Source organism: Mytilus trossulus, chromosome 2, assembly GCF_036588685.1.
Source record: "Mytilus trossulus isolate FHL-02 chromosome 2, PNRI_Mtr1.1.1.hap1, whole genome shotgun sequence".
NCBI lineage: Eukaryota > Metazoa > Mollusca > Bivalvia > Mytilida > Mytilidae > Mytilus > Mytilus trossulus.
In genome coordinates this window covers 62,595,687-62,699,928 of record NC_086374.1, presented here as the reverse complement: position 1 = coordinate 62,699,928, position 104,242 = coordinate 62,595,687, and the positions used below count along the sequence as shown (strand labels likewise).

Here is a 104,242-nt window from a genome sequence, read left to right as displayed (position 1 = left end):
TGCAAAGTGGAATCGAGATTATTACATGTTAAAGATCTATCACATGCTTTTCTACTTTTATCGTCCTTCGTTGAAATGATCAATTTCCTTTATGCTACCCTTTTATAAATTATATATTAAGTATCAGTCATCACAAATTGTTTGAACCAAACAATCCAAACCTGTTTTTAAACATAACTCAGCATTATCACCGATAAATCATCCGGGGATTCAAAATTGGTTCTACTACCATAAGATTAGTCATGTCGAAATCGAAAAATAAATAGGTTAAATTGGTGTCAAAGAGTAAAAAAAGCCGAAGGCCTTCAATTGGTCTTTAACACAGCGAGAAAGTCCTGCAACTGGAGGCGTCTTTTAGCTGTTCCCTAACCAGAAATGTAATTTGTTCAGTGATATGGACGTCATGATAAACAAAAAACCAAAACACATAAATAAACTACAATCCCCTTCTCTTTCATGAATGTGACCTACCAAATTAGACTTTTTACCGGATTTGTAATCATTGTCCTCTTTCAAGGAAATTTTAAATAAAAAAAAGATGAACATGTCATAAATCCCCCCAAAATTTGGATCGAACTAGATTTTCAATGCCTTTGAGTGATACCTTTTTTAGAAACTGTTTTCTTAAATCTTCCTAATGATCAAATAAAAAATGGGTGTCTTTCGCCTCATTTTTTTGTAAAATCCAATCACAAAGTTCGTGCGATAAAAAGTTGGAAAAAAACATTGCAATAATTGCCGGACCAACGTATGGTATGGACATGCAAATACGGACTGTCATACAGAAAACAGCCTATATTACATACATTACATAACCTTGATATTCATATAAACCCAATACAAAGGCTATTTAAATACTCAGCTATCCAAAAATGCATTTTATTGCACACTAGCTCTCATATTTGAAAAATCCACAGGGGCCAAAATGCGAAACTACACACCTAACTGTGGAGTGCTACCTTAAGGTGAAATTTTTCCCCTTCTGCCTCAACATTTTTTATATTTACTGTGTTCTACCAGCTGTTGAAATGAAAATGGTACCTTAGTTTTTTTAAATTGGTTCAGTAGTAAAGAATTTATGAAGGTTAGCAGTTGATGTTGAAACGTGACAAAAAGTGATTTAAAAATAAATGCTGGATCATAGTGAAAAACTTCAAGTCTGTCTCAATTTTGGGTTAAATTTCTAAAACTTTCTCCTTTTTTTTATTTGAAATTATAAAATTACCTTGAAAGGGGACAAATAGTACAAGTTTTAGGTGTTTGAAGGCACTTATAGGTAATTTTTGCTGTAAATAGCATACCTTACCTTGGTTTAGAAGCTCTCAAGCAGGATATAAATTTCTAACAGTACTGGTATCATTAAATTTAATTAATGCCAAGTTATAATATAAAATCCTGCTAAAAATGTTTATTTGACTTATTCGCATTCAAAAATATAAAGCGATACATTCTGAGATTATCATATAAAGCGCAATCTTTGGTTACAAGGGCAAAGCTTACGGAGTACAAATTTAAGACCGCAACATGTCTAAGTGTCAAAATGTTCATATTTGGTTGCTAAGGACAGTAAACAATAAAATTAACATAAATTGCATTCCTAGCAGTTTTTTTTACCTTCAGAACTAAAACTAGAACATTAAAGACGAAAGATTTGTGGTCAATTTTATCTTAAAAAGTGCATTTCTGTGCTTTCTGATGTGCCATAAGGTAGCACTCGACAGTTAGAAAATAAAATTAAAAATGAGCCCCAAAATGTTTTATCATCTCCTATTCCTGGATTTCTTATACATTAACCTAACTGTTTGTGTTGTACATGTGCACATGTATGTAATCAGTATCTTCCACAGATTCAATTTTCAAAAGTTAAAAGGATGAAAATTAATTTCTTTTATGTGTATCCATGGTAACATTCTGCATTTATTTACCATAAAATATTGCAAAAAGGGGGGGTGAACATGTCATATATCCCCCCAAAATTTGGATCAAACTAGAATTTCAATGCCTTTTAGTGATACATTTTTAGAAACTGTTTTCTTAAATCTTCCTAATGATCAAATAAAAAATGGGTGTCTTTCGCCTCATTTTTTTCGTAAAATCCAATCACAAAGTTCTTGCGATAAAAAGTTGGAAAAAAACATTGCAATAATTGCCGGACCAATGTATGGTATGGACATGCAAATACGGACTGTCATACAGAAAACAGCATATATTACATACATTACATAACCTTGATATTCATATAAACCCAATACAAAGGCTATTTAAATACTCACCTATCCAAAAATGAATTTTATTGCACACTAGCTCTCATATTTGAAAAATCCACAGGGGCCAAAATGCGAAACTACACACCTAACTGTGGAGTGCTACCTTAGCAACACGACGGGTGCCACATGTGGAGCAGGATCTGCTTACCCTTCCGGAGCACCTGAGATCACCCCTAGTTTTTGGTGGGGTTCGTGTTGTTTATTCTTTAGTTTTCTATGTTGTGTCATTTGTACTATTGTTTTTCTATTTGTCTTTTCCATTTTTAGCTATGGCGTTGTCAGTCAGTTTGTTTTAGATTTATGAGTTCGACTGTCCCTTTGGTATCTTTTGTCCCTCTTTTAATAAGATCCAATCTTCGACAACAGCAAATTATATATACATGTATATGATATTTTAAACATGATGTCAATGTCATGTATTGAATACTTCTGTTCCCCGTCGTTATCAAACAAAATGCGGTGTAAAATAGAAAGACAAACTTTCATGGAATGTTAACTCATATGTCACAATAAAAAAAAAGTTATGTCATAATTACAGTATACCCTCATCAATTACCATAATTATGACAATGACGATAAGTGAGTGAATCTTTTAAAATTTTTAACAGACGTACTTTTTTTAATTGCTCTAAAAACAATACAAAAAAGAAGATTTTTTTAAGATCTAAGAACATTACTTTTGAAACGGGATGTATTAAATTTATGTAAAGCAAATAAGGATTGGCGTTCAAAATATTTCATGGCGGTTTATAGATTAAACCAAAGGATTTTGAATTTCTGTCAAGTCAAAAACAAGAGGAGCTAATATCCTTATTCAATTTGTTTGAGTTTGTTAAAACAAAATGTTAACTTGATCATTTGTCAATGAGACAACAGCACAAACATAATATTCAATTGAGGTCGTGGTACGATCGGCTTGAAAATGTAAATTATCGTTGTTCTCATGATGCTACTACGTCCTCATTACGCTTCTACAACGACCCCGCTACGATTATACCACATTCTCACCGTTCTTATTCTGCGACGTATTACAATGTTCACGATCTTACTACACTTATCAAGTTCTAACTACGACGATACCTTGATTTATCTGCAACACGAACTTATCATGCTTCTTCTAAGATTATAGCACGCTCTTACCACAATCATATTACAATCATACCACGTTCACACCGCGATCTAACTACGCTCTCAGCAATTACTTCAGCATCGTGTTGCATAAAAATACTGTCAAATTCCATCTATTTTTCATTTGATACGAAGATTCGTCGTAAATAAAAGAGTTATTCCATTAAAATCTAGCAGTAGAGGCAGAGAGGAATTCTGATCCAGTAGAGATGTCGATATGACAAATTCAACCTAAATCTCAACCTATTGCTTGTCCATCAAGATGAAATGACGATTCTTTAGTGAAAGATATTGGGGATGACAAAGATATATCAATAATGGTTGAGCCGTTGGATACAGGGACATTTTACCCTTAATTTTGACGGTTTTATCCATTATGTGTGTTTGTTTTGTTCACGCATCGTTTTCAGTATAATAATAATCTATTTCGGAAAATGCCTGTAACAAGTCAGGAATATGACTGTTGTTGTTCATTCGTTTGATGTGTTTGAGCTTTTGATTTTGGCATTTGATTAGGGACTTTCCGTTTTGAATTTTCCTCACAGGTCAGTATTACTGTGATTTCATTTTTTACATACAGATAAACAAAGCCTGGATAGTGTTTATATGTTTTATGTGACAATGACAATGACCATACTAGAACTCGAAATGGTGGTAATATGAACGTAGTCATGTCTTAAAAACAGCGAGATGAGACCGGATTAGCGTGGTAGAATCGTACTATGGTCTTTAAAAGCGTGATATAAACGTCGTATAGTCAAAATAGAAGCGTGGTTGGTTTACATTGAGAACGTGATGGTCGTAGTGAGGTCGCAGACACGATGCTGTGAAATCGTTTTGCAGTCTCCTCGACTAAAACCGCCCTTTCGCCTTTCCTCTGAAGGTCCTCAGAGACCTTTGCGATATTACTACGACCTTACTGTGCTCTCACTGGCCTCTACTACGACCTTATTCCGGCACGACCGCACAACGACGGTTTTGAATATGTTCAAAGTTGGCTATGCTCATCTCTATAATGAAGAACTCACCATGACCGTAAAACGACATAATTGCACCACAATCGTCAAGTTTCCAACAACAAAAAATGCGATGTTGGCCTAGTGTGACGGGGATATCAATTATGAATCGAAATTTAGGAGATATAATGTATCAATTTTAACCCAAAAAAAAACAGACACTAGCATCGTTATCAACAACTTTTTAGTGACAACTAATGATGTGAAACATGAAGTGTTTATAACTGAAAGGTATTGACAATGACAAAAAATACTAACAATTATGAACAGGTATCTGAATTACTCATTTTTCTAATGACAATTCCATTCTGCCATGACTCAATATCAGGGTTACATTCGGCTACAAGTCGGCATTGTTTGTAAGTCTTATCATAACTTGATAAGCAACAATCGTTATACAATGAACATAAACTGGTGCTAGTTGATAATACAGTTGGTATAACTCTTCTGCCAATATCCGTTTCAAAAGACATTCTGTTTTCGTTTGAAGTGTATCCATAACATGCAGAAATAATAAGGAATAGTGAATAAACTATTAGTGTTATAAAAGACATGTCGGCAACTCCTAAATGCCTATTAAGATATATTCATGAACCAATCTAATACATATTTGATAACTTGGCAACCATAGTCAAGCTTCTAATGGTACATTCAGCGACCATGTCTAGAAATGATTCACATGCATTGGTTAACTTATTTAAAAGTGTTTTTATACATTGAAATGCAATATGTATGGATCATTGTTGTTTTCTTTTTACAGACTTTTAGGATTTTTAAAGGACATTGGTTTGAAAAAAAGAAATTCGCGGAAGCATTTATGAATCTTTAAACTCTTAAATGAAACATTAAACAAACAACATTAATAACAGCTTTTAATTCTCAGAAAACAGGATAATATAAGTATTAAATCATTCGTTGAAATTTGATGACAAGCATCATCATTGTTTTGTGTCATGCATAACATAATAGTTAATTATAATTTGATGTTTGAATTCAGACTTTAGTTCACAACATGCCTCATATTTGTGAAAATGTAATTACTTATTGTATGATTCCATTCAATATAAAAATTAACATATTATTGAAAAAATATTTAACATATTAGAAAACTCAATAGGAAAAAGTATGACAAAAAACTTTATTTGGATGTTGTTATTCAATAAAATATCATTTTCTTTCTTTAGATTGTTGATATATTAGATAGATGGTACAATCATATTTTTAAGGTTAAACTGAAAAATTGAACCTTATTTGGCCAATCGATGCACATACGTCACTTACGTTATACAAAGGAAAGATGAAAAAGGGTATATAGAGTAAGAACATAAAAAGACCACGGTTGATTATATATATATTTATTTATTAATGATGTATCAAAAACATTTAGTTTTTACCAATTTGGCACCTTCTTTTCGAATAGAGAATATCATGCTCTTTGAACCCTTGTGAAAACTTGATGAGAGGTCTGTCAATAAACTGTTGCAAGGCTCAATGTCTTTCTCTGTAAGAAATACCCCCCGTTTCCAAGTAGAATTCTTAATTTCTTTGATCATCATCCAGGACGTCTTCTATCACATATTCTAATATGACGTCCTTATTACGCTTTGTTAACAATGCCGTGTTCTAATGAGCACAAACATATGTTTGACACATGCGCACGGACTTATTGTTTATATTAACGTTATTTCCATCGTTATCATTTTAAATATTTACATTTAAGCAGCTAACATAAACTCTTTTTTATAATTTTATCAAACAACATATATATTTACCGTGCTTGTAGTTTTTAAACTTATCAAATATGAAATGTAATAAACATAACTCCTCGGGGAGGAAACGGCAACAGTCTTGCATGACTTACTAATTCTTTCCTGTCATTGGATAATGTAAAACAAAATGCTTATTCACATTATTTTACTAAAGATTCGACCTGACATATAAACACGTCTTTCCCATCCGAGCATGCGCAAGATCCGTTAGAATCGAAATAATGCCTTCATGTCATGCTCTATGCTCATTTTAACATGGGTATGCATTATATTTGACCACATTTTACACCTCGCCTACGCTCAGTGTAAAATATCGACAAATATAATGCCTACCCATGTTAAAATGAGCATAGAGCATGACATGAACATGATGAAGGAATTATTTCTTAATCATATCTATTATATTTATTGTTAATTTGTGTTCTTGTCCTCAATTTTATGAAATAGTTACCAGTGGACGTTAATCAATCAACAATCAATCAATCCTTATAGATTTATAGAACAAATTAAAGTAAAACAAGCAAATATATTACACTGCTATCTTCTCAAAAGGTAATGCAATGCCATACGAACATATTTTAGGTTGAAAATATATTTTATTTTCATTCAAATACAAAGAGTTAAAAGTACAATGATAACACAGATCAGACATAAAGCTTATTGAAAGTAATTTACAATGTGACAGTAACCTCATCACAAAATAATGCATGTAATGAATTAACTATGCAAAATGCTTAAAGGTCAAATGTTCAGTGAAAGAGTATTTTGTAAAATGATTTGGTATTATGAATATAGGTGACCAGCTGCCATTTGATTGATTGATTAGTGTTAAACGGCATTATCAAAACTCTGCTCTTTCGAGGCCTTCAGTGTTTTAAGGGAGGAACTCGAAGAGTCTGCGGAGAACCACAAACCTTCGGCTAAAAAACTGTCAATTCGGATTGTGTTAAATGTACCTGCCAGGTGCGGGTTAAAACTCACAACCTCGGTGTTGCCAGGCTAGTGATACAGTAGTTCAACTACTTATAAAAGGAAAGATGTGCCAAATGAGACAACTCTTCACAAGATCCGAAAGACACAGGAGTTAACAACTAAAGGTCACCGTTCGTCTTTCAACAATAAACAAAGCCAATACCGCATAGTCAGCTCTAAAAAGCCCTGAAATGTCAAATTGTAAAACAATTTAAACGAGAAAACTAATTCATTTACCAAAATTCATGTATATTGCGGAGTTAAGAATGATGTCCATTAGCACTGAACTAGTATACATTTTTGTTAAGGGGCCAGCTGAAGCAAGGCTCCGGGTGCTGGAGTTTCTTGTTGCATCGAAGACCCATTGGTGGCCTTCGGCTGTTGTGCTCTTTGGTCGGGTTGTTGTCTTTTTGACAAACTCCTTATTTTCTATTCTCTATTTTACAAAAAAAATGCTTCTGTTAAGTGATTTCTGACTAAAGTTTGACGGCAATATTAGTTATGCGAACTCTTATATAGACACACAATGATATTTAACTTGGAGTCCAAGGATAACACTCATAGTTATCAAAGGTAACAGGATTATAATTGAGTGCGCCAGATGCACGTTTCGTCTACATAAGACTCATCAGTGACGCTCATACCAAAATATTTATAAAGCCAAACAAGTACAAAGTTGAAGAGCATTGAAGATCCAAATTTCCAAAAAGTTGTGCCAAATACGGCTAAGGTAATCTATGACTGGGATAAGAAAATCCTTAGTTTATCGAAAAAATCATAGTTTTGTAAACGGAAAATTTATAAAAATGACCACATTATTGATATTCATGTCAACACCGAAGTGTTCACTACTGGGCTGGTGATACCCTCGGGGACGAAATTTCCACCAGCAGTAGCATCGACCCAGTGGTGTAAATAATTATCAAAGGTACTAAAATAGACCAATCACATTAAGTGTTTGTAATTTAGATAATCTAAGATTACTAAGTTTATATAGTGAATATACTCTTTTTTCCAAACGTACCTTAACAAATATCGAATTTAAAGTAAAGAATGAAAAGTAAAATCTGTAATGACACTGAAGTCTGAGGAAAATTCAAAAATGAAAGTTCCTTATCAAATGGCAAAATTAAAAGCTCAAACACATCAAACGAATGGATAACAACTGGCATACTCCTGACTTGGTACAGGCATTTTCTTGTGTAGAAAATGTTGGACATTAAACCCGGTTTTTAAGCTACCTAAACTTCTCAAACAAATATGTATCACAGAAACACAAGAAGGCATATAGACAAAGCATATTAGCAAAAAGGAAAGACAAGAATACACAAGTTTACCATTGCACAAAAACACAATGACGGGATGAATAAGTACATAGTCACGTCATATATGTATCTAAGAAACATAAAAGGCATATAGACAAAGCACATTAGCAAATATAACAGACAAGAATACGAGTTCATAGAACAATAACACAATGCCGGGATGTATAAGTACAAAGAATAAGTACGTAATTGCGTTTTCTACATAGATCCAAAATTCATTGGTTAGTTGATGCGTATTTTTTTCTCTTCTTCTTGAAATTACAAGCATAGTTTTGCAGTGGATAATCATATGGTTACATATCGCTATTGTTTCCTACAATAAAAAAAAAGATAAAAGGCATGAAATATTTAAAATAATAGCTTTAAAATGAAACATTTTGAATATACAAAGAGCGGTAGATACGACAAGAATACGATATTTTTTTGTATTATAAGACAATATCTAGAATGTGAAATGTCTCTAAGGTAGGATGATTAATTGATGATATATGTTAAACTCCTCTTTCCACAAATAAAACCGTATTGATCTAATATAAATGTGCATAGTGTTTATATAATATGAATGTTGAGTTAAGACAGTAAGGTTTTGGAAAATCATCAATGATACCAGGCATATACATATATATAATTTTCGTTTCTCGTTTTTTTTATATATATAGATACATTGTAAGACCGTTGGTTTTCTCGTTCGAATGGTTTTATTCTAGTCATTTGTGGGGACCTTTATATCATGATGTTTGGTGTGAGCCAAGGCTCTGTGTTGAAGATTTTGAACTACAATGGTTTACTTTTACAAATGGTGACTTGGATGGAGAGTGGTCTCTTTGGCACTCATACCACATCTTCTTATATATATATGCGCCAAGCGTGTTTTTCAGCTGTTTACTGTAACGATCACCAGCGTCGTTCCATTCAAACCAGCTGAATAGAAATGCTTCATGAAATACAAAGTTTAGAACAGTAATTTCCAAACAACTGTTCCAAAGTACTTGTACATGTGGGTGAGGAAGCTGAAGTACTTAGCTTGAATCGGTGGCTTGATGTAAGAATAGGAGAAATAAGTAGCTTACATTTGTATGACAGTCGCATCAAAATCGATTATATTGATAACACTATGTGAGCAAAACAAACAGACATAATATGTAAATATGTCCAAATTGAGGTACAGCAGTCAACATTGTGTTATAATCACAAAAACCTAATGTTTAGCACAGAAGTACAATACGGCATATAGACTAAGCATATTAGCAAAAAATCAAGGACAAGAATTCAAAAATTTAAGAATGAGTTACTTCAAATGATTAATGCATTTACTTGAATCGTATCTATATTTACGGACTCCGTCATTATAAACATCAACATAAAATTGGAAATGTAGTCGTACATTTGTAATATGCCAAACAAAACTTCAAAACCAAATATTTGTATCAATGAAAGAATTTTTAACTGTGTTTTTTGTGTGACGCAATACCTGATTGCATGCAAGTCATACATCGATAACATTATTTGGTCATTTTTATATTTCCTGTTTACAAGACTATGAAAAGAATAAGGATTTTGTAATCTCAGTCATAGATTACCATAGCCGTAGTAGGCACAACTTTTTTGAATTTTGGGTAATCAATGCTCTTCAACTTATTAATGGTTTGGCTGTATAACTATTTTGATCTGAGAGTCACCGATGAGTCTTATGTAGACGAAGCGTGCGTCTTGCGTATACAATTATAATCCTGGTACCTTTGATAACTAATTATATGAATTTTCTTATTAAAAAAGTTATATTCAACAATTTGTAATAACAGTGTGTTTCTTTTTTATTTACATCACTTGATTAGAAATATTTTTTTTAAAAGTCGAATATCTTGTATGCAGTATATGTTATCCAATATTAAGATTAAATTAAACCCTTTCGTTCCGCAATTCTTACATTTAGTAGTACCTTCATTTGAACACTTTTGACGTACTACAGTCAGAATGAATTCTTGTTTATTCGTTAGTATAGTGTTTTCAAAAGATAAATACAGTATTAAATAACTTTTTTGGGGGCTATATACGAATTCATTATTTTAGCATCACGAAGCACGTATCCAGTCCATTTTTTTTGTTTTTTAATAATTTTTAAAATGTAAATAGTTTTGCATGTTCCTCTTCTTTCATTTATTTGATTATTTCAATTAAAGGCCATCTACTATAAATCAAATCCCATTGGGCCTCGATTCCCCACAAAGAACTGAATATAATCTAACTCATACCGTAATACATAGTATATTGATATTCTGCAAAATCCACCACACATTTGGGTCCTGTCTCCAGTACATGCCATGTTGCATTCCCTTTCTGGTGTTTTTGGAAATGTTATCGTGTCCATATTGTTTCCACAGAAGCATTCATGAGAATTCTACATAATAAAAAAACGCATGACTCGTTTGATTTGTTATGAAATTTTCTTACCAACTAAACATCAACACATCAATTATTCAAAACTTTCTTTTTGTCTTCTTTCCCGTTTCAGTCCTGAATGTAATGACTTTCATTCAATCTTATTTTGATTTTAATTCTACTTATACAGTATCAAATATTTGCTCCATTCTCTGAATTGTTCATTGCACTAATGTATTCTTTCATTATAATCAAATGATCTATACTTTGTTCACAGTTCGTGATTTGTAAATTTTGTCTTGGCAAATATATTGACAATAACCTCATATTCTACAGATTTCTTTTTTGTACGCATCGTTTTTTATTTTATTTTGCAGAGTCCTGTCTAGTTATTTATGGTTGTAAATTTAAATTTTGTTCTAAAATTTTCTTATTTTATGGAGTTATGGTGTCCTTTCTTAACATAGTTGGTTCGGTTATCGAGGAAAAGGGAACTATTGATATAGTACAATAATAAACAGTGTGCGCAAAGCACAATACATTGAATGCTACATCAAGCAAATGAAAGCTCTTTGAAACATTTGATTCGATATTTGAATTATTAAAATTTGAAAGAAAATAAGCATCATATTATTAAGGGATCAACCATGTGATTTTATAGTTGGAACTCGTAGATATATATAAATAATCTGGCTACAATTAAGATGTCAACAAATAATCTGGCCGTATCATATACGGTTACAGATATTCTGGATGAATTAATTCAAAATATTTTTTGAAAAACCAATGTTACTTGAAAACATAAGTATCAATAAAGTTTGTGCAGTTTTATTTTTCTGCTTAAAAAATATAAATCTCGCGAAAATGTTTGCCTGTGGGAAGTTTAATATGTAAAAACACTTTTACAATGTCAACTGTTTTTTTTTCAGTGTGAGTCATGACTTTCCTTGAAACAATGCTGAAACTCGTTCCTTTACTATGAAGAATGTCAGAACTAGTTTGAAAATAAAAAGTGCATTACGTCTAATTAATGTTAAAAAATATGCATTTGTTCTAACCACACAAAAATCTTTTTATATATGTTTTCCTTTATGTATTCATTCGGGTGTAGAAAATAGTAAAATTAAAAGATCAGTGGAGCTTTTATATAAATATGAATACTTCCTTAACATTTTATAGTCGCAATAAGCATATAACGACGAAAACCTGAGGACTCATACATAAAGTATCTGAAATGAACAACAATAAATTTGTACATAAATATAAAACCAGGATTATCAAGAGGTACTCATACCGCTAACAGTCGACCGGTCGACTTTCAAGCTAATTTTGTACTTGATGGGTCGAACAGATTAGATCCTTTACACATGTAATGCAGCCAATGTCAATTATTTATTCAAGAGTGCTTCCTATTCGCCATAGATAAATCGAACGAAAGTAAAGTATTCGAATAAATTCACTATCCGAAGTCAAGATTGTCATTTTAAATTTTAGATGCATTACATACGGTGTGAGTTTTGTGTAAACTAGGTATGCTAAATATTTTCTGATATTATAATCTATGGTTTGTATTCAAGCTCTTTATATCTTGGTACATCATAAATCTTTACCACCGAAAAATCAAATGACAATAAATTATTGGATCCCTTATTGGAACATAATAAATCCTAAAAGCTCACTGATGAGGGTCGTCTGCTTTACATTTAATTAAGTGTTATACCTACAAATACGTTTCCCGTTTGAATGGTATTAGACTAGTTTTTTTGGAGCCCTTTATAACTTGCTGTTCGGTGTGAGCAAAGAATCCGTGTTGAAGACCGTGCATTGACCCATAATGGTTTACTTTTATAAATTGTGAACTGGATGGAGAGTTGTCCCATTGACACTCATACCACATCCTCCTATATAAATTTATACAACTGTAATCACTTATAAAAATTATTAGGAAAAACATCGGATTTTAATTTTATTTATTGAATGGAAATTTTGCTGAACGCGAGCAATTACTCTGAATCATACCAGTTATAGGCACAACCGATTTCGACACAACGAGGTTTGACTTAAGTATTTGATCTTGTTTTAACTCACCATAAATATAGATCATGTATGCTTAATAATTTGTGTGAGAACTGACCTCAATTCCAAAATATCGGTAACCTTGACATAATATGTTACATTTTTCAGAGCTTAGGTCAGATATCCTAACCATAGCCTTGTCACCCAGTATCCGTCTATGATTTGGACAATAGTCTGTATAACATCCTACATATCCTATAAATAAATAAAAATACCCGTAAGACGTTAATACTAATAGTTCAATAAACAAGGCTATATTTCAAAATTCTTGTCTAAAATGCTGATTTAACATAAACAGACAAAACATAAAACCTATTACCAGTTGAACAATGCTTGTTGAGTGGTCGTTGAACACAACAGCGATTACTAGTATGTGATCACTGAGTTTGTGAGTTCGTCAACCACTTTTGGAAATAATTTTTTAAACACTGAGTTTAATTGAATATGGTTGTCATTTTTATTAGCAAATGTCTCTTTGGTTACTCCGGCCGATTCTCTCTATTACTGTATATTAACAAATTTCGGAGAGTTCGTGATTTTCGCGAATAGAAAATGAACGCGAATATAAATCGTCGCAAACATGTCAAATTGGATTTTTCAGTACTTAATTATATCAATCAGATATGACAATTGCAGCAAAATGGGTAAATAAGGGCTAAACGCGAAAATAATTTGATTTATAGTAAATATATAGAAGATGACATTGTATTTTTGGACCACAAAATGATACCCCGCTTTAGTATAACGTTATAAAGGAACATTTCTGAGGTACAATTCAAACTAAAAACCGAGTTTTGTGGTAATAAGCATTGTTCAAAAGTTGAATAACATTGATTTACAGAACGGAAACGCAAAAATCAAGATTTCTCCATTTGGATCGGAGTACTAGTAATACTTTTGAATAATAAAAGTGATTCGAACAAAATTTAAATTTGTTCTGTGTTGTGTGGTGATGAACATTGTGTATAAGCTTCGTAACAATTAATCGAGGTAATCAAAAATTAGAAAACGGAAACAAATTTTGGAACATGCGTTCGGTTCGTCACAACATTTAATGGTGAAGGTAAATCCAGAAAAGCGCTTCGGACGCAAGAAATTATCAAACGTGTTTTTTTCATTTGTTTTTTCACCAATGTGTCGATACCTCTGCTGGTGGACTATCAGTCCCCGAGGGTAACATCAGCTCAGTAGTCAGAACTTCGGTACTGACATGTTTAAACAAACTTTACTCAAATTGGTCGTTCATAAATTTTGAAATTACAAAGAAACTAAGGTTTCGACTCCCTCAGGCAAAGTTGGCTTTAGATGGATTAGGCTGTTTATTTTAGGTATTTTTGACATATAGCTCTTCAACGGTTTTGGTACTTATACATCTTCGGATTTCAAATGTTTGGCTTTGAGCGTTCCTGATGAAGGTAAATCCAGAAAAGCGCTTCGGACGCAAGAAATTGTTAAACGTGTTGTATTCAATTTTTTTAATTCCCTCACCGTTGCAATGGACATACAAACCTACAAATGTATTATATGATTGAGCGCTGAAATATCATAACTGGTACCAATCTTAATTAATAAACCAGATTTAAATTTCAACCTTCAATACCTTTACATAAATAGGTGATGTGACATAAATATCAAAACATCCTAAACCCATATAAAACAGTTAAAGTGCTAATGAACCAAAAACAAACTGAAGTATAGGAAAAGTAGGACAACGCATCATATTTTGTGAGAAGGAGATTTATTCCATTTTTTAAAAATATTTCCAAAAGCATGTATCAAACAATATGCGCATAAATAAAATAAAAAAAGAAAAGAAAAATAAATGGTTAATGTACTAGTGATTCCTTTGGAAACATAGAGGCCACCAACAAAGAGTATCGACTTAGTGGTTGTAATTACATACAAGGGATCAATTTTACTCCATTAGAGCGCAATTTAACAATTATTCTATTCAAGCCCTATAATATTGTATGACAAAGATAATATTTTCAAAACGAACACCAAAAGTTAATATTGAGGTTAACTTTCTGAAAAATACACCAGATCTCCATTTTATAAATGCATATGATGTCATTGGAAATGTAGCACAACAAAATAAGACACTAATCTCGACAGCACGAGCAAATTATATATGTTAATGTATTGATTACTTCTGTTCTCCATTGATATCAAACATGATGCATGATGTCGTATTTGGTTTAAGATAGAAAGACAAAATTTAAATGAACTGGGAACTATGTTACAATCAAAAACGCTATGTCATAAGTGTACTGTACTCACATCGAAAAGGGGGGGGGGGGGGTACTTCGATATTTTTATGGTAGGGTAAGAAAGAATGACCTTTACTTATATATACAATATTTAAAATATGACTCATGCTTATATAAGCACTAAGTCATCATCACTCATAATTCATAAATATACCAGCTACCCTTAAGTTTTTATATATGAATTGACATCGTTTTGTGCACATATATTTTAATAATAGAAGATTCTCAATAGCATATTTATATATGATATGTAGATCATACCCTAAATCAATATACAGTTATCAAACGTAAATGTATTTTAATATAGGATGTCTTTTAAAAGGAGGGTCATTTTTATATAAAATCTAGCAAAATTATGACCCATATTTTGGCACATCCCCGTATACCCAATAATAGAAAGTTACCCCCCCCCCCCCCCGTGCTCACATCATTGCCAATAAATATGACCACAACGATTAGTCATTGATCCTTAAAAAAAATTAACAGTAGTTAGTTACTCCAGCAACAGATGTAATCTGACTTCAACAAGGATATTTGTTAATCAGTTTGTGATAAATAAGTCATTTTTGGATGTTTCGCCTTTTTTTTTTAAATATTAAATATCATGACCGATTAATCAATGAGAAAACTTAGTCTGTGCTACCTTTACAAATTGAGAAGAACATACAATTTGCTGTTTTATCATCTTCACCAGAAGTCGAATACGTATCAAAACCCAAACTAATGATAATAAGCGTCACTTAATTATCGTATGGGGTTTTAGTAGAATAAACTCATCATAGATACCAGGGCTAAATTGAGTATACACTCCACACGCGCGTTTCCTCTACAAAAGACTCATCAGTGACGGTCGAATCCAAAAAAGTAAAAAAGGCCAAATAAAGTACGAAGTTGAAGAGCATTGAGGACCAACATTCCTAAAAAAATTGCCAGTTACAGCTAAGGTAATCTATGCCTGAGGTAGAAGAGCCTTAGTTTTAAAAAAAATTCAAAAATTTGTAAACAGTAAATTTATAAATATAACCATATCAATGACAATTCATGTCAGCACAAAAAGTGCTGACTACTGGGGTTTTGATACCCTCGAGGAAATTAATCTCCACCAGCAGTGGCATCGACCCAGTGGTTGTAAATAAACTCATCATAGATACCAGGCCTTTTAGTATAGAAACCATATCACCAGCCTATCAATACTGGTGTTGTGAGTTCGAATAGATCACATGGCTGGTGTTCTCCACTCCATTCTTTATTTATTACAACATATCATTTATACATGATAATTTCAACTCACTCCTAGGTTTCAGCTACGGTATCGATGGAAATGAATAATTCAGAACCTTGAAGACATATACACAATGCATTAAATGAATACAGCAAAATATATGCAAAGCCATTTAAAATTCAATTATCAATTTCAATTTGGACTTTCAATTTTCAATCAAATATTTAATGTCTAGACTATGTAGGAAGCGATGTTGGTTTGCCAGTTCACTGACATAAACCATACATCTTCTTCCTCTTGTTCTTTTTTCTTAATTATTATGCAACCAAAATTAAATGATGGAGAGTATATACAAATATATATCTTAGACAAATAATCAAGATTAATATAGATTCTGCAATTAGTGTGCAACGATATTTCAAATGCAAAAATGAAAGAGAATGAAGATTGTGTGGAAGAATTTGTTTCTTTAATGATTTCAGATTATATGCAGCAAATTCAATCATTTCTTTTCAATGATCTACAAAAAGATGTGTTCTTTCTATGTTACGTCAATAGGCATAGTCACCCTTTTTCGTGACGTCGTAATGGGAGATTCTGTGGAGAGCAAGAACATTTTGACTTGTGAGGAATTAAGTCCAAACGAACTACATATTGATTAAAAACAAGTCAGAAAGAAGTCAGAAAAACGGTAAATCTGCTAAGGATTACAGAACTAAACTCTATAAATTGACCAACATATGGTGAATTTCTTATGGCCAACACAAAAAGAAAATATAGATAAAAACTGGTTGCCATTACAATCTGTCCTAGGTGATTTCAGTATGTCATAACTGGTACGAAAATTCTAGTTTTGTTTTATGTCTTTCTTTTTAAAGTAGAAGTAATATAAATGTATCTTCAAGTTCATACTTAAAACAGCACATGTGTGTAGTCCTGGTTGATTGTTTTCTGTCTTTATGTCAAAAATAAAGAGAGCCGTGGTGTAGTGGTTAGTGCATCGGACTACTAACACAAAGGTTCCTGGTTCGATTCCCGTTTGGGATGAAAATTTCAGGAACTCAATTTTTGGCTCTCCCTTGACACCATTTGCGAGTATGGTCTTGATGAAACGATGATAGTCCGTCGGACGGAAACGATTAAATGACTGGCCCGTGTTAAGAGAGAGCCATATCTCTTGCACGTTAAAGACACCCTTGTAGATTTCGAAAAAGAGTAGGCTAATGCCGCTACAAAACAGCACTCGCATCCGCAAAGTGGAAAGGGATTAATATAAGTTGTAAAACTTGTTTCCCAATCCACTATAAATAAATATGTTTAAACTAAAAATAAACAAAATAACCCCCAAAAAAACTCTACAAAATGTATTTCAATCTTTTTGCTATTAATATTCTTAAAAGATCACAATGTGTATGCAACTATTAAGAATAGGCGGAACATATCTAAGCAATGCATGTCCATACTTTTTAAACAGTAATCGTAAGGCTCTTAGGCTTGGTATGTGTATTGGGCTCTATATATTTTGTAATGTCAGACATAAAATTTTCTTTGGTCGGTAAATACGGTTGGAAATCAATGCATGACTGAAAGATGTTCGCTAATCTCTTTTAAATTAACAAGCTTTTCAAAAGACTGCTATAGATTGATAATATATAGATACTGTAACTAAAATAGCAGAATAATTAAGGATTCGTTTTCTTGTGCTCCAAAAATAAGCCATTAAAAATTATGGCGCAAAATTATTTTCTAGATTTCTCATTAATTTAATATCGTTACCATATTTTATAATAAGCTATGAAAAACAACAGCAAAGATTATATAAGATCTTCAAAAATGACTTTTAAAACTATTTGTTATAAAATTATGAGAACTAAAGTAAGGGTTCACGGGCAAAATGTGTATTTGCATTAAATGAACAAAAAAAAAGTCAAAAGAATCTGAATATCTGACAAAAAGCCATACAAAAAGAGGAGCCAATTTATTTCACCCGTTATCTATTGGGCAAGTAAGTACAAAAGGTTAAATGCATATGTCTATGAGACACAAAAATCAAATTTAATCATATTACAATGACCACTTAGTAATATTAACTTCAGTTGGTATCTGGTGCATAATCATCTCATTGAAGATCAAACCACCCTGTAATTTTATATCAATACGTATGAGCATTTCAATGAAATTCATTCAAAGGTAAAGATACTATACAATAACGTGGCATCATCATTTCAAAACTGTCATTTTCTTGATAGTCTTTATATCATGATACACTCAGTATCATGTCAACATTGAAGCTGTAAGTTTGAACCCCGTACATAGCAGGTGCGTGCGCTTGACTCAATTCTTTTTTATTGACAAGGATTGTCAGTTATCTAGCAGAATGTAGATAGTGTCCGAACACTCCGACTTCCTCAGCCAATGGTGTGAAAATTGGCGTTAAACGACAAATAATCGATCAATATTAGCAAAATTAGCAAACAACTTAAGATTAATATAATGACTCATCATAAAGCTACGTTTCAGAGTATGCATAATTTTCCATAAATCTTTTTTGTATAGTCATACCATGATATATTCATATATTTTTCTCGCACGGCTTTGGCTTGATTTTCGCAATCAATGAAACGTATTGGTGTTTCGTCCGGTCGCATATAATCAGGTCAGCCTGAATATGTTTTCTTGTAGTTTGGTTTCAAACATGTTCAAATAGATCAAGTTATAAACACTTATACAGTTTAGGCCTGTACATTTGTTTTATATTTCGATATCGCCTTATAATTTAATTTTGGATGTAACACGTGTTCTGATTGGCTGACGTTATTTTGTTATCAGCCCATAGATATAATTAAGTCATGTGACCGTAACGTCATCAACTTTTTTTCATGGTTTTCAACGGTTTAAAATGGAATTTTGAATTAAATTATAAGAAATGACTGTTATAGTTTTCCTGTTTATTCGAAATAACATAAAAAATGTGGTGCACACTGTTAATTAACCCGTTACGCACTTTATTCATTGTGCACAACATTTTTTATGTTATTTCTTCATAGACAGAAAAAATATTACAGTCATTCCTTAAATAATTATATATGCAAAATGTTTCATAATAACCGTAATAAGAGAATACGTCAAATTGAATTTATTTCCAATAGAACAGATAATGTCTTAAAATAGGTTCGACATGTAGAATGCTAGTTTTAATCATTATAACATTATGAAGATTTGCTTACGTTACCTATTCGCTGTACAATATCATCCTATTTGTTTTGTATTAATTTTTTTTCACGTAAGACAAAATGTCACCGTAGAACACCCATTTCTTCAACCTTTTCCACATATTCAACAACAGTAGAATATTTGTTCGTGGTCTGTCATCATATATATATAGTGTAACGACGTTGTGTCGGAATTTTGTCAAGATCAACTACACTCTAGACCAAAGGATTGTAACAAACACATTACATATTTGAGAATATCAAAACTTAAATGTCTTTTAAAGCAGAAAAATGAACTTTTATTTCCATTTGGAGATTGTTTTGAATGCGTGTTGTAATTAATGATAATGAATCACAAGTTAACAGCGGAAATTTATTATTTATCACTTCCAAAAATCGACACTGTCATCGTCACCAACAACGTTTCAATGACATCTAGTGATGGAAAATTAAAACACTTGTAACTGAAAGGTATGGGTCACAATGCAATAAGACTGGGCATTCTGAATAGGTCTCCGACTTACTTTTTTTTCTAATGACAATTCCATTTTGCCATGGCTGAATCTCCGAGTTGCATTCATGTACAAGTTGACATTGTTTGTAGGTCTTATCACAACTTGATAAGCAACAATATTCATTCAATGAACATAAACTGGCGCAAGCTACAAAAGGTACTCTTTTGATGATAGTTGATAATGCATTTGGTACAACTCTTCTGTCATTGTCCGTTTCAAACTTCATTGTGTTTTTGTTTGATGTGTATCCATAACATACAGAGATTATAAGTAATAGCGAATAAACTATTAGATGTATTACAGACATTTTGTTAGCTCCTAAATGCCAATGAATAATCATTTGATAACTTGACAACTATAGTGAAGCTACTCATGATGCATTTGAATGAATAGCATGCATTGGTTGACTTACTTGTTATTGTGATCGTAAGCGGCTGACAAGAACGGAACAAGTTTCAATGACAAAAAGTGATTTAAAATTTATCATATTTATAAAATAAAGTATTATTGTTGTTAAAATAACATGAAAATGCATAAAATAATGAAAATAATGTTATTATTCAATACTATTATGTGGAAACTGTTTTTTGAGGTATATTGGGGTATATTAGGGTATGTTGGGGCATATTGGGGTAAAAAGTTGCACCCAAGTGTGTTTGTAGAGATAAAGTATTATTCTAATTGTAAACTCTTTTTATAAAACATTACACAAACATAAGCATAACAACTATTAATTTTAACAAAAAAGGAAAGAAAGAAAATTTAATCAATCTTTGAGTTTTGACAACATCATCATATATTCTTGTCATGCATAAAATAATAGTTTATTACTATCGTTTGTTCAGATGTTGGTTCGCAACATGCCTGATATTTGGGATAAATAATTAAATATTTTTAAAAGTCTATAAAATATAAATCAATATATTATTGATAATATGTATAATATTGTTTATTGGAAAATTCTCCAACTCAAACGGAACAAGTATGACAAGAAACTTTATTTGGATGTTAAAACTTTAACAAAATATAAATATTATGTTTTCCTTGTAGATTGTTGACATATAAATAAAGGCAACAGTTATGACTTATATACAAAATTTTGAAAGTCATAAATGGATGGAGAGAAATCAAATCCGGATAACAAACTAAAACTGAGGAAAACACATCCACTATAAGTCTAAGAGGAAAACAGAGAAACAGAAACACTTAAGTGCAACAAAAATCCATGCAACATACAAAGAAGCAAACTATTAGATAACAACTGTCATATTCCTGACTTGGTACAGGTACATGCTTAAGTGTTGTGTTGATCCTGGATTTGGGCTAGTTAAACCTCTCACTTTAGGCAATGTTAAATACACTGCTCAACATGGTATTCACATCTTTGAGGTAAAAGGCCTTCAAAACCCTCTTATGGTTGACTTGGTGTAAGATTACGAAATTACAGGGTAGCTTTATTTTAGGGGTAATCAGGTATAGATTTTTGTACAAATATCTGCTGGAAAATATTGCTATTATTGATAGCATCTACACTTTTTTGGCGAATTATACTGAAAAAAATTCATATTTTCCACATTTTTGATGTAGTTGATATTGGTTTGAATGGTCTATGGTTAGCAATGTCCAACTTACCTATACAAAACAATTAACAATCAATGAAGGAAGTATTTTGGGACTCTTTAAATAGTAAATAAAGTTTAGATAGTGGAATGGAGTATAATTTAGTTCTGATATGGTGAATTCTGTTGGGTTTCAGGGGGTTTCAGGTTGTAAAATTGACCAAAACACTCTTTCAGGTTGAAAATCATGCAGAAAAAAATGAGTTTAATACAGGATTTTCTGTTGGAATAGATACAGCTTTTATTCACTTAGTATCAGTTATATCCCAATTTGTTTTTTGTAAATCATAAAGACTGCATGGGCGTTTCATAATTTATCAAGAATTAGATACTTTCTACTTAATAACAAACAAATGCTAGCATATTGATTTTTTTTTTCTTCAGGCATCATGTTTTAACTGTATAATATCATATAAATATGTAAAATAATGATGAAAACTCTTATATAAACACATTTAACCAATAATAACAACAACATAAGTCCATTTCAAAGATCCTTAAAACTTTGACATGATTAAACATAATACCAATGCATTTAAAGTCATAAGAAACCTCAAATTAAAAAAAAAATGCATATGTTTTTATAACTAAATGGATAGTTTTAATTTTACAACTTATATACATATACTTTTTCTGAGGAAAGTTCTTTAATTTGTCCTCATTTAGAAGAAGTTTACTTATTTCCGATTGCTTGCTTTCAGGAAGAAATTCGCTGACATATTTTCAATATGCATAGTGACCTGAGCGTAACCCTCCTTGTAAAAATCCAGTGATCGCAATACGCATAGATCTGTCATTAAAATAAACAATAATCTGATTGTACATATTAATCTGATTGTACATGTTCAACACGTGCTCAGTACCCATGCTTTTTGTTATTTGTTTCCTATACAGTGACAATCGGTAAACTTTGGCTTCAAAACACGGCATTCAATGAGCAGCCATATTTGTTCAATCATATTAACAGACAGAGACAAAAAAAAATGATGATTATAAGATATATTTGCGTAGAAAATGATAAAATTGTGCACAGAAGACTAAGTTTATGATATATACATGCATTGGTTCAAGAATTGGATAAACATTATTTTTCACCACTCACTGGTTTCATATGACTTTAAAGCTAGGGTTTTATCTATAATGGCTGCTAAACTTGGGAAAATAAGTCAATTATTTTCAATGTATTCTATTTTTAATGATTAATAAGTACAAAAGAAGATTCTTATTTATTCATATATAATATAAGCATGTTTATAAGAAATATAAAATCATTAAATACCCTACTTACAGGTTTTGAATTCAAATCCATTATTCAGTTAACGTTTGAAACAAAGTCTTCATTCATAATATCAAATAAATTTAAAAAAAAATCTCTTTCAAAAAGATAATAATAAAACATACATATTAAACAAATATAAACAATATTTCTAAATCACATTATGATTTAACATTATCTTTATAAATGAACAAAATAAACTTCTTATAAACACATTCATCATACCCATTATATAGATACATTGCTGAAATATATGAAATGTATTTAGTATATGTAATATAAAAAAAAACATTTTCTAATTCAATTTGGTTCATCCAAAAACACGTTCTGAATTTATCTTCACCAGTAACTCTCAAGCCAATTTTTTTTGAAAGTCATGATACATATTTTATCCTATGAGTTTTATGCATATGATAAAAAGGACAAAAAGCTTTCCTCTTGTCTAGCAGCAAGAATAATATGGCATACCTGCCAACTTTTCAAAATGCCCATGGGGGTTTTACGTGGAGGATGGCTCTTATAGTCCTACAAAACCTTTAAGGGGGCCTTATAATTGGTTCATATGAGATGCATGTTACAGTGGTCCTACTCTAAAAAATATAAATTTTACTACAAATTAAAGCAATATGGAAACCCATTTATACAGTATGCTGAGTCAACTGTAAATAAAACTTTTGATTTGCTGTGTAACTTTCAATTTGACCTTTTACAAATAACTTGATCATGAAATACATGATATTTAAATTAAGATTGTGAAGCTGACAGCCCTAATGATTGGTCAGTATTGTTAAACATTTAACTGTGTAAGTCTTTCCTTTCCTGAAAATGACTTCTCGCTTAAAAATGTCAAGCTGATTAGATATTCCAACTACACTTGTAACCACAAACACTCCCCAGTACTATTGATAAAAAAAATAATTCTTAATTTATCTTAATATTTACAATCTTAAACATCAAATTAAATATTTTGAAAAATGACAATAACAATTAGCTAAAATAGTACAAAAATGTATAAATTATTTAATATAAGATTTTTTAAAGTCAATATATCTTGAGGTTTTTGAAAATGTTATTGAAATGAAGTTTCAGTTTGTTTCCTCTTCTTTTGGTTTCACTTTGATTGTTTTATCTTTGGTAGGATCCATGAAGTCTTTCCCTGATATGTCGCTGAAGTTGGTACATTCTTTTATGGCGTTGTTGGGTACCTACCAAAATAAGAAATGATATAAGAAATTCATAATAATAGCAATCATATTGTTATTTCTCTTACAATTGTGGTTTGTTATATATTTCCCTGCATGAAAAAAATACAGGTCCTGTTGTTGTCTCTTTGACACATTCCCTGTTTCCATTCTCAAAAGACCAATTTAGTTGGCCTATATATAGCTATCCTACAATGTGATATATAATTGCCAAAATTCAGTTTGCTATTTGTAATGAGCAGAATTAAGAATCTAAAAGGGGAATGTGTCAAAGAAACAACAATCCAACCAAAGAGAAGAAAACAGCCCATTATGGATATTCAACACAATGATAAAATTCCACAACCAGAGTGGTTTCAGCAAAATAACTGGTTTGTTTTTACCTGAGGCCAAGTTTTGTTTACTTTCTGTTTTGACTACGTCTTTTGCATTATTGATTACTTAATCGTGGCTCAAATAACTAGAGTATCCAATTGGAATCTATAAAACTGACAACATACAGTATTACAGAGAGGGGGGCTCTGTGACCAAGTGGCCTAAGAATTTTTTATACAGTGTTCCCTAGTTTGTCAATACTGAGATTGTTAATTTGTAAGCTGCCCAAAGCAAGGTGTGTAGGTTTTCCAGTTTTCCTGTACCTTATCCATTAATAAAACCTGACTGTCAGGATAAAGCATATTCTGAAAGTGGTTTTAAATATCAACAATAGATCAATCAAGCAGAATGAATGGGACTTGTACATACCTTTTCTAATGGTGTATAGCATGGATGATGGTGTTTAATGGTAGGGTCGTTACTCTTCTTGTTATAAGCACATAAAAATGCCCATCGTCTGTACTTGCTGTCGTTGGCATTACTTGTATGTAACAAATTTGAATGGAAGAAAAGGGCATCACCTATAACATCAAATATATACATTCCATTAATAATTAAGTAGATGTATAGTTCTAAATGCCAATTGATATCTATCATACTTCATCTTAAAATGACAGATTTTGATTGGTTAATGCAAGGGAGATAATTTACTCTATCCCCTGGCTCAGCGAGAGATAATTTGTTAATGTCACCCTCTCGTGCACACCATAAAAAAAAATATAATTTAAAGGACAATGCATTGAATTCATGACATAATTTCAAAGATGTTTTACCTTCTACATTTTTTTGCATTAACATTTTTTCAGACTGTCAAAATTAAAAATACATCTTGCTTCACTTTTGAGTTATTTCTAATAATTTCTGTAAAGTTGTTATGTACATGAAGTCATAGTTATGTACTTTCAGTTTTTAAACTTAAAAGACAAAACTGACAGAATATTCATAATCATAAATAAAATAACACATAGCTGAAAGGGTGATAGAGCAAATCATTACCCCTCAAAATAGTATTGTAAACCTTGGCATCTCCTCAGTTGACAATGTTTTCTTAGGGTGGTAGTCTGCTCTATCACCCTCTCACTTTTGTGTTATTTATATAATAAACCATTTATTCATTCATATAGTGTTTAAAAGAAATCAATGAATAAACACTAGGAAACTTAATAATAGTGCAGCTTAGACAGACTAAATGAAGGAATAAAAAAGGCCTATTAACTAACACTTTGACTAATCATCAAAATGGTTTGAAAGCACTGTAGAAGATTGCCTTTCAAATTTTTAGTGAAAAATTTGCTTTCACTTTTAGATTTGTTCCTGGTCATGTTTTAAGTTTTCTGAGTTAGGTGCTTTTGCGCAGGTGTGTTTCTTAAGCATATTTATTCTTTTGAGTATTTATTTTACATCAAACTGTCTTTTAAAAGTCCTGGACTTTGATGTATTTTCTTATAAAACAGTGCATGCTCATTATATATAGGCACTTTTATTTTACAAATGAATGAAATATCAAGAATACCTGGTTCCATTTCTACATATTCTAATTTCAAGACATTTTTTAGTTGATTAACCCTTTCCATATCAGCCCCAGTCTGACCTCCAACCATAATATGTTCTATTCTGCCACAAATCTGTGATCCACGTAAAATCTTAAATTGAAAATAAAGGAAAATAAATATCCAATTAGACACTCAATCAAAGTGCTTATGGGTAAGGATTGTTTCAATTGATCATTGGCAAGTAAAATTAAATATTGCATTGGTTGCAGCTGATTTAACAGCAATTCTAGACAAAGGATGATAACTCCAATTTTTAAAGATAACTTTAACAATGACAACATTTATATTTTTAGAACAGATATCAGATTCCTGCACCTTGCAAAAGTTAATTTTATTGACAAGTGTAAAATCATTATATGCCTTGAATATCTAAGCCTATATTAAATCAATAAATTTCTGGAAATGTTCAAGGATAGGATGAAAAGAATGTTATGATTAATCCACTATATTTTGTGTATCTAAAAGGTGGTGATAAGCCTTGAGAGATTTAGATATCAAATCAGTATCACAAAGTTTTGTTTGCATTTCATGCATTTATGCAATCTTTACCTAAAAAAACAACATGTGAAACTTTCCTTCTGTAACTTATGTGAATTGGCTATGCATGTAAGGTTTAAACTGAAATTAAGTTGTTACCTGTAAGCATCCATTCTCTTTTGTTATTTTGTCTATTGCAATAAATACTGTCATCATATCTGGGTACAAACAACCATTCTTATACCAATATCTACCAAAAAAAAAGAATTAAATAGTATTAGAAGTATAACAGAATTCATTTCAAGAAAATATAAATTCTGAATATTATTTCTAAAATTTTACCAGAGGAACAGGAGTTATAAGGACTAAATAACATATCAAAGAACCCATTTTAAGAAACTTGACATTGCCACGAATAGTTATAAGTATTTGAACAAAAAAAAAGAACTGTTGTATCTCTATCCCTTGGTATTTACTGGTTGTTGTTTAATGGCCATCAAACCACAATACCTTATTTTTATATACTGTAAATCTAGATGTTTGTGCAAGGATTTATTTTCTAGATTGTTGAATAAGGTTCACAATGTGGATTAATCATTATGGTTTCAGATAATACAGCATACAAATGATACTTTTAGAGTTTGAAATGAAAGTTTTATTGTTGCAGAAAAAATATTCCTGTTGCAATTACTACAGTTTTATAAATAATATTGCACACATATCAGTTTCACCAGATGACAGTTTCTAATCAGTATAAGCTGTTTTATGTTAATTTCTAAATTGAAATTCCATTGAGTAAAACATACCTTAAAACAAATACAAAGACTTGTATAATACATCAATATCATAAAACAACACACTGTACTGTGTATTTCAATAGATATATAAAAAAGAAGATGTGGTATGATTGCCAATGAGACAACTATCCACAAAAGGCCAAAATGACACAGACATTAACAACTATAGGTCACCATATGGCCTTCAACAATGAGCAAAGAGGTATTTAGTCTTATATGCAAATTTGTCTGCCATTATATAAAATCACACAAGTTCCTGTGAAGGGACAATGTACGTTTTGGTCCCCTTATTTTTTTCATTTTTCCAATTCTGTTTTAGAAAAAAATATTTAGAAAATGAGAAAATAGGGGGCCAAAAACAGGCCTTATCAAACCTTGTCCTTTGGCATCACAATTTAAAACATTTGAAGTCACAATTAAAAAGTTACTGTTGCTTTATGTCAAATCTAAGATCTATGGTATTTCGAAGAAAACATTCAGCTAAATCCCAAAAGTGTAATTATGTTTATGATTTTACCCATAATCCTGGTGCCACAGATGGCTGCCTCCAGTAAAAGGCTCTTTCATCATCAACTTTGTATGATAATGGTAGACTTCTCCACCAAGTAGCTGCAATGAACAAGGAAATATGCAGTCAGATTATATCACAAAATGTACTTCACTTCTGGATCACTAATAACTAATTCATTCAATGACTTTAATGCAAAGTTATGTCAACGAAGTACATTAAATTCAATAATAATTATATGATAATTCAAAATTTCAAACTGCAAAATTCTCAGTAACATCATTGAATGATGTCTAATTGAAAAAGAAAAGTGAGTCATTTATAACTAGTAAATAAAATCTCCAGGGAAGCACCCATTTTAAATTATGTACATTAAAGAAAAGTAATATTTTCATCTAAAGGACAAGGAACAGAGATTTGATGATTCTCCAGCAAATTTAAATTCAAGATGATTTTTCACCAGCGCTTTTATACAAACATTCACCTATTTTGAAAAAATTCTATCTGTCAGTTATATTTCACAAGTTAAAAGAGATAAATACATTATTTTTTTAAATTTCAGTTGAAGATCATCGAGCCAAAATTGTATGCAAAATTAAAAAAAATATGTGTCATAGCCCATTTACTGCAAATTGACCTTAAATTGACCTTAAAATTTCCTTTCAGAAAAGTTAAATCAAATATTTTGAATAATGGTGCAAAGTGACCAAACTTGCCTTAAAAAAACCAATTGTATAACTTAGCAAAACCTTAAATTCAATTCCATTATCTCCTAAAAAGTAAAATCACATAAATACTGAACTTAGAGGAAAATCAATTTGGAAAGTCCATAATCACATGGCAAAATTAAATAACAAAACTCATCAAAAACGAATGGACAAGAACTGTCATATTCCTGACTTGGTACAGGCATTAATGATAATGACCTTTTCACATGTATTTACAACTTTCTCACACCTTCCCACCATTCCAGTAACATCAGAACCTGGATGGTTCCAAAGTGCCATCATGCTTTCTCTCCCTTTGCCATCTGCAACCTTTAAAAAAATATATGCATTTTAGTTGTTTAGTATTTACATGTAAAACATCTTCTAGTTCTTTTTCATTCACGTCAACAATTTTATATTCCATGGTAATTTGAATAGAAATAGGAAGATGTGGTGTGAGTGCCAACGAGACAACTCTCCATCCAAATAACAATTTAAAAAGTAAACCATTATAGGTTAAAGTACGGCCTTCAACACGGAGCCTTGGCCCACACCGAACAACACTCTGTAAAGGGCCCCAAATTTACTAGTGTAAAACCATTCAAACGGGAAAACCAACGGTCTAATCTATATAAACAAAACGAGAAACGAGAAACACGTATATATTACATAAACAAACGACAACTACTGTACATCAGATTCCTGACTTAGGACAGTTTCAAACATTTGCAACGGGATTAAACATTTTAATGGATCCAAACCTTCTCCCTTTTTCTGAAACAATAGCATAACATCACAACATAGAAAAACACACGATAAAATATCAATTGGCAGACTTAACTCAATCAAAAAACATATGATAAGACTTTTTAGAAAAAGTTATCATATAAATCTGCTGTAGTTAAATAAGAAAAGATCCAAGTTGAACATATTCGCTACAATTTATCATTGCTATATTTTTTTTTTACTACCAAAAGTTGCAAAAATAAATTACTCACTAAATTTTGTTAGTTTACAGAATTGTTTGAAAGAAGTAAAATGTAATTACTTTATGAAAACAGTTAATGTATGTAATGTTCTTTGAGCTGTATAATGGTGATATTAATGACAGAATCAGCACTGTGTTCACTTGTATCTTTACACACAAAACTGACTAAAGTAATATGGGGTTTACACAAATCATTTCAGACTGCTATAAAAGGGGAACAACTGAATAATTAGAATTAGAAGTAAATCAAAGTATGAACAGAAGTCAAGAATAATGTTACATATATGTTAGCTTCCAATGAATAGTAGTACAGTATAATAAAGTTCTAAAAATACCCCAAAAGCATGCTTTCTGATTGCATCATTGTCTTCAAGTGCCACCTTTACTTTCTCTAGCTCGTCTTTGTCAAGAAGTTTTCTGAAAAAAGATGTTGATTATCTAAGGATTTCTTGAATTAATATGCAAGACAAAAAACATGGAAAAAATCAGAAAAGAAGTGTCTCAAAATATGCACACATTGAAGAGGCCCCTCATGGGGGGGTCCTAGTAATCACATAATCACCATTTTTTTGCCAATATAATCACATAATCATTAAATATTTGCTTATCTTTAGTAATCAAATAATCATAAACTAAAAATACAGTCCTAGGTAATCAAATAATCATGAAATATTTGGCTTAATAATCAAATAATCATTAAAAAAACGGCCAAGTAATCACATAATCAAAAACCCCATGAGGGCCCTCATTGAAAGCTGTAGCTATAACAGCTTACGCCTCCGGGTGGGGGAATTTCTCGTTACATTGTAGACCTGTTGTTGACCTTTTGCTGTTGTTTTTTTCTATGGTCAGGTTGTTGTCTCTTTGATACAATCCACATTTCCATTCTCAATATTTTGAGCTTTAATTATAAACTGTATATACAATGAACACTTATAAAACTGCAATTCTTTCAAGAAAATTTTACCATAAAAATTAATTATGTATGGTGAACCAATACCTCAAAAAGGAATTGTGTGAGAGGATAATTAGCTGATTGATAACGAAAGGTATTCACAGTTGTTTTATACCAAGGTAAAATATTATGGTCAAAATGTTTCGCCATCAAGAGTGGCTTCTTCAGGACATTATTACATTATATATGAAATCAAACATTAAAGTACAAATTTGGTGTTTCATGTGGTTCACCAGAATTAACGTTACAATAATGGTTGAGTAAACATTAGTTCGATTAAAGTTTTACTGTCATGCAGCTCCAATTTGGTCAAAGTAGACCTCTGACCATGGGGTGTTTGGTGTGTGATCTTTGAACTTTAAAGTTAAAAAAATTCTCATCCAACTATCTAAAACTTGCATAGAAAGACCTGGTGACTAGAAATGATTTCAAAGGCCATCTTTTGAGCTAAAGGTGCTATCCTGGTATATCTAACCAACAAGAACCCCTATTTTTTGGGGGGAAATTTTTTTTATGAAAAAAAAACCAACAGAAGAATTGTTTGAAATAGACTCACTATGTTACTTATTAATAACTTCACTGTAATTGTAACCATTTTTCTCTGTTTATGAAATAAAAATTATTTAAATTAACAACTTACACTAGAATTGAAATAGCATGATTATTTTCAAACTTTTATTTTTCAGAAATAAACATGATATAACACGATCATATGAAACAAGAGATTTCAAGCCAGATTGCCAACAGAAATTTATTTTAATACTTTTAATGACTGAAATCATCCAAGGACATTCTATATACATGATATATAGACCTTTTCAAATTATTTTTTTTCTGCTTGCTGCCTCATTGACATAACAAGTATTGTTTTTATACATGGATGATAATAGTTGTGAAGCTGACCTTTAAAAATATAAATTATACTTTGAAGTGTTTTTGCCGCTGTTATCATAAATTTTAGACCTGTCTATTGTCCTATACTAACCTTACCATAATATACCCATGTTCTTCAAAGTCTTCCTTCATTTTGTCTGACGGTTGAAAGATAGGTGAAAACTGGAAGTCTATAATAAATTATTCTCAATAAATAATAAAATCAAAATATACTTCTAATTATACAATTTTATTTGTGAACTCAATTGCCTGTATAAATATATTTATATACATGTATTGAGGTTGGTACCAATTTCAGTTGGTATATATTAACAGAATTCACAAATTGCAATGTTGAACAAAGTACAAATTTATATAGGCTTGTATAGAATGTAGGCCAAAAAGTCTCAGACAAAGGTTAAGCTAGAAATAATGGTTGTTCTGTAGGTACTGAATGACAATTCCTTAATGACAGCAGTGCTGATTTTCCATTTTTTAGAATTCAATTTGCCAAATAATTCGTACAATATAGAATTATAGTTTTCCAACCACTCGCTCAACATTGAAATGGAAGTGACGACGCCCCTAAACGCACAAATGAAGTTCACTTAAACCAGAGTTTTTGACAGATTTGCATCTTACTCAAAAGTTGTCTATTAAAAGAGAACTGCATTTACTGCAAATTTATTCAAAATTTGTTGTATGCATACATGTTCAAATATCAGTAAAAAGTTTGAATTTTAAATAATGTGTGATCAATTAATGCAATATTCCTGATCAGGTTGAATAATAATGGGTACAATTTTATTAGCACAAAAAGAAGTGAGTTTTAACTTTTAGTTATTGCCATATGGTGATCATACATGGACATATTTTACAGTGATTGCAATTGATTTGAGTACTCCAAGATATCAGTTGACGTAAGTTGTGACAGTCTGAGACATATGGACTTTAACATGTTTAACACAACAGGATAACTGAATTTTGATATGGTAATTTTTTGAGTTGTCTGGCATTGGCACTCATACATTTGCATACCAAATCTTTTTATGTCTATATCATGTATATGACGGTATATGCACCTGTCCTAGTCATAAAAAAACTGTCATGTATTTCAATAAAATCAAATGTTGAATCTGAGGTAAAATAGTATACATACCTGCAGATGTCATTTTTCAATCTAAAATGGAGAAGAAAAAATGTTACATATAAGATATATATCTGTGTTTGAAATTTGTGGTTCAAATAAAATAATGTTTGGAAAATTACAAATACAATTTCAAACATGCTGATTAAAATCTGTATGCATTTGCAAATTTGAAAAAAAGAATGACCAGAAATTTCAGCATGTGATGCATATTCATATAATAGTCATTTTTTTATAGTAACTGCTTGAAACATGTGAAAACATGTAAAATTTAAAACCTAATCTGGTAATACTGACAGTCACTGAAAAGTTTAAGGCATCATGAACAAGTTTTCTTCTTTATAATGTGTTCTTATGTTGAACTGCTAGTTGACTTTAGTGCCTCAGCACAAGGTATTTTGGTATTTACAGGTTAGTAAGAACTTTTTGTAAAGATAATAACAATGGCAAGTATTTCAGCACTAATTGGGTGGAACGCAAATCTAGGGTGCTCGCATAATGCAGCTTCACTCCATAAAAAACCCAACTAGCACATCATAGAAAAACAAGCGAGTAATCTTTGTTTCAAATTTTATAACAAAATTCTTTTTATAAAAGGCTGTGGATTTTCTATAAAAATCTTGGTTTATTTGCCACAAATTTGTACTCTTTTTCTTTTAAATGAATTGAAACAGTAAATATTATTGCTTTGCATCAAGTTTCCCCTTGGTGTATGTACAAAACATGCAAAATGGCCTATCTCTATTATTCGTTAAATCTGTAGTTTTGATACTGTAACAATTGAAGTTTGAAAAATTTGTACAAAAATGGCTACAGAAGGGGTCATAAACCTTAATTAAATGCATACCTGTAGCCAGGGAAACCCCCTTGAAAACAAATAAGCACAGTTAAAGTCAATGTTCTGATCGAATTGTGACTGTTAAAGTCGAGTTTGCGAGTCCAACCCTTGGAAATTCCTGGCTACGGGCCTGAAATGTCGAATTTATCCAATGTTTTTCAGGCAATTCTATTTTTATCATGTTTATTGAAACAAAAATATAAACAGTGTTCTTTTAATTTTTTTATTCAACATTTTGTTCAAAGGAATTCAAAATTTTCTATCCTGGGGATACAATTCAGTATATTGACTTGATCTGCATTTGGGGGAAACAGGTTTAAATCTTTACTATTAATTTATTACATGTTTATTGTAATTTCTTAATCTTAACAAAAGTATTTGAATTAATGTCAATTGAATGATTGAATGAAGAATATCAACTGTAAAAGTTCTGAATGATTGTGTTTAGATTTTAGATTACTATGGATTTTTCTTTGATCTTGCATTTGTCTTGTTATATATGTCATGTATGCAGTTTTATGAAATGTAAATTTGTTCATGCAATTAATCTATTTAGTTATGCACATTTGTACCGTGTTTTTTTATATATTTTATTTCTGTATAACTTTTAAACCTAAATCAATTGAATGGTAACATAGAAATAATAATGGTAATAAGGAAGAACATGAAGGAAGGGAGAACAAAAATATACTCAACAATAACTTTTTAATGTCATGAATGTATTTTGTTCTTATGCTATTTTCATTTTGTCTAATATTACAATATCTGTCACATAATATACTGTACAATGTCTCATGTTTGATGCTTATACTATCATAATTTGTTAATTGTAAATACCCTTGTGAGACGAGACCTTCATGTCCTTAATTCAGATTGGAATAATAAAATATTTGATTTGATAACATGTGTATGTACAAAGTAAATGAATGACTGACTGATTGTTGTTTGCTTTCTGTACAGTAGCAAATATTTCACACACATTCAAAAGAAAAATAATAGCAATATACCAATACATCATGTACATGCAGCAAAGTCAGTAGATCATAATGAGGAGCAAAAGTAATAAGTTTAATACCAATGAAAAGTAATGTGGATGAGCATGATGAGTTGGAAAGAGGCTAAAATTTGCCTTGCACATTGCAAAGGATAATATACATGTACCATTCAGACCATTACCCTTAATATTACTCAGCTACACACCCTGATGGATTTTAACTTGCAGGTAGCATGACACTCTTCAGATATGAGGCAACATCTGACATATTTTAATTCCCCATTGCAGACATTGTCATTGGTAAATTTAAAGTACCAGAGACATATAATACAATATTATATGTCTCCATATAATACAAAATTATATGTCTCTGATAGTCATGATATATACTAATTTATACATATATTACAACAAGAAAGTAAGTAAGCACATTCTTAAAGACACCCTTGGAGCCTTGGGTAAATTTGATATGGCAATTGAACATTTTCTTTGTATGAGAAAACACACAAAGCTTACGATAATCATATAAACTATAAATTAACAAATTACCACACACCACACTAATCAGCTGATAAGGAGAGGGTGTCAATAACATTGGGGTCGTTCACGGGTTTTCAACGCATTATTTCCGGAAAATACACAATTTTACCTTTTAACTAGGTTGTCTACGTGACATTATCAAAGGAAATAACTATCTCTATTTCAATATTTATTAGCAAATTGTACAGAAAAAACCTCTTGCAAACTTCTTTTTCTTTGTTTATATTAAATATCTCAATAGTACACGCAATGCCAAAGATAAGAACGTACACGTCGTTCCTCTCCCCGTCCCTAATCGGTATCAGAACTTTGGAAGATGGAGAAGCTGACGTGTCGCTGTATATCCTTACTTTTCTTGCTTAGCACAACCTTGCTAGCTGTAAATAGTGATTCAGAAGATAGCAATGAATATTTACAACCTACTGTGACGATTGCGATTTTGATAAGGAATAAAGCCCACGTTCTCCCTTGGTTCTTTGGTCATCTTGAGAATTTGAATTATCCCAAAAATAGAATCTCTTTGTGGTAAGATATTGCATGTGTGCTACAATGTTGAATACTCAGTAAAGAAGAAAGTTGAATGTATTTTAAAAGTGTTTTGTTATATTTGAGAATGATTTCCAGCATGAAGTCAGTATTTACATGATTTATGTGAAGTCACTGAAGATGAAACATAAATAGGCTCACCCATGTGTATGAGCTAGATACATGTAGTAATGGTCAAAGAGCTTGCAGATTACAGTATAGAAGTGTTATCTGTTGAGAATTTCCTAATGCATGTATGATTCAGTTCATCTATCATATGTCTATTGTGCCATGAAATAAATGTACATGAATGTGTACTATTAGTCAGAGGTGATTCTTAATCTCAGTTCTTAATACAAGAATGAGTCATATTTATTTACTTGAAGATGTAAATAATATTTTTATAAACAATATACATGATATAAGATTTAAGTAATCTCCCTTCAAATTCCTTGAAAATTTCCTTATTCAACATGTTCAATTAATAAATATATATTTACAACACAGCTTGAATTTTCATGTGTCAGTCACAGGTACTACTTGCATTTAAAATGTAGTATGTACATAATGTAAGTAATTTTTTTCTTCTTGAAAGAGTATATAATAATACACTTATATATTACATGTATTAGTTTAAAATTATAATTTTTGAATAATCTCCCCTTATTTTTTTTTTAAAATTCTTTTTTAAGTATATTTTTTTTACAATCCCTAAAATTCTCTAATTTTGAGATGTAAAAACATACATAATGTACCATGCATACCTTTAATGATTTTTCTCTGGACAGGTTAGTTCATAATTTTTTATAAGAGTTCAATGTTTCATCTCATTGATTAAAATTAAAAACCCAATTAATTGCACACAGATTTTAAGTAATTGTGCAAGGCCTTAAAAAATTGCCTACATCGTATTGGGGTATTTTTAATGAGCAGTGTTCTGAACACAACAGACAAATGAGATCTTCATTGTCTATGAGATTACACTTGGTGGCCTTGTGTTTTCTATTTATTAGTTGGGTTGTTGTTTTATTGTACACATTCCCTGTTATTATTCCCATTATTTCATTATTGCACATGCCAGTTTGTTGAGTGGTTCAAATTCAAGAACAATTTTGCCGTTTTAATGTTTAAATGAGCAACATCTTCATTATCATAGCTTACTGATAAACATGATAAAACATTACTTCAGTTCTATTCTAACAGATTTTTCCACGTATATTTGCAGGATAAGAAGTGACCACAATGTGGATGACTCCAATAGAATATTAAGAGATTGGTTAGCTGCTGTAGAAGACCAGTACCATTCTGTTAATCTTAGAATTGATACTAATACTCAAGGTAATTTTTCTGATGTTTTTTTTTCAAAACTTTCTAGAGCTATAATTAGAAATTTAACCATTATGATCATATAATGATATATATACTGATATATATAATTCAATTTTCCAAATCATCTTACTGTAAATTCAGAAATCAGTGCAAGATTTTATTAATATGTATAATGCCACAGGGTGAGGATAACAACAATTAGAACTCACATTTTAATAGCTACATGTAAGATATAGATCTGTATGCACTTTTTTTATGCCCCACCTACGATAGTAGAGGGACATTATGTTTTCTGGTCTGTGCCTCTGTTCGTCCGTCTGTGCGTCCGTGCGTCCTTTCACTTCAGGTTAAAGTTTTTGGTCAAGGTAGTTTTTTAAAGTAGTTGAAGTCCAATCAACTTGAAACTTAGTACACATGTTCCCCATGATATGATCTTTATAATTTTAATGCCAAATTATAGTTTTGACTCCAATGTTATGGTCCCCTGAACATAGAAAATGATAGTGTGAAGTTCAGGTTAAAGTTTTTGGTCATGGTAGTTTTTGATGAAGTTAAAGTCCAATCAACTTGAAACTTAGTACACATGTTTCCTATGATAATATCTTTCTAATTTTAATTCAAAATTAAAGTGTTGACCCCAATTTCAAGGTCTACTGAACATAGTAAATGATAGTGCTAGTGGGGCATTCATGTACTATGGACACATTCTTGTTTAAAATTGCAATACATATGTTATAATATTTGTACTCCAATTTTTGTCCATCATGTCCATTCTTGAAAAATCTCAATACTAAATACATGCAATAATTTCTGAATTTACAGTATTTTCTTGTGTCCTCGGATACAAAATTCAATGTAGATCATTAAGAACAATAGTTTTTTCATATAAACCACAGATGAAAAAACCCTTTAAGGATGTCCAATAGTGTACAAGTCAAAATGCAGACATGTAAAGACAGGATTACTAGACAGAGACCAAACTTCAAAATTATCAATTTAAATAATTAGCAGATACAATATAACCATATACATGATATAATAACATCACATTAACTTCATGCATGTATAGTTACTATCTAATCATGCTTACAGAATATATGTACAATAATGGTTTAATCGGGTACCACGATTTCCAGAGAAATACAAGAACAACGTAATATCCCCAAAACAAACTGATCATGCTGATATATCTTTATAACAAGTTTTTAGCTCACCTGTCCCGAAGGGACAAGTGAGCTTATGCCATCACTTGGCGTCTGTCGTCTGTCGTCTGTCGTCTGTCGTCTGTCGTCTGTCGTCTGTCGTCTGTCGTCTGTCGTCCGTCGTCTGTCGTCGTCTGTCGTCGTAAACTATTTCAAGAATCTTCTCCTCTGAAACTACTGGGCCAAATACTTTCAAACTTTAACTGAATGTTCCTTAGGGTATCTAATTTATAAATTGTATCCGAAGTTTTGATCTATCAACAAACATGGTTGCCATTGCTAAAAATAGAACATAGGGGTCAAATGCAGTTTTTGGCTTATAACTCAAAAACCAAAGCATTTAGAGCAAATCTGATATGGGGTAATATTGTTTATCAGGTCAAGATCTATCTGCCCTGAAATTTTCAGATGAATCAGACAACCCGTTGTTGGGTTGCTACCCCTGAATTGGTAATTTTAAGGAAATTTTGCTGTTTTTGGTTATTATCTTGAATATTATTATAGATAGAGATAAACTGTAAACAGCAATAATGTTCAGCAAAGTAAGATTTACAAATAATTCAACATGACGGAAATGGTCAGTTGACCCCTTTAGGAGTTATTGCCCTTTATAGTCAATTTTTAACCATTTTTCGTAAATCTTAGTAATCTTTTACAAAAATCTTCTCCTCTGAAACTACTGGGCAAAATACGACCAAACTTTAATTGAATGTTCCTTAGGGTATCTAGTTTGTAAATTGTATCCGAAGTTTTGATCTATCAACAAACATGGTCGCCATTGCTAAAAATAGAACATAGGGGTCAAATGCAGTTTTTGGCTTATAACTCAAAAACCAAAGCATTTAGAGCAAATCTGACAAGTGGTTATAATGTTTATCAGGTCAAGATCTATCTGCCCTGAAATTTTCAGATGAATCAGACAACCTGTTGTTGGGTTGCTGCCCCTGAATTGATAATTTTAAGGAAATTTTGCTGTTTTTGGTTATTATCTTGAATATTATTATAGATAGAGATAAACTGTAAACAGCAATAATGTTCAGCAAAGTAAGATTTACAAATAAGTCAACATGACGTAAATGGTCAGTTGACCCCTTTAGGAGTTATGGCCCTTTATAGTCAATTTTTAACCATTTTACGTAAATCTTAGTTAATTTTTACAAAAATCTTCTCCTCTGAAACTACTGGGCCAAATACTTCCAAACTTTAACTGAATGTTCCTTAGGGTATCTTGTTTGTAAATTGTATCCGAAGTTATGATCTATCAACAAACATGGTCGCCATTGCTAAAAATAGAACATAGGGGTCAAATGCAGTTTTTGGCTTATAACTCAAAAACCAAAGCATTTAGAGCAAATCTGACAGGGGTAATATTGTTTATCAGGTCAAGATCTATCTGCCCTGAAATTTTCAGATGAATCAGACAACCTGTTGTTGGGTTGCTGCCCCTGAATTGATAATTTTAAGGAAATTTTGCTGTTTTTGTTTATTATCTTGAATATAATTATAGATAGAAATAAACTGTAAACAGCAATAATGTTCAGCAAAGTAAGATCTTCAATTAAGTCAATTTGACCAAAATTGTCAATTGACCCCTTAAGGAGTTATTGCCCTTTAAAGACTTTTTTCACAATTTGTTCATCATGTTGACTTACTTTAAAAAATCTTCTCCTTTGAAACTGCTGTATCAATTTCAGCCAAACTTAGGCTAAATGAGTTTCAGAGTATCTAGTATAAATTTTATATTTTATTTCCTTGTATGTCAAGAAACATAGCTACTATGGCTAAAATAGAACATAGGAGAAAATGATTATTTTTTTTGGCTTTTGAAGAAAATAGGACGATCCAAAAAACATTTATATAAATTGAAAAGCCAAAATAATCATTGATGAGAGATTTAACCAAAAGAATTAAGGTGAGCGATTCAGGCTCTTGAGAGCCTCTTGTTTAATGGTGTTATACATGTTATACTGCTTAAATTAGTGTTACAGTATACAATTATAAGGTTTAAGGTGTTCATAATTAATAAAATCAATTACAAACCAAAAGTGAACCAACGCCTGGTGAATTTGTAGTACGGTAGAGTCCATAAAGGGGATACCTCAGGTCTAGGGACTAGGCACCGAAACATGTCAATCAATAAATTTCTGCAGCAGTCCCTAAAGTGTTGTTATAAGACTCTTTACATAATTAATAAAAGTACACACAATCTTCAGATAATATATCTTGTAGGCAAATTCCTTGTTAAAAACATTATGGCGGACATTATATTTTGTATACAAGACATACAAATCGAATTCTTGAAGTGAAATTGCACTTTTATTGAGTAAAAACAAGTAATATCTTTAATTTATATTCTGTAATATTGTTAAAAGTAGTATAACACTATAAAAAGTAGCATAACACCATAAAAAATCTTGTTATCAGTATATATATCTGCAGTTTATTTGGGGATAATATAAAGGTTCTTGTATTTCTCAGGAAATCGTGGTACGGAGTTTAATCAACAAGGATTGAAAATCACATATCTGTTCAACTTGATCAACACCTGATGCATATAGGCATTCTACATAAATTTTAATGATGATATTGTTCAATATTAGCTTATAGGTGTATGATAAATGTGTGATACAGATTTTTCATGTGCATGTAAATTGTTATTGTTTAAAGTTTTAATTTCCGGGTACAGTATAGATCTAGAGTTGTTGGCAAACATGCCAAACAACATTATAAAGGTTTTAGATTAACATCTGAATGAAAGTACTCAAGCAGTTATGCTCAATAGCTTAATCAATGTTTATCATGTTTATGTAAACAGATTACACAAAACACACATATGTAAAACAAGAGATTACAGAATATATTTAATAACAATACATTACACAAACATTTGTGAATTAAGACATCTTAAATGTTTACCTTTTTGTTTTATTTTATAATTAACATAATCTTAAGTTTCAATATAACACATGTAATAATAAAGTAGGTAGGCAATACACATGTGTATTGAAGCTTATAAGTGTTTAACTTCAAGAGGGTCTGGATCATGGATCATGGATCTACAGAATAGAGAATGATATGGAGAAGTTAGGAATAAAGGCTAGGGCAATTCAGATGAGAGAAGAACAAATAAAGATCAGAGAATTATGGAATGTTAATATAGAAAGAATAGAGAAATATGGTCTAAAAAATAAAGAATAAAGAAATGATCAAGTACCCTACACACAGAACTTCCTATAGAAAATAAGGCATGCAGTTTACAATGAATATTTGAATGTGTTCTTTACACATGTTACAAGTTCATACACATCATTGATGAAATTTATATTTGCTTGTGTGTTATGTGAATTTTGAATTCTATCTGACATGTCTACATTGTATATTAGCTGCAAACAATTATTGGTGAATATAGAAAAAATACAATACTCCAATCTTTCAATGCTTAGAAAATAAGGTGTAAAAAAAAATATTGATTTAAAGGTCCATGTATCAAACAAGTAAACAAAACATCAAGATGACGGGTGCCACTAGTGGAGTATTATCTGCTCACACTTCCATTGTGGTTGATGTTGCTCTCTCCCAACTGGTTTCCTATATCATGTATATTTATTATTTTGTTTGTAAATTATTTTTAGCTCAGCTGGGCCAAATTTAATGAGCAATGGAAGTTACTGGCATCACTTGCATTCTTTGTCCATGTACATCATTGTTGTCCTTCATTAATATAAAACACTCCTTTAAAATGGTTTGTCAGAATTAAACAAATTTGCACAGGCACTTGTACAACTTTGTAGTTTTTTGTTGTTGTTGCATTTTCTATATTAAATATTTTGTATGCTTGTATTTTAGTTTGACTTTATATATTCACTTATGATCATGTGATTTTGTGTTGTAGGGTTTGATGAAGAAACTGGACCATGTGATTGGACAGACAGCTTTATTCACTTATGATCATGTGAATTTGTGTTGTAGGGTTTGATGAAAAAACTGGGCCATGTGATTGGACAGATAGCTTTATTCACTTATGATCATGTGATTTTGTGTTGTAGGGTTTGATGAGGAAACTGGACCATGTGATTGGACAGACAGCTTTATTCACTTATGATCATGTGATTTTGTGTTGTAGGGTTTGATGAAGAAACTGGACCATGTGATTGGACAGACAGCTTTATTCACTTATGATCATGTGATTTTGTGTTGTAGGGTTTGATGAAGAAACTGGGCCATGTGATTGGACAGACAGCTTTATTCACTTATGATCATGTGATTTTGTGTTGTAGGGTTTGATGAAGAAACTGGACCATGTGATTGGACACACAACTTTATTCACTTATGATCATGTGATTTTGTGTTGTAGGGTTTGATGAAAAAACTGGGCCATGTGATTGGACAGATAGCTTTATTCACTTATGATCATGTGATTTTGTGTTAACTTGTAGGGTTTGATGAAGAAACTGGACCATGTGATTGGACAGACAGCTTTATTCACTTATGATCATGTGATTTTGTGTTGTAGGGTTTGATGAAATACTTATGATCATGTGATTTTGTGTTGCAGGGTTTGATGAAGAAACTAGACCATGTGATTGGACAGATAGCTTTAGTCACTTATGATCATGTGATTTTGTGTTGTAGGGTTTGATGGAGAAACTGGACCATGTGATTGGACAGACAGCTTTATTCACTTATGATCATTTGATTTTGTGTTGTAGGGTTTGATGAAGAAACTGGACCATGTGACTGGACAGCCACCTTTATTCACTTATGATCATGTGACTTTGTGTTGTAGGGTTTGATAAAGAAACTGGACCATGTGATTGGACAGCCACCTTTATTCACTTATGATCATGTGACTTTGTGTTGTAGGGTTTGATGAAGAAACTGGACCATGTTACTGGACAGACAGCTTTATTCACTTATGATCATGTGATTTTGTGTTTTAGGGTTTGATGAAGAAACTGGACCATGTGACTGGACAGACAGCTTTATTCACTTATGATCATGTGATTTTGTGTTGTAGGGTTTGATGAAGAAACTGGGCCATGTGATTGGACAGATAGCTTTATTCACTTATGATCATGTGATTTTGTGTTGTAGGGTTTGATGAAGAAACTAGACCATGTGATTGGACAGATAGCTTTATTCACTTATGATCATGTGATTTTGTGTTGTAGGGTTTGATGAAGAAACTGGGCCATGTGATTGGACAGACAGCTTTATTCACTTATGATCATGTGATTTTGTGTTTTAGGGTTTGATGAAGAAACTGGACCATGTGACTGGACAGATGAGAGGTTTGCACATGTGATTGATCTCAGACATCAAGCATTAGAGGCTTCAAGAGAGAACTGGTCAGATTACTTATTTGTAAGCAAAATAGATTTTTAGTTTTATTAAATGATGGTAAAATGCTTTTATTAAATGATGGTAGTCCTCTTTTTAAATTGATATTAATGTTTGACTTATATGGATTTAATCAGGGCAATATTCCATCTCTGAAAAAGCGGCCTGTAATAAAAAATTCAAGAGTTACTTGTGAAATTTCTAGAATTAATTTATAGTGTCGTAAACACTGTATAAAGCAACTAATATATTTCCAAGAATTTTCTTGAATAGAAAATAATATAAATACTTTAAAAATAAAACTGACAAAAATAAGTCATTGTGAATTTAAAATCATGGTACACCACTTCCGGTTGTATACAAAAATAGGTCGAAAAAATATTCCCTTGAATTTGACAGTTGTAGGTAATCATGGTAATTAATCCTACATTTTATTGCAGTAAAAGATTTCTGTATCATAAACATATGTCATGGGTATTTCAAAGCACCATTTATTTTTTATTTAGGATTTCTATTGAATATTATGTATTCTTGAGGTTACATGGTGACTAAACCTTGTACAACGATAAAATAAGGGGAGAAATTTGATCAGTTAACTTCCAGTGATGATTATTTTCTTATTTGCAATGAATTGTTATGTGATTTTTTTTCTATAGTACTGGACAGGATTAAACTTTACTCATGCTAAGTATATATTTTTTTGGAAAGTGCAAATTTAACAAAGACTAATAGGGGAAAATCAATGGTGGTATTACACCTTCACAATAAAGAGTTTGCTTACAATGTGTCTTTGTTAAGTCTAACTGTATATTATTCTGTTTGTAGATGTTGGATGCAGATGTTATTTTAGAAAACAAAGAAACCTTGTCCTTGTTAGTTCAGGCAGATAAGTAAGATAAACTTTTAATAACGAAAATTTCACTTATCATTTATCTTTTATCAAAAAGTTAATATTTGATTTATTAGAAAAAATTATTTGGACTTAATGATAGTTTCTTAATCACATAAGTTCGTTGATTTAATTTTTAGTTTGAAACGAAGGTTCCAACTCTTGATTGAAACAGTTCTTGTAAGGCTCTTTTTGAGGTTTCTTTTCAATCTTTTGGTTAGGAATCGCCTTACTACATACATGTCATATTTTCAATTTTAACATTCTTGGATTTTTTTACTCTGAATCCACTATGTCACCTATGGTTAATACTAGTTACAAAGCTGTAAATTGGGCAAGTAATTTTATTACTAATTATATATTAGGGTGGAAGCAACAACAGATAATTTTTCCATTGGTACAACTTGGCCAAGATTTTCTTCCCTTTTGTCACCATGTTGGAGGTCTAAATGTACAAACTCTATCATAATGCAACAAAATTCAAATTTGTATATTGATAGCTAGACTTTAGAAAAAGCTGTTTTTTTCTGAACTATTTTTAATTTTATTTACCTTTACTTATGTTGTTGATTCATCAGACTTGTATGCAGTATGGGCTTTGCTCATTGTTAAAGACCATACCTTTACCTGTTTATTCTAAGTCACCTGGTCTCTTGTTGAGAGTTGTCCCATTGGCAATCATGCCACATCTTCTTTTTGATATTGTATTTATCAAATATTTCAAAAACATTTAAATAAATTAGAAAATTAACCATCATACCCTCAAAAATGGCAGCCAAGGGATATAACTCCAAATCCAAACCTATCTATATTTGAATTAACTAATTATGATATTATTTATTACAGGATAATAGTTGGACCAATGTTAAATGCCAGTTATGGACAAGTATATTCTAACTTTTGGGGAGGAATGACAGATGAGGTAGATTTAGATACAGTCCGACACCTGAGTATTCCATCATCCTGCATTAACTGACACATTCTCATTGTCCCTAAATATGTCTTATCATTGCAGAAAAAAACTGACTATTCCGACACCCTGCTTAATCTGATAATTTTTTCTGGTCCACCAGGTTGCACTGTATAATATATACCGTAAAGATTTCTTTTTATGATATATATGTTTAGGAAAAATATAATAAACAGAGTTTAATTCTTTTTACCCTTGAACATTTTTTCATACTGTTCTTTTATAAAATACCTTTGTTGAACAAAATTCAGTATCATCAACCCTAAAAAAAACACCAGTGTTTATCATGTTTATTACTTTGAGGGTTCCTCAAGGTAATCCTTTTCATCTGAACATATAGTATCCATTAGGTTGTTTATGGCACGTAGTAAGTCATACATGACAGTAATTGATGAAAATGACAAGGAGAATCACATTAACAATTAAGGCTACATCTTAAGTGACTTTCTGTCATTTCAACAGTCTCAATTGTTAAACAGTTCTATGCTAGAGGTTGAAGAATAGGTACCAAATTTTCATACAAAATGCAGTGTTGTAATTTATCATAATTATTTGGTTCTAAATGACAACCAAGATTTATAAAAAAAAAGTTGAAGTTAATATTGAACACAAGAAATTCCAATCAGAACTTGATTATACATATATATGCCATTGCTTTCAGTTCTAGAAAGCTATCTCAAATTTAGTTAATAATGTGAGCAAGCCCTTATATTTAACTAGATAATTATGATATGTTTTTCACACTAAAATGCTGAGTAAGATAGGCAAGAGAAAAATAATCATCAAACTAATCAATATTTTTTCTTTTTAAAAAAAACAAGGATTATAAAGTTCTATTCTTTATTTACTTTAAACAATACAGTTAATCAGTTTAATATGCATAAATATACAGTTAACAAGTTGTATAGCGTTAACATACACATAAATAATAAACATCAGAAATACCAGTTACATATCATACAGTTTATGAGTTCCAGACTACATACAATAAACATAAGTCTTAAATATTATTCCTGCACTTAAACGCATAGAGTAAGTACTTCCCTAAATTACAGACTTTCTTAGTGTTTTCAACAGAAAGCAATTGTTCTAAATTATAAGTTGATGGTCTAGTTCAATAATATTTCTTGATAAACTTTTTACGTATATCATTATAATTTGTACATTGTAAAATAAGATGAAATTCATCCTCTATTACATTTTCATTTATTAATTTGTATATGAAGCCACCAAATTTATCAGTTGATATTTTAACAGCTGATACTGTGCTTATGTTTTCAGGGGTATTACAGGAGAGTACCAGAGTATTTTGAGATTGTAGATAGAAAGACTTTAGGTTGTTTTCCTGTTCCCATGGTACATACAGCTTTATTGATTGACATGCATAGATCTGTGTCACCACAGTTTACATATAAAGCTCATGAAGGATATAAGGGCCCTAAAGATGATATTATTATATTTGCACACTCAGTGAAAAATGCTGGTAAGTAAAACTGAAAGATGCATATGATATCTGTTTTCAAGGTCACATGGCTACAACAGTTACTGTTAAATAATATTAATGTTCCATGCCCATTGAGCTGAAAGTCTAGCTAGTTTGGTTGAGCTTTTTTTTTTATATAAATTTGGCAAAGATATTTGTTCTTCTTAGTAAGAGTTACAATAAAGTAAGCCGTCATGATTTCTGAAACTTCAGATATTTTTTATTTGACATTTAAGTAGTAGTCCACATAAGAGTTTAATTTTGTGAAATTTCTCCAGTATTAAATTAATTATTATATCATCATTCTTTTGCAATATAGGTGACATTGAAAGAGGAAGACATTGTGTTGGAATGTACATCCTTACCAGGACAGATATGTTTGGAGTCCATCTTACAATATATTCTATAAGATATTATATTTTATTATCTCCCTTAGCGTTAGTTTCAAAGTGCATTCTATACAATTCATATCTCTTAAGTCATTTATGAAGAAATGTGTGGATTTCAATATATTTTTTTTATCGAACATGAAATTAAGAAAAAAGACATTTAAAGGCTTTTCCTCCATTAATTTTTGATTGCTTATCTATCGTCCAGTAATGTGTTTTCAGATATATCCATGCACATATTGAATACAGAATATTTTGGAACGGTGATGATACCATTAGACGAACACAATACACTACAAGATGACAGTGATCAGTTTACTTATATCAAATTAGAAGCTAGAGGTGAGACTAAATAGATACTATATAGATATCTTTTTATGTGTATATTGTCTTCATTGGCACATTATTTAGGAGATAACTGTATTGTATTTTAAGCTTGGCCTTCGTAAAACGTAGATTTTACTCTCGCAAATTGAGTTTACCTAGCGACGCGGAGCGGAGATAGGTAAACGGATATTTGCGACAGTAAAATCAAGTTTTACGAAGGCCAAGCTTAAAATACAATACAGTTATCTCCATTCTAATGCCACATATTAAATTAAATTTCATTTAATAAATATTTTGGCTTCAAAATGCCATAAATGAAAAAGTCCGCGAAATTGTTGCATCGTCTTTAGCATCTAAACAATGTGTATACTCTGGATGTCAAACATGAATACTAAAAGTATTTTTACTTTTCGTATGCTTCAGAATGGTTTCAATATAGACAAAAAAAAGATTTTGAGGCTCAAAATGTGACAATCTATATTTATTTTTTGAGAAAATATATACCCCAAAAAAATCGGAATTCAAAATGGTGGCTTTTTTAGTTACAGACTGGTAGAACGTGGAATCTAACCCCTCAAAATATTTGTCAACGTCCAATGAAAATCATCGTTACAAACTTATTGCATTAGAATTGTAGATTTATTATATGTGATAGGGTTTTAGACAGAGTTTTGACTTCGTTAAAGAAGGAAAAAGTGAAATTTTGAGATTACTTTAAAATTGTAAATGAACTAAAAAAATGTACATGACATGATCAAAAATTGCTTTATTTTATTACTAGATGTATTTGTTTAGATCGTCATGCCATAATTTAATAAAACTAATAAATGTCAGTAATATTGGGTCTTGGGTCAAATAGTAAAAATATGACAAAGTTTTGTTAAAAAAAGTCCTTAGTTTTGGAAAGGTGATATATCAGTCATGTCAGTATAAAATTTAAGAAGCTTTTGCAATTTTTTGCCAAGAAAACTTGGCATTAATTTGGCTATGCATTGAAATATCATTCATGGTAACATTCTGAGATGTGTTGAATGACCTGTCAATCGAGAAAAACAATGTGTAACATCATCTGGCATGGTTACCTTTTATTATGATGTCACAGTAGCCGTACAAAGAATGACAATGAAATATTATGCATAATTGAATGTTTACCAGTGAAGATCTGAGATTAAGGATTTACTAAGGTGAACTTTTTAAAATCGAGAATTTATAATAGATGCTACAAGTGGAAAGAGCCCTAGTGAAGGAACAAAATAAGCTAAAATATTGATAGGTTAGGAGTTCCTTTCAATTTTTAACCGGATTTTTGTGACAAAAATGTCTGTTGTTGATTTGGTAATGCTCGGCGGGTGGGCGGGCGGCAATCAAATAATGTCCATGCATTAACTCGTGAACCTTTCAACTAAAGCTTTTAAAATTTTAATGTTGTTACTGACAACTAAATGAAGGTCAAGTTCAATAATGGCGATTTTGACTTTTACCGTTCAGGAGTTATGATTCTTGAAAGATTGAAAAATGGGGTTTCCAGTCGTTTCCATGCATTTACGCATGAACTGTTCATCCAAAGCTTCCCAAATTTTAATATGTTGTTACTGATGACAAAATGGAGGTCAAGTTCAATAATGACGATTTTGACTTTTAACGTTCAGGAGTTATGGTTCTTGAAAGATCGTAAAATGGTGTTTCCATTCACATTGTTGCATTTACTCACTAACCATTCAATCCAAGCTTTTCAAATTTTAATATGTTGATACTGATGACAAAATAGAGGTCAAATTTGATATTGACGATTTTCACTTTCACCAATCATCAGTAATGGTTCTTGTGATATTGCCAGGACACAAATAAATGTTAATAAATCTGGTTTGCTGTCTTTGTGAGAGCCTCTTGTTTTCACATACTATTTGATTACCGTAATACATTTATACATTATTAGGAAATATCAACTCTTTTGTATAAGATTTAGAAACTAAGTAAGTGTGAAATTTACTCAATCCTTAAGCTTGTTGTGCTGCATACCAAAATATGTTGATATTTTTCTGACATTTACCTTATATTGTTTGTATACGCAGCTAAAAATGGCTACAATTATATTTACGAAAAAGTTGAAACAAAAATTAAACTTATTTGCCATCCCTAAACAAACCCAGTTACCATACTGTGAAAAAAAGTAAAGTGCCACAGAATCGACATTGCAAGTAATATCTTTGTGTTACTATATTTGGTAGATAAAGATAACAGGAAGTTCTATAGCTGCATTATTTAAATCAATATTTATCATGAACCTATTTCTTTATGTGTCACAATTTATATAAAATTAGATGCCAACCATGTTGACGAGGTTTTCACAGGAAGAAAGTTTCCAGGTTAGATACACCATGATATATATTAATCACTGTTAATTTACTTTTATAGAATGAATTTATTTCCATGCCATTTAAAATTTCCAAAATCCAAAAAATTCAAAATAACAGTGATTATATACATTGAAAAATTCTGAGTATTTTGAAATAAAGCATAAATGAATTCATAATATTAAATTGTAACACAAGCATGGACATGAAGACAAATTTGAAGTTTTGACCAAAATTCAGCTACACAAATCATTTGATTTGTACCAAAATTTATTATAATTGATAAAATTTTAGATGTACATGTATTTCAAATTCCGCAAAATGGTAATATGAATTCAGCAGATTTATTTTTAATTCATATTCAGAGTTTCCCTGAAAATATGCATTATTATGTTCAATACTTTTAGAGACAATAACCTTACATAATGACATATTAAACGCTTGACACCTACATTTTACACAAATGATTATTATTCTTTTTATTTCGCATGTTTTAATGATTATCCTTTGCTCATTGTGTTGAAGTTTAAAACGTAAGTTGAAGGAGGGATACAATTTAGATCATAATTATAGTTAATAGTTTGATGCTTTGGATTTTCATATAATTTTGCTTGTAATTTATATTACGACGGATACAGGTTTTTAGGTTTCATTTTTAAAAAAAATTTGGGGGGAGGTTTTTGTTTTTTAAACTCAGTCACATTTTCATATGCCTTCTCTAACACGCCTAAAATGTTTTATTTATCAATTAGTGATTGGAAGGATTTTTACATTAAAGAAGACATTTAAAAAAAAAATCACCTTTTTTATACAATTTTCATGATTTTAGGGGATGAAAAGGGGATGCCCACTATACATAACTGCGTACTATACATGGCCTAATATTTTGCATTGAATTTTAAAGGGAAAACTTTTGGGTATTTACATATGAGACATAATTCATTTAGAAAGTGGTTTGTTCACAGGTTTATATAGTTAAGGTGGTACCTAACACTTTAACTAGAATTAATTTGGCTCGTTTAATTTTCTTACAAATTTGACTAAGTATTTACTTTGACCCTTTGACAAAAATATAAAAATTTCTAAAAATTTGAACCAACTGTTTTATTAGAAAAAGTCCACTGGTTATATAGCAGTTTGACAAACACTTATTTTGATCATTGAGAAGCTTAATATTCCCTTATGAACACTACGTCATTAAAACGTTCTGCTGATTTTACAGAGTTATCTCCCTGTAGTGTTAGGTACGACCTTAAATTATTAGCTGAGTTTTCAATGTTTAATGTTTCTTTAAACCAAAATAGATTGGAAATCTTGATATCTGATTTTGCAACAATTTAATTAAGATTCTCATCCCACTGTCTCAATTTTTTATGAGCAAAATTATATGTTTTTATTTTTGTCTCTCCTTTTATTTTGCACTTTCATTGAACCTGTTGTAGTTTTCACAAAAAAATGGAAAAAAAACTCCACAACTACATCCTCACTTTTACCAATCCTTACTCACCCACAAGAGATCAAAACTCACCCACAAAAGATGAAAATAAAAAAAAATATATAATCACCTAGATAACTTCTTTGACATGTGAACCTTTTGAATATTTTTCCACATCTTTTTGACCAGCTTTGAGTTTTTTGTTACTTGTTATTTTTATTTGTTGGATACAGGTTTTTCGTTGGTACAGGTGAACTACAAAATTTCAAATGATCAAAGCATTACAAATTTTCTATCTATATGCAGAGTTTAGAAAAACCATGAAATCAAATATCTACAAGAATGATAGTTTTCCTTAATCCATGAAATTTTATACAAATATATAATGCTTACAAGGGGTATTTGCCAAAAATACAGGTTGAGAGGTACAAATTTCCAGAGCCGTTAGGCGAGGGAAATTTGATTACCTTGAAACCGGTATTTTTGGCAAATACCCCTTGTTAGCATGATATAATTGTTTAATTCCACCGAATGTTCCACCTCAGAAAGTTGATTATAATCAGGTATCATATGATACTTCGACTTGAATATATAATTTTAGTATACACTGCAGCTGTGCTCTTGCGCGGTCAAATTGCATGAACCGTATAATCATTTCTTATCATTTTTTTAATGTACAGTCACTGACTGTATATATATCTCCCTTTTTATGATAATAAGCTGGTTCTCGACTGACTACTACACTTTGTTCATCAGTTTCAGTGAAGCGTAATACAAGTGGATTCCAGTTTTATGTGACTGGTTTCTGTTGAGTTTTATTTATGACGTCATTCACGGAATTTTTACGTCATTCGGTTCAAATACAATAATGATGCTTTTTGTCCTAAATATTTCATCTGGAACCATATATTTAGAATGACCATAAATTTGTCATATTGCAATAGAAATAAATCATTGAGGTATTTTTAGACATGGTATTCCCCATCTGCCATGGTATTTGCTAGGGTATTTCCCATCTGCCATGGTATTTGCTAGCAAATACCCCGGTACATGGAATTCCCTAATGGCAAATACCCCGGCAGAGAAAAGAAAATCTCAATATATAGAAATTGGTGAAAAATACCATGCTTCTCATCCAATCAAAATACAGCATTATTACATAAGGTGGAATTAAATGAAATAACAGTAAACTAATAAAATAACTACCTCTAACTGCATCATACATATACTTTAATTAGTAGTAAATTTTGTAGACTTTTCAAACCTTGGACCATATACTAAATAAAGATATAAGATCTAATGACCTTTAAAGCTATTCAGTATTATATTAATTGTATTTATTTTTGAAAAGGATGGCTAACATTTGACCCTATCCAATGCCCAAATGTGTACTATTATATAGATATAGAAATCTATTTTGTTAGAGAAAATAATAAATGTATTGCAAAATTGTCTTTCATGTAAAGAATGAAAATTACTAACAGCTTGTATCTGTCATATTGTACCTGTATTTATTTTTACAAATAGGTGTTTTGTTTTTACCAAAAAAGTCAGGTTGATGATTGAGAAGAAATTTTTGTGAACTTGAAACCATCTATGAACAATTATCACCACATTAGTTTCCGCTATTTATTGCATTATTTGTCCAATAAAATCTCAATATTCCTATAACATTCTGAAAAATCTGACTCAATATATAAGGAGATGTGGTATGAGTGTCCATTAAGTGCAAGCTTCTGTTTTCATATTAGAGGTAAAAATGGTTTTAAAATACAGAAAAACATCGTTTAAGCTAAACAATTGCTTAGAAAAACTTTCATAAAATGTTCCTTACTATTATACTAATTCAACCTCTCTAAAAATATGCCCCTATTCAAAATTATCAAAATAATTGTGAAGTGGCCTTTTGTTTTATTTGGTTTAACCCCATAAAAAAAACTTTGGAAGCATAATGAGTAAAATTGTTGTGATCATGTTACAAGTACTATTGATGTAAAGCTGTTATAAATTGTAAAGAAATTAGAAAACACATATTTCTATTGTATGTCCGCCATTTGTGTTGATATTTTAACAGTTTCATTTCGGTACATTTTCTGTCTTTATTTGATAAATTTTGTCCCAGTATTTTGTACTCTTCAAATCTGTATTTTATACCATCATTTCAAAATTACCACACCAGAGTATTTAAATTCTTATACCAAATGTTTTATAATTTGATAATAACTGATTAATTTATAAATAATGGTAAATCTTTATTTCCACAAATGTAAAAATAAAAATGTTTTATTACTCAGTCTGGAACAGTTGTTGTGTATTGATAATTGATGCCAAAATTTAAATAGATAAAAAGCATATGTGTCATAATAGCTTCTTGATACATTGTACTATTTTAGTATTCATGAATTTATACTTTGAGAAAGTACCTCCAGGATGAGGATGGATATGTTTTATAAACCAATGTGTATTTCTTGTTTATTGTACCAAATTCAAATAGTGCTTGTAACTGTTTCTAGTACAGCAGGTATGCAAAGACTTTTTAATACCCCCCCTTAATTTGACCATAACCCTCATGCATATTTTCTTGCAGCTTGGACACGATGTCAGAGTTGTCTGATATAGATATTTTTGTGATGTTTTTTGTTTTTGCCAAAATTGTAACAGGATAGGTTTTGCAAACCTTAAAGCTCACATTTTAATTTCAAAAGCATGTGCAGTTTTGTGAATCCATAATATATGGATTCATTTATTTGGTTACCAATTTTCGAGGATTTTGAGGGAACAGGGGAACCAGGAATTTAAGTGTTCATTGATTTACAAATTTAAAGGCTTTGTATGTATCAAACTTTGCCAAAATCATGAAATTAAATGTTTAAGAAAGTGCAAGTTTTCTTCAATCTCCTAAAGTTGTAGCTACGGTATCGTAGCTCTTTAGGTCCTTTTGTTATTTTTTGACTATTTGCGGATCATGGTCCGCAAATAGTCAAAAAATAACAAAAGGACCTAAAGAGCTACAAATTAATACCGCAGCTACTAAAGTTGGTACCCATGAAAATAAATGAATCCACAGTTGAACCATGGTAACAGTAATAAATTGTATCAGCAGGTAGATTTTCACATTATATCTTGTAGGCTTATATAACAGAATTGCTTTATTAGTATTAGTTAATATATTTTCAATATTTCCACATGCCCTTTGAAAACTGGAGACCTCAATTCCACGGGGCTAAGACATTTTGATTTACACATTTACTCATTGGTTTCATAAAAGACTAATTTATATAATAAAATACAAGTAAGTTTATTTGCATAAATTGTGTTTCATATAAAAACTAATAAGCAGTTCGAACTTAGTTTAGCTTTCATCTTTTAATATTTTTAAAGTTACAGGCGCTAATTTTAACGAATATTAAATTTATTTTAACAGTTGATAGACCAGGTTTAATAAAGACCCCACATGTGTTTATTGAGTATCCTGAACCAGATAAACTAGGGTTTGATCAGGTATGGTATGATTAATAAGTTTATTAGGAATTACTTGTGACTGATCATTGGTATTGTATATGAAGTTGCATTACTATCAGTACACATCAGTTTGATAACTATTTTAACAATGTCTAAGGCTCCTTATGTGATGGTCCAGTGACTTTGCTCCCTATGTGATGGTCCAGTGACTTTGCTCCCAATGTGATGGTCCAGTGACTTTGCTCCCTATGTGATGGTCCAGTGACTTTGCTCCCTATGTGATGGTCCAGTGACTTTGCTCCCTATGTGATGGTCCAGTGACTTTGCTCCCTATGTGATGGTCCAGTGACTTTCATTCAGTCAAGTAAATTTGATATGAACTACTTGCAATAAACAATATTTTCTATAAAATTAAGTTACTTTGTTGTCTGTAAAACCATTTCGAGGCCCTTCCATCAACTTTAAATTAATAAGTAATGTTGCTGTCCATTCAATTGTCTTCCTGAATTTTATGCCAATAGGAGAGACATTTTTCAGTGTCAACAGTTTATTGTAATAATAAATGCTAAATAAGTTGATTTTTTTAATATGTTTTAAATACCAAAGTTATTATTCTAGGTGTATATGATTAACCTTTTAAGACGACCAGAGAGAAGACAGAGAATGTTAGATGCCTTTAAAGAATTAGGAATTCAAGCTAAAATAATTGATGCTGTAGATGGAAAGTAGGTGTCAAAAATTATCAAAGAGATATTTGTTGTCATCTGTCAAGTTTTAGATTAGTTTGATTTCCAAAGTTGCCTGTCATACAACGCAGTTGTCAGTCAAAAGTATATCACCTTCTTGAAATTCCCCTACTATTGCAAATGAAATCCTCTTTTAATAAAAAAAAAAAATAAAATACTGAAAGATATTGAAGGATTATTTTTTTTCGATGACAAAAATGTTTGAAGTTTAAAAAAAAAAATATATAATAATTATATTTATGATTTACATTTTAAAGAAATCACTGTTGAAGACAAATAAGAATTTCTACACACATAAATCATATGGCTTTACAGGAAAAAATAAACTTAATTTTAATATTTGAATATAAGTAATAATTTCGCAGTAATGATAATAACCATAAAAAAATACACATCTGAGTTGGACAAAGTTTTTGTATAAAATAAAAGGGGAATTTGGGATAGGTGAATCACTTTTGACCTTTAAGACTGTATATATCATTGATTTCTTGTTTTTTCAGAGGTGATTTCACAGTTCATTTGTTAGTTACAAAAAAGAAAGAAAAGCATGCACTCATTTTATATTCACATCATATACATTATTCATCATTCATATTAAATGCAAACAATTAATTGCACACAACTATAATATTTATAGACATTTTACTGATCAGACTATTTTTTTTATGTGCCTACACCTATATATTGCACACTGCCTGCCAGTAAATGTATTCAGACTTTGTATATTTATATAGCATCCAAGCTTAAAGTACAGCATTATATTATTTATTACATTTTATATTCTTTTTGAAATATATGGTGACTGGTGAAATAAAATTTTGTTTGCTTATTTTATATTTCATTTTTTCTAACATATATATTATGATATTTAAAACTTGAAAAAGATTTGTAGTTTCAGGAAAAGCAAACAATAAATTATTATCTGTTCTCTAACTTTAGTTTAAATTTGCCTCAACCAAACTTTATGAAACTTATTCATAATGCTTATAATCCACAAAACAGAGATCAAGTTAGAATTTGGGTGACCTCACTTTTACCTTTATAGAGTTATGCCCCTTTAAAAAATATTAAAAAATACTGAATTTTTTGTTTACATTCACTTACTTTAATTTGCCTTGACCAAATGTAATGCAACTTATCATAATGCTTATGATCATAAAACTGACAGAATCATGTTTGAATTTGGGCGGTGTCACTTATACCATTCTAGAGTAATGTCCCTTATCAATGCACTGACAGCATCATTTGTGTCCCTTAGATAATTCTCCATTTATTTTCAACACATTTTTTCTTTCCTAAGCCTTTTTTCTTCAACTGATTGCTGCTGTTTAGATGCATGCACTTTATTCAGAATTTATTTCAGATAACTACTGTTTATGATGTCAATATATTTCCCAATCCACTATAAATAAATATGTTTCAACTAATATATCAACAAAGTACACTGGAGACAAATTATTCATTGGATACCAAATTTTGTTGATTTCATGGGTTTATGTGAATGACGAAATCAAATTTTTAATGAATGTCAAATTTTCTAAAGGCTTTTATGAAGACTTCGTCAAAATCATGAAATTAAATGTCCATGAAGTTTTCCTTCATCCACTAAAATTGGTACCCATGAAAATAAATGAATCGACAGTATTACACAATGAGTAAATGTCTGTTCAATGTAAAATGTAAACTGTATGCAAATCTTTTTTTAAGATGGAATAGATTTTTATTAAAATATTTGTGTAAAAATTGTACCAATACAGTATCAGGTTAACTTAGTTATGCAGAATATTTAATGAGTATGCATTTATCTTCTCTGACATTGCATGAATATATCAGTTAATGGATTATTTTTGGCTGACATTTTGAGTTACAAATTTGTTAAATTCTACTAAAGGACAACCTATATAAATTTCTTTTTACACTAGCATTTATATTAGTGCCATACAAAACTAGCATTGTCAAACCATCAACATTATATTTTATGATTTTTTTTATCGTTCCCATTCTAAATATACGTAGTCTTTTTAATCACAAAATGCTCAGGTCCAGAGTGGAATATGATTCTGGTAGCTATAGGATAGATTGATTATTTTTATTTGCATTTAATTAAATATGAAAAATCAACAGTTACCATTAAATTGTTCTGGATATAACAATTGTTTCTGTCTCAAAGCAATAACAACACACACACACATAAACATATGTAATTAAACTACCATTATGACAACGTATTCAACACTGCATGCAACATCTTTATGTACATGTATTGACATTTTAAAAACAGGATAACATTTATTTATCTAGCCAGGATCTAGATATTAGACTAATTATACTTATAACCTTACCCCATAAACATGATAAACTATAAACAATTCATTGGGTGCTGCAATACAATTAAAATATTTCCTAGAATCTTTTTGAATTGTAACTTTTATATTTGTAGACAATTAAATGACACATATTTGGACCAGCTTGGAATTGAAATGCTACCAGGATTCCTAGATCCTTATGGCAAAAGGTAAGTAGTATGACAAGGACCATTCATATGAGAACACACATTGTGTTTGGTATCATTGAGTGTCTGTAAAAACCCTTGACTTAAATTCACTTTTGAAGATAATTGGTATAAAAAAAGGTAAACTACAAGCAAAAACATTTTGAATACAAAAAAAAAATACAAGAAAATTGAATCTATATATGGTGTGAATATATTTACTATATTTACTATCATCTTGCTTAATAAGCAAAGTTAATTTCATGTTACAGTACGTTATAACATGACATGTTTGTTTTTAGAAGAAATCATTATTTTGATTGTATAAGAACACTTGCACGTCTTACTACAATTAACATGCAATCACCTTTTTTTTACAGACCATTAACAATGGGTGAAATTGGATGTTTTCTGAGTCATTATTTTATATGGAAAGATGTAAGTATGAAGAACTTATACATAAGGTCTGAAAGTATTCATCCCCTGCCTACAATAGTACTGATAGAAAAAAATGTTTGTTTTTTGTATCAGTCCTAAAATGTCCTATAGATACATATTCTTGTTTCTCTTTAAAGTGGGGGTTATATAGCAATGCCTTTTTCTATAAGTTTGTTCCTCAATTATATTTGTGGCTTTTATTTCAACAACTGCTCAACTAAAAACTTCTTATTGGTCAACATCATGACTAATTAAACTTTATTCATTGAAAAGAGACGGGTGTATCATGCTCTTATTGCACAGCTCTTTATTATATATGTAGGACTCAAATCAATGGCGGGTTCCAAATCTATGACAGGTTCCAAATCTATGGTAGATTCCTAATCTATGGCAAATGTGACGTTACAAACGCCAAACAACTCAAATCTATGTCAGATTTTTGTTTTCTCCTAATCTATGGCAGATCTTTAAATTGCGTCACAATGGAATAATGCAATATTACATTGTTCCTGCCACAAAAGATTGCAGAGCTTATAGATTAGAACACAATTCCAGATTAAGGTATTATCCTAGACAACAATTTGCGGATTGTTGAAGGGAAGCTGTGACCTATAATTTGGAAGAGGGACAAAATGTGCTGTACCTGCCGAAACCCGCTATAAACAAGCTAGGGCACCACTTTTTTCAGTACTGGATTATTACAAAAGGAGTTATAGTAAACATTTTACTATCTGCTGCTGGCAAAGTTTTTTAAGTGAAAGAAAAAATTAACGGAGGATACCTATTTTATTTAAATTTCAACAAATAAAAAAGATGTATTAACGATGAATTAAATATTATTTGAAAATTCAAACTGTTCATTTTTATTTTTTTATTTATCTTTTGTTAAGGGACTTAAGCTTCACATTCACGATTTTTACTACCGTCCTTGACAGGACCATTCCCGATTAAAATTTATTAAAAGTCTGATCAAGATCCTGTGAATCGTGGATGGAAATTCAAGTTTAAATTAAAATTTGTAAAAAAAATAATTTGATCACGACCACAATCAGATAGTGTTCAGGAAGCGTTATTTTTATTTATTTCCGTTCTCAATCCGCTTCTAATCCGATTTGTATTTTTCGCCAGGTAAAATTCGACCGAGTCTGTCACGACTGCGTCCCGACTCTACCAAATGTAATCCAACAGATATCAGACAGTGAACCGAAGCTGACGGAAGTTATCCGTTCGAAAACTGTCGGCATATTCGGGATGATCAGGTACTGTCGGAACGTAATCCTATCACGGTCCGCTCTATCGCATTTCAAACGGCTTTGTCTGGTCTCAGTCATATTGTATTCTGTTATCGTCGGTACTCTGACGTGGGTATCATTGACGAAATTCGTATTAATAACGGGACTGTTTCGGAACGGTTTCGGCAAAAAACGGTTCGCAATCGTCAAGATCTGGATGCAATCTGGACTCAATCAGCAGAAAAACATCAATGAAAAATTACTCCAGATCATTCCCGTTTCACAAGACACCGTCCAGAATACACAAGACATTGTTCAGAATTCGATACGATACAGCAGAATCTGTCAAGACATAGCCACGATTGTAATCCGACTAGACAAAATCGGCTGAGGTGACTCAAATGTTACGGGACGCACCTAACTGTCGGGATGCTTTGCTGAACTATTGGGACCCTTCCCGACCCGTAGGAATCTGTTACGAACTAAAACGACTGCGTTCAGACAATGATAGGACATATCAGATAATTGAGGATACTAATCTGACTTTTTCACATTTCGTGTCGTATCGCTGTCTGATCTCAAACGGGAGCATTAATCGGCAATGTGTGAACCCCGCATTACTAGTTGGTTTAAGGATGAGTTAATATAGGTACCATGATTATTTATTTTATTTTTTTACGGGGCACAGCATTTCAATCCTGAAGTCTGTATTGAGGAATTCATCATTTACAAAACATTTTGGTTACCATTGCGATTTGGTTGACCATTATTTCACAAATGTTTATAGACATTGATCATATATACATGTTCTACATTGTTTTCCATTTTTCCATTTGGTCAAAATTTGCCATAGATTTGGAAACAACAAAAATCCGCCATAGATTAGGAAATTACAAAACTTGCCATAGATTATCATTGTAAAAAATCTGCCATAGATTTGAGATGGCATGACGTCACATTTGCCATAGATTAGAAATCTGCCACAGATTTGGAACCCACCATAGATTGTGAACCCACCATAGATTTGAGTCCTACATATATGTTATACATAGAATATTGTTTGCCTATGAAAGCCCTGTATTCAATACCAATTTCTATAGTATATTTATGATGTTTTTACAGATAGAGGCTCAAGGCTATGAGAATGTGATTATATTTGAAGATGATGTTAGATTTGAACCATACTTTAAAACAAAGTTGAAAAGAATGATGGCTGATGTAGAGAGGACTGTTCCTAATTGGGATTTAATGTAAGTGTTATTGCGAAGCCTATCATAGTTTTCCACAGATTCACCTGCAAGTTACCTGTCGATTTAAACTTTTGTAAGTTCTATTGTCCCATTAAACGAATACAACAGGTATTGTTCTCTGTATAGTTTATTCACTGGGACCTTTAAATTTCTTTTAGGAGAAATCTATCACTCATTGATTAATTTACCTGAGCAAAAAATTGAACTGTCAATGATGGAAATACATGTACAAATAAGTAATTATAAAACTGCATGTGATGTTGTATTTATTCAATCAATAACACATTTTCAATTTGTTTGATATAAACACTGATTTAAAAATTAAAAGTTGATTTCTGATCAAATTTCAACATTTTACCTATTGAAATTTGCTATTTTTTAGTCTGTTCACAAATAATAACTTAAAATGATAATGTTAAAATAAAGGTCTTAATAAATATATTCTTTATAACTGAAGAACCATGAAAATCATGCAGATTCTTTGAAATATAAATGCATGCAGTACTTAAAGAAAAATCAGAAATAAACTTTTTATAATTAAATCAGTGCTTATATTGAACAGATTGAATATATATTATTGATATTGAATAAATACTGTATAACATGCAGTTTATGTGAGTTTATACATGTATTTCAATCAACAAAGAAGATATTTTTTTGGTCAGGCAAATTAATCAATGAGTGATAGATTTCTCCTAGAAGAAATTTAAATGTCCAAGTGAATAAACTACACAGAGAACAATAGCTATTGTATTGATTCAATGGGACAGGTAAACTTGCAAAAGTTTAAATACCTTGGTAAAGAGCAGACGACTCTGTGGAAAACTTTCATTTGGTTCGCTATAAAACAGAATACTGCTGATTCAGGAATGGCTTCAATAGCTTCATTTATACTGAGAGGACAGCATCATTGTGTATGGCCATTTTGTTTATTGTCAATCAAGATTATTTCTGTTTCATGCTCATTTCATTTAAAAACACCTGAATTAAAACAAATTAAAAATGTACAAATACAGTAGCTCTTCCAGCAACAGATTGCTTTATTCTTGAAACTGCAATAATCACATGCATAATTGACGACTTTCGATGGTTTCTAGTGTAAAATGATGTTAAAGTAGAATGGTTCGTCTAGTGTATATTGAAATGTCTAGTGTAAAATTATATGTGTAGAGTAAATTGATATTCTAGTATAAATTGAAATGTTTAGTATAAAATTATAAGTTTGATATTTTAATAGATATGTGCAGTGTAAAATGTATGTCTAGTATAAATTGATAAATGTCTAGTGTAAAATGAAATGTGTAGCATAAACTGATAAGTGTAGTGTAAAATGATGTGTCTTGTAGAAATTGATATATGTCTAGAGTAAAATGTTATATTTACTATTATGATAGATACGTGGGACGTAAGAGACTTTACCATAAACAGGAGCAATATGTAGAAGGAACAACTTCACTGGTATGGCCTAGTTACTCATACTGGACACTAAGTTATATCATTTCTGATAGAGGAGTTAAAAAATTACTTAAACAGAATCCTTTGACCAAGATGGTACCAGTTGATGAGTTTTTACCCATCATGTTTGATAAACACCCAACGTATGTATATTAAGTACAAGATTTATATAAATGTTATATATTTGATATATCAACATTAAAAGAATTAAGGTGGTACCTAACACTACAAGGAGATAACTCTGTAATATCAGCTAAATGTTTTAATTATGTTGCATTGTAAAGGCAACGTAAAGCTTCTCAATGAGCAAAATTAGTGTTTGTCAAACTGCTATATAACTAGTGTAATTTTTTGGATAAAACACTTGGTTCAAATTTTTTTTAATTTTTTATATTTTGTAAAAGGGTCAAAGTAAATACTTTGTCAAAATTTTATGAAAATTAAACAAGCCAAATTAATTTTAGGGAAAGTTTTGGGTACCACCTTAACTACATCAAAAAAAGTTTTGTAATGAATGGACCATTTATTGTTGTTTGAGTTAGCGTTTGTTTCTGTAAAATATAGTTGGTTAATTTCAAATAAGGACTTTAAGGGGCTTAATTTTATAAGACATCCTATGTGCGATTCTAAATTTAGAAAATTGAAAAAAAGTATTTATAGGTTCAGAGTTTATACATGAAAACAAATATTGAAAATTGAAAATAATTTTCATATTAAAAAATATATATCAGTATGGTGTTTTAAGCATATATTTGTATTTTAAATTTTACTCTACAAATGAAAACACCATATAAACATAACTGAATTAGATTCATTCCTTTTTCAGAACTGAATGGAAAGACAATTTTTCACCGAGAGATTTGGTTGGTTTGTCATCTGACCCACTTTTAGCACACCCGACACATTATACAGGAGAACCAAACTATTTCTCCGACACTGAAGAGTCTGTTGTTATACAAGCTGATAATGCAGAAAATAACAAAATGGGTGATGTTCAATTTAAAGTACCGGCAAATGAGGCTACGACGGAGCAAAGTTCGAAAGATGAATTATGATTTATGTACCATTGTAGTTCCTGTTTACTTTACCTCTGCAATATTTAGATATTTAGTGCCATATTAAGACCATTTTGTAATTAGACTTACTTAAAATTGTACTTCAAATTGTCATAGCGCCATAAGTAGTAAAAGTCCCATATTTTTCTAGCAGCATTAGCAAGTGCCATTTGCATGACATGACAATGAAATATTACAAATCTGTAGTTAAGTGCAATACAGTTGTAGATATATTATATTTTTGATATAGACAATTGAATATTACAAACAGCTTTTTAAAATTTTAAGTTGAAGTCCAAAACAATTTTAGCTATCCAATATTTACTAATTTTAAACATTTACAAATATGTATATAGGGTATAACTTTGACCTTTCCATTGGAACAAGTTTTGATATTTTACACAATTGACCAATGAGGAAGGTTAGGTATGACTTTTGAAGCATTAGCTTAACCCTTTGAACATAGATTTGACCTTTAGTTATCATGAAAAAATGGAATTACTAATTTTAAACATATACAAATATTTATATAGGGTATAACTTTTGCTCAGTCTGATTTAGTCTCCAGTGGAACAAGTTTTGCTTTTTACACAATAGACCAAGGAGACAGATTAAGTTTGACTTTTGAAAATTTGATTTTAACCATTTAAATATAAATCTGACCTTTTATTACCATGAAAAGATGGATGATAATGTACCAATTTGCTTTTTTAAAATGTTTCATATCTTTTAACATTTTTACCAAAACATATAGTTTACCGTTCACGTGCCCCTTTATTATCTGAAAGATTGAGAGTAAACAGTTTTATAGATTATTTTTTTTTAAAGAAGTTTGATATATTTTAAAATATTTGACATTTATAGTTAATACATATTGTTTTCTGAACAATAATAACTGTCTCTTTTATAGTCTTAAACTTGCATATCACAACATCATTAGCTCTTTTTAAGTAAGGTCCACCTTGACATCTAAATTGTTCTAAAATTATAACCATAAACATGTAGAATTCAGGTATGTGGACTTCATGGGAAGATGCAGGGAGTTGGCATTAAGAATAAGGCCACCACCCCTTTGATTGGAACATACATATTTTTTTCAGTTTGCAATTGTCAAAAAAAAAATTGATTGGCTCTGCTTCTCTATTTATATTCTTTTTTTCTGGAATAACACACCCTTTCAAAAATCCCATATCTGCTGCTTAACTTTGTTCTCTAGTAATTGATGTTTTTGATTGAACACAATGTATATATGTGTGGTTTGTAACTTTATTTTTAAATCTCACATATTTAAGATATTTTTTTTAAGTTGATCTGTTTTCCAGTTTTTATCACCTATACATACACTAAAAATGTGTCTTTTATTTTAGTTAGTAGTTAGACACTGCTGATTGTGACATTTCATGTTTGTAAATCTTACATGTCATGAAGTAATTATTCAGGTGAACAGGACTGGCAAAAATCACGTGAATGGCATAAATCATGTAATCAGGAATGGCATAAATCATGTGATCAGGAATGGCATAAATCATGTGACCAGGAATGGCATAAATCATGTGATCAGATGGCAGGTCAAAATTTTACATTAAAGAAGACCTTCTTTTCAACATCTTCTTTTTAGCTCACCTGGCCCGAAGTGCCAAGTGAGCTTATGCCATCACTTGGCGTCCGTCGTTGTCCGTCGTCTTTGTCTTCGTATGTCGTCATTAACTATTTCAAGAATCTTCTCCTCTGAAACTACTAGGCCAAATACTTCCAAACTTTAACTGAATGTTCCTTAGGGTATCTAGTTTATAAATTGTATCTGAAGTTTTGATCTATTAACAAACATGGTCGCCATTGCTAAAAATAGAACATAGGGGTCAAATGCAGTTTTTGGCTTATATCTCAAAAACGAAAGCATTTAGAGCAAATCTGACTGGGGTAAAAATGTTCATTATGTCAAGATCTATCAGCCCTGAAATTTTCAGATGAATCAAACAACCCATTGTTGGGTTGCTGCCACTTAATTGGTAATTTTAAGGAAATTTTGCAGTTTTTGGTCATTTTCTTGAATATTATTATAGATAAAGATAAACTGTAAACAGCAAAAATGATTAGCAAAGTAAGATCTACAAATAAGTTAATATGACCAAAATTGTCAATTGACCCCTTAAGGGGTTATTGTCCTTTAATGACAATTTTTCACAATTTGTTCATCATATTTGCTAACTTTAAAAAAATCTTCTCCTCTAAAACTACTCAACCAAATTCAACCAAACTTCAAATGAATGATCAGTAGGGTGTATAAAATAAAGTTTGTGTTTTATTTTCTATTTCGTCAAAAAAACATGGCCGTCATGGCTAAAAATAGAACACAGGGTAAAATGCAGTTTTTGGCTTATATCTCAAAAACTCCAGCATTTAGAGCAAATAAGACAGAAGTTAAAGTATTTATTAGGTCAAGTTCTTCCTGTCCTGAAATTTTCAGCCGAATTGAGTAACTGGTTTTTCAGGTATAATGCCCCTGAATTGATGATTTTAAAGAAATTTTGAAGTTTTTGATTATTATCTTGAATATTATTATAGATACAGATAAACTGTTAGTAGCAAAAATGTTCAGCAAAGTAAGATCTACAAATAAGTCACTTTGACCAAAATTGTCAATTGACCCCTTAAGGAGTTATTGCCCTTTAAAGAGTTTTTTCACAATTTGTTCATCATGTTGACTTACTTTAAATAATCTTCTCCTTTGAAACTGCTGTATCAATTTCAGCCAAACTTAGGCTAAATGAGTTTCAGAGTATCTAGTATAAATTTTATATTTTATTTCCTTCTATGTCAAGAAACATAGCTCCTATGGCTAAAATAGAACATAGGAGAAAATGATTTTTTTTCTTTTGAAGAAAATAGGACGATTCAAAGACCATTTAAATAAATTGAAAAGCCAAAATAATCATTGATGAGAGATTTAACCAAAAAAATTAAGGTGAGCGATTCAGGCTCTTGAGAGCCTCTTGTTTGTTTATAACCTCTTCCATTTATTTTTTAAAATAATATTGAACATTGCTGAAGCAACACTTAACGTTGTATTGCACATCTGCTGTAGACCATTGAAAGGTACTATTAATGTTAATCATTTGTGTAGACCACACAAAAAATAATGAGAATTCTAATTATTAACTTACATTAAATGTTGTTATACAATCTTATTCTGTAATGAATAAAACATCTTGACATTTTTAACTAATTTAAAAAAAAATCTTTTTCAATAGTTTATTCTTATCTATGGAGAAAATGTTTTGTCTTCCCAAACAGTTTAAAATGTATTCTTTATGAAGTGGTGATGTTGCTGGCTGGGTCAAACCAAAGATTGAAAAAGTTTTGTAAGCTTCTTCTTCATCAAACAAGTAGCATTAATGAGAGAGAGAGCAGATTGACTATGAGATAGAATAACAATAAAAGATACAAGACAATTTATTAACCAAACATGGTTCTCTAAATTTGAGCTATACAATCAAGCAAATTACAAAATTAAGCACAGTAGATGATAAAAATGTTTGGAAAGATTTCAACAAAAACATGTAAACACTTTTTAACAAAGTAACATAATTATGCCATTGACAAAACATTTAAGTCTTTTTGAAGCCACTGTCACTTGGAGAAATATTTGCATATGTTGGTAGGGTATCATGTCTTCATGCATACTTTGTGAGCCAAGCATATTAAAAATGCCATTAATTTGACTGTCTACTACAAGACGGTCTCACCATATATCATTCACATATTATCAAACTGATTTGATGTTGAATATCAGGCAAAAAGGGTGCTTCAGAGATTTAAAATTTTCACAAGCCTTTGGGTATTTTATACTACTATCTTTGTTTTGTGATTTTGATGCAGTTTTATTGAATTTGCTCATATTTGAACTCGTGTTCTCAATTCTGTGTGTGAGCTTTAAATTGAGGATTCTCCCTGATGAGATATGTCACCCTAGACCTTGAACAAAAGTTGTGTCTGTTTTCAAATACAGTTGTAAAAATGTTAAGTAGATGATGTACTTGCATTCAAGTAACATTTGCTATGAACTTTAATTGTGCTTTATTAACTTACGTAATGTATACTGTTTTATTTTTCTGTAAACTTTCATTAATACATGCCATCTTCTTCGTTTGTATAGTTTGTCTTCATTTACAGGAATGATATCTCAGATCTATTATATTGGAGAAGTTTAAAATGTGACTTTTAAATTTTATGCAGGTCATAAGCAGCTGGTTACAAAGAAAAATCTTTTTCAGTTGTTTGTAAATATATTGTATACATGGAAACCTTTGGTAAAAGCTTTAGTTTGTTATCTATTTTATATTAAATGAATGTATAGGTAAGTGTATAAAGAAATCCAGAATTAGGTAAACCGTCCATGATAAGAAAAGGAGTTTAATGTTATAAAATTTATAATCTTTTGTGTTTTAGTCTATAAGAGATCGTTTTGTTTCTTACAGTTTACACTTTAAAGGATGTCACTTTAGATTTATTTATGTATTTTTAAGATTTTCACTTTTTTTTATATTAGGGATCAATGAACATTGTGTATGAATAAAATAAAAGTTAGCAAATGACAGTTTGAATCCTGTATCATATATACATTTCCTCCCTAAACCTTTATATCAGAAGAATAACTGAATCAATTTTTCACCCACTTGTTTACTAGCTTTTAATACTAATATTTCCGAAATCAAAATATGAATAGATGAAGTGGCCAAGAAATATTTAATAATTATTTTCAGTTTTATAATGGTGTATGGTTAATATTAAAGCATGTGTGATAATTTTAAATTTAAACAATTTTGTACAGAATCAAATGTTAAACAATAGATTTTTAATGATTCTTTGATTTCATTTTTTTTTACATGTTACACCGGTGAGATTGTAATATTTATATTGATATGAAAGTTATAATCAAGGTGCTTCTGAGCACTGAAGGGTAAAGATTTCATTTTCCAATCAAAATCACTGAAATTGTATTTAGCTAGGCCAAAAAAAAATTGAGTTGGAGTTATCTTTCTTTGTTTGTGTTTGTACATTTGTTTGATGAATATATTTATTTAACAGATTCATTACTTATAAATTTCTAATAAAAAACAAGTATGGGGATTCAAATACACATCAAAAGAAACTTTTTGATTCAAGCGTCACTGATGTGTCATTTGCAGAAGAAACCTGTGTCTTGAGTAAATACAAAATTTAATTCTGGTATCAATGATTTGTTTATTTTCAATTAACAAGTTGCAAGATAATTGTATAGTATAAAAATTGTGAGTATTTATGTTGTTTATGCATGCATTTGAATCTGAATATCCAACATATAGGATAATATACTAGGTATCATACATTTTGATGGATGATAGCTGAAGTGCACTAATACTTGTTTCTGTTTTATTATGAGTAACGTGTAAAATAATCTTGTATACCAGTATTATTGAATATGTGATTGTCTTTATGTTTATATTTTATGACATTAAAAAGTAAAAAAAAAATTTATTCAATATTTGTGCATCATTATAAATCAAATCTTTATTGTTGTTATTACTAGGCGGTCAACACTGGCCTCCATGAAATTGCCTATAAAAAGTAGTATTAAAAAGTGGCGTTAAAACACAATAAAAAATATTGTATCACTCGTGAATTTCAATCAGTAGCCAAATTTTTTTAGTGTACAAATGTGTACTCTTTCTTTTTTGAATATATGCAAACAACATAAGGGCTCCCACTTGTCTTTTAATCCAGTGTGCTATAATACACAATTTCATGAGACCATGCTATCAATTGAAAATATTTAAGTTTAGCATTCTATCTGTATCAACACTAAAAATGATACCCAATAGTTTGAAGGTACTGGAACCCATTTAAATCTACACTTTACACATGTGCTGTCTAGGCTATGTTTCTAACTGCATATCACTATAACATATGATTTGCTGGAGATGATTTTCAGCCCTATCACCTCAGCAAAGAATTGTAGTACACAGAGTGATGTATCCAGTGAGAAAGGCGAACTAATCTTACTAGATTGCATTTCTTGGTTAAACACTATTTACACCCATCCAGTTATAATTGTATCTGGTTTCTTTGTTTTACTGTTAACTTAGGTTAGGACTCTTTTCAGTGGTTATAGAATATAATGTTGTAATTGACTATATGTTATACATAATTAATCGGAATTTGTAGATCTTGTGCATTATCGATTTATGTTGAAATGACATTTGTTGTTTCATTTCAGTGTATCTGTTGTTCCTTTGTTTTCCTCTTATTGTTGATGTGTTTCCATTGGTTGTGGTTTGTAACCCGGATTTGTGTTCTCAACCGATTTATGACTTTTTAACAGCGGTATACTACTGCTGACTTTTGTTTATCTGAGCATGCTACAACATTGACAGTAATGTTGCCAAATTTAACTACGTAGATAATCAATGAAGTCGTCGCCTGCAATTAATATGTGTCAAGACTCAACTGACATACCGAAAATATGATTTTTCAGTATTGATTGCTTTACGAGCGTCGATGCATTTTGATCTTGAAATTGTTCTTATATTACTGGAGTTTGATCAAATAGAAATTTTATTGTTTGGTAGTCAAATCATACAAGTATTGGGTGAACCGCCTCCTCATTTGCGTACATCTTATATGATACACGTAAATCTTTTATAAAGCTCCTCTAGTTAATTTTTTGTTTCTTAATAATGCATGAATAGTCTAACTCTTTAGTGTTTCTATCCCGACCAGATGTGGCTGCTTATTATACATCCCGCAAAGCATAATTCTAACTCTTTTTGCATTTCCTTGTTTGATTCGAATTAAAATGCGTATCAAATGCACAAATCAAAGGTGACAGTAGAAAAATCAATAGACCGATGGATTTTGGTTATTTGTGTTATTTGAGACGAAGTCTCATCAGCATATACCCAAAACTTCCGGATATTTGTGTTTTATTAATAACAAAATTTGAACAAAGTAAGATTGACGAAAAAAGATTCTCAAAGCTTTACTTGTATTAAATATTTAATATAACACTATGATTAACATTTTACAAAAATGTCAAATTTTAAGAATTGTCCATTTATCCTTATTTCCGTTCTTTAACAATGATTTTGAAAGGAGCCGGCTGTATAACCGCACCACCTCCACCAATCAGTATTTTGGTAGCAGTACCTTCAGGCAGTGATATCTTAAAACGTTGCATTATTGAAGCAAACATTAGATGCAGCTCTGGTTTAGCAACACTTTCTCCCAAACAGACACGTCTTCCTGCTGAGAATGGTAGCCAGCTTTCTGGCTTCATGGAAAGTTTGCCTATTTTATCTAGGAATCGTGTTGGATCAAATTTATCAACATCTTTCCAATAATTAGGGTCATGGTGTAAAGCCCAGTGGTTAATCATTACCATTGTATTCTCTGGGACATCATATCCACCTAGTACAATGTATAAACTTGACTGTAAAATTGTAAAGCATGGTCGAATTTTATTTTGTTTGTATTTTTTATTTATCATATAGACCTTAATAATAGTAACATTTCTATTTATTAAGACACCACACCTAAATTTAATTTATTGGTAATAAAATTTGAATAGTTGTGTTATCGTAATTCATTTCTTGTGAGTATAAAACAACATTTAATTGACGACTGTAGAGGCATCAAATTCATGTGTAATTTTACTAAAATGTTGATTTTTGTTTCCCGCGAAATGTGTTGCAGGGTATATACCGGATATGCCCGGCGTTCGTCTCTCCGTCCGAGTTTTGAAACTTATATCATATTTTTTATATATACAACACCGGGGACATTGGAACTCTTTTTTCTTTTATTCATATTGCCATGACCAGCACCAATTTCATTTGCCATCTTTAAATTACGGCATCTGTGTTGCTACAAAAGAGGGACGAAAGATACCAATTTGAAAGGGACAGTCAAACTCATAAATCTAAAATAAACTGACAACGCCATGGCTAAAACTGAAAAAGACAAACAGACAAACAATAGTATACATGACATAACATAGAAAAGTTAAGAATACTAAACAACACGAACCCCACCAAAAACAAAAAAAAACAAGTGTTGATGGTTTATAAGTCCTTATTATTTCCCACCAATGTAGTCATGTCACATATAAGTATTCAAATAAACCACGTCGACAGCAAATACAAAGTGCTTCTTAAAGTCGAAAAGACACGATGAATAATCAAACAAAGCGAGGCAAAACAATCATTAAACAGTGTAAAAATTGAAATTTCAAAATTACTGAACTCCGAGGAAAACTCAAAACGGAGTCTATAATCAAATAGCAAAATCAAGTCTGAAACGTTATACATTTAGACTGTCCTTTTGTGACATGTTTTATATATGTAAAAGATGTAAAACGTCACTTTGATCGAGACCAAGCTCTGTAAATCGTATGAGATGTTGACAAAGGGAACTGAATTCTTAAGGTCTTTGATATATCCTAATTATTGTTGTCCATCAAAACGAATTTCCAAGTTTAAGGATCAAACTTCTCATAAATTAATTAAGGTGGTACCTAACACTACAGGGAGATAACTCTGTAAAATCAGCAGAACGTTTTAATGACATTGTGTTTTTAAGGGAATATTAAGCTTCTCAGTGATCAAAATAAGTTTTTGTCAAACTACTATATAACCAGTGTAATTTTTCTGATTAAACGGTTGGTTCAAATTTTTTGAAATTTTTAGATTTTTGTCAAAAGGTCAAAGTAAATTCTTCGTCAAAATTTTAAGAAAATTAAACGAGCCAAATTAATTTTAGTTCAAGTGTTAGGTACCACCTTAATTGAATTTCGAGGTAGTTATCTTTTTCCCCCAAATAATGCTACAAACAAATTTAACCTACCAACTTTTGTGTCACACAGCGTTGAGTGGGGTACTCCAACTGGAACAGCAGTTCCAAGTCTCATGACTTCATGTAACGTAGCTTCTGTGAAACTTAGATTTTCTCTGTCTTTCACTCCTGGTAATCTGTCTTTGCCTATTATACAAAGACGGCTCTGTTATGTTTTAGCATTAGTAATGTGTTTATGATCTCGGAATCAGAGAGAGTTAAAAAAACGTGCACTGAACTTAAAAGTGTGAGTATATAGAAATGCCTATTAAGCAGATAATTACGACGAATTCCACGAAAATTAGTATCCAAAGAATAATGATGAATCCACAGTAGCCATTATGTGTAAGCATATTTAAGTTTTCGTCAAATAGGAAGTTGACAAGAGATGAAAGTGAAAACGCGTTACATGTTATTCTATGCTTACAGGAAGCTTGTTACCAAATATGGACTTTTACGACAGGAATGTCTACGACGCTTATATTAGAAGTAGAACTCAAACAACAACAAAAGATCAAGGAACTGATTTCTGTTCTTGATTTAAAGACGGTACTGTGATTTTTAGCATTAATAATGTGTTTATGATCTCGGAATCAGAGGGAGTAAAAAAAACGTACACTGGTCTTAAACTTTGAGCTTATAGAAATGCCTTTTAGACAGGTAATAACGATATGGTAGTGAACCAGCAGCAGCTTCAGTCCATGTGGTAAAAAACGATGTAATAGATCAATTTCTATTCGCACAACACGTTTTATAGAACGACACCGTTTTTTTCAAACCAAAAGCTTGTTAAACCGAACAAATATAAACGTTTTAGAGCCAAAAAAAAATAACGAACAGCGAATAGCAACAATCAAAATATTCTGAAAGATGTGTGATTTTAGTTTTAGACCAAATACGAAAGTTCTATTTTCATTTGCCTTTGATATCTGTGCAATCAGCTAGAATCTTTTTATTTAAAAAAAAAACCACTTTCTATTATCAAACGAACATTTGGTGCAAAGGTAGTATTTTACGGTTATCTAGAAAGACGCCTCCTGCTCCTTCAGTTAAACATTAAAGCTTTCTTTCATGAAAAATCCAACTAACTTCCAGGAATCTATGAATTATAGTTCTTGTGGATTCGTTTATTTTCGTTGGTATCAATTTTCGTGGATAAAGGAAAACTTACATTTTCTGGGATTGCTGTAGTTTCCATACCAACCAATACAACATTTATCATTTGTCGAACATGTAATTTAGTGATTAGCCTGTACCGACGAATTCAACGAAATTAGTATCCAAAGAATAATGATGAATCCACAGTAGCCATTATGTGTAAGCATATTTAAGTTTTCATCAAATAGGGAGACGAGAGATGAAAGTGAAAACGCGTTACATGTTATTCTATGCTTACAGGAAGCTTGTTACCAAATTATGGACTTTTGCGACAAGAATGACTACGACAAGAATGTCTACGACGCTAATATTAGAAGTAGAGGCTGAGCTCAAACAACAACAAAAGATCAAGGAACTGATATCAGTTCTTGATTAAAAAATGCGACTATTTAGTTTATTCTTATATAGTGATAATATTAGACTTGCCAATCCAGCAGAAATACTAACCAACTACTCTGTCTATCTCCTCATGAACTTTTGCTTGTATCTCGGGTAACCCAGCCATGTAACGTACAGCAAAATACATAGTAATTCTTGAAGTATCAATACCAGCTTTGAAATAAATATGAAATAGTCTTATCAGTATACTTTTGCTTCCATCAAGGCTCATTTCATACATTTAAAGATCAGTTTATTTACCCATACGTTCTTGTAATATCCTTTCTTTTAAATGATTGGTACTTGCAAAATATGTGATAAGCAACACATATAATAAAGTACTATTAAATAATGCAAAAAAAATCATCATATATCCTAGTATGAAAATACTTTTCGCCAATCGCGCGTTTCCTCTATAAAAGATTCACCAGTGAAGCAAACAAATAAAATAAATAAGCGCTAAATGAAATACAAGCAAGAATTTGTCCATAGTTCATGGATGCCACATCTGCACTTTCATTTTCTATGTTCAATGGACCGTGAAATTGGGATAAAAACTCTAATTTGGAATCAAAATAGAAAGATCATATCATAGGGAACATGTGTTCTAAGCTTCAATTTGATTGGACTTCAACTTCATCAAAAACTACCTCGACCAAAAACAATAAACTTTAACCTCAGGGGTGACAGACAGACGGACGAATGAACGGACGCACATACCAGAACACATAATGTTCATAAATAGGACCTAAAAAAAACTGCAAACACATTTAAAGAACCTGCGTTCACTTGTTTGTTATTAGTGAGATTCGAGTTCTTTTGTTTGTTATAAGTGTGATTATAGTAGCTTAATCTGTTTACTTCCAATTTTTCTATGTAATGTTTAAAGAATTAGAGTTGCTGATATCGTAAAACCTCCGTTCGTCCGAAATGCATCCATACAATAGACATACAGCTTGCATACATGGTATGATTATGTCTTCTTTTCTCTTGAACATGATATATTGTCAGTTTGATTGAACAATTTTTGACGGGAGTAACTACACCGCCATTTTGATGCAAACTACTTCTATAAAGGCGAGTAATGGGACTACGATTTTTTTCTAAGTAGAACTTTTAATTCATGTCAATATAGCATACCTTTTTGTAAAGACATATGATTCGACTATGAACTCGAGATATGGGACTTGAAATACATTTTTGGGGGTATTGCATCAACACCTTTTGAATGCTACTCATATGAGTCATTTTGTCAGATAATCCCGCCTACTTATAGGATTGTTAGCTATCGTATGCAATTGGCCGTATTAGACTAGTTTTATCTGAGCATTTTCATCGGAGGTGTGAGATTATTTCAATATTTTTGCATTGTAATAGTGTCACCTTGTGAATTCAACTCATCGGAGACCATTACACACAATGTCATTCTTGTTATGATTGTTTGCCATTATGTACAGTTGACCATATTTAATCGTCATTTTGGTTTGCACATTTTCATTTAAGTTTAGGGACTTTGAACATATTTCGACTATACCAAAATGATACACAATTTAAATCCTCATTCATGGATTATTTAACTACAATAATGTTCGTTTTTATTTTATTTGACTATGCTTTTGATTTGAGACTTTTTCCATATCCCATTGGAGTTCAACTCTAAATTATATTTCTAATCTATTCATCAGATGCCTAGCCCTATTACACATGTCTTACATATATTGGGTCAATTCAATATGACCTAGTACATCCAGATTCGCTTCATTCGACTGATTTTGTGACACATAGGAGCTAATCATAATTTTTATTTAACTTAGTCGCAATCCTTGCTTTATGTCACTATCGAGCAGTCAATCAGGATCCAAGTTCATTTGAAAGATGTGATTATTCCTCGTTAAAATAATGTTAATACCTAAATACCTAAACAGTGAAATATTGTTGCTTAGATTTAAAACTTTGGTGAAATATTGTTGTCTGATATAAAACACCTGTTAAATACTAACATGACTAATGTCTACAATTAAAACATGAAAAGACGATCCTTTCTCATAATAATAAACCTACCACCAAATATATCTGATATGGTATTTACGAGATGTAAGTCCGTTAACTCTGATAAAACTTCTTTGTCCTCCTCGTCTTCTGCTTCTTGTCTTGCTAAAATCAGGGCATCAGTAAAATCTCGAATGTTATCTACAAATAATCCAGTTAAATAGTATTTGCAATTTTAAGATTAACAGAAAATAAAAGATTTAAAGCGAGGTTCAAAGGACATAAAAAGTTGCACGAGAATACCAATTGTCCCGAGACCATATACTAGAAATTTAAAATCTATTATATATATTATATATATATGTGTAGTTCTATTAAATTATATGGTTTATTAAACGACGATGAGAACCCGATGATAAATTTCCATTTTCTACGATACGTGGACATTTCATCACTTTTGCAATGAAATAGATTTAACAGTCCTATATATGATAAAACGTAATTTTTGTTTCTTTGAAAATTATAACTTTATCCTATTCTTTTATTGCACATCTTTGAATCGTTTAATTTTTGTCATTACAAATTTGTTGCGGCAGAATTAATGTCGATGGTCTTTCAATCACATCCTCTTTGGTCCTATACTTACTGCGATTAAACGATTTCTCGTGCTCTTCAAGTTTCTTTCTTTAACGCTCTGTGATGTCGTCAAATATTTCCGTGATTTTTCTGTATTTTTGTGTAGTCCAGATTTTATACATAATAGGAAACATGTCTTCCACAAAACCCTTTCCGATCAAGTCAGTAAATGTCTTGTCTTTTTTCATAAAGTCTTGAAATTCCGGGTCATCTAACTCGGTACTGAAATGATAAGTCCTTTTATTTATTTTTAGAATTTATATATCCATGTGTATTCACTTGAATGCGCTACAAGATCAAATGACTAAAATGATCATTTGAGACCCGAATTTTTAAAATCAACCATTTAAAGAGCGACGTAAGACCAAATTGACATTCATCCTCATAGATCAAAAATAAACTGACAACGCCATGACAAAAAAGAGGAAAACAGACAAATTAAAGTACAAACTGCAAAACATAGAAAACTAAAAAAAAAGCAACACTAACCCAACTAAATCTGGGGGTGATCTCAGGTGCGTCGGAAGGGTAAGAAGATCCTGCTCCACATGTGGCACCTGTCGGGTCTGGTCAGGTGAACTAGAAACAAATCGCCCACAGGACTAGTTCTTATTCTTGTTGAAGAGGGAGATTAACCAATTAGTACTTTAAATAAATAATTAATTCTATAATATATATTAAACTTTTAGTGTTATACTTAAATACGCCACGCTTTATCCAAACCTTTTTCCGAAGCAGACGCTATTTAGCATATGAAACACCATCAAATCAATCATAGGTTCTGGATCAAATTCCGCCTTTTCTTTAGCCATCAGTGGTAGACATTTATTCATTGAGTTGTGAAGAACTTCTTCTAAGTGTTTACCTGCCAAATACTGTCTGTAAAAAGTTTTATCTTAAATACAAAACTTGATCTAGATTTAAATGAAAGCCATATGCATTACAATGTGAAAAAAAAAAATGAATTCGTCGAAAGTGTATTGAATTATCTTTATTTTTTTTATATCAATTATAAAGAAAGGAAAACAATGATGTGCGATAAAATACGTATCTGCAATCTAATGATAATAGCATGAGTGCAGCGTTATTTTCGAAATCATTCCTCTTTTTAAGCATTTGGTGTCTACAAAATCGTGGTATAAATAGCCAAAATATTATCTGCTATTCTTAATGATTCTTTTAAACAAATTATATTTTATTCTTTTACCCAATTTCGTTTCAGAACCCTGCATTACCAATTTTCAACCAACAAACTAAACTTCAGGTGTTATAGAAAACTGGAATGGATACGATAAACTATTATCAAAGGAATATTTACGATAAAAAAAAATGTTTAAGAATTTAAAAAGACTTTTTACTGAAATATCGTCGAAGTTGTTCATTTCATTACCTCAAAGCTTTTCCTGCAATTTTCCTGTGTAATTTCCATGCTGGTGTATAATTAGCGAAAACAATGTTCTTTCTGCCACTTGATAACTTGTCGACTGTGAAAAGTAACATAGTGAAGATTTAAAAATTATTGTGATTTATATTAGATGTTATATGATAAAGATTCAAACATTGAAAAAAGTGGCGTTTATTAAAAAAAAAATCAAAATATGTTGACACTTATTACCGGCCGAATTTATACAAATGCTTAGATCTCATCAAACGTAGTTAACATTGAATGACATACCTTGAAGTTATAGTGTAATAACACAATAATTTCCAATTGTTGGTTTAAGAAGTTTTGAGTCTTGATCAGTCTTAGACCCCGTTCATACTAGGACATTTTTATCGATTTAAACTAAACCAGTTCAATATAGATCGGTTTAAGGGCTAATATGAACGCTTTGAATCGATCTTCAATCGGTTTAAACTAAAACACCGAAAGAGGTAGTTTAGTTTGAATCGATCTAAAGTAAACCGATCTTACTTTATATGTGAACGCAGAGATCGGTTTAAACTAGTAAATACCGTATGCGTATGTATAGCGGCAAAACTATCTCAGAGGTTCGTTGTTTAACCCGTATTTCACTGTTAAAAGACATTTAAAACAAACTGAAAACATGTTGTCTCCGCCGTAGCATAGATTTGCGAAATTTGTGTCTTCTTTTCTTATGTTGGTTTTTTTTCTTTGCAGGAACCGCAGTATTGTGATTCAAGTGAAACAATAACATTTTTTTTTCAAGTGTGTGTATCAGTGTATCAACACATGAATTTGATAAATAAGTTCTATTTATACACAATGTTTACATTTTTACGGTTAAAAGGTTAGATCGATTGCGTTTTCAATTGTAGTGTGAACGCAGTGGTTTAGATTAGACCGATAGAGATCGTTATGATTAAAGACTGTGTAAACGCTAACTGGTTTTATTTAGATCGATTCAAATTAGATCGATACAAAAAATTGCTAGTGTGAACGGGGTCTTATTAACATGAAACGCGCGTCTGTCGTATTAAATTATAATCCTGGTACCTTTGATAATTAATTTAGAACAATACATAATGTTCGTGACGAGGTTATTCAAGCAGTCGACGACACCCAATCGACAATCCTCATGCGAGGTCGTTGCTCTCCTTTAACATAAATTTGAGGAACACGATTGACGAGTGAGATCACACCAACATTAGCTTAAGACTACAATAGTATCACATATATTGCATGATATATAATCGTCGTCAATCATTCAACTTAAAGTCCAAACAATCAAGACGTGTGCCGAGGGTTTTTCGTTTTGGATTTTTACAGGTGGTTAAATGAATGGTTGCATGAAAAATTGTTTAAAACTATAAAATGATTATACATTTCGATACACGCACGTGATAGTAGATTAGGTCTGTTAGCAAACTCAGCTTTCTTTTTACCAACGCCTCTGTTACTGATTCAATATCATTCAAGACAACCATCTGGAACGATCCTATATAAGAAAAAAAAATGATTTCAAAACAATATATTTTGTAAATGGAAAAGCGGTATATTCATGAACGAATATCATATAAAATAAACATTTCGCCACAATAAGTCACATTTTATACATGCCTGCTCCAAGAAGTTGATGCCGTTTGTTCATGTCCATCATATTTGTTTTTCGTAAATAGGTTTGTTGTAAATGAGGCCGTTAGTTTTCTCCATATATTGGAATTTCAATATTGACCAAACATATAAAAATAGATTCTTATGCCATTTAAAGGTGTAAATTTGAGAGATAATACATTACCTAATTGAACGGTAAATACAGGTCCATAAGTTTTCACATACTTAGCAAATATTTCGTGTAGAAATTTTGCTTTAATGACTGAAAGATTAAGAAAATAAATTAATAAACAATTAAAACAGAACAAATGTACATTGTAGCAACAATCGGTTTCTGTTAATTTAGATTCAAAAGGATATACAAGTATATATGTTCCGGACCATATGAGTATTTGGACCATACGCCTATGGTCATGACCATATGCGTATACTCATATGGTCGGACCATATGAGTAGGATACTCGTTTGGTTATTAACGGGCCGGATCATATGAGTATTTAGACCATATAAGTATTTGTTTTTCAATAATATGCATTAGAAAACTTTTTAAAAAACAATGATTTCTACATGCAATTGTATTATTGACAATTCTCATAACATTAAATAATAATGCCAAAGATACTTTTCATCGCTAATGTTATTCTTGCTTGTATGCGTAGAGTGACATTTACTTCCATAAAGTACCATAGCTTTTCTTGGTTCTTGTGTCATTCCGATGTGTCTAAGATGTTTTTAAAAAGGTCTAGATCTCCAATATCGTAACTAGCAAGACTGAAGTGCATCATATCACCAGACAACTTAGAAAATTAAACTAGGGTCCTTGCCGGTTACGTCATTCATTTTTTAATTTTTTAATAACAAAAACACGTATTAGTATAAAAATTCTGAATATTGCACTGCTAAATAAATGCTAATTATATAAAATTTCAAAAGTAAACAAATTTTTCGACTCGTTATCTTGTCAACTTTTACGTCAGTGTATAGTAAAACAATTGAATTCTTGTGTAACAGTTCATTAAGATATTTTTGAAGTTATCTTCCCAGGTCGACATTTTGCCATTCACTCGTAATTAACACATCGAAAAATGAAATTAAAAGTTTTTACTGTAGTTTTGACTAGTGATGAAATTTACTGAGTGAAACTGCTTATTTAATTTTCTTAATCTTGTTATTATTATTTTGTTTATACATCTATAATAAAATTATTTTTGGTAGTGTATTTTTAATGACGTGACAACTAGAAGTAAACCTGTTAATTACCCCGACCATACGCGTACGGCCGGACCATATGAGTATATACCCATATGGTCATGACCATACGCGTATGGTCCAAATACTCATATGGTCCGGAACATATATACATAATGAATGAGCAAAATATTGTTTTATTCCACATTTTTCTTGAGATAATTTAATATGTTAACGCAATATTTCAAGAATATAGTCTTTTTTAGTGTCGAAATTATGATGTAAAAAGTTTTATATACATAACAACTAGATAGATTAAATATAGGATGTAATTCTTACCAATAGATAATTGACTAACACATTGATATTTCTGGGAATTACAGAGACCTAGATGAAACAGCTTGAAATTAAGACTACGACTGGAAAAAATGAATATTGGATATGTATATAATATTCTTTTAGTGGTCTAATAACAGAACACATACATTTAGACCTTTTCAACATCTCTCGACACCGACTAATGACACCTACAGTTTACAGGTAAAATGGATGGGTCGTCTCAAAGACATAACCCTTCATGATTATCAATACGTTACATATTGGATTTGCGTGCGCCGATGTTAAATACTGTCTTGACTATATAGCTTCAAAATATAGATAAATAATATCAGATTATTACATGGCATTTTTCATATCGCATGTATTATCAGTCCTAGGTTCAATATCAGCCCAAGAGCCGCATGGCTCGAGGGCTGATATTGACCGAGGGCTGATAATACATGCGATATGAAAATTGACATGTTATGATCTTTTTATCATATGCTTCAACAGTAGATAAAAATAACAGATTCATATTGATCCTTTTACGTGGTTCCCGAAAAGAGTAAAAAGTTCACGGACGTCGGACCCAAAATTTGATACATTCAATATGAAATCTTTCTAACGTATGCCTCAACAGAGAAAAAAACCCACATTTTTGTATGGATTAATCGATAAAAAAATAATTCAACAATATACATAATGAATATTGTTTGGAAAAGTCAACTTTTTCAAAGTAACTTTCTAATTTATGTTTCAGAAAAACTTAAAAAATGCATTTATTTAATATATTTTTTACATACATGTGTATGGAATTTACATTTCAAGTTGTTAGTTAACACTATAGAGCATGTTGATATTGCAAAATCAAAATGGTCAATGCTAAGCAGTTGCTTGTTGACCAACGGCTGATGTCCCGAAAACAACACACCTTTTTTTTAATTTTTGAGACGACCCTTCACATTTACCTGTCGTAGTCGTTCTCAATTGTAGGTGTCGAGAGATGTTGAAAAGGTCTATTCCTAAATAGAGCTGAATGTGGGAACGTGGCTACGTATTTATACATCCTGCACATCTAAACATATTTCTGTCGGAGTGATGGCAAGTAAATCTTATATCCTACGTTTTGAGTTGTATTAACGTAAGATGATTCTAAACAGAAATCCAATAGTGAATGAATGTCTGACACCAACTTTCAACTTTCCATTATTATTCTCTTTTTCAAGCTGTAGTCAAAGGTAAATAAATACTTTATAACATTCAACATGATGTCAGAGCATGATATATTTTTTAAATCCTTCTAATTAAAGGATCATAACATATTTGGAACAAGAAGATGTTTTATCCTATCATATAAAAGTGACACATTGAAAAGTAAACGACCATGCACACATAAAATTTACGAATATTGAAGATATAATTTATACCCATAATTTGCATAAAACAATTAAGATTTTTATAACTGATTTTTTTTTATCTTTGGTTAATTCTTATTTATGAATAGTTCATTGAATTTAATATGTGTTATGTTTGTCAAATACGTACTTTCAAACATTTCGATCGGAACAGAACATTGTACTATTTAGCATTGTCAGTTTCAACCTTTGAAGTTGTTTATAATTATTTTTACTTATTATGTGTACCTTCATAGTTCCCAATGACTGGCCAGGCAAATGGTCCCGGTGGTAGCTTATACTTCCATTTTTGACGGACTTTATACACAACAACATGAACAAGTATCACTACTATTCCTAAAAGTACTGTCTGAACATTTAATGCTGATAAAATTGAAGACATCTTTCTGCAGGATATTTATTTGTTAGACTAGCCTTGAACTGACGGAAATATATACACGTAGTATATACATAATCTAAATATAGAAGTTGAGTGTTTAAATGTGCCATTGATAAAATATGTTTTACCTTTCCTTCGCGTAGAGAAAACATTATATAATAAGATATAGGAAGATGTGGTGTGAGTGCCAATGAGACAACTATATAAGTCTTTTTTTGTGTCCGTTTTGTCTGAATCGTTATTTATGTAGTTAAAAAATTGTCGAAGAAATAAAGATCTTTGGTTTGTATTACAAATTTCTACCGGAACTTAAAACAGATAGACGTCAACGGCTGTTTTGCCAGAAAAAGCTTGGAGCTAGTACTCATGGCGCAACCTTTCTGGCAAAGCAGCAGTCGGACGTCAGAGTAAGTAGAAATAAGAACTAAGATTTTTTAAGAAATTCACGGGTAAGTTTTTGATAAATTGAATATGCAGATTTCACGAAGAACTAGCCAAAAAACAATTCAGAAGGGCAGTGTTATTTTTTTAATATCAAATTCATAATTAATTGAATTGAATCACAAGTGAGTATAGTATATGTTGGTTTCACCGTCAAAACATTTTGAAGAGTCGATCCGGATAATTTCGTATACTAGGCCACGGGTGTCATTCGGTTTATCGAGAGAAATGAGCGTGAAAGAATATCTAACGGCGGTCAAGTATTGAGCGACGATCGTGAAAGTTCTGGTAACGGATCGTGAAAGACATTTAATCGAGAAGACATATGAAAGGTCAATACATATTCTAATTAAATTAATTACAAATTTACGACAAAATAAAACTGTCTGTCAAAATGGTTCAACATTATGATCAGTATGTCAGAATATCCAGTTTTAAAAGTACATAGTTATTACAAAACAACAAAAGGCAGATTGCTTCTCGACATTTCAATGACATAAAAAATGTAAACAAACATGATTTTTTCACAAATTCGACTAGACAACCTACTTTGATACGAATAAAGGCATTATATTTGAATTAATCAAATGGTTCTTATAGTTATTTTGTATAAACATAATATGAAACTTGGTAAAAAAAGAACTATTTACACAAAAATGGATTTTTTTGGATCGTGAAAGATCATGTACCGTATTTTTGAAGATCGTGAAAAGGATCGTGAAAGATATGATGCTACGAAGACGTTCACATTTTTCTTCAATTATATCATAGTTAATATTTGTTATTGTGATTGAGGAAAGCTATATAGGTCAACATCCTCAAAAGGTTTAAGCTTTTCAAAGTATAAATATTTTCAGAAAATGAAATGTAAAATAGTTGGATGATTGTAGGATGAAGCTTTTTATTGTCATGTGAAGTACTCACTTATCACGAGTTATAGGATATCCACATTTGGTATATTGGATCCTATAAACTACATGTCCGTCAGACAGGATTCACCTGACCCCGAATTTGCCTTAGATAGCACTCCACAGTTAGAAAATAAAATCAAAAATGAGCCACAAAATGTTTTATCATCTCCTATTCCTGGATTTCTAATACATTAATCTAACTGTTCCATAGATTTGATTTTCAAAAGTTGAAAGGGTGAAAATTAATTCCTTTTATGTGTATCCATGACAACATTCTGCATTTGTTTCCCATAAAATATTGCAAAAAGGGGGGTGAACATGTCACATTTACCCCGTAAATTTGGATCAAACTAGAATTTCAATGCCTTTGAGTGATACATTTTTAGAAACTGTTTTCCTAAATCTTCCTAATGGTCCAATAACAAATGGATGTCTTTCGCCTCATCTTTTTGTAAAATCCAATCACAAAGTTCGTGCGATAAAAAGTTGGAAAAAAAACATTACAATAATTGCCGGACCAATGTATGGTAGGGATATGCAAATACGGATTGCCATATAGAAAACAGCCTATATTACATACATTACATAACATTGATGTTCATATAAACCCAATACAAAGGCTATTTTAATACTCAGCTATCCAAAAATGAATTTTATTGCACACTAGCTCTCATATTTGAAAAACTCACAGGGGCCAAAATGCGAAACTACACATCTAACTGTGGAGTGCTACCTTTTTTCATGGATGAAGATTCATTTTTGTGGTCAAGTCTGTATCGCGGATTAGTTAAGCTTTAGGATAAGTGTCTGTTGTTATGATTATGAGGTGTACATTTTCGACTTCTGCAAGGTTTCAACTGACATTGAACCCATTGTCATGCATCATTCGGCAATGCTCGCTTTATGTTGTCTAACTGTATGCTATAGCGCCATGGCATTTTGTGTATGGCGTACATGTCTGTTTGCATGTTTCATAAATGACCATAATGACGTCATTTGTATTTGATATATTGAATGATAGAAAGATGTCTATGTCTGGCTGTCGGTCAGGGTTCATATACTTTTGACCTTATGTTTCGAATTAATTGGCCAGCATAACTTTTATATTTTTCAGTTTCTAAGGCACTGTAAGGATCGGAACACATTTATTTGGTCTACGGGATATTTGTAGAGATCTGTATGGCATTGTTCATCTGACCTTGCATTCTTTTTTTTAACCTTTGACAATCATAATTTTAAAAAAAGTGGTATGATTGCCAAAGAGACAATTATCCACAAGAGACCAAAGTGTCACAGACATTAACAACTATGGGTCACCGTACGGCCTTCAACAATGAGCAAAGCCCATACCGCATAGTCAGCTATAACAAGCCCCCATAGTGACAATGTCAAACAATTAAAACGAGAAAACTAACGGCCTTATTTGTATATAAAAAAAATGAACGAATACCAAATATGTAACACATAAACAAACAACAACCACTGAACTACAGGCTCCTGACTTTGGACAGGCACATACATTAATAATGTGGCAGGGTTAGACACGTTATTGGGATCCCAACCCTCCCCCGAATCTGGGACAGTGGTATAACTGTGCATCATAAGAACGAACTATTAAAATCAAATGAAAAGGCTTAATTCATCAAATGGACAAAAATACATTAAGCGAATTAAGCGCATTTGACACTTCTAGTAAAACCCTTGATATTATAGACGTTCCATAAAACTAACTATCATAAGTAAAGCAGACGAGACATTACAGCATTTGCGATTTGGTATTCTATAGTCTGTAGTATATAGTTAAATCAATCCACATCTGCTTTGTATATACAGAACTTAAGAAAGTACTGTTGCACAAAATGTTGGTTATCGTTCAATCTCAAATTACTCACGAAAGAGGCTGTTTTGCTGTATTTTTTTGTTTGATGTATATCATTTTGGTTTAAACGTTGCATATCCATATTATTGGCTATTAGTAAATTGTGTCAGTATGCATGAATTGCACTCGACCGATTCTCAGAGCTTAATCTTTCAAACTTATCTAGAGATGTTTTAGTTGTTGTTTTTTAACTTTCAAAGTAAAGCGTTGAATAAAAAAAAAAGCTTTAATGTTCATCCTTATCAAAATAGTTACAGGCTTCAACCAGTTGCAGGTTTATCAAATGGTAAAAGAAATACTGATTTCTGATTACTAGTAATAAGTCTGGTCACGCATTATCTTTCACGATCAAAATAATGCGTTGCCTGATCTTTCACGATCAAGTTTGATGGATATTCAACAAATTCAAGGTTTTCATATACAAATTAATGCTTTAAAGAGGAGAACATACCTTAATTTTACTGTACTATCAGATACACCAAAGATTACATTTCGAATATATCACGATGAACTGAGACATGACCATTATAGTAACAATAAGCGTGTTATTTGTAATTAATTGCATATACATGCATTGCGCCTTTTGTGTTTTTTCATAAAGTACTGCATATTTTCTCTTTCTTATTTCACAGTTATGTTGGGGAAGTTAAACAATTTTGACAGACATATTTTTTTATTCGGATTTGTTCCGCGTTTTGAAAATTAAGCAATATTTTTAAAGATTCTGACCTAGAATTCCCATTAAATGTCTTTCACGATCCGTTACCAGAGATTTCACGATCGTCGCTCAATACTTGACCGCCGTTAGATATTCTTTCACGCTCATTTCTCTCGATAAACCGAATAACACCCGTGTAGGCGGGTAATTACCGTTCTTGTTACATATCGCTTGTTTTTATGATAAAATTGAGAATTAAAGTGTGGTTATTGACTGATAATGAAACATGTACAACCTGGAGGTGATTGTTCAACTTGTCGTTAAACTATGCAAACGCATTATTAAAATTAAACGAATAGTTAAACCTGTTACTCATCTCTACGTTAAATTTAACGCAACAGTTAACTCTCGTTAACTTCTATAAAAAGTAAAATCACAAAAATACTGTGTAAATAATTTGACCGATACTGAAATGAGGACAGGTCATAGTTTTGGTAGAGACTCTATTGCCTAAATATGTAATATTGTTGGAGATAAATTGAGAAGATCAACAACATGAACAAAAGAAACTGCTTAAACAGTGGAACAACACATCTACATATCCTTGAGGTTTTATGCCTTTGATTCATACTTACAAGTGATTGGAGATTCGATGGGGTACGATAAAGCAGCTACATCGAGAGCATAGTGAATGATGTAACTGAAGCTTCGCTCGATTGTAAAATACAACTTTATCTAGTGGCCAAAAGGCATTAATACTAAAACAGAATAAAGTCTGGTTTCCACTTTCCAAATGTTTGGGATGCTTTGATTGCCCTCACGTCAGGATACATGGCCATCAGAAGACGAAGCATTTTTTGTCAACAGAAAGGGGCACTAATATAGTATAAACGTGCAGGCTGTGTATGATTATGAAAGTACTTATATAATTGAGCAGTCGGACGTCAGAGTAAGTAGAAATAACAACTAAGATTTTTTTAAGAAATCCAAGGGTAAGTTTTTGATAATATGCAGATTTCAAGAAGAACTAGCTATAGCCGATACAATTCGGAAGGGCAGCGTTATTTTTATAATATACAATTTATCATTGAAATTGAATTTTAACATACACAAGTGAGTATAGTATATGTTGGTTTCACCGTCTGAACATTTTAAAGAGTCGATCCGGATAATTTCGTATAGACGGGTCATTACCGTACTTATTAAATTTTGCTTGTTTTCATGATAAAATTGAGAATAAACGTGTGGTTATTGGTTGCTAACAAAACATGTACAACCTGGGGATGATTTTTCAACTTGTCGTTTAACTATGCAAATGCATTATTCAAACTAAACGAAAAGTTAAACATGTTACGCATCTCTACGTTAAATTTTACCCAACTCTCGTTAACTTCTATGAAATCTAACCTTCGTTGACTACTAAACCAAGGGTTATAATTTATAAAATGGCACCAATGCAAAGAGAAGAAAGCATCATAAGAGGTATTTTTCTCCTGTAAATAATTTGACCGATACTGAAATGAGGACAGGTCATAGTTTTGGTGGAGACTCTATTGCCTAAATATGTAATATTGTTGGAGATAAATTGAGAAGATCAACAACATGAACAAAGGAAACTGCTTAAACAGTGGAACAACACATCTACATATCCTTGAGGTTTTATGCCTTTGATTCATACTTACAAGTGATTGGAGATTCGATGGGGTATGATAAAGCAACTGCATCGAGAGCATAGTGAATGATGTAACTGTAGCTTCGCTCGATTGTAACAGACAACTTTATCTAGTGGCCAAAAGGCATTAATGCTAAAACAGAATGAAGTGTGGTTTCCACTTTCCAAATATTTGGAATGCTTTGATTCATTGCACTCAAGTCAGGACACCAGGGCCATCAGAAGACGAATTATTTTTTTTAAATAGGAAGAGGTACCATAGTATAAACGGGCAGGCTGTGTGTTATTATGAAGGTACTTATTTAAATGAACAATCTCAATATTGTTTATTTCTGATCTTCTCTTCGTCTGTTTATTTGTTAATCCTTATTATCTTCCTTTAACTTTCTCGAATGTTAACATATTGACTTTTTTCTATCGTAAGATATGTTCACATTTGCAATGGGTCGGAAAGTCTAATGGAGTTACCCGACGGATGTCACCAAGTGAGCAGTGTTTGTTTACCCTTCGAAGAATCTGCAATAATCCCCTTTTTTGTTTTGTGGGGTTGGTTTAATTTGTACGTTGTGTTTTGTGAACTTAATTGTCCTTTCGTCGTCTAGTTTTTATGAACTCCTCTTTCTTATCCAAACCTCTATGCATTTTATCATTCCTCGATAAAAAGGTATTCAGTAATTTTAATTCGGAAAGACTGGCTTAAAAGTCTTTTTAACAGTAAAATAACAAACAAAAAAGGCACCAAGGAAAATTCTAAACGGAAAGTCCTTAATCATTTGACGAAATCAAAAGCTCAAACTGTTTGAAACGAATGGAAAAAACTGATTCCTGACTAAGTACATATGATTTGTCTTTGAACAAACTAGCTAAGGACATTTTTACCACATGGTAGATTGTAGTTCGTCATTATGTAATTTAATCTTTTAATTACCAAACGTGAATTATTCCCAATTGTGACTGTTTTGCGAAGTGTTAATTCGCATTACTATAAGACGTGTTACGGTACTATCTATCCCAAATTTATATATTTAGTTTAAAGTTTAATGTTATATTTGTAATTCTCATCGGATTTTGTCAAATATGTTTACGTCTTTACTATTTTATCCATGTGTTATGGTAATCACCGCATTCAATTATTAGATTTCCTTTTGTTCACCGTAATCTGTACGATTTTTACGTTTGAAGTTAGATACAAAACAAACCGGATATATAATAGGAGGTTTTATCGATGACGTCATCTCGGTTCTATTTTTAAATCCGGGGAAGCCTGGCCGTCAAACGGCCAGTTCCGTTCGGCGCCATTTGCCTGAAACGGAAGTCAGCTGTCGTCTGTTTACCAACAAACCATTGGTAAAGTGTGCATATTTTTAGGTTGCCGAATTCGCGATAGCCACAAACAAACGGGAATCAAATTCCACCGGATTCCTAAAGATGAAGGAAGAAAGAAGCTTTGGATAAGAGCTATAAACCGGAGGGATCCTGTAACAGGGAAAGTCTGGATATCTGGTGACTAGGGAGCCAGAGTTTGCAGCGTGCATTTCATTGATGGTAAAAATTAAAAGCAATGTATTATTTAAACCCTTTAAAATTTCTTCCAGTGCTTGCTATATTTTTTTCTTCTTCTAAATTTCAAAGTTATATCAAAGAATCCAGTATTTTTCTGACGGGCACTTGCCACTTGTCTCAAATATTTGCAAATTTATGATTTAGGCAGTTTAGCCAGTACAAGCAAGTATGGGTAGCTATTTATTGGATATTTTTATCTGTGCATGGCCTTTTTTAAAAATGGTTCACTCCACATAAATCTCATGGACCTGTATAACTTTTTAATAGTGTTGACTACACACGGACTGCCATTGTACTCCAGTTGTGGATCATTGTATTTTGTTATTGGCATGAGGTCTTGAGGACAAGGCTATGTATGGTTTGTATTTTGATATTTTCTATCATAGGCATGATATGGTGTATGGTTTCATGTTTAATAAATGAACCTGCCCCCACACTGACCATTTTCTATCTTGATTCTTCCAGTTTGGCCTGGGGTCTACATGGGAAGGGGGGAAATGTACATTTTCAAGGGGAAGTGCTGCCCAATTGTTTTTCATGTTTGGACTTAGAATTTGTTAACATATCAAGTAGTTTAAAATATCTTCCTGTTAATTATAAAATTCCATTTTGCTTCTATAACATTGGAACAGTCTCACTTCTGGGGTAGTGTCAGCGCCGTCACTCGATGATAATGCTGAACCTATAAATTCAAAGAATATGGGGGACGGGGGTCTGTATGCACTCAGTATAATGACAAAATAATGTGAATTCACAGATAAAGTACTATGAAAGTGCATTATATGTGTAACAATAATATTTGGTATGGTTTTAATTTTAATTGCAGATAGTATTTTTCTATGTCTGCTTTTTTTAGACGATAACTGTCATTAAAATTGATTAGCATAAGGTTCTAATAATGTTTAATCCATCAAATTCAAGACTGTTATCTTCAAAATTGACAACATACATTAAATTTTTCCATGTTAATTATAAACTCTTTCCGTCTTTATAGACTGCAATAATTGAAAACAGGAATTAGTGGCCAAAAAGGCCCCAAATAACCATTTTTCTTGGTTTTCGCTCAATATCGTTAATATAAGATAACAGAAATATATAAAATTTTAACATAAGGTTTACATGTATGACCACAAAAGGAAGGTTGTGATTGATTTTGGGAGATTTGGTCCTATCAGTTTGGATTAGGGGCCAAAAAAAAAGGTCCCAAATAAGCATTTTTCTTGGTTTTTGCACAATAACTTTAGTATAAGTTAATAGAAATATATGAAATTTTAACACAAGGTTTATGACCACAAAAGAAAAGGTGGGAATTGATTTTTTTTGTCATATATTGGATGACGTTGCCTCCGAAGACTTTTGTTATTCCCACTCTAACTTAAGTACTGGTATATAGAAATATGTGTCAGACACCTATGTTGTGTCAACTATTTAATCACAATCCAAATTCAGAGCTGTATCAATATTAAATGTTGTGCCCATACTTGCCCCAATTGTTCAGGGTTCGTCCTCTGTTGTGGTATAAAGCTGCGCCCTGTGGAGCATCTGGTTATTCTTGTGTTCTTTTTATTATTGTACAGTACTTCTTTCTCTTAATATCTGTTACAGCTAATTTCCTAATGCATGTAAAGCAAAACTTTGGTTGCCCGGGCTTGCTTGCTTTGTTTGTATATTTGTATTTTTTTTATACAAGCTTTATAAATAAGATTGAAATCTTTAAACAATGTATATAGGCATAGTTTAAACTGTATGTATATTATTTGAATTTGATTGGGTGTTATTCAATGATTGTACAATATAAAAAGAAAGCAAGCAAGCTAACTCAAGTATTGCTCTACATGCTTTAGGAAGTTAGTAAATTCATGGGTTAATTTGAATTATACATCATGTATAACCAAAAGGTCAACTACAAATTTTTATGGTATGTTGGTTATTTGTTAATTTTCAACTTTTGTCTCAAACACTACATATTTCAGCATTCTTTCAGCTATAAGTCATGTAAGTATCTCTGTATCAGGAATCATAATAAATTATGAAGTTGACCCTTTATCTTGATTAATTTTTGACACTAATTATGATTAATTTCCATTATATGATTAAAGAAAAAATTGTATATACATACCACATTTCATTAAATTCATATTCGAATAGTGCAGTAGTATATTTGATGTATGGAATGATTGTAAAGTGAACATAAAATTGAGAATGAAAATGGGGAATGTGTCAAAGAGACAACAACCCGACCATAGTAAAAAACAACAGCAGAAGGTAAACAACAGGTCTTCAATGCAGTGAGAAATTCCTGCATCCAGAGGCGTCCCTCAGCTGGCCCCAAACAAATATATACTAGTTCTGTGATAATGAAAGCCATACTAATTTCCTAGTTGTACACAAGAAATTAGAATAATACAAGACCAACAAAGGCCAGAGACTCTTGACTTGGGCAATGTTGGGACAGGCGCAAAAATGCGGCGGGGTTAAACATGTTTGTGAGATCTTAACCCTCCCCCTATACCTCTAGCCAATGTAGAAAAGTAAATGCATAACAAAACGCACATTAAAATTCAATTCAAGAGAAGTCCGAGTCTGATGTCAGAAGATGTAACCAGGTTTAGCTGGCAGGTTTCATCTGACCTTGACCTCGTTTTAATTGTTCGGTGGTTTATGCTAATTTTTGAGTTTTGGTCAATTTTTCTAATATTATGTACAATAGGTTAACTATGTAAAGCTTTATATTTAGGACTATCAACATGATATCAATCATTTCAATTTTGAGTAAAAGTCATTTGACCCTTATGTAATTTAAGACAAGTTTCAAATATCTCTGTAAAAGAAAGGTAATGTGTTTTTTGTTCATTTATATTTCTTTACATTTCAGGTACAGGAGAATTTGAATATTACAGAATAGTATTTGAAAATGCTATAAGCGAAAACAGAATACTTATAGATAGACTGCAACAGCTTCAGTTTGAAAATAATGTTATAAAAAAATAAACCCCCTTATATCAGGGCTACAAGTCTATCTTTGGAGAGGACTGAATAGACAACAAAATTTTACACTGGATTGCCGTCTTATTCATATTTTATGTGGTTGGTCAACTTTGTAACGTGTATTATACCTTCTTCTAATATTTTGAGTTCTGCAGATATTCTTCTTTTGGTTTTAATGAAATTACGTTTAAATTCCCCCCATACTGATATTTCGTTTCGTTTTGGAGTTTCCCTTAGTTTGGTTACCACTTTAATTGACAGTGTCATCCCTCAATTAGCACACAAATTAAAGTGGTTGATTCATTGGCCAAATAAAGATGACATTTTACGCTTTCGACCAGACTGCTTCAAGGAGGCCTTTCCAAGATGTGTTTCAGTTATATATTGCACAGAAGTTTATATAGAGACTCCATCAAATTTTACTGCTAGATCATGTACTGACAGTAACTATAAGCACCACAATACATTTAAAATTTTAGTCAGTATTATTCCATGTGGTAGTATATAAAATAACCATACCCTGCTAGACATTTACAATGTGCACAATATATGTCTGCTGTATCTTTAGCTAAGCAGACCCAAGGTTGGTGTGGTTTGTCCCGAATTTTCATCGACCCTATCACATCAGCTTTCAAAAAACAGAAAGGACTTCCGTTGACATCATACATCTTTATCTGGTCTACTTGACCACTTTCAACATACCTAATGATGTACAATAAGAAAAAAAAACCATACTTCTGAGTAATAGTTAAAAAAAATTAATAAGATTACATGTACAGTAAAAAAAGTGCTAGACCAAATATAAAGTTTTATAAGCTTAAACTGAACCGTTTTCTTTTCCAAAATGTACTTTGGATAGCTAGGCATGAATAACTTTCTTTATCATATATAAACATGTATTTAATCAAATGAAAATATTTTATAATTAACTTTTCACAACTTTGGATGGATATTCCTGGTGGAGGACAGTTTCCTCCATTTGCCACAGCAGAAATGTTACGTGTACTCATATTTATGATAAATAAATTTGACTGAATAATGAATTAAGGAAAAAGTTCCTGTAAAATGATGACAATAATTATCTCATCAAATATCATGTATAAAAATATCTAACTATTTTCTTCTAAAAAATATTAGACAGTTAGTGTTTTAAAGATAACTAACAATATCAAACACTAAATTTGAAGAAATTTTCAATAAATTTAACATGTTAAAAACAAAATAATTTCATGCATTTATATATAGTATGGGTACAAGTAACATAGTGAATGTAAGCCTTGGGTTGGAATCGAACCCACATACTAGGAACAGCAATACAAACTTTTTGAAATTAAAGACTGCATCTGATTAGGTCAATTTTCCAAAAAATGGCTTGTATTTGTGCATGCCATGAGAAATGCCTAATTTGAGGTAATTAATTTAGTTTGTTGATAACAATCCAAGCCATATTAATAATTGATAGGATAATAATGTACATACCATGTTGTGAACAGGATCAAAACTTGGGTGGACAGAGTTCTGGTTAGCCCTAAGGGCATAAACTCAACAACAAATGACAGAAATTTCTTTGCCAGTTCAAAACAATACACATGTTAAGTAATTTTCTGAATTATAAGACAAATTGATTAAACCTTGATATTGTGACTCATCTTTTATTGAAGCAATCTGTCATCTTAAATCTACTGCATTTCAATTTTTATACTAAACAGGTAACCTAGGACTAAGTTTAGCTAGAAAAATAACGAAGTTTGAAAAAAAGTGGGCAAACAAATATCAGTGTTCTAACCTGCTTAATAGGAGGGTGGCCCACCCTTCTGCCGTCAAAAGCATTGATATCCTCTTAAATCATGTTAATGGGACTATTACATTGATTGATTGATTGTTGGTTGCTTAACGTCCAGTGGCAAATATGACATGCATATTCAGGACGAGAACAAGTTCACAATAAATACAATAGGTAGGTTGATACGATAGAGGCCATCTGGGATGATGGTTGGGGAAATTTGAACTGCCACTAGAAAATGAGTGTATCTTGGATAGGGCCAGAAATTTTGCCTTGCAACAGGCCACCTACGGACCCCTCAAAAGAGTGGTTGCAAGGGTTCTTAACGTGCAAAGAGCGTGACACTCTCTGTACACGAGGCATCATATTTAACATCCCCCTTCTGACCAGACGTGACTGCGAACTTGATACATCCCACTTCGGCAAGCGATTTACTGCCGGTCGGGAGAAGACCAAGTGACCATATTTCTATATCTTAGTCACCCTTGGGGGTTGGGACTATTACACTATTTCACTTGGATGAAATAAAAGAGACATCAACTTGCTTATCACTGTACCCAAATAGCATCAAGTCAAAAACATTTAAGAGATGTGGATGATATCTTACTTAAGAACCATTTACCATAAGGGAAAAGATGTGGTAGGAAGAGAAGCGACACCCAAAATGAGGTCTTCTCGTTTAATAGTATAGAAGATGATGATTCTGGTGTGACATGGTAGACAGTTGTACTACATTGTAGCTCTTACAGTTTTTCACATCTTTTCCCTTATGGTAAATGGTTCTTAAGTAAGATATCATCCACATCTCTTAAATGTTTTTGACTTGATGCTATTTGGGTACATTGATAAGCAAGTTGATGTCTCTTTTATTTCATGCAAAGTCGCATATACCCAACATATACCCTCACGACACTTACCAAAGAGGAAATCCTGGATAATCATAGGTCTGTTCTTTGTTCATTTGGTATTTCAACCAAAGATGAAGAACTGGATCTTCCATCACTGTATTGGATATCTAAACTACATAAGTGTCCTTACAAACAACGGTATATTGCTGGGTCTTCCAAGTGCTCCACGAAACCCCTTTCTAAATTATTAACATCCATTTTATCAGCAATCAAAGACGGGCTTCAAAGTTATTGTGAAACTGCCTATTCTAGAGGTGGCGTGAATCAGATGTGGATACTTAAAAATTCCAAAGATCTTTTAGAGTACATACAATCTAACTCTCTTTCATCTTGTAACAGTATTAAAACATTTGACTTTTCTACTCTTTACACAAGTATTCCACATTCCAAACTAAAAGACAAATTAAAAGAGTTGGTATTACTTTGCTTCATAAAAAAGAATGGCCAACGTAGATACAAGTATCTTGTCTTAGGGAGGGATAAATCATACTTTGTAAAGAACCATTCTGATTCAAACAAAAAATTCTCTGAAACCGATATTATCAAGATGCTTGATTTCTTGATTGACAACATATTTGTTACGTTCGGAGAACGTGTTTTTCAACAGACTGTCGGCATCCCAATGGGAACAAACTGTGCCCCTCTACTTGCTGACTTGTTTCTTTATTATTGTGAGGCTGACTTCATGCAGGAACTTCTTAGGAAGAAAGATAAGAAGTTAGCAATATCCTTTAATTCTACTTTCCGCTATATAGATGACGTTCTTTCACTAAACAATTCAAAATTTGGTGACTATGTGGATCGCATCTATCCCATCGAATTGGAGATAAAGGATACTACAGATACAGTTAAGTCGGCTTCATATCTTGACTTAAATCTAGAAATTGACAATGAGGGTCGGTTGAAGACAAAACTTTACGACAAAAGAGATGATTTCAGCTTTCCAATTGTGAACTTTCCATTTCTAAGTAGCAACATTCCAGCAGCACCTGCATACGGGGTATATATCTCCCAATTGATACGATATTCCCGTGCTTACATTTCCTATCATAATTTTCTTGATAGAGGGTTACTGCTCACAAGGAAGCTATTAAACCAAGAGTTCCAAATGGTGAAGTTGAAATCATTCCTTCGTAAATTTTACGGACGCCATCACGAGTTAGTTGACCGTTATGGAATAACCGTTTCACAAATGATATCGGATATGTTCCTTACGTCGTAACTACAATCCCCTCCCCTTTCATGAATTTGACCTACCGAATTAGACTATTTACCGGATTTGTAATCACATAAGCAACACGACGGGTGCCGCATGTGGAGCAGGATCTGCTTACCCTTCCGGAGCACCTGAGATCACCCCTAGTTTTTGGTGGGGTTCGTGTTGTTTATTCTTTAGTTTTCTATGTTGTGTCATGTGTACTATTGTTTTTCTGTTTGTCTTTTTCATTTTTAGCCATGGCGTTGTCAGTTTGTTTTAGATTTACGAGTTTGACTGTCCCTTTGGTGTCTTTCGTCCCTCTTTTATACTTCTTTAATATATATAGAATCTCTATTCTCAGTCTTCTATATTTTTATTTTTAGATGTTTACTATTCAAGGGGTCATACCAGTTGCATTTATATCAAAATAAGTAAAACATGTGACACAAGTACAACCAATCGTAGAGCGTTCTCCATATCATGGTGTTTAGATAGCAAAAATCACAACTATTATATCCCTCAGAGAGGACAAATATTTTTCGCGTTTATCTACATGTAATCTACGATTATACTACTTTAGTATAGTAGAGACTCTCTGTGTTCTGTCAGGGAATTTCTATATATAATTTATTGTTAAAAGGGAAAGTAGTGATTTGGCAAAAATGAAAGTAAGGTAGAGAGAGATTAGAGGGAGGTGGGACATTTTTTAGGACGTCGGGATCGGTGTTTTTAAGCTCGGGATTCGGGGATTGATCCTTATGGGATCCGGGAATATATTCTTCGATTTCGGGATATGAATTTCTTTTAATTCTGCATCTTGGGATTTCATGGTTTTAAGCCCGGGATTTCGGGATCAGGACCCCAACGATCGACAACCCCTAAAATTAGCCTTAGTCGGTATCAGTCATTTATACACGATTCAAAACTTACCATTGGCATTTTAATAAAAGAGGGACGAAAGACACCAAAGGGACAGTCAAACTCGTAAATCTAAAACAAACTGACAACGCCATGGCTAAAAATGAAAAAGACAAACAGAAAAACAATAGTACACATGACACAATATAGAAAACTAAAGAATAAACAACACGAACCCCACCAAAAACTAGGGGTGATCTCAGGTGCTCCGGAAGGGTAAACAGATCCTGCTCCACATGCGGCACCCGTCGTGTTGCTTATGTGATTACAAATCCGGTAAATAGTCTAATTCGGTAGTAGTCCGGCGGCTACAAGCACATTTCAGACGAATTGTGCACATCCTGTTACAAGCATGAAATTTGGCATAGACCTTCCTCAACTATTACTCTTTTGTTTCAGATAGTGAGGCATTTGAAAAAAAATGTCTCACTTCCGGTAAAATCCAAAATGGCGGACGTCATACTTAAATCAGCCCAATATAGAAGGCTAGCGTGTTAAAATGTGTTATTATCATGCTACTATCATAATATTTGGTACAGACCTTTGTTTTTTTTACTACTTTTGGATAAATTAAATAGATTATATGTCTTCAGAAACCCCACTTCTGGTTTTAATCCAATATGGCTGACATTGTACTTAAATAATCTTATTTTTTAGGGAGGGTAATTGAAATGTGTTTTAACGTATTGCTACTATCATTACATTGTATATGAACCTTTCTTTAGTGTTTCTGATGAATACAATGCATAAGACATATGTCTGAAAAAAACCCTTACTTCCGATAATATCCAAAATGGCGGACACAGAAATATCAATTTTTTATTCAAATTTTCATTTTTTTCAAAATGTAAAGAAAATGATTTTATTTTGTGCTGGTCATTAAACTTTTGGCTTAAAGTTATCCTCAAAACCACTTATTCTAGCATGTTGTAAATATTTAGATATTAAGTTGACACTTCCGGTTAAAAATATGACGTAAATTTCAATGATGAGTCCTCAATCTATTTCTTCGATGTAGAGTTTTGGATAGATTGATTCAAACAAAATAAAATCACTATAGTACTAAAAATTATTTAAAATTACTACTATTTGGCCAAGAATACATGTTTATTCACAGTCACCATGATATGCACATATCGCAGTGCACGGGATACCCGATTTTCCACATTAAAAATAACCGCGGTATCCTTCTTACATCCACAACGTATAAGCTTTTGACAAAATGATGAGCCCCTCAAAAAGAGTTTTTTAAAAGTTATCCTCTTTGTCCCCGTCTGGAGTGGGAAGCATAAGAGCCAATCCCAAGCTCGTCTCCCTAAACACCTACCTAAGTATATTGCATGATTTACATGCTGGAAAAGACTAGACCAAGTTGAGGGAATAGCCTCAAAAAGACGTCCCTGTTGCGCAAATAGTTATTTTCTTGCTTCGTTAACCATGTTATACCCATCTGCTAAGTTTGTGCGATCTTACAGTAAAACCCCGGTGATTTAGTCTGATTAATCATCATTCTTTTTGTTAAAGTCACATCTTCAAATGCAATCAATGTCTCCCACATAGTCTTTTTCACCCTTTCAAGCAAAGAGAGAACCATATCACAACAGGTAAAGACATGGGTAACAATAAGTGTTTCAGATCACTCAGCTCACTCATTGCCTAGTGCATTTGAAAGGCCGTTTATAGATATTAATCCAAAGTCTTTTGCCCCCCCCCCCCAAACACAATCCATAGTTCGTCTACCCCTATGTCACGGAATAGCGAAACAGTAGTGACAGCATCATCATTAACGACTGTTCGAATCATGACTCGTTTAAGTGCGTGTTTCACTGCATCAGACACATGCACCATGATTTTAGTGTCTGCCTTTAAATGTGAACTTGGTGCTGAACTTGAAATACATCACGTGGTGGATAAGATAGAATATCCTGACCATTTGTTCCTATAACTATCATACGCATCCAAGACTTCATCCACTCATAATTGAGTTTCAAGGTATTTTATTTAGGTAAGGACATAATACCCAATCAGCATACTCAGTAGGCCGTAATTTACAATCGGAGAGCTGATCTCCAACATTTACAAAGACTGTGGTATTGTTCCTCACATCCATAAATTCTGCAAAAACACATATTTTCTTGCCTTGTTAACCTAGTCTGCTTTTTTTTTCGATCTTCCAACAAAACCACGTGTTGTATTCAATGACATTAAACATCAAATCCATATGTGATGTTGGCTGGTCAATCATCATTCTAAATGCTATAGTCACATCTTCAAACTCCATTAATGTCACCAACGTAGTTTTTTTTCCAGCAAACGTGTTATCTTTTAATACCTAGTGCATTTGAAAGGTCATTGATTGATATATATCTTATACTTTTCCCCTTCCAAATGCAAACCAAAGTTTGTATACCCCAATGTCACGGAATAGCGAAACAGCAATGACATCAGTATCGGCTGTTTGAGTCATGACTCAGTTAAGTCTATGTTTCACTGCATCAGACACATCTATCTTGATTCTATTGTCAGTCTCTTCGTGTAAACATGGTGCTAAACTTGAAACATCACCAAGTGGTGGATAACACTGAACATCCTGAGCATTTGTTGCTTCAACTACCTTGTACTCAAAATTGTATTGAGCAAGCTTCTGTGAATGAAAACTTAAAAGTTCTTTCTTACTGTCGTCATCACTCAGAAAACTTTCCCAATTTTGAGGATGTTTTTAATCCTGGGTTTGTCTGTGTATTCCCTTTCCCCTAAATGTTGCCCTTTCTTCTTTAAGCAGCTTTCAAACTACCAGTATCGTTTATGTTCACATCCAACACTACATCCACTGTTGTTACAGTTTCAAGGTGTTTCCTAACGAGTATGATGATTGGGTATTATGTCCTTACCTTAATAAATTACCTTGAGACTGTAACAAGAGTGGATGAAGTCTTTGATGAGTATGGTAGTTGTAGCAACAATTGCTCAGGATATTCTATCTTATTCACCACGTGATGCATTTTAAGTGTAGCACTATGTTCACATAAAGTGACTGACACGTAAATCATGGTGCATGTGTCTGATGCAGTGAAGCACGCACTTAAAAGAGCGAAGATTAACAGTCACTGATGATGCTGTCAATACTATTCCGCTATTCCGTGACATAGGGGCAGACGAACTATGGATTGTATTTGGGGAGGCAAAAATCTTTGGAATATTATTTATCAATGCATATGGCCTTTCAAAAGCACTAGTCAATGAGTGATCACACACTTTTATTTCTGACCAATACCTTATGACGGGTTGTGATACTGTTCTCTCTTTGCTTGAAAAGGATAAAAAAGACTGCGTGGGAGACATTGATGGTATTTGAAGATGTGACTTTAACATAAAGAATGATGATTGATCAGCCTAAATCACCGGGGTTGTACTGAAAGATCGCACAAACTTATCAGATCTAACATGATTAACGAAGCAAGAAAGTAAATTTTTGCACAAAAGGGAAAACTCATTTTAAGTGAGGCTATTCCCACGACTTGTTCTAGTCTTTTCAAGCAGGTAAAACATGTAATATACTAATGCATGTGTTTAGTGAGACTAGCTTTGATTGACTCTTATGCGACCTAGTCTTGTCACTAATGGATTGCGAAGGGACAAAGAGTGTCCCTTTTAAAAAAAAATCTTTCTGAGACCTCATCATTTTTTCAGAGGCTTGTACATTATGGATGTAAGAAAGGATGCCGCGGTTATTTTGAATGTGTAAAATCGGGTCTCCCGTGCACTGCCTTGTGTGCATGTGGTGGTGACTGTGAATAAGCATGTATTCTTGGCCAAATAGTAGTGATTTTAAATATTTTTTAGTAATATAGTGATTTTATTTTGTTTAAATAAATCTATCCAAAACTCTACATCGAAGAAATAGATTGAGGACTCATCTTTGAAATTAACGTCATATTTTTACCGGAATTGTCAACTTTATATCTTAGCATTTACAACATGCTAGAATAAGTGGTTTTGGGGATAACTTAAAGCCAAAAGTTTAATGACCAGCACAAAATAAAATCATTTTCTTTACATTTTGAAAAGAGTTGAAAATTTGAATAAAAATTGATATTTCTCTGTCCGCCATTTTGGATATTACCGGACGGAAGTAAGGGTTTTTAAGACATATGTCTTATGCATTGTATCCATCAGAAACACTAAAGAAAGGTTCATACACAATGTAATGATAGTAGCAATACGTTAAAACACATTTCAATTACCCTCCCTAAAAGATAAGATTATTTAAGTACAATGTCAGCCATATTGGATTTAAACCGGAAGTGGGGTTTCTGAAGACACCTAATCTATTTAATTTATCCAAAAGTAGTAAAAAAACAAAGGTCTGTACCAAATATTATGATAGTAGCATGATAATAATACATTTTAACACGCTAGCCTTCGATATTGGGCTGATTTAAGTATGACGTCCGCCATTTTGGATTTTACCGGAAGTGAGACATTTTTTTCAAATGCCTCCCTGTCTGAAATAAAAGAGTAATAGTTGAGGAAGGTCTATGCCAAATTTCATGCTTGTAACAGGATATGCACAATTTTTCACAAAGCCACCGGACTATAGGTCAAATTCATGAAAGGGAAGGGGATTGTAGTTACGACGTAAGGAACATATCCGATATCATTTGTGAAACGGTTATTCCATAACGGTCAACCAACTCGTGATGGCGTTAATAAAACTAGAGGCTCTAAAGAGCCTGTGTCGCTCACCTTGGTCTATGTGCATATTAAACAAAGGACACAAATGGATTCATGACAAAATTATATTTTGGTGATGGTGATGTGTTTGAAGTTCTTTCTTTACTGAACGATTTTGCTTCTTACAATTATATCTATCATGAACTTTGCCCGTTAGTAACAGAGAACTATATTTGGTAAAAATTTACATAAATTTACCAAATTAATGAAAATTGTTAAAAATTGACTATAAAGGGCAATAACTCCTTAAGGGGTCAATTGACCATTTAGGTCATGTTGACTTATTTGTAGATCTTACTTTGCTGAACATTATTGCTGTTTACAGTTTATCGCTATCTATAATAGTATTCAAGATAACCAAAAACGGCAAAATTTCTTTAAAAATTACCAATTGGAGGGCAGCAACCCAACAACCAGTTGTCCAATTCATCTGAAAAATTCAGGGCAGATAGATATTGACTTGATTAACAATTTAACTTCTTGTCAGATTTGCTCTAGATGCTTTGGTTTCATAGTTATAAGCAAAAAACTGCATTTTACCCCTTTGTTCTATTTTTAGCCGTGGCGGCCATCTTGGTTGAATGGCCAGGTCATCGGACACATTTGTAAAACTAGATACCCCAAAGATGATTGTGGCCTAGTAGTTTCAGTGGAGATTTTGTAAAAGATTACTTAGATTTATGAAAAATGGTTAAAGATTGACTATAAAGGGCAATAACTCCTAAAGGGGTCAACTGACCATTTTGGTCATGTTGACTTATTTGTAGATCTTACTTTGCTGAACATTATTGCTGTTTACAATTTATCTCTATCTATAATAATATTCAAGATAATAACCAAAAACAGCAAAATTTCCTCAAAATTACCAATTCAGGGGCAGCAACCCAACAACCGATTGACCGATTCATCTGAAAATTTTAGGGCAGATAGTTCTTGACCTGATAAACATTTTTATCCCATGTCAGATTTCCTCAAAATGCTTTGGTTTTTGAGTTATAAACCAAAAACTGAATTTTACCCCTATGTTCTATTTTTAGCGGTGGCGGCCATCTTGGTTGGTTGACCAGGTCACGCCACACATTTTTTAAACTAGATACCCCAAAGATGATTGTGGCCAAGTTTGGATTAATTTGTCCAAGTAGTTTCAGAGGAGAAGATTTTTGTAAAAGATTACTTTAATTTACGAAAAATGGTTAAAATTTAACTATAAAGGGCAATAACTCCTAAACGGGTCAACTGACCATTTTGGTCATGTTGACTTATTTGTAGATCTTACTTTGCTGAACATTATTGTTGTTTACAGTTTATCTCTAACTATAATAATATTCAAGATAATAACCAAAAACAGCAAAATTTCCTCAAAATTACCAATTCAGGGGCAGCAACCCAACAACTGATTGACCGATTCATCTGAAAATTTTAGGGCAGATAGATCTTGACCTGATAAACATTTTTATCCCATGTCAGATTTCCTCAAAATGCTTTGGTTTTTGAGTTATAAGCCAAAAACTGCATTTTACCCCTTTGTTCTATTTTTAGCCGTGGCGGCCATCTTGGTTGGTTGACCAGGTCACGCCACACATTTTTTAAACTAGATACCCCAAAGATGAATGTGGCCAAGTTTGGATTAATTTGGCCAAGTAGTTTCAGAGTAGAAGATTTTTGTAAAAGATTACTTTAAAGTCATAAGAAACGAGTGACCGGTGTAAAATTATGTTCTTCCAATTCTTGAACCAATGCATACACACATCATAAACTTGGTCTTCTGTGCACGAATTTATCATTGTTTTCGTGTAAATTTCGTATAATCGTCAATTTTTTTTCTCAATCGGTCAGTGTTGTTGTGAAAATATGGCAGGTAATTAAAGTTCG

The 104,242-nt window shown here is 31.7% G+C and overlaps 3 protein-coding genes and 1 pseudogene across 6 annotated transcripts; 1 reads left to right on the top strand and 3 right to left on the bottom strand.

Moving 5' to 3' along the window:
- Window positions 1-8,587: 8,587 nt before the first annotated feature.
- Window positions 8,588-20,535, bottom strand: LOC134705307 (uncharacterized). The gene is made up of 4 exons (XM_063564051.1): window positions 20,161-20,535; window positions 12,991-13,127; window positions 10,730-10,875; window positions 8,588-8,790 (listed from the first exon to the last, which is right to left on the bottom strand). Exons 1-4 carry the CDS (start codon window positions 20,489-20,491, stop codon window positions 8,781-8,783), a joined length of 624 nt encoding a protein of 207 aa, XP_063420121.1. The 5' UTR covers window positions 20,492-20,535; the 3' UTR covers window positions 8,588-8,780.
- Window positions 20,536-22,169: 1,634 nt separating this feature from the next.
- LOC134707738 (L-proline trans-4-hydroxylase-like) lies at window positions 22,170-35,060 on the bottom strand. 3 transcript variants are annotated; one of them, XM_063567758.1, is made up of 10 exons: window positions 35,020-35,060; window positions 32,641-32,662; window positions 31,594-31,672; window positions 29,989-30,070; window positions 28,885-28,995; window positions 27,968-28,059; window positions 26,813-26,903; window positions 26,137-26,266; window positions 24,993-25,144; window positions 22,170-24,251 (listed from the first exon to the last, which is right to left on the bottom strand). In XM_063567758.1, the coding sequence occupies exons 2-10, from the start codon at window positions 32,651-32,653 to the stop codon at window positions 24,132-24,134; spliced, it is 870 nt and encodes a 289-aa protein (XP_063423828.1). In that variant the 5' UTR covers window positions 32,654-32,662; window positions 35,020-35,060; the 3' UTR covers window positions 22,170-24,131. The 3 variants fall into 3 exon arrangements, with proteins under 3 accessions (XP_063423828.1, XP_063423827.1, XP_063423829.1); XM_063567757.1 differs by having other exon boundaries at window positions 32,641-32,661; window positions 35,017-35,058; XM_063567759.1 differs by having other exon boundaries at window positions 32,641-32,661; window positions 35,010-35,042.
- A 227-nt stretch (window positions 35,061-35,287) lies between these two features.
- On the top strand, window positions 35,288-64,582 carry LOC134707737 (procollagen galactosyltransferase 1-like). 2 transcript variants are annotated; one of them, XM_063567755.1, is made up of 15 exons: window positions 35,288-35,525; window positions 36,751-36,863; window positions 43,305-43,420; window positions 44,222-44,286; window positions 45,132-45,207; window positions 46,537-46,738; window positions 47,350-47,469; window positions 49,776-49,820; window positions 54,668-54,744; window positions 55,324-55,430; window positions 57,892-57,966; window positions 58,323-58,380; window positions 60,735-60,862; window positions 62,257-62,460; window positions 63,144-64,582. In XM_063567755.1, the coding sequence occupies exons 1-15, from the start codon at window positions 35,317-35,319 to the stop codon at window positions 63,370-63,372; spliced, it is 1,824 nt and encodes a 607-aa protein (XP_063423825.1). In that variant the 5' UTR covers window positions 35,288-35,316; the 3' UTR covers window positions 63,373-64,582. The 2 variants fall into 2 exon arrangements, with proteins under 2 accessions (XP_063423825.1, XP_063423826.1); XM_063567756.1 differs by lacking the exon at window positions 49,776-49,820.
- A 5,795-nt stretch (window positions 64,583-70,377) lies between these two features.
- LOC134707736 (steroid 17-alpha-hydroxylase/17,20 lyase-like) lies at window positions 70,378-79,304 on the bottom strand (annotated as a pseudogene).
- Window positions 79,305-104,242: the final 24,938 nt, after the last annotated feature.

Bases quoted from the DNA above. Each gene is read 5' to 3' on its own strand.
- LOC134707737 (XM_063567755.1), top strand. From the start codon at position 35,317: ATGGAGAAGCTGACGTGTCGCTGTATATCCTTACTTTTCTTGCTTAGC. The intron at 49,821-54,667 runs GTTAGATACACC...TTATTTTAACAG, and splicing joins CACAGGAAGAAAGTTTCCAG to TTGATAGACCAGGTTTAATA. The intron at 62,461-63,143 runs GTATGTATATTA...TTCCTTTTTCAG, and splicing joins ATGTTTGATAAACACCCAAC to AACTGAATGGAAAGACAATT.
- LOC134705307 (XM_063564051.1), bottom strand. From the start codon at position 20,491: ATGATTATTCATTGGCATTTAGGAGCTAACAAAATGTCTGTAATACAT. The intron at 13,128-20,160 runs GTAAGTCGGAGA...ATTTATTTATAG, and splicing joins AATTGTCATTAGAAAAAAAA to GATATGTAGGATGTTATACA. The intron at 10,876-12,990 runs GTCAGTTCTCAC...TTTATTATGTAG, and splicing joins ACCGATATTTTGGAATTGAG to AATTCTCATGAATGCTTCTG.
- LOC134707738 (XM_063567758.1), bottom strand. The intron at 26,904-27,967 runs GTAAAATCATAA...TTTTTTTGGTAG, and splicing joins CTGTGGCACCAGGATTATGG to ATATTGGTATAAGAATGGTT. The intron at 26,267-26,812 runs GTAACAACTTAA...TTTCAATTTAAG, and splicing joins AAGAGAATGGATGCTTACAG to ATTTTACGTGGATCACAGAT.